The sequence below is a fragment of the Crinia signifera genome, chromosome 4, assembly GCF_055691185.1.
Source record: "Crinia signifera chromosome 4, ASM5569118v1, whole genome shotgun sequence".
Taxonomy (NCBI): domain Eukaryota; kingdom Metazoa; phylum Chordata; class Amphibia; order Anura; family Myobatrachidae; genus Crinia; species Crinia signifera.
In genome coordinates this window covers 20,991,578-21,135,756 of record NC_139220.1, presented here as the reverse complement: position 1 = coordinate 21,135,756, position 144,179 = coordinate 20,991,578, and the positions used below count along the sequence as shown (strand labels likewise).

The window sequence follows — 144,179 nt, the reverse complement described above, 5'->3', positions numbered from 1 at the left end:
CACTCACATGTCAGCTACAGTAGGAGCTGATTGGCTGGCTGTTTATCACTCTCCATTTCATCACTTTTGAATCTTAGTGCATCTGACCCTTTATCTCTCTCCACTCCAGTTTTCCAGGCTTAGTACGTCTTGCCCTGCATAAAAAGAAGAGGAACCAAGTGGATAAACCACCAGCCAATTGACCCCTAACTGACATTTTTTCAAACACACCAGCAACATGACAGTTAGGGGGTGACTGTCCAAGGCTTAGTACATCTCCCCCTTTGTCTCATTACCGGCTCACACTGCGCACTTACTGCAAAAGCAGAAGAATACAAAAAAGTATAATATCCTTACACATTTTTATTACTCATTTAATTGACAATAAACTCTATTTCTAAATATATATTTTCTTTAATATTTAATATTCTACATTATCATATGCAGGGGCTGAAATCTCATTTTCTGATGTTGACTCCTCTGAGGCAATCTGAGAGTTGAAATACATTGCAATTTGTTTCTAACCTCTCAGGCAAAAGCAGCATCTGAATGCAGAGCAGCATCCCCTATTAATATTCTGTCCTGGACACAGGGAGGCGTCTCTGCAGCCGTCTCTGTAACGAGGAGGGAGCAGGAGACACCAGAATTCACTGATTCGGAAATAATTCCCTGTAATTTCTTAATTGTCTACTATGAAGCCGGGAGTCGAGATATCAGTATATATATATATATATATATATATATATATATATATATATATATATATATATATATATATATATATATAAATATATATATAGTGCCACAGGTCAAGTGTACAAAGTTCAAAGTTCAGAGAGTAATGTACAAAAAGACCTCTCTAGTGTAGATGTGTTAACGTCTGAAGACAATGACGGTTGGCTGGACTTCCAGGAAACTCTGGCAGAGGTAAAGTGACATCATCCGGTTGCCAGGAAACCACAGGCGGGTGTCTCCACTGCTCTCTGGAGGGAAAGACAAAGCTAAATGAGCACATGGGTTCTAGACACCCGGCCAACAGTTACCATATAAACAGTCGTAATGCCTACACTATTATGTCGACATGTCACAGGCACTATCAAAACCCTCAGAATATCAACATGTTCATAGTGTGGACATCTGAAATGCAGTCATGTGACATGTTGACATTCTCAGAATGCTGACGTTAGATGTCAAAGGAAGGGTTAGGGTTATGCTGCAGAGGAAGTTAGGATTAGGCTGCGGGGATATTGGGGGGAGAGGATGAGGTTAGGGATTAGTGTTGGCATATGGGAAAAATTCCAAAATCATCGCCAAAACGAACAGGCATGTGACCATAGGCAGATGCTGCAGCCAGGAGTACGTTAGGGATCACTGGGCCACAGAAAGTTTGGTTGATATTCTATCATGTCAACATGTAATCCGTGTAGACATGAATAATGACAACATTGTTACTGCCGACATTTTGACTATGTTGACTTGTCCCAAGTTGACCTAATATAACACACCCCAAGCACATATGCATACCTCCAGACTGTGCCGCTTATCACGGGAACGTCCCGAGGCCAGCAGTGTCCGGGGCACTGGGTGGGTGGGTATAGGCAGTTGGGAGTCCCCCCCTGTCACAGCGTCTATTTCTGCAGCCAGAGGGGCTGGGGGCATAGCCAGCAGAGCTGCTGAGCATGTCCCCACAGTGCCAAAAACAGGGTGTGGCCTCGCGGCAGCATCATGGGTACAGGCCATGCCCATTTCTGCTAGGCCACGCCCTCCAAGCTACAGCCAAATGTTGGGAGGTATGCATACATCTTAAAGTGAAGTTAATACCTGGAATATGTCATTGATAAGTAACATTACCAATGGCCTGGGCTGCCATCAGAAATTGCGGGGCCAGGGCATCGGGCAGCAGGCTACTGGCAGCAAGGTAAACGAAGGAGGCTGGTGGGCGGTGTGTGGTGGGCTGTGGCAGCAGGTGACCCTTGGCCCGCTGATGTTAAATGAAGGTGGCAGGAGACCACCAGCAAGGGGAGGGGGGTGGAGTCTGCAACAGAACGCCCGGACCCTCCCCTGGGACAGTTGTACCCACAGCACCCCCTGATGGCAGCCCTGCCAATGGCGTCACAGAATGGTCTTATGGTTATATAAAATCTTGTCTGTAAAGAACTCAGCAAACAAAACACTATTCTAGTAAAATGTACATATATATATATATTATATATATTATAAAATACATTCGCTGACGCTGAATCCTATTGGCTATCGGCTCTAACGTGCTTCGAATAGCCAATAAGACAAATCCCGACTAAGGGGTACGATTAGATGGGTGTTCCAATGAAGAAATTGGAATAGTCAGATTCTACTTCCCATTTAATTAGCACTTTCTAGAAGGTAATAGATAGATCATAATTGGTTGCTATGGGCAACATCACGTCTTCAATACAGCATTAAATCTTAGTAAATTTGGGGCAGTACGGATGGTGTAGTGGTTAGCATTACTGCCTCACAACACTGAGGTCATGGGTTCAATTCCCACCATGGATCTAACTGTGTGGAGTTTGTATATTCTCCCTGTGCTTGCGTGGGTTTCCTCCGGGTACTCCGGTTTCCTCCCACAATCCAAACATATACTGCTAGGCTAATCAGCTTCCAACAAAATTAACCCTAGAATGTCTGTGTGTGCGTGTACATGTGGTAGGGAATATAGATTGTAAGCTCCACTGGGGCAGGGACTGATGTGAATGGTCAACTATACCCTGTAAAGCGCAAGCACTCCTTGTTTGCTGGCACTCCCAGACACCTTGATCCGGTGCACTCCAATAAACTTTATATGGATCCAAACACAGAGGCACACGGACACCAATCAATAATGCAAACGAGTGTATTGGGCAAAATAGCACTATCAGATAGTGCTATTTTGCCCAATACACTCGTTTGCATTATAGATTGGTGTCCGTGTGCCTCTGTGTTTGTATATATATATATATATATATATATATATATATATATATATATATATATATATATGTGTGTGTCTAGCATCACTGATTCTCAGAAACACTGCCATCTGCTGGCAGAGAGTGAAACTACATCTCTTTCACACACATGCACAAACACAGAAGGTAGCAGACTAGCTTTTGAAGCTTTTGCTTCGAGCGGGCTTACTAGTAATTATATATATACTAGGTGATTCATCGCGCCCTATGGGCGCTCTTCACACCGTCGTAAGGGGCTGCGCCCCCTTAATTTGTGACTGTTTGTATTGTGAGAAATATGGTTAGAATTGTATGAAAGATGCCTGTATTGCAACTTGAGTTATAGGTGAAATGTGTTAAATAGAGAGCATACGATGTGGAAGGGGGGGTGTATTGTTTTGTTTAATTGAAAAGCGGTTACAGAGAAAGATGTACATTGATAGTGTGGATCAGGGCCGGCGCTACCCACTCAGCAGCTCCTGCAAAGCAGGGAGGCGCCATGCTGAAAAGGCGCCATTCTGCTCTGCTAAAGCTGCCTCAGCCCTCACTGTCACTGCATGCACGCCGCCTGCAGCACCTGTCTGACAGCGGGCGGGAGTATGAAAAGCTGCTCCCTCACCCGAGTGCACACACACACACACTACACACACTGTCTGTCCGCCAAAGTCCTCTTTCCTCCTCTTCCTCAACGGATGTCATCGGACTCCTGTGCTGTGACAGGAAGAGCTGTAATAACAAAGAGCTGCGGTGACCGTGCAGTGTGGCAGTGCTTTATTACCCCCCCCCCCGCCCAGTCTCTGTACAGCCTGCGCAGCCAGTGCTGTGCCTTGCGCTCATCTAAACTTCTCTATCTGTCCTCCCCTATTCTTCCATCTCGTCCTTCTGCCATAGGCAGCGGGGATGGTGGACAGTGCATACGCTCCCACAAACCAGCTGCAGCTTGCTGCAATGGCAATGTGAAAGGGCGCAAAATTGATGGTTTGCAGGAGGGCGCCGGACACCCTAGCACCGGCCCTGGTGTGGATGGTACAGTGACATTTGTGGGTGTGTGTGTGGGGGGGGGGGGGGGGGCTGTGTGTGCATGTTGTTTAGGTGTGTGTGTGCAATAGTATAATAGGGTGTTTTTGAGTCAGCGGCTCCCCACTGGCGGAGGTCACGACACAGGAAAACAGGAGGCTGGGTAGTGATAGGGGTGTGTGGGCATAAGGGGGACTAAAGAGGAGGGTGGGAGATACTGTGCAGCTTCTGCCAGTGGGTGAGGGTCCAGCGTGGCAGTACAGGATGGTGGCCCTGAGTCAGTGTCTCCTCCTACTGGGTGGGAGTTAGGGTGCATGAGAGCAGGAGGCTGGGCTATGAGGCATGATAGGGGCATGTGGGCAAAACAGCGTCAGCGACTCCCCAGTGATGGAAGTTACGGTTCAGGAGAGCAGAAAGCTGGGTAGTGATAGGGGTGTGTGAGTATACGGGGGACTAAAGAGGGGCTTAGGGGTGCCGTGAATTGCGGGAGGGGCACGGGGGGTGCCGTGAATCAAGGGAGGGAGGGGGCGCAGGTGTCCGCAAATCGCGGGAGAGGGCGGGGGTCCGCAAAGCGCGGGAGGGGGCGTGAATCGCGCGAGGGGGGGTTGCGAATTGCGGGAGGGGGGGGGTGCGCGGGGGTGACGTGAATCGTGGGAAGGGGGCGTGAATCGTGGGAGGGGGGGGGGGTGCGCGGGGGGTCCGCGATTTGCGGGAGGGGGGGCACGGGGTGCGATGAATCAACCTAGTTGGTTATATATTCTTGTAGAAGGATGGTAGGATGTTGCTGTCATACAGAATGCATTTACATAAACAGTAATAGTAGCAGTAAAAGATCTGACTTAAAGCACCTACAGTAAAACAGAACAGGTGTTATATATTATACAAAGAATTGGTTGATGATGTCTAGGTTGACGTGCACATAGTTGTCACTGGAAAAAAATTGCCACAAGAAAAAATCAACACAGAAAGGTCAACACATGTAAATGTTGACATAAGTGTGACACCTCATTGGTGTCCATGTCGACACATGAGAATGAATATGAAAACATTCAAAAAAAGAAAAATAAATCTTCAAAAACTCATGTCAACCTTTTTCATTGTCGACCATAGCCGTGTCAGTGTTTTGCATGTGCCATTTGATCCTGGGGTTGCTGTGAATTGCGGCGGCTGGGGGGTGTCCACGGGAGGGGGGGGTGGGTGTGTGTGCCATGAATTGGGGGAGGGGGGTCGCGGGGATGGGTGCTGCCAATTGCGGGAGGGGTGGGCGCGGGGGTTGCAGCGAATCGCTGGAGGGGGGGTCGCGGGGCCGGGGGGTTTGCCTCGAATCACGGGAGGGGGGGTCAGGGGGGGGGGGCCGCGAATCACGGGAGGGTCGCGGGGGGGGGGGTGCAGGGGGGGATGGGCGCGGGGGGTTGCAGCGAATCGCAGAAGGGGGGGGGACGCGGGGGGTGCCCGAATCGCCGTAGGGGGGGTCGTGGGGGCTGGGGTTGCCGGCAAATCGGGGGGGGGGGGGGGTGCCGCGAATCATGGGAGGGGCCCCGCGAATCGCGGGAGGGGGGGCGCTCACCTGGTGTGTCTGGTGAGTAGCTGTGTCTTTGCTGGGTAACATGGGGAGGCAGAGGGTGTCTGGCACTGTGCATACCTCCCAACATGACCCATGCCAGGAGGGACACAATGCTCTGCCGCTGGACTTTCTTCCTAATGTATGATTACCTCCATCTGTGTTGAACAGGTTAATTGATAGGAAAGGTGCTTCAACACAGGTGATGGCAATCATACATTAAAAGGAAAGTGGAGGAGCAGAGCAATGTGTCCCTCCTATGACTGTGCTGTGGGCTCACTGGGCTGGTTCTCTGTCATGTGAGTCAGAGGCTCCACCCAGCGTTAGAGGGTCAGACACACTTTGAGTGACAGATGTAGCCAAATATATAAGAGATATATATATATATGTCTGTTCTGAAAAATATGTGTTCTATGTCACTCTCTCTCTCTCAGATAAATATGTCAGAACTCATCCACATAAGCAATATCGACCACTTTCAATGAAACAATTTAATCTCTCAGAGGCGGAGAGGTGCCCCCTTGGGAGCAGGAGGCCGGCAGCAGATGACTCCGTTGCCTCAGAGAGTTACGCCTCTAGTACAGTATGATAATAGGAACAGAATAAAATGTAGTTTGAGTAACATCATAGAAGTCATTTCTGTTGCGCTATTTCCAGTGATGTCTGTGGGGTAGAAGGGTAGGGGTACTTGACATTTTCCATGCGGATTGTTTATCTGCTTTCTTTGTGTGCTTGTTATGTACAAGTCACCGTAATACGCACTTATGTTACTTACAAATAACCTAAGTAGAACATGCTTATTACTGTTATTCACCGGGGCATGGTTATATGTGCATTATGTCCATTATCGCTGTTTATTCTGCGCTCGGTAGTCAGCATCAGATACCTGCGGAATAGCTGTCTGACAGATATGAACTCGTGTTTCTTGTTCTAGGAATTGGAGATTGTGTCCTTGCAGCCCGCAGCTGGAGAACGCACATTTGCAAGTCAACAACCCTGCGTGACTAATGCTCCTCTCTAATACATTAGACGACACTGGCTGCTTACTCCAGAGATGTTATATATACACCCTTCCCCCAGCAGTGATGTTCATTGCCCCATGAATGCGTAATCATTGGTTCCGTTACTTAAACATCTAGAGGTATATTCATGAGATACGTCGATGGGTTGACACTATGCAGGTCGACATACATCCTGAAGGAGGGAATCCCGACAGGGGTTAGGTAAGTACACTTACCCACCCCTTATCCCCCCTAACCCTCCCTGCTAGTGCCTAAACCTAACCCTCCCTGCTAGTGCCTAACCCTAGCCCTCGCACCCTGCAGCCTAACCCTAACCCCCCCTCTAGTCAGGGCCGGCGCCACCACTAGGCAGGTCTAGGCATTTAAGGATATACTAGGACTGTCTCCTAGAGGTCAGAACTGGGGGCTATATTCTATACCAACTTTGTCCAGGGGAACATAGGAACGGACTCTCCAGCTTCATTCTAATTGCAGGGGGATCCCCATATTTCATACCCATTCATTATCAATTGTGCAATACATCAATCACAGTTTTTAACACATGTATTTTATGAATTTCTTATATTTTCATTGTTATTAAATAAATTGTTCATCGATTCTCATTACTATTGCGCTGTTTATCTTTTTTGTTTCTATTCAGGTCTAGGCATTTGCCTAGGGCGCCAGCCACTGGAGGGCGGCAGTTCGCCCCTCGCCCCCCATGCAAAGGGGGTACCTGCTGCGCTGTCTTGGTAGAGGGCAGGGGGGTCCATGCCGGCTTCTGACAGGAGCCTGCAGTGGTGTCCTTGCCGCACGGGTACCTGCGGCGCTGTGTATAAAGCTGGCGGCGGCGGTGGGGGGTCCCTGCAGTGAATAAGAAATAACTAGCGCTATGCGGCCAGGCTATGCGGTGGCGCGGGAAGCGCTGCCGGGTTTGAAAACACTGGCCGGCCGCTGATTGGCTGAGATTCAGCCAATCAGCGTGCGGCCAGTGTTTTCAAAACAGAAGCGCTTCCCGCCCCGCCGCGTAGCGCTAGTTATTTCTTATTCACTGCAGGGACCCCCCACCGCCGCCGCCAGCTTTATACACAGCGCCGCAGGTACCCGCACGGCAAGGACACAACTGCAGGCTCCTGTCAGACGCCAGCATGGACCCCCCTGCCCGCTCCCCAGATGGCGCAACAGGTACCCCCCATCCCCCCCCCCGGCACCGGGGCGCCCCCACTCCGACTCGCCTGGGGCGCTCCGGTGCCTTGCACCGGCCCTGCCTCTAGTTCCTCACCCTAACCTTCCCCCCCTCCCCCAGTCTAACCGTAAGTCCACCCAATAGTACATAAACCTAACCTCCCCTTCCCCCGGCTAGGGTATGGGTGGCTAGGTTGGCAGTGTCTAGGTTGACAGTCAATAGGTAAAGTACTATAAGTCAACAGGCAATAGGTCGGCACATGGAAAAGGCCGACATGCTTTAGGCCAACATGGGAAAATGTTGACATGGTCAAAATGTTGACATGGGGAAGGGTCGATATAAGGTTTTCACCTTTTTTTAGCGTCCGTGTCGACATACTGTAGGTCAACATGATCACTGTATAATTATACCGTGTCCACTCTCATGGCTCGCGGTGCTCGGCGCACTACTTTGTTCTCCCTCTGTGCCCACTGGGATGGTCATTTTTTTTTTTCATTCTGAAAAAACTCATGTCAACCTTTTCATGTCACACTTTCCACCATGTCGACCTTTTTTTCATGTGTCGACCTATAGTGGTTGAATAATGAATACTAAAAAGGAAAATCACTGTTATTGCCGCTTAACTCTTCCCTTTACCAGTTAGAACCCTGATGACCGAATCCATCGGCGGCGGCGGCGGCGCTGCCGGTGCCTTTGTTTGCCTCAGTTATTTTTGTCTGCCATCGATCAGAAGTTAGAAGGAACTTTGGGTCTGATTCAGAACTGGGCTGCGTATGTACCGTATGTGTCACATTAGACGAGAGATCGGACACTGTATAACAATTGAATTTCCCCCATTGCGTCTATTGTCTTAAGGTCTCCTGGGGAGACACTGCGGTTCCCGGATGTATCGTGTACTCTCCTTTTGCTTATGACGTATCGTATGCGCTGCCATTGGCTGCCACAGGAGCCGCCAAATCCTTGTGGCAGCCATTGCGATCTCCGGATTGGATCAGACAGGCACTGGACTGCGCATGGGATTGGTGGTAAAGCCCATACGATTTGACACTTTATCATATAAGTGTATGGGCACCTTTAGTGATGGTCCCACGCTCCTAAAAATCCGCCGGAGAGGAGTCTAAAGGTGCCCATACACACGCAGATTTATCTGAAGATCTGTCTGGTTGGAACAAAAACATGGTTATGGATGAGAACAAATGACAGTTGACCATTTGCTTGGAAATGCTGGAAAACTGACAAACTGTCACTCATCCATAACCATGTTTTTGTTCCAACGAGCCAGATCTGAAGATAAATCTTACCAGTGTATGGGCACCTTAAGAGATCATATACATCATGGTCTTATTTAATTAAGTTTAAACGGTACTTATGTATTATCTGGACTCCCATGTTAAATGCACCCCATTTTTTCATACCCCTACTATCCAACTACGCATGGAGTTGATATTATATAGTGTGGCGAGCGCAGCGAGCCACCGTGCCCGAAGCGTGGCGAGCGCAGCGAGCCCCGCGAGGGGACACGGTCTCATAAGAAAACCGGGAGCCCAGATATTACATAAGTACCGTTTAAACAATTTTATGTGCCCCCTGTATTAGTCATGTATTATCTATGTATGGTTATTCAGTCCTATAATACGTATCCTGCCATACCAACGTCATGTGTAGCCCTAAGGCAGGCCTATTATACATGTGATTATTTAGGCCATGATGTTAATCTGCTGCCTGGAATCAGATTACAGCAGCTGTTGCCATAACATGTATTTGGCTATTAGGATGAGACTGATGTAGTCACCGCTGATGAGTGATGAGGGGGACGGCGCTAAGTGATAAGCAGCTAACATGACACAAGGTGACCTGCAGTAAATTGTCATAACACAAGGGCGTTTTACTGCTGAACCAGATCATTAGGTAACTCCGCAGCAGCAGCACAGAATTCTACACAGGAGGAGGAGATGCATGGCTGAAAATGATGCAAATCGCGCCACTTAGCCCCTCCCCCTCCCTGAAGAGTCGCGAATCACAGCATTTACCGTGATGGGGGCGATGCCCAGCCCTGCCCCCACCCCCCTGTAAGTGCTGCAGAGTGGAGTCTCCTCTTCAGGAGAAAAAGTAGGCAAGTATGAGGAGATGTAATCAATCAGCCCCCAACTGCCATTTTTTAAACACAGCCTGTAACATTGCAGTTGGGGGCTATTTAGCTGGTACTTTGGGTCTCATTAAGACCTGTTATCAAGGTTCACATTTTTACAAATGGACAAAACCATACTGCGCTGCAGGTGGGGCAGATGTAACATGCACAGAGAGATTTAAGCTCGCCATGTTTCGGGCGCGGTGCCCACTTGGATGGTAAATTGTGAAACAAGTCGGTTTAAAAAAAACAAAACATAAAAAACTTGTGTCGACCTTTTCCATGTTGACCATTTATAGATGTCAACCTAGTCACTCTCAACCCATAGTGGTCATCCTAGCGACTGTCGACCTTGACACCATCAACCCAGGGCAGTGATGGCTAACCTTGACACTCCAGCTGTTGTTGAACTACACATCCCAGCATGCCCTACTACAGATGCAGGGCCAGATTAAGGGCCACTTGCACCTAAGCAGGTAAAGCATCAAGGGACGAATTTGAGAAGCAGAGGAGGTGTGACCAGAGTTGTGTGGGAGTGGCCAGCACCACGTGGGCCTGTTGAAATGACGTGGTCCAAAGGTAGGTAGATACTGCCGATGTAGATGTACTCAGTGGGTTGTGTTATAGCAAGATGACATTGGCTAGGCCAACCCCATAAGGTTGACTGGCATGACGTCAACACTACAAAAAGATTCACATAAGGTAAAGGTCGACACAAAGGAAATGTAGACAAATATAAAGGTCAACACGATTTTAAATTTTTTGTTATGTTATTGTCGACACCTGAGCACATGGGTCAACATGGCTTAGGTTGACACATAAAATAGGTCAATTAGTGTAACAATGAGAAGGTTGACAGTCAAAAGGTTGACATGAGTTTGTCACATTTTATTTTTTGAGCCGACATGTGTCGACAGGCGGTATTTCATGCCCTACCATCCACTAGGCCGTGTAGGGAAAATAGAATAGTGTTGACGTTCGGGACAATTCTGACTGTCGACCTTCCCATTGTCGACAGTGGACAATTTGGGTCCACCCAATGACCCATTCCCGCACATGGACCTCCTCACCCATCCTGCTTGGGCCGCTGTACCGTTCCCAATCCCAGTCTAAGTGGATGGTAAATGTCGTTGGTCAGATAAATGTTTCCTACATCCCGTTTTGGTCACATGCGTATTCTTCACTAACGAACTTCTCTTCTTGTTAAGAGTAGAATTTGCATATAACATCGTTACAGTATGTCACTTGTCAGCAGAACGGAGCCTCCGAATCCTTGTCCGCTGACTGCGGTCACATGCATTTGCATGGAAATTGGACAGATGCAACCGCGGCCAGAAAATCCTATGGGGCCCTATTAGTGCGACGACGGGACGACTGCTTAGACAGCCAGATTGTGCGCGGCGTTTGTCAGCAGAGCCAGGTCCCCGGCTAGGTGACCCGCGCTGGCGCTGTGGTTAATTTGCTGTTACATTCCGTGTGAGTCTGAAAAACATCAGAAAAACACATTTCAAACCGAAGGGAAAAAATAAACCACAAACGTAAATAATGACATCATTATCCAGACAATGACAACAATGGCCGTGGTACAGCTCGTACACAAGGCCTAGGTCGATAATCAATAGAGTAACCCAAAAGAGGTCGACACAAAACAATAGGATGACACAAGAATAAGGTCAACATGACTTTCTTGGTGAGGCCACGTGCATAGTAAATTATGATAAAGTCTAAAAAAAAAGGAATAAATTGCGAAAAACTCATGTCGACCATTTCATGTGTTGACAATGGCCACATCGATTTATTGTTTGCGTTGATGTTTTGATCATGTCGAACATTTGGTGTCGACCTATTGACTGTCGACCTAAACAGTGAGATTTTTTGGTCACTGGAGTTTTTGCCATCTATGCCCCTGGTTTATGGTCAATGTAGAATAGTTTTGCCATCGATGGGGGAGACCCAGTGGTGTCCCTCCATCAATGTCAAACACAAACAAATATTTTTTTTTTTGCATTTATACCTAAGGGTCGGGCCCCGCCTAGCATAGCTCCACCCCTGACACCCATTAAGCCCCGCCCCCATGCCAATCAGTCAAAGGAAATGGATGACCATTGATAGGTAAAAACTTTGATGGTCATCCATTGCATAGTATGCCACTTGCATCGATGACCAGTTGCACTATTGCCATCAATGGCAATCATCGATGGCAACGGCAACGATGGAGATCCCTAAGCAGGGCTTGCTGCAGCCATGTGCTGACCCTGCCCCCAAACACATGACATCATGCAAGGGACTGAGGCTGCAGGCAGGAGAATGTAGACCCAAGTGTTCCAGGTAGCTCTACACCAGTGGTCAGGGAACAGGGGTAAAAATTAAATTCCTGGGGGTAATGGACGGTCATGCTGCCGAGACACTGCCGGGCATGCATATGAACCTAACGAACATCCATTACCCCCAGGAATTTAATTTAATTGGATACAGAATCTATGTATAGAATTTATATGCATGCCCGACTGTGTGTGTTACAGTACTGTAGTGTACAAGGACCTGACGCAGTGCGGGCTGTGTGTGTTACAGTACTGTAGTGTACAAGGACCTGATGCAGTGCAGTGCGGGCTGTGTGTGTTACAGTACTGTAGTGTACAAGGACCTGGCGCAGTGCAGTGCGGGCTGTGTGTGTTACAGTACTGTAGTGTACAAGGACCTGACGCAGTGCAGTGCGGGCTGTGTGTGTGTGTTACAGTACTGTAGTGTACAAGGACCTGACACAGTAAAATGTATCAGACCCTTGTGTATAACACGCTTCCCTGCGTGATGCCCCAGGTCCCGCCTCCAAGTCCGCCCGCTTCTTCAGTAGAGTGGACTAGTTGCTGCACCATCTCGGCAGCACGCAGTCTGTACAGCCGATGCAGCGCCAAGTTTCTTTGCCTGGTTATGGGCTGCTGTCAGGGTAAACACATCTCTAGTCTAGGGGAAAACATTGCACAGAGTGGGGGAAATTTAGGTACTTGTTTCCTAGCACGGCCACACCGATTTCCATCGGGGTGGTCGTGTCGGAAAAATCGCGTCGGTCGCATCGCATGCGATTTGGTCGCATGCGATGCGACCGACGCTACCGACCCGATTTTTTAATTGAATCAAGTGTGAATAGGGTCCCTGGGACCCGATTTTACATTGGATTCAATGTAAAATATTCCCTAGACCCCCAATTTTACGCCGTAAACCCCACCCCATGATTGACACCAACCCAAAGCGTGGCGAGCGCAGCGAGCCTGCGAGGGGCGGCGGTGCGCGTTCTCCGACCTTTTCATTCCCCTACTATCCACGTCGGTGTGGAGTTGAGAATATAAAGTGGGGCGAGAGCAGCGAGCCACCAAGCCCGAAGCGTGGCGAGCGGACGCGTATAACTTCACAGGTATACGCGTCCCCTCGCGGGGCTCGCTGCGCTCGCCACACTTTATATTCTCAACTCCACACCGACGTGGATAGTAGGGGAATGAAAAGGTCAGAGGACGTGCACCGCCGCCCCTCGCAGGCTCGCTGCGCTCGCCACGCTTCGGGTTCACGTCAATTGTAGGGTGACGACTGGAACATATATAATGTGAAATGGGTCATATTGGCCCATTTCACATTTTTTACTATGTGAGATGGACTTAATCAAGTCCATCTCATCTTGTGCCATTATAATGGCACAAGACCGACGCGATGCTCCCGATTTCAATGTTAAAAAATATTTTAACATTGAAGCCTATGGCAAAATCGCGGGCATCACGTCGGTCGCGTCGGGGCCAATGTTAATGGTCGCGACCGACGCGATGCCCGCGATTTTCCCTTTGCCGGCAAAATGGACCTGATTTCAAAGGAAATCGGGTCCATCACGGGCATCGTGTACCTTAACTTAAAGGTACACGATGCCCGCGATTGTGGCCGTGCTAGGAAACAAGTACCGAAATTTACTAAAGGAAATTTGTAAAGAAATAGGTGTATTTGTATCCAGAAATACACTTATTTTTGACATTTACTATCCCGAAAATATGGCAATTCGTATTGATAGCACATCAATACAACTACGAATTGCCGTGTTTTCGGGATAGTAAATGTCAAAAATAAGTGTATTTCTGGATACAAATACACCTATTTCTTTACAAATTTCCTTTAGTAAATGTCCCCCATTGTCACTAGATCATCTTGTAATACTGACACTAATAGTTACCTGGATGTGGCTATACCACACACAGCCTGGCAGCCATTGATGATGACGTTTATGATTTCCATGTATGGCTGTGTGTGGTACAAATGTTGTACAACACACATCTGTATACATGGTCATCATCATCATCATCATCATCAATGGCTGCCAGGCTGTATACTGCACTAGCAGGATATATCATCCAATATCTGGGGGTACAGTCTGTATTACAATTATATGATTCTTACTTTCAAATTAAGGGGGTAACGTCGGCATATCTAAATATATTTGGGGGTAAAAGGTAGGACAGTTCCCTGACCCCTACTCTACATGCTGCAGGGTGCAGGCCCGGAGTGTCCTTTGCACCCTGGTTAACATCAGCGCTCACACAATGCAGGCCCGGACTACAGTCACTGTTCTGGGATTCATAGTGGTACGCTATGTCAATGTTGCATGCAGTAGAGATGCATTTTGTCACTTCGCATGTTGCGGCGCTATGGCGGTAGCAGAGAGCATTTATCTGCAAAGTGATTGGCAGGCAGGGACTGTTTGGGGGAGGTAACGGTGGAGGGCAGCAAAAGCACAGGCGTAATGCAACCGCTTTAATGGTGTGTTAGAGACACCAATCCCGTACAGGGCCTTATGCTGCCCATACACTTATGCGATGGGATTCGATGCGACATCGAAGTACGATGTCCATCGAATCCGATCACATTTTTGGGTGCAAAAGTCAGCACCCGATATCGAATGCCATCATCCGATGGCACATCGGGTGCTGGAAGAGGGTGGGCAGGGGGCGGCGGAGTAGTGTATGCTAGCAGTAGCGCTTGCGGGCGGCGGGAGTCAGCGGTGGCAGAAGATTTGTTTTAAACACTGGGCTGCCCTGTGATTGGCTAAGCTCTCTCAACGAATCACAGGGCAGCCCAGTATTTTAAACAATTCTCCTGCCACCACTGACTCCCGCCGCCCGCAAGCGCTACTGCTAGCGCTACACTACTCCGCCGCCCCCTGTTACGAGACAGAGGTACGCCGCCAGCAGTACCTAGGGCCCCCTTTCCTCTCTACCCCCCATCCCCAGATTGTATTTGAGCAATCGCATGTGGTTAAAAAACACATGCGACTGCTCCTACAATTCGATAGATATTATGTGCAGCACATAATATCTGTTGACGCGACATTCGACAGCGTGCCCGCGCATCGCGTCAAAAATTCCCTTAAAAAATGCATACAATCATTCGATTTATCGGCCAGAATTGGTCGAAATCGAATGATTGTATACAATATCTCACAAGTGTATGGGCAGCATTACTTCCAGCGCGACTTGTGGATAGTGGACCGGTCTGTGCCTGATGCTGGATCTTTTACACGCCGGTGCTGGGACTTGCAATGCCGCAGGTGGGCTCTTACATTATAGCCGGCATTGGATCAAACATTTGCCATTGTGCCTTGACCCAGAGGCCTTGGTACTGGATGGAGCGCGCTTAAGGCAGATCATGGCGGCAGCTGTACGAACAAGCGCTCATGTAGTGTCTGCCATGGGTGTGACAGGTGTAATGAATTACAGATGGAAGATTGATGCCTCTTTTACCACAACCAGGCACCGCACATAAATATTAATTCTGCTACCTTGTAAACAATGTGATCGGAGCGTTAGTAATCACTTATTTTCTTTTGTCTGCGGATTCCACCCTGAGCGCCGCCAAGTTCTTACTTCTATTTTCCTCTATTTATTGATTCTCCGGTAATTCAGTTTCAGGTGCGGTGGCAGTAATACTAATATCTCCCAGCAGAGAGGTTAATCAGAGCTCGCCTGCAATATCCCACAGAGGAGAAATAGATTACGTTCCGAAAAAGAATTTCTATTCAGTTTAAGGTGAAATGTGCACTAATTAACCAAACGCTGTTTACTTTCAATTTATTGTTCAGGAAAATCCGAATGGAAGTTATTCTCCGCGCAGAAAGCTTCGGAGCCCAGAGGAGCAGACGTTCCAACATGTACATGGAGGGAGAGACTGCGCAAACTTATGCTACGTGGGGCTATGGCTAGGTCATGGCCTGTGTCTGTCGGTATACCGGCTGCCGGCATGCTTACTGCTGGGATTCCGTACCCAACCCTTCTCAAAACGTAATACAGTCGATCCACAGGATAGCCCACAGCAGATGTAAAACCGGTGGCGTAACAAATGGTGCGGCAGGCCAAGTGGTGGCTTGGGGGAGCGGGTGCTGTGGCCGCCTGTATGGAATCTGCTGAAAATGTTCCTCCAAAGATGGCCGCCACCTTGTAAGGAGACAGATGCTAGAGGTACATCTGGACAGAATGATAGATGCTAGAGGTCCTATTGGGTAGCGTATATTGCTAGCTGGAAGTTACTGGAAGTTTTATATATATATATATATATATATATATATATATATATCGCCCCATGATTATATTTATAGCCCCTGGCAATGAGCATGTATCTCCCTGGCAACAAGCATGTAACCCACTGGTAACAAACATGTAACCCACTGGTAACAAGCAAAAAAGCCCGAAAAGCACTGGCAATGAATAAGAAATCCCTTGAAACAAGCATGAAACCCCAGCTATGAGCATGTAACCCCTGGCAACGAGCATGCAACCCTGACAACAGGCACGCAACTCCTGTCAATGAGCATGAAACCCCTGGCAACAAGTATTTAGGTTAAAAAAATATAATTAATGGATGGGTGGTGGTTGGGTGCAAAATTTACACCACTTGTCAGAACCATAGAGATTTCTACCGAGATTTACAGAAAGACAGCGCAGTACTGCTGGAGGGGCATATTGTGATCAGCATTGACTAGGTTCCCATAAATGGGTGGGTAGGGGCCCCCGTACCTTGCTTTTCCAGGGGCTACAATGCTGTTAAGATGGCCAAGATGTGATCACTTCTGACCCGTCTCTTCTACCACTTGCGGTGGATGAAATACACAGTTCTGTAACATCCATGATGGCATCGTCCTATCTGTGCATGGGTTCTGTGCAGGTGTGATGATGATGAGGAAGGTTTTGTGTTGGACGTCTGTACGCCAGATTAAATATTAAATGTACAAATGTCTACAATGTCGTGCTAGATAGACAGTCAATAGGACGACACAGACAATATTGCATGTGATTGTTCGACCTTGACAAAAGGTTGACACAAGTAAAATGTCGACAAATGAAAAGGTTGACATGAGTTTTTAAATTTTGAAAAAAAAAAAGGTTTTTTTATATATACTTTACCATCCACGCGGACTACAACTGGGAACGGTAAAGTGTGCCGCGTGAGCTAGGCACCAGGCCTGGGGCATTGTGAACAAAGCGAGCCACGTTGAGGGACGCTCTACTCTTATTGGGGGTCCATGTTGACAGGTGTCGACATTGATGCGACAAATGTTAAAAACCGCAAGTTGAGCTTTTTCATGTATCGACTGTTTCCATGTTATCCCTTTGCCTGTGTTGACAATTTGAGCATGTCAACCAATTTCAAGTCTGCCTTTTGTCTGTGTCGACCTAGTGCCTGTTAACCTTTTATTTAGACACAGTAGACTTTTCAATCCACACCCCAATAGGGATGACCATTATTAGGTTGACATGCATTGGGACAACAACAGAAGGTCAACATGGCTTAGGACGGCCGACACATGAAATTTGTCGACATGGCTGTTGACACGGTTGGAAGTTCGACACAAGCATTAGGTCAGCAAACGCTAGGTCGACAGTCAAAAGTTTGACATGAGTTTTCCACGTTTTTTTCCTCCTGAATGTCGACATGGTCACGGTCAAAGTGTACCGCGTCCCCTAGCATGGCTCGCTACACTCGGCCCACTATTTTATTTTCCCTCCACGCCTGTCGGCACATGTCGACAAAAAAAAAGAACTTGAAAAGCTCATGTCAACATTTTGACTGTCGACCTAGCCATTGTCGACCTAATGCTTGTGTTGACCTTCCAACCCTATTTCACGTGTCGACAGAAGCCGTGTCGACCTTCAGCGGTTGACCCAATGCATTTCGAGCAAATTTGTGTCGACCTACGTACAGTATACCCCCCCCCCCCTCTCTCTCTCACTGCTATCAGCTGCTCTGTATAGCTGGCGGCCCGGCGGATGGGTGCGGGACTTACCTTGATCGCTGTGTGACATCACGGTGCCTCCGTCCCTCTAGGCTCTGTCTAACCTTCTCTCCCCCCCCTTAAATGTTCCTATTTGCCAGTAATATCGCTTCCTATTATCACATGTTTTCTTATTCCCTAAAGGTCACTAAAGCAAGAGACGAGAACAAAAGACCGTTTCCGCTGCGCTCATATATCCGACGCAATGTGCTGTCACATTAACACAACTCTCAGTGTTTTTAAAGACCCAAAAGGGGACATCTTCTATCATTATTAACAGTTGCCCTTTTGCTACATTTCTAACGGAATACATTGAGGCTGATTTATCTCCAGTGCGGAGGTAGGCAGAGATCTCATGTACAGTATATAATACAGTGTATACTAGGAGTGGTGCCAGCCCGAGGATGTACGTCTTCCTCATACCACCCATCCGGCCAGCTCATCGTCTGTCTCTGGTATCAGTGACTGCTCTGTGTCATCTATCCCAGCTCCGACACGCACTCCCTCCCTCTCTTTGGGATATATAGAAGAGGAGATGTTGCCCCTAGCAACCAATCAGATTCTACTACTTATCATTTATCTATGATATTGAACGTTCACGTCAGCCACTGCCCCAGTGGAGCTTACAATCTATGGGGTAACTCAGACTTGCTTGCTAGGCTGCGTATATATTTAGGTTAATGCCACCCCAGCGTACACACGCCGCGCCGCACCGGCCGTATCCCCTCGCTACGCTGCGAGCGGAAGTGTACACTAACACATTCGCACGCAAGCGCCAGCACAGATGAAAAATCATTCGATGTTTTTTTTTTACCATCGAATGACTTTTCCTCTGTTGGCAGCAGAAAAGTAGCCCAGGTCTTACTTTACTGCTGCACATTGTTGTCCGAATTGGGGGTGGGCGCTGACGTCATGTGATGTCATCCGCCCGCCCCAAGCAGGCCGGGGGAAGCCTGCATTCACTGGGGCCCGCCCACGGTTTTTGGTGGCACGCCCATGAGGCATGGAGGCAGCCCCCCAAAATCATGGACGAATTCGGACTTGTGCAAGCAGGCCCATTATATTCACTACCACATGCACAGACATACAGACATTCTAGGGTTAATTTTTTACTGGGAGCCAATGACCGATGGGAATTGAACCCATGACCTCAGCGCTGCCCCGCTCACTGCCTTGCGGTGCCTGTAGAGTTGGGATTGTGTAGCATGAGTAGGTCCATGATGATGCAATTTTATAGACACACCCTCTACCCCCCCCCCAACCCAACAGTCACTGGCCCCCTACCATGCCGAGCTGGCTGCCTCAGCCCGGGGGCAGCCAGAATATTAGTAGTTGTGCATTTACTTTTGCCCAGCAAAACTATGGTGTGTTTATGAACCTCCCAACATTTTTCCATTTAAACTTGGGGCACGTCTAAGGATGGCCATCAACCATCGATGATTCAAAATCTCTGATGGCTTTTGGCCGATGCTGAATCCTTTTGCCGTCAATGGAGGAAAACCAAATGTTTTCCTTCCATCGATGGCACAGCAATACCAATGTTTTGTTTTTGTGTTTTTGCGTTCAAGGTGTCTGGACATGGAGCATAGCTCCGCCCCCAAAAAAATCCGGAAGCCCCAATCCACATTTTGATTCAGTCAAAGAAAATGGATGACCATTGATAGGTAAAACTATCGATGGTCATCCTTTACATAGTTTGTTACTATCGATGGCTGGTTGCAATATCACCATCGATGGCAACCACCGATGGTGACTTCACCGATGGCCATCCCAAGGCATGCCATGCCCTGAAAAGGGGATGTGGACTTCCAGGGAAGGGGTGTGGCCTCACGACACGCCCTGGTCTGTCTGGGAGCATAACCAGCACTCCTGGAGACTCTGCAATGTCTGGATCATATTCCCTTCCGCTCTGTGACCCGATATTACCCCATAATAAACATTTTGCTGATGCAACTATCATCCAGGTTCAGAATCCCTGTGATATCTGCAATAAATGATATAAATGACAGAAAAGAATGTTATCAAGAAAGAATGATTGCGTTGGATCAGACCTGACTGAACAAAATGGCGTCCGCTCAGCTTCTTGTAATGTCTCAGAGAAAAGAGATGACTCGCTAGCCGTTTAATGATCTCATGATCAAACACTAAAAGCCGGAATCGCCGAAAAGTGTCACAATAAAGCCTCCAATGAGGCATCAAATGGGCTTTGCGCTAACTTATTTCCCAAATTTGCTTTAAATTCACAAGGGGAAACCGTTCAGGAAACCAATCTATATATCGCTTCTTAGAAACCTCTGGGTAAGGTTCAGGAAAACGACCCACACTGTGAATTCTAATCTTTTTTTTTTATTCAGCTGTATTTTACATTAGGGAAATATATTTCCATTGGAAATTTTCTTTATGAGACCCACCAGGATATTTATAAATGTATTGAAACTCCTTTTCTTTGCCGTCTGTTGAGTGGGCCCAAACAAGCCCGCGTTACAGGGAAAGGTGTGAATGATTAATACCGAGGACGATATGATCTGTCGCTGGATTTAGAATGCGACGCTTTGTGAATTATTGGTATTTAAACTTTACAGGATAAGGCTCAATGCGTTTTATTCAGCAATAGACTCAAATGTTAATTGTTCAGTTACCCCCTGGAATAGCTTCTGTGTCTGTGGTCCAACTTGCCTTCGCTGAGGTGGTTAGTGTTCTATTTAATACTAGTTCCCAGGCTGTCAAAATGATAGAACATCACAACAGTAATGGCAGAGCCCGCGGCTATGCGCAGTCGGGCATAGTAACATTTGAGCCATCTAGTGGCTCCAGCGTGCACATCATTTGAATTTTCCCCCCATAAAGGTGAGGAGCAGAGTTATCCGTTTATTATATAGGATGTTAATATTTTAGTTGCGTGTCTTTCTTAGACAAGCCGGCATATTTATCCATTTTACTTTTACTAAAATTTCCCGAAAAAGTGGTGTTTTCACAGCCTTTTTTTTAACAGTTTTTTAGTTTCTCTAAGATGTTTTAAAGTGGTTTTGTAGCAATTTTCGTGATAAAAACTTTTTTTTTTGTAGTAAGCAGATTGCATTTCCCATACATGTAATGGGAAATGCGATCTGTTCAGTTTTACTAAAAATAAATTGTGAAAAGACACCTGAGGGAGCCCTGGGACAAGAAAGCTATCTTGAGATAGCATTATCCATGGTTGCCTCCGATTCCCCGGATTCTTCTCTGCTATGACAAGCAGATCAGAGTCAGGAACTTGCTCCTGCCATCAGAGATTTGGATGTTCACCATACAAAAAAAAGACTTACCATCACCCAGGTCCGGTGTTTTAGTAAGCTCGTCCATGATTCATCTGATCGCTAGCTTCCTTCTTCTTAATCCCAGCAGAGGTTAACGTGAGGGGGGATGGGGTGAAACTGTGTTCCACCACCTCTAATGGTAGGGGGAACTGAAGTTCCACCTCTACCACAGCCCTGAACAGTAATTCCAACAGAAAAGCCTGTCCCAGCGGCTTCTTCTTCTGGCACGGCGTATGTGATCACCGCCGCTGAAGTGAAGAAGAGTCACTAAGAGGAACGGGCTCTGTGCTTGCTGAAGACAGTGTGAGGTGGCTGGATGGACTCAGAGGTGGGGAAGCCGCTGGAGGGACACAGGGCATGGAGCTGCTAAGGGACATGGACAGTGAGCTGCTGGAGCGACAGACACAGATGTGTATAAGCAGCACAACTGTGGACCTTACGTGTATAAGGGGCACATCTGTGTGATTTAATATGAATCAAGGGCACTACATGTGGTGTAATGTGTATATGACTGTTCTACTGTCTGTTATAATTTTATTTGGAGTTGCTATTGTGTGACCACACCCCTTCCTTGTGGGACCATTATTCCTTTATGCGAGGTAGGGCACAAATTCCCTGGCATTGGTCTTGGCTCTGCTTAATGGGGGTGGGGGGTGGGTTTGGTGTTAGGGGGAAAGGAGTTCCACCACCTCTCCAGGACCACTTTAAGCCCTGATCCCAGTCATCTGATGCCTGTTGTAATCCGGCATCTCAGTTTACAGCAGACATCAGATGATGAGGGTCACAGAGCTAGGAGCCGGTGATCAGATTACCGATGACACAGAGAACATCACTGTGGGTCAATGAGTAAGAGTAATGGGGGTGGTGGATGTTGGGGTAGTGGTAGTTGGCAGTGGAGGGGCATGCGCATCACAAATGTAACTGTGTTTAAAAAAAAAATGAAACAGTGATAAATTTGAGGAATAGATTCACAGGGACATAGATTTCCTGCAATGTATTCAGTGATCCGTCCCTCCCAGGCAGCAACAGCAGCACACACTTCTACAGCATGTGCTGTGCTAACAGCAGGCTCAGCATGAGCATCTCACTGACAGCGTGAGAGCTCATGCTGAGCCTGCTGTCAGCACAGCACATGCTGTAGGTGTGTGCTGCTGCTGCTGAGTTTAGAGTATTTAGAGTTTTCTTTCACCCCCGCTTAACATTTTGGGGGTGTGGCCTAAGTGAGGGAGTTGGCCACACCTCCTACATTTAGGCCATGCCCCCCAAAATTTTACCAGGACCGGGCATTCCTCTCGGCTGCCCTGCATGAGAGATTGGGGGTTGTCACACTCCGTCACAACTGACCTCTGCCCCATGGTTTATAAAGGCCTAACCCTGCTCCTCACCAATATGGTGCATCAGAGGCCCCTAAATGGCACCAGACAGAGCTGCATTGGATCATAAGCACACCCCCCTACACCGACGCACATGCACTTCAGCATGACAGAGCCCCGGCTCCCAGCAGCTCCGTCATTTTGAGGGGCTGGCGACTAGAATATATATTTACTTATGTGAGACAATGCAGGCATTTACAAGCAGTCTGGGAATTCGGCCAACCTTCCTGCCATTTGTGTTACCGGATTATGAACAAACAGTCAGTAAAATACAGCTTCACCTTCACAGTCATTGTATTAGGGAGAAGTTCAAAGAATGTCCTGATGGGGGCAGCAGACTCCTTGTGATTTAGCAGTACCGCAGTTCCCTTCGAGCAGACGGAAGACAGAGAGACAGGTAGCAGACATAGGCGTGCGCAGCCCGTTTTATTAGGGGGTGCACCATTGGAGGGGGCGTGTCCATCACTATCTACTGGGCGTGTTCATCATCTCCTATTATTACACATAATGAAACACACTAGACATAATGTCACGCACAATAATGCCCATCACACATGCCACACACCGTAATGCCCATTACAAATTATGTTAGGGCTTAAAAAAAATATTATTAAAACAGGGACAATAGGGACTGTGCACGTCGAAGGCGCGCGCCAAAAATTAACACATACTTACATGCATATTACACATCACACAGCCATTACATAGTATACCACATTCCATAATGCCCATTACACGTTGTACGTGTAATTCCCATTACATGTTACGCCTCACACCATGATGCCCATTACACGTTACGCCTCAGACTGTGATGGCCATTACAGATTATGCCATGGGGGGGGGATGTGAAATGTTCTTTGCCAGGAGTCACATGCTCCCTGGGAAGGGGGTGGTTAAATGCTCGTTGACAAGGGGAGTTTCATGCTCATTGCTGGGGGTGCGCATTGCACACCAGCGCTCCCGTGAATCCGCACTTCCGGGTAGCGCTGTGCACTCTTCTTATAAGATGTCCACCGGTGCCGCAGCCTCCTTCCCTTTTGAGCCGCTGGCCGGATGCTGCACGCCGCACACTTAAGCTACTTTACCTGTCAGCGGCAGGCAGCATCTGGTCAGCCGCTCAAAAGGGAAGGAGGCTGTGGCGGGCACGGGACACTTGTACCCCAAGTGCCCAGGGGCAAATGCCCACCCGCACACATAGTATACACACACACACATACAAAAAAAAAAAAACGGTTTAACCTCAATATCCCTGGAATCAAATAATCCATATGGATCCGCCTGGTATCAGATTGAAGGCCCAGCGATTTGGGTTCGACTGAAATCAACCTCGAGCTTCAGTGATGCCGAAGGGGGAACTGGCAGCCATTGAACTGGGTGGGGGTCGGAATTAGCGGGTCCCATGTTATTCTATAGGGAAAACGTTCCAGCTTTGCCTGGCAGTATCTCCGGTTCCCAGGGGGCTAGAGACACGGGGCTGGGCTCGTTGGAAAGCCCCATCCCTCAGCTATGATTAGGAGGTGCCTGTGCACCCCCGGCACCCCCCTTGCGCACGCCTATGGTAGCAGAGTAGCAGGAGTTCCAGTAACACAGGGATGGGGAACCTTTGGCCCTCCATCTGCTTTTGAACTACACACCCCAGCATGCCCTGCAACAGTTTGATGACCAAATAGCAAAACTGTCACAGGGCATGCTGGGATGTGTAGTTCAACAACAGCTGGAGGGCCAAAGGTTCCCCACCCCTGCAGTAACAGAACATGCATTGTATTGCAGAAGAAAATAGAGCTGTAATACCGTATTGCATGTAATAACTGTACAGAGGAATGACGCGTACAGTGACTGCAGTGTAACAGGTAATGTGACTGGTCTTGCTGGTAGGATCTGCATGATAGGTTTACAGTAAATATCCCAACAGACAATTAGTCGACATGCATTAAGTCGATATTATGAAAGGTCCAACATGTGAAAGGTAGACGCACTGTCTACCTTTCACATTAAGGTCAACAGGTACAAAGGTCAACTGGTTAAAATGGTCAACATCCCAATGGTTGACACATACATGGTCTTTTTGTGCCGATAATTTTTAAGTGTTGACCTTTTCAACTGCCTACCTTTTTCCAAATCGACCTAATGACCCTGTTATCATTGTGACCTTGTCCACCTATGACATCATGACTGTATGGAGTCATCCAAGTGACTGCCAAGCTTATCATGGGTGACCCAATAATCCACGCCCACCACAGGTGTGCCACCTACTTTTTTGCTGGCATTTGCACCCACATTCACTGCATTCTTACAGTAGCCTAGATAGGGGTCTGCCTGCCCCTGGCAGAGTGAAGGACTAAGTCATCTGTGACGTGATGTCACTTCCTGGTGCAAATACATGTCTGGGCCACGATTGCAGAACACAGAGCCAGGAGCTCAGACCAAAAGGAAATCCTGGGGTCATTTTTCAGGGGTGTGGATCAGTGTAGTGTAATAGTGTAGGACTTATCCTGGCATGGCTCATTCCGCTACCGCTTGGCACACATTACCATTCCCAATACTATGTGAAAAGTAAGAAAAAATAAATAAAAAACAAAACTTCATGTCGACTGTTTTCATGTGTCGACCATTGACATGTCAAACGTTTTTGCTTGTGCCGACCTTTTGTTAATGTAGACCGAGTGTATGTTGACCTTTTAGTTACTGTCGACTTAGAGTATGTCAAGCTTTTTGGTGTCGACCCAGAAACTGTCGACCTATTATCCCAATCCTACTTTTCAGAGATCCTTCCACATGTCCCTCAGTGGTTACATTTTGTAGGTGGCTGATCCCGGCGCTGCCATAGCTTCTACTGGCAATTGCCATCCCGGCCAATTGTAAATTACGCACCTGATTATTTTGTCTGCTAGTCGTACGTTGTGAAGCGAGGATGGCGCATACTAACACAGCTGCTCCCTCAATCCAATCAAGTGCTTGCTTGCTGCAGAGAGTCCGTGATGTCTAGAGTCAGCAATCTCCAGCGGTGGACACCCTTATAATCTAACACAGGAGCCTTCACAGGTGCATGATAGAAATTGACGGCTACAGCCAGAGGTATAACTCTGGGAGGCAATGAAGTCATCTGCCGCTGGGCTCCTGCTCCCATGGGGGCACCTGCGAGTTTGAATCTGTTAATTGAAAACTGTCGATATCGCTTCTGTGGCTGACTCCGCCTCCCAGAAGGAGCATTGATGTCACACACTCTTTATTCTAAACATAATTTTTGCAAGGTTCACACCCCGTGTTCGAACCCATGATCTGTCTTACTGGACACAGACACTTTGATTTAGCTATTCGGAGGGCACCAATATTAACTTGCCTCCAGGCAACTGAGATGAACTACGCCACTGGCTACAGCTATATATATATATATATATATATATATATATATATATATATATATATATATTATATATATATCAGGGTTGCCGACCCTCCCAGAATTTCCGGGAGTCTCCCGAAAATCTGGTCCCCCTCCCGGCCCCCCGGAAGGGTGGGCAACCCTCCCGGATTCAGGGGGGACCCCCGTTGTCCCCCGGATCGCGGCATTAAAATACCGCAATCCTTGGGTCTCAGAGGAGGGGGCGGAGCTAAAATTACACAATAGCGTCATTTTAGCCCCGCCCCCTCCATGGAGATCCGTGAATCTGCTGGTTTAACATCATGGGGGCAGGACTTAGTGATGTCACGCTTAAGCCCCGCCCCTGAGCGGCTGCTGAAACTCTCCTCTCCGGGCTTCTCCCGGAGAGGAGAATATTAAAGTCGGCAACCCTGATTATATATATATATATATATATATATATATATATATATATATATATATATACTGTATCTATTTTTAAATGATGTGGAAATGCCAAACTACTGTTCTTCCTCAACTAAAATAGTGCCTTTCCCATCCCATATACAGACTGCATAAATATTTGTATTAGTCCAATGTACACCGTAAGAGGAAATCCTTGCTGTATGCAGCGTCATGTGAGGAGCCACTAATTCAGACTGGCAGCGAGAAAATTACTTTTTAAATTATTTTTATTTTGCTGCCTCTGAAACCCTGCTGCCTCAGACAGCTGTCTTATTGTGCCTCATTATAAGACTGAAAGTGTTACATATTACAGGACGGCCATACAGTAATATACGGCGTACAGTCACTTAGCGTAATAAAACAGAGACAGGTCAGCCAACAGCTCAGTGCTTTTCTTAAGATCGTTATGGGAAGAGTGTTTCTTCCAGCGACTCCTCGGAGACCAGCCTGACCCTTTTGTTTTTGGTTTGTTCTTCTCAATAATTATTTCCATCCCCTGTAGCCGGGTAGAAGTACTTCAGCTATTGTTAGACAAGGATGAATGCGCTGCTTATTCAATCCATTTTTTTTAATATCGCACTAATTAAAGTGCATTATACAGAGATCATAATTTAATACATTTGTCTCCTTCCAATAGTATGTTGCTTACTATTGAACCTGTTTGCTTTGTTTAATTATGTTCTTAGCCATCTCTATTAATTAAACAAAATAGGAGGTCTTCATTTACTGGAAGTACCAGTATTTTGCATGGGGTGTAGTCAGGAACCCGGTGATCACAATCCCAATCCAGACGGTAACAATGCAGATGGATTCCGAAGGTGAGTATTAGGGTTAGGCTGCAGGAGGGAAGGGCTAGGTCCAAGCTTTGAGAGGGGATGGTTGCGGGTTAGGCTGCAGGAAGGCAGGGCTAAGGCTATGCTGTGAGAGAGGATGGTTGCGGGATAGGGTGCGGGAAGGCGGGGCTAAGGCTATGCTGTGAGAGAGGCTGGTTAGAGTTAGCCTACGAGAGCGGATGGCTAGTGGTAGGCTGCTGGAGGGGTGGTTTAAGATTGGCTGTGGGAAGGGTGGGCTAAGGCTAAAATTCGCACCAGTATCTAAAACAATTCTGGAAAATATGTATTATATTAGATGTACTATATGGTCCAGACTTGATGTATAATAGAGGTGAATAGAGTCAAGAGGGATCACAGACTGGTCCGTAAATAGTGGAAACAGCAGGATCTCCCAACAGCACATATGCCCTGAGTCGCTGAACACTCCAGTACATAACTAGTGGGGTGTCCTATTTAGCAATAGTGTGATTTGTACTCACAGCTATGCATATACAGACTGGAGCAGAACATAGATGTCACAAGCCGGTGACTGTATATGGGTAGTAATGCCAGATGCAAGTGGTACCAGCAGTAATGGTGGAACAAGTGGTAATAGCAGGCTCTCCCATCTGTGGCCCACTGGGGTTTCATAACAGGGGAACAAGATAAACAAAAGTACAGCTGGTGGCCATCTTGGTTAGGGGTTGAAGCCTCCCTAATGAAATTAATAGGGAGTACATGCTGTTGTGTTCTTTGGCTTCGGAAAGGCCCAGAATTTTTTTTAACATCATCTTTCTGTGCTCCTCCCCTTGCTCCAACCCAACCACAGTCTAACCAGGAAACCTAAGTAATTGAGGGCACTGTATAGTGGGGGGATGGGGTACAGGGATGTGACTCGGCATGCATATCGTCATCTCCCCCTCTGTCTTCTATCCACCTGTTTTCTGTTGTGGGCACCCAAGGGGGGGGGGTTTGCTCTGGAAAGCGTCATACCTGCTCACCTTTGCACGTGTCCTATCGCACCACCATATTTTTGGGAGTCTCCAGGACATTCAAGGAGGTAGGCATACAAGACTATTCACTGGTACGATGTCTCTTACTCTATAAACCCTAATTTCCCAATTTGACTAATTATAATAAATAAGCCTGTTAGATTTGAACTATACCCAACTTTTTATTTGTATAATACCATGAAACAAGCCCCTAACTGCCTTAATTAAGGTCTGATTTATCAACATGTTTTATCATATGTAATGAGTTTTAAAACTCATTGGGTATGACAGATGGTTCTCCAGCCAATCAGCTCCCAACTTTCATTTTTCAAACATAACAGTTGGGAGCTGATTGGCTGGAGCACCATTGGCTGGAGCACCATAAGAAGTTTTAAAACTCATTGCGTATGATAGAACTCATTGATAAATCACACCATTAGTTGTGACAGTCTGGTTTTTTAAAGGACTGTGCTGCAGATAATGAAAGACTTGGAGATATAGGATTGGCTCAATATGATGTGGCCACACCCCTGTGCAACACCACCACCGCGCCCCCTTATTGGTGATTCATCCAGCCTCTTAGAGAGCTTCTAGCTATCATTTATCTAGTGTAATCTATGACATGATATCTAGAAACTGATGGTTGCTATGGGCAACCCGTGCACTTGTCTTCTTTAGAAGGTTTGATACCTCTCCCCCATAGTGTATTAGTTTTTTGGTACAACTTTCTTTGAGTATCAAAACAACAAACGTCGTCACGGAGATTTTATTGAGAAAGTTTTCCTGTCTCCCTGGGAAACTGCTGTGGATCAATAAATTGACAATTCTGTAGCAGCACAGTGTATCCTGCAGCCGACTATATATTATTCTTCCCTCCAGAGTCTCTTTAGTAAATAACTAACATAGTAAATACAATCAAGACTGTAAAATAGATTTGTGCTCAACATATCACCCGTTTCTCGCAAATGTGTATATATATATATATATATATATATATATATATATATATATATACACACACATATACTGAGAAACGGGTGATATATATACTGTGTCCAAAGTATAGGCAGCAATTTGTTATATAAATACATCCCTACAAACTAAAATCAGGGAGATTACAGCAGGATGTGCCACACAAAGCAAGGTGCTCTGTCCAGGGGGCGTGTCACACTGCTTTAAAGGCGTGTCTAGCTCCAAATATGGGCGTGTCTATGCTTAAATGCTTGTTATTGCAAGATATTTCTATTTAACATCAGTAACAATATATTTTGTGAAGTTTTGCAAGTATTGATACTAACATTGTTGTCTGCAATATACATTTTCTTGTTTGCAACTACATATTCGCTGTAATATTTATTTTCTTCTCACTCAGCACAGTATACCTGATACAACCATTATGGACACCAGATACTCTAGTGAAACAAATGTGTTTAAATAATGAAAGATTACTATTAAAAAAAAACTCTTACCCTTTTAGCAAACAGCAGCAGCACGCTATGGATGAGTGCACACCAGCACAGATACTGAAGACCCTGTGTGATCATGTTCTGCTGTCTCTTTCTCCTGTCAGGTGCCAACAAGGGGGGGATAATGAGAGTCGGCAGCAGGGACAATGCAGGGCAGCAGGAGATTAATGACCGAAACAGGAGGGTAGACAACTATGTATAACTAATGTGCTATATTTGTATGCTGTTTAAGTTACAGTATTTTAATATAATTCACAGCAGCATGGAATGCAATTGAATGTACTTATAATTGCATTTAGCTAGGAAAGATCTTCTCTTAGTTGACATGTTTGCAGTCTCAATGTCTAAATATCAATATGCACACACATCTTCTGTGTCAGTGCTCCAGCCAATCAGCTCCTACTGTAACTGTCACTTTTCAAACACCTTTTCAAACACAGTAGCTGATTGGCTAGCTATTTATCATTCATAACGAGAACAGTTACAATACTTAAATTTTTGGGGTGAAATCAAATTTTGACCATTTCCCTATTCTCATATGACTTCCCAATCCATGCATCACCAAACGTATGATTTTGACCCTATTGTCCATGCTTGATAGGCCTCGGGGAGCCTGCGGCGACAGCAGTCTACGTAGACAGACAACGAGAGGTCTCTAGTGAGTTTGCACGTGTGTAGACCACAGCCACGCTTCATCGGCCGCATGTCACCTTCCCCGAAATATAACGTAACCTGTTTCACTCACATCTCCTGCTTACTGTCAGCCTTCATGCCGTTCAGAAGGGGAACCCTATACAGCTGTGTGAGTATTCAGAAACCTCTCATTATCACAGATCGACCTAATCTCGTGTTCACGAAAACTGTAATACTGTTAATTAGAATTTAAACAAAATGACTCAGTTCACCAAGAAATATTCTTGTGCGGTGTCATGAATGCAGCACAGATTTAAAGCAACATACATTACCATGTGACCACATCCATACCTCCCGACATCTGGGGCATGGCATGCGGGACAGGCCGAAAAAAGGGCGTGGCCTATGTAAAGGGTGTGTGGCCTAACGGGATGACGTTTCCTAAGGCCGCATCCTTGTTTTTTTGCCCCTCTGCAGCTCTGAATAGCATGCGCTCGGAGCGGGTGGTTGACATCACATGACGCCAGCGCCCGCCCCTTTTCTGCAGATAGCGGCTGTGATAAAAGTCCGTTCAGACTGAATTTCATTCCCGAAGGCAGGAAAAATCAATCGATTGTGAGCAAACATCGAAGGATTTCTCCTGCTAGCGATGGTATTTGGGAACCTGGGTGGCCGTTCGTCAGGGCGGCGTTAAACTGTCATTTTTCAAACACAGCCTGTATCATGACATTTAGGAGCTGATTGGCTTGTGCTTTATTTCTTTCGCTCCAAGGTTTAGTAAATAGAGCCCAAAGCCACCCTTGCGGCGATTACCCGTACCACCGTATTATTGCCGGAATTTCCTAATTGATAAGAGGAAGCTGAACCTGAAATGCATGGACTATACATTGAGTATATATATAAATGGCCACAAGGGGGCTCTTTAAGCACATAACATATTTCATTACATTTCCACATTCAGTACACAATAGATTCACATTGGTTTTTGTCAATTAAACTTAATTGACCGTTTAAAAAAAAATAGTATGCTCTGATGATAATTAAAAATGGAAGTTATTATGATTGTGTAAAAACAATGGGGAGTAATGAGATCCGGCTGCACTCTGTCACATTTCTATTTTAGCGCCGAGCATCGTATTATCCTATATAATAAATAGCAAATGCGCTCCTCACCTCTACAGGGGGGATTCAAGTGCCTTGCAAGCCGGCAGCCACTAGATGAACCAACATTTTGCCGGACTTTAAGAACTGCTTAGCCTATCTACACACATGGGGCCTGATTGACACCTGTACAGGTTAACGCATGCGCAAACCCTGAGCATCAGGGACGGGGCCCAATTCGGACCTGAGCAATCAGTTCTGAATCGGCCCCATTCTTGGGTTATTTTTTTGTTAGGGGCCAATTAACCTACCAGTATATTTTTGGGATTGATGGAGGAAACCGGAGCACCCGGAGGAAACCCACGCAAGCATGGGGAGAAAATACAAACTCCACACAGTTAGGGCCATGGGGGGAATCAAACCCATGACCTCAGCGCTGTAATGCTATCCGTTATACCGTTCGTACTGCCCAACAATGCGATAATATTTAGTGATTTTTATGGTTTTATTCTATTACTAAAGCGGTAAACCTTACGAGCGTACTATGCAGTGGCGAAACAATAGCCCGCAGACCCCGCGGTTGCGGGGGGAGGGGCTGTGTAAGTGCAGGTGCCGGGGGCTGCGGAGCTATTGTAATGCCGCTGTGCTGCAGCCGGGACCTGCAGATTTACCTGTCTGCGCAGCGGCCCCGCGTCCCCTTTTATTACCGATGGGGAGAGAAACCATTCGATGGTCAGAATTCATGTACACATCCCCTTGCATGGTACAGAGGGGATTCGGCGGAGGAGGGGTGGCTTTCAGATGGACGGCGGGTGCTGTTTATGGGCTCACTAGACAGCGAATGTACGCTGCATAGCGAACCAACCTGAATCAGGAGTGTATCATGTTCAGAAGGATTATTGTTCCGTGCACAACACGCGTGAGCTTCCGTTATATAGGAATAATTGTGGTTCCGCGTCGCTTTATCACTCCCCTTATAACCAATGCGCTTTTAACGCACCTCTCCTCCGTCTCCTTGTGTTTCCCAGTCTGCAAGGTCGTTTCATTCTCACCCGGCCTATCAGCCCCGTTACTGCACCACCGGTCACGGTACGGGCAACAATTGTGCCAGACCTTTTTTTTCTGCCACTTGGCTAAGAACAAAGTTTAGTGAAAAGGTTTGCAGGTTAACCCTGTGAGTGCCAATGTTGCCGCTCAGAGCATCTGTTGTTTTAGTATAAAAATAAATCCAAATCCAGCCGAGTCAATTCATAGAAGATTACTTAAATATTGCACCCCCCCCCCAAAAAAAAAAAACAGTCGCTGTGAGCGGCGCTGGCATTTTTAACGGATATTTTGGGGATCGCTCACAGCAACGTTGGCACTCAAAGGGTTAACATAGGGAGGCCTCTGTGTCTGTAGGCCACATGCAGTGGGGAGGGCAGGGACAGCAACAGGGACAGAGCCCTTTATCCCTCCTGCAATGGGCCATGTTGGGAGGTATACCTCTAGCATATATGTCAGGGAAGCACAGAGTATATACACGTGCTGGATTCTGGGAGCGCTGGCACGTCTGGCAATGATCACAAAGCCCCTGGCAATGAGCAAGAGGCGCCTGGCAATGAGCATGTAACCACTAGCAATGAGCAAGAAGCCCCTGGCAACAAGCAAAAAACCCTTGGCAACAAGCATATAACCACTAGCAATGAGCAAGAAGCCACTGGCAACGAGCAAGAGGCCCCTGGCAATGAGCATGTAACCCTTGGCAACAAGCATGTAACCACTAGCAATGAGAAAGAAGCCCCTGGCAACAAGCAAAAAGCCCTTGGCAACAAGCATATAACCACTAGCAATGAGCAAGAAGCCACTGGCAACAAGAAAGAGGCCCCTGGCAATGAGCATGTAACCCTTGGCAACAAGCATGTAACCACTAGCAATGAGCAAGAAGCCCCTGGCAACAAGCAAAAAGCCCTTGGCAACAAGCATATAACCACTAGCAATGAACAAGAAGCCCCTGGCAATGAGCAAGAGGCCCCTGGCAATGAGCATGTAACCCTTGGCAACAAGCATGTAACCACTAGCAATGAGCAAGAAGCCCCTGGTAACAAGCAAAAAGCCCTTGGCAACAAGCATATAACCACTAGCAATAAGCAAGAAGCCCCTGGCAACGAGCATGAAACCCCTGACAATGAGCATGAAACCTCTGGCACCAAGCAAGAAACCCCTGGCAGTGAGCATGTAGGTAAATATAAAAATTAATGTATGAGGGGCAAGACACCAGAAACTGGAAATTTCTAGTTACACCACCGGGGACTGCAGCAGATCTATCTGATGACTTCTGCGATCTCTCCATTATCGCCGGCAGCCGCATCTCCTGGAGGTGGTTATGTACAATACCGCCATACTTACTAATACAAAGCTTTCCAGAGATTGGTCCCAGCAGTTACCACCATCTGAAGCCTGCGGTAGCCTCTGGCCTACAAACTGCAGCGAGTCCCCCAGGAACCCTGCCAGAAAGGGCTGCTTTGCAATAACGAGTATTGGGACTGCGAATAGCTTTTGACAGCTCATTGAGCACATCGCAGGGATGCAATACCGGTAGTAATCAGGGTGGAAACAGCCACCCATGGTAAGTGCCGCTTGTGGGCTGCAACTGAACGGCTCCGCGCACTGCAGCAATAGAAAGCCCAACCGCTACTGAATACGCCCCTTAATAGCCGCTGGAGAAACATCTGTTTTTTAACCCTTTGAGTGCCAACATCTCTATGAGAGATTCGCACAATGGCCCTCATTCTGGTTGACTCGGTAAGCTGCGAAGCTCATCCCCTCGCATGTCCCGCTGCAGGAAAAATCAATCGACGGTCGCCAACCTTATATTTGCATGTGTCGGGATGAAGACAGGACGGGCGTTTTGACAACATGTGACGTCAACCGCCCGCCCCCAGCTCACTCCATCCCTGCCGCATAGGTTCCCATATCCCTCCGCCAACACTACCCCCCCACCCCCCCTTGTGCAAGCACCATGCCAACTGTGCAGATCGGCGAAGGCACCCGCACAGAAGCCCTGCACGTGTGCATGTGAGAATATGTGCATGTGCAGGGCAGAACCATCATTAGGTCAACACCATTAGGTTGATATGGGAAAAGGCCGACATGGGTCTAGGTCGACATGGGAAAAGGTCGACATGGTTCTAGGTAGAAAGGTCATTAGTTCGACAGGTCATAAGTTGGACAATGTCTAGGTCAACAGTCAAAAGGTCGACATGGGGTTTTTCACTGTTTTTTTGAGTCGACATGTGCCGACATGCGGTATTTCATGCCCTACCATCCACTAGGGCGTGGTGGGAGAATAAAATAGTGTGCCCGAAGCATTGCGAGCACAGCGAGCGATGCGAGGGGATGCGGTGCACTTCAAACTGTGTCCATGTCGACTGTGTTGACATTCAGGTAAAAAAAACGGTGAAAAACCCCATGTCGACCTTTTGACTGTCGATCTAGACATTGTCGAACTAATGATCTGTCGAACTAACGACCTGTCGAACTAATGACCTTTCGACCTAAACCCATGTCGACCTTTTCACATGTCAACCTAATGGTGTTGACCTAATGGCTGTCGACCATCATGCTGTAGACCAAACAATCCCAGCCCGCAAGCCTAAACTATCGCCAGACCTCCTGAGCTGGTGCGGGCTGGTGGACAAGAGCTCCATCTGACTGGGACGCGTCTCACGCGCCTGCGCGGCCCAGTCTGCATGGCGGCGAGGAGCAAATTCCCTGCCAGGGCGAGTGGGGGCTGCGGAGGCTACAGGGGAGCAGCGGGCAGTCGGTAGAGGGCGGCGCCTTGTGCCGGCGTGCCCCCTTCTGTCAGTTGGCGCACAGCGATGACTGCTGATTCTATCACCATCATTAAAAGCTGCTCCATCTGTATTTTGAAAAATTCACTTGGCGAAGGGTTAATCCATTTGTATGAAGCTGTCATTACCCCTTTTCTTTTGGCCAATATGGGATCATACGTGCACCCCCAAAGTTATTTATGGGGAAACATCACAGGAGTTAATGGAATTCTAAATTTATATAGAAAACAAATCCATATTTACTATACGTTTCTGTCTATTGACATTTACTGCTGTGATTTGAGCACATCTATACAGTTCCAGGTGTATTAATAACTGGCTGCCCTACTCACAGCTGTATTATCCCCTGGATTCTCCCATTAGCAACTCCCCGGTGCCTCTGGGACCGCACTCGTCATATTTTGTACATGTTCCTTTTATCGCTGGAGAATCTGACAGCATATTAAAGCAGTGTGACATGGAATCTACAATGGAGCTCAGGAAAGATTCACCCTGGGTGCATTGGAAATGTTACTGATGTTGCTGAGGAATGCAGGAGACAAGATCGTTACAGTATGATACCCTGATATGAAGTATCTGAAACATAAACCGGTGCGACGCCGCCTGGAATCTGACGGCAAACAGACATATCAGTAAACTGACAGTTTCCCATAACGGCTCGATGCTTTCCGTATCGTTCAGGAGATTTTTAATTTGGTTGTCATCTTTTATCAGCATTGATCAGTAAATGAGCAAAGGGCCCGATTCAATTTGCAGAGCTGTGCAATCGGGTGTTACAGTGAAATCCCGCCCTGTAAAAGGTGCCGTTTGGCTTGCAGATATCATGCCGGTCTGCGGCACTGTGTTCCAGTGTGCGCAGCCCAAGACTTACTTGGTAGAATCAGGCTGATCGGGGACGTCACACACCCGCCCTGAAAGTAACTGGGCATGCTGGGAGTTTCTGTCCTGACAATCCCAGATAACGGGCATGCATACGGACTGCAGCGAGCATGGACTGGTAAGTATATTGGTGTAAAAGGGAGGTGTGTGTTTGTGTGTGAAATAAAGTTATACTTTTCTGTGTGTGTGTGTGTATTATTTTCTTTTTACAGGTGGACTGTTGGAGCCCAGTGCTGGTTTCAAAATACGGGGGACCCCCAGATTTTTTGTCCCACGTATTTTTGGAACCAGGACCAGTCCAAGAGTCCGGGGCTGGTTTCAGAAATACGGGGGACCCCTATGCTTTTTGTCCCCCGTATTTTTGGATCCAGGTCCGGCTCAATGAGCCCGGGGCTGGTTATGCTCAGGAGGGGGGACCTCACGCCATTAAAAAACAAAAACAAAACAACCTTTAACACATTTTTTAACACAGGACCATGCACAGATCTCAATGATCGGTGCAGGGTTCTGGCCAATTCGCATATCAGAACCTGGTCTAAATGTTTTGCGATTGTTAGACACATTTTCCCAAATTCGCATCTCATTAAATATGCGTATTGTATACTTTTCAACGGGAAAACATCTGGGTGCGAGTTCCGGCGCGACTAAAAATCACACTTTCAGAAAGTTCGATTTCGCGGCAAAATCTGCGGTTTTTGCAGTTTTTCGCATCTCATTAAATATGCGGAAAAGTCTGTTTTTGCCGAAAATATCGCAAAAATCACATTTTCGTATCTCATTAAATGTCACCCCCTGTGTCTGTTTTTTTTATCACCGGCCAATCAGCTCCTACCTGTCATTTGTCAAACCAACCCTGTAACTTCACAGGTAGGAGCTGATTGGCCGGTGATAAAAACCAGACACTTTATCACTTCACCGAGCTTAATAAATCTGCCCCTCAATTTGTGAGTAAATCCGCACTGCGGGGCTAATTCATGAAGATCCACAGATCGTCTGTTGCACAAGAGTAGATTGAGATTTTTGAAGTTGTAAGGGCGGCACCTTGGCACCGTGGGGACATGGGCCGGAGAACTCCGGCATGTATGGACTGTCTGGGTGAGGGATCTGGCGAGCGGGGCAGTCTTGTCATGTATCGCCTAGCACCTGAATCAAGCCCTACATCTGCCGTCGCTAATGAATCGCCGCGGTTCCCAGCACCAAACAGAATCCTCATCGTCGCAAACATCGGCTCTGCGCCCCCCTGCGAATCGGAATTCTGAGTATTGTTATAAATGTAGACACTCGGATTAATCCCATCCAGGCTTTTTCTAGGACTCTTCCCTTTCTATTCACTAGGGGTATTAGTTTGAGAACGGGTGCGGAGATTCTGTCAGTGCAATGGATTGCAGGACCTTATCTTACAGTCATCTGTGCCCCAGTTTTCATAACTGTCATAAATCCCTATAGATGTTCCATATAAGTCGCACAGATGTGCGCTGTGTGTCACACAAAGGTCCTGATCCCGTCCCCAGTCACCGAGGAACTGCGGCAATTTCTGTGTGCTGACATTTAATGTTCAGCTCCCGGCGTACCCCTGGTACTGCGCTGCGTACACATTGTGCTGATTAACAAATATAATAATAATAATGTGTTCTGTTAAGGCACGAAGCTTCCGTTGCTCGCCCACATGTGTCATATGAATCATGTTCGGCATGGTGGAAACATAGGCACGTTGCAGGAAAATATAATTATCTGATGTAAAATACACCAACAACGCTGCTCTCATTCCTTAAGGCAGAAAATGGTGCGGCGGCCATTTTTCCGGTAATTCCGAAAGCGCTGCTGCCTTTGAGAATAAGTATTAAAAAATGGGTGCAGCCTGTGCAATGTGCCCCCCCCCCCTCCCCCTGGGACTAAGGGACCTGTGTGGACCGCGCACATTGCATCCATTATAAATACGCCACTGCAAGGGCATAACTACCATAGGTGCAAGGGGTGCAGTTGCTATGGGGCCCAAAGCTGAAGGGGGCCAATCTTTACTGTCTAAGCAATATGATTTACATACATTTGTTACAATCAAACTTTTGATATGGGGCCTACGGATATCTAGTTGCGCCACTGCATACCTCCCAAAATGTCCCGCTTTCAGCGGGAATGTCCCGTTTTTTGGGGGGACATTTTCACCTGGGGCAAGCAGTGTCCCGTGACAGGGGGGTTGGGGTCATTTGGGAGTCTCCGCCCTGTCACCTGGTTATAGACGCTGTTCGCATGCCCCCACAGCGGCGAAACCGGGGGCGTGACCTCGCGGGAGCATTGCTAGTATAGGTCACGCCCCCTCCCCACTAGACCACCCCTCCCAAATTCAGGCACGACTTAGGCACGCACCAGCGTACCTTCTCCTCCCTCCTCAAAGTTGGGAGGTGTGCCTCTGTCTTTAGTGTATTTACCTTCTTTGCTATACAGGGGTGTGGATTGAAAGATCTACAGTGTTGATGTAGACAGTCAAAAAGACAACATGCACAAGTTCGTCACAGACAAAAGGTCGACATGGTGATAATGGACAGGTCGACATGGCCCTGTGGAAAATGTCGACACATGATAATGTCGGTATGAGCTTTCCACATTTTTGTGTCAATGTTGACACCTGTCGACATGGACCCCCAATTAGTGGAGCACATACCCCCAACATGGATTGCCTCGCTAGCCATGGTTCGGACCCGGTGCCTTGCTCCCCTGGGGGTTCGCTAGGTACACTATACCCTTCCCAATTGTAGTCCACATGGATGGTAAAGTATGAATAAAGTCCAAGGGTGAGAGAATGAGAACGTCAGAGATTTTTGGGGTTATTCTGGTTCACCCACAAATGCAAATTCCTTCTCAAATGGACTAAACCATATGCACTGCAGGGGGGGGGGGGGGGGGGGGCAGATGTAACATCTGCAGAGAGAATTAGATTTGGGTGAGTTATTTTGTTTCTGTGCAGGGAAAATACAGGCTGTTTATTTTTACACTGCAATATAGATCTCACTTTGAAGTAAAACCCCACCCAAATCTAACTCTCTCTGCACATGTTACATCTGCTTGACTGTGATGTCATTAAGCCCCGCCCCTATTACGGGAAATCTCCATGGAAGGGGCGGGGCTAAAACGACACAATTGTGCCATTTTAGCTCCGCCCCCTCCTCTGAGACCCGCAGATTGCGGCATTTACAATTCGGGGGGCTCAGGGGGGTCCCCCAGATTCCGGGAGGGTTGCCCACCCTTCCGGGGGGCCGGGAGGGAGACCCGATTTTCGGGAGACTCCCGGGAATTCCGGGAGGGTCGGCTACCCTGTTCTTACCCATAGTATTTATTCTTAAAAAAGAATGATGGTACTACAGAAATGAAATATCCAATTACAGTATGCACCACATAGCCGATATAAAATTAGAAAAAAAGGCAAGAAAAGACTTACTCATTAAAATGGCCATTTGACCTTGGTTTCCGTATCACTGTATAGAGGAAGCCATATTGGAAGTATTTACATAATTAATGCAAGAATATGCCAGATATGAGGAGAACTGGCCGTCCTCTACCGCCTTGTTAGTGTCACCTCCAGCCAGCGTTATTACTAGTGCAGTGTGTATGTCAATATGTCAAACACATAACCTTGGAGTATTCACGTGGCAGATCCCGTCTGCATATATAATGCAACTTATTAGGTCCTGTGACCAGTGCTGCTATATACAGGCATCAAAACATACAAGGACATATTAAGAAGTATATCAACTATATGTGTTTACAGATGAGGTCATGGGTTCAATCCCCGCTATGGCTGTAACTGTGCTTGCCTTGGTTTCCTCCGGGTACTCCGGTTTCCCCCCAAAACCCAAAAATATACTGGTAGGTCAATTGGCTTCCAGCAAAATTCAGATTTGTTAGCAAAGCGGAAAAGCACGTAAATGGGTAACACTGCGCGGCACTGCAGATGGGGCAGATGTAACATGTGCAGAGAGAGTGATATTTGGGTGGGGGTGTGTTAAAACGGAAATCTAAATTGCAGTATAAAAATAAAGCTGTCTAACATGTCTGCTGCATGCAAAAGCAGCCAGTATTTACCCTGCACAGAAAAATATATAAATGTATTTACTCCCATTGCATAGCAATGACTCAGAGCTGCTCGCTAGGCTGCGTATATTCGCTGATTACTGAGCAGGTAAAGCCCCCCCCCCCCCTCTGCCAAACGCACGCCTCTCCAACCAAATCCCTGAGACACGATCCACTCACAAGCGCCCGCCGCTCATCAACGGTCGCTCATCGTCACATGATGTTTTTCCTCTCTTTGCAGATTAAAGTCAGCTGCCCGCCCCCGAGCAGGCATCGGCCCACCTTACTTTGCAGGGGTACGTCCAGTGTTTGTTTGGGCACACCGATGAAATGTTGGACGGACCCCAGAGGCCGCACCCCTGGCTGCCAATTATTTTGCGAACTCCCCGCCAGTGAAATACTCACCGAAGGCGTTCACTCAGGGGATTTGCACATACGTATGAATGACTATGAGCATGTGCAGCAGTGCCGGTGCGCCCCAGGCGGGGGGGAACGCTCCTGTGCTCACCCGCCCCTCGGCCGCTGTACAGCGGGGGCTGCCGGTGCCGGCAGGCCGCCGCGGCGTTCCGGGGGAGTAGAGGGGGCGCTCCGGTGCTCACCCGCCCCCCCCGGCCACTGTACATAGGGGGGGATGCCATTGATTGTGGCGGTAGGCCGCCGTGGCGTTCAGGGGTGGGGGGGCGGTTGGCTGGTGGTGTCGGGTGATGCAGGCCGCCGTGTCATTTCCCGGGGGGGTGTCAGGTGATGTAGCGACCGCCGCTAAGTAATTCCAGGGGTAGGGAGGGTGATCGGGTGATCCGGCGGTCGCTTGGGAGGGGTGGGGGGGGGGGAGTTGCCACTCACATCCATGGAGGGGGGAGGATGCTGCAAACTGGCGCCCTCCAGTGGCTGACGCCCTAGGCAGATGCCTAGAGCTGCCTTGCGGTGGTGCGGGCCCTGATGTGCAGACCCATTGAGGTGAATTCAGACCCCCCATAGTTTCACCAAATGACTTGGCCCATTAACAGGTAGAACATGAGCGTAATCATGTAATCGTGGAAATACTTTGATCAATCTGCCGATACCAAAAGGTGACTTCATCGGATGGGACATCTGCTAACGGGGCTATTGCTACGTCCAATAACTAACTCTATATGAATGAACAGTTTCTCTTTGTAATAAGGAATATACAGTACCTCTGTCAGTGACAATTGCCTGTATATGTCAGATAACAAGTAGTCATCTATATGTCATCTTTCAAACACAGTCTGTAGAGGGGGGTTTCCAAATGCAGTCCACAATCCCACTCTGCAGCACATTGATAAAGTGCGTGAGTCTGAGGGGAGCGGTAGAAGGACCTAGTAACGAACCTGAACCTCGGTCTTTTATACTGTGTCGATTACAGACAGTACAGTATTAATATTAGCACTTTACTGTAGATGGTCTATAGTACAGGCTTTATCAAACATATTTAAATAATCTAAATAAGAGGTCAGGAAAAGTTTGAACATATCATAATAAATAAATAAATACACAAACTTAACAACCAGTACTGCACTTTTTACGCACACCTTCTCCCACCTCATGATAAGGCTCCTGTCTCTTCTTCCTTGCAGATGCTCCCTGGTCCATTAGAGGACTTAGATCCACACACACAGCAAACTTGTTAGAAGTAGGGATGGCCATCGGTGCAGATGCCATCGATGGGGATTCTGCACCCAGCCATCGATAGTAATCTATTTGATGGATAGCCATCGATAGTTTTAGCTATCAATGGTCTTCCATTATATCTGACTGAATAGCCCGTGGGCCAATCAGAACTTGGGGGTGGGACTTCTGGGTGTCGGGGGGGGGGGGGTGTGTGGAGCTATGCTCCGTGTCCCGGCACCTTAGGGGAAAAAAAAGGAAACATCAGTTCTCCTTTGCCATCGATGTAGGGAAACCATGTGGTTCTCCCACATCGATGGCAAAAGTATTCGACACGGCCATAAACCATCAATGATTTTAAATCATTGATGATCGATGGCCATCCCTAGGTAGAAGCTGCTAACACTAGGCATGCACAGCATATATGGTGCCAACTCCAATAAACATATTATATACCATTGCAATTGTCATAATTTGTGCCACTTGCCAAGAGGAGGGGCTTTCTGGGCAAGTGGAACCCCCCTGCATTTGCCTATGCTATAACATGGCAGTTAGGCGCTAATTGGTAGGTGGTATCTGGCCACCAACAGGATACGGCGCACCGTAGAACCCATTAGAATAACTGCAATAACTTAAAACAACATCATCTGTATTTAAACCAAAGTCTGCAAACCACTGGGAAATAATTAAAAAGCCCAAACAGCACAAACTTTATTAATCAAGAGGCAATACAAAAACGTGACAATCATTTTTTTTTTTTACTTAAAATGCAGAGTGTTTTATGGTTCCACCTGTTTCCTGCAGTCTTGAGAAGCCAGGAGACTCGAATAAATCCTCGCTAACTCCTCCAGCACTGTCAAGGAAACGCTGTGTGCATTTGTATTCAAACATCATGCCTTGCAAATCACTTCTTATTGTACATTTTATACCACATACAGATGAACCAGGTTTAATCTATTTCCCTTGATTGGCTAAACTACCGCTTAGCATGGTTTCAGCTGAGAATAGATAATGGGGATTCAGTTACCATATATTTGTTATATTAGTTTTTTTTCCCCCTCTCTAAGTTATATTCAGTGGAACCACAGCGTCAGCAGTTTACACCTCCGCGTGCAGATTAGCAACATCTGGCTTGGACCCTCTGGTGCTTTCACTGTACGGCGGCAGAGTTGACTGTAACATATGTCTGCTCTTCTGCATAAAATGCCAAAGGACGAATTCTGTCCCTGGAGGTATATGAGCTCAGACTTTTATATTGTCATCCCACTATTATTCTTGTTATACGTTGATTGCCATACACACAGGTAGTCAGGGGAACAAAGACAGTATGTATTAAATGATCTAATCCCTAACACATATTGTCAAGGAGAGTGTCCATAAAAAATGTATTTCTCCAGCAATTGAAGCAGTAACAAATGAAACGGCGGCATGCTAATAAGCTCTAATAAATGCCCACCTTCAGAAGCACCAGCGAGGGAGGGAGAAGGGAGGGGGGGGGGGGGGACTGATGCAAGTGATTAAAGGCCTCAATCACTTATCATTGCATCTGTCAGTTACAGTTTTATACAAAGAGACTCTCAGGATATCCAATTGTGTAGAGTAACCAGGACTGATGGTGGTGGGGACGGTATACGCAGGGCTATTTTTGTGCAGGCTCCAGCAGGAACTGAGGCCCTTATTCTAGTTCACTCTTTCAGACAAAATATTTCTTAGATGGACAAAACCAGGTGTACTGCAGGTGAGGCAGGTGTAAAACCCCACCCAAATCTAATTATCTCTGCACAAGTAACACTTGCCTCACCTGCAGTGCACATGGTTTTGTCCATCTAAGAAATATTTTGTCTGAAAGAGTGAACTAGAATAAGGGCCTCAGTTCCTGCTGGAGCCTGCATAAAAATAGCCATGGGTATACGTTCACTGAGCTGGTTTCAAGCTCCACCTTTGCATTTCCTGTTCCGACCGTTGCTTATTATATAGGAATGATAATGTAGATTGAAATGGTGCCTATTATTTGGGACTGATTCAGCACTTAATAAACACTATGGGGCCGATTCTGTATTGGACGCGGCGGAGACCGCATTATTGTCTTGCCATAGATGTAGTTGTGACTTTGGGCGAGATGCAGCTAAGCAAAAAGTGCAGCCTAACCTAAGAAATTGCCATTTTTGGAGGTTTGGCCGCAGCCCCCACATACACCAAGCCCGGAAGGCGGTACATTCTGGGGCTTGGATGCGGTGGGCAATGCGATTTTAAAATTAGCATTGTCCATAGAAACCAAATGGGCTTCTATCGCACTTCCCTTGCTATGAGGGATTCAACCGGATCCTTCCCAGGATCCCTGGTGGCGGGCACGTCATTCGACGCATATCCAGATAGGACTCTGGGTGCAGAACCTGGAAGTCCTATCATTGTACAGGATGGCTGTTACCGCAGAATTCTTCATGCATACGTAGTTCGTAGTGCCCAGACTTCCCAACCTCATAAATACCACGATCATGGCAGTTAGCAGCATCTAGTATGCCTATGATGATATGGGTTCTTTAGGTGCCTCTAAATAGTCTCCTATTCCTTAATACCATAGCATACCTTCCAAAATTCTTAAATTCTAAATTATGATCTATCGTGCCAAAGGAGTGGCTGGCCAGAAAAGGGGTGGAGCTATGGTGCAGGTGGGCATGGTATCTGGCAAATTGGCGTGGCCTAGTGCAACCCTAGCAAATGGGCAGCTCAGTTTTTACCCTTCCTCCTTCCTCCCTGTATTGAAGAGATTGCTCTTCAGCGATCACTGTAGAGCAGCAGTGATTTCAGGCTCCCCCCAACTACCCACCCCCACCCGTGGGATATTGCCAGCAGCTAGAGGGACAGCGGGACAGTCTCCAAATAGCGGGACTGTCCTGCTGTAATCGGGACAGTTGGGAGGTATGCATACGCCAGTGCAGACTCCAGAGGAGGGGTTGCAGCACAGTCTAAAATTCAAATTGAGGAGCCACACCCACTGCCAGTGAGCAGGGCTGCCACTAGGAATTTTGGGGCTTGAGACCTTCTGCTGTGCTGCCTGTGCTCAGTGCGCTGAACGAAGCCCTGCTCCCGGAGTGCAGGCTTCATCGCCTCTGGACGCTGGCGGCCAATTAAAATGCGGTGGTGAGCCAGTCAGAGCTTGCGTACCGTTAGCCAATAAGAGTGGTGCCAGTACACAAACTCTGATTGGCTGCCTGCGTCTGGAGGTGAAGAACCCTGCACAGGTAGCACAGCAGACTAAGTCGGGGATGGTGGTGGTGGTGGTGGGGGGGCGGTGGGCCCTTCCTTCTTTCTCAAAGAGGCCGGGCCCGGGACATTTATGGCAGCAACTATGCCTCCCTTATTTAAATTTTGAACTGAGCTGCATCCGCCCCTCTGAGCCTCCCTTGTCATACGCTATAGGTGTAGGTAACCCAGGAACACATAACCTACCTGTATTACAGACCCCATAGGAAATCATGGCTTGTATTAACCTTGATTGAAAGCATTAACCTTTACGCAGACTTCGCCAAATCAGACATCAGTGTTTCGCTACTGAAACTGTGGGGTTATGGAAATCCTTTGCACGGGCGGTTTGTTTCCCTGGTTTACAGTTACAGCCCAAGGAGCGGCGATTGGTGACACAGTCGTCCAATAAACATCTGCTCTTATACAGTTGCACATTCTGAATGTGAGCGCTGTTGGGGGAGAGTATAAAGGGAGCTCTCAGTCTTTATCAGTATTGCTATGGAATTACCGTTAATCTGGCTGCCTGGATTGTAATCCTGGGATATAATTAAAAAATCAGTTTTAACAAGGAAAACGGTGAGCATCAAAATGTAATCAATTCTGCAGAAGCTTAACCATCTGCTAAAGGTTAAGTCTATGCATGTATACGGATGTCGGACTATTTATATGCTGGGGCTTAGCTCTGGGTGAGTGTTCGGCCCTTTTAATCTACTGCAATGATAAAGCGAACATCTGCAGACAGATATCCCTGACATGGGCTCAGCTGGTGCAGGGGGTAGAGGGTTTATCATGGTTAGCAGGATAAAGTTCTAGAGTATCACCAGACAATTTACTCCTATCTACATTTAATACATCAGCCAATGCTATTACTGTATTACGGTATTTGCTGTTGCCGGGGGTTATCGTCCTCGGCACATTTCATTTGTTTTTAAGGATAACAGAACAGTGATTTAGTTTATGGTTACATAGTAACATGGTACAGGGTTGCCGACTTGCAAAAAATCCTCTCCGGGAGAAGCCCTTTGGGGGCGGGGCTTAACGGTAACGTCATTAAGCCCCATTACGGCAAATAGCCGCAATAACTGATCTCCATGGAGGGGGCGGGGCTAAAATGACACGATTGTGCCATTTTATCCCCGCCCCCTCCTCTGAGACCCGCGGATTGAGGCATTTAAATGCCGCGATCGGGGGGGGGGGGCTCAGTGGGGGTCCCCCTGATTCCGGGAGGGTTGCCTCCCCTTCCGGGGGCCGGGAGGGGGGACCCGATTTTCTGGAGACTCCCGCAAATTCCGGGAGGGTCGGCAACCCTGACATAGTAACATAGTAATTAAGGTTGAAAAATACATAAGTCCATCGAGTTCAGCCTCTTTGACTTGTAACTATTGACTTGAGTAAGTCATATCTATAGGATTTCAAAAAGTGGCCAAAAAAATGCATCCAGTTTTGATTTAAAATCATTAACAGTAGTTGCTGTAACCACCCCCCACCGGCAATGAGTTCCAGAATTTTACTGCTGTAATGGTGAAGAATCCTCTTGTAAATTCAGTAGGGAATTTCTTTTCCTCGAGCCTCAGTACATGCCCACGTGTCCTAAGTATAGGTCTGTTAGTGACCAATCATCTCCCAGGTCCATATGATTCCCAGTCCTGTATCCTTCTCTGTACCTGTTCCAATTCATGTCCTTTGTAAGGTGCGGTGCCCAGAACTGAACACAATATTCCAAGTGTGGTCTCACCAATGCCCTGTAAAGAGGCACTATCACATTGGCATCCCTTGAATCCATTCCACTTTTAATGTATGCCAGTGTCCGGTTTGCTTTTGCTTGACAGGTTCATTAGGTCAACACAAGCGTTAGGTCGACTAAAGTGACATGGGGTTTTTCACTTTTTTTTTGAGCCGACAGATGTCGACAGGCGGTATTTCATGCCCTACCATCCAGTACGGCGTGGTGGGAGAAATAATAGTGTGCCGATCGCAGCGAGGCATCGTGCCCAAATACGGTGTCCATGTCGACTGTGTCCACATTCAGGTAAAACAGTGAAAAACCCATGTCGACCTTCCCAATGTTGCCCTAATGCTTGTGTCGACCTAATGACCCTGTCAACCTAAAGCCATGTCAACCTTTTGAGTGTGTTGACCTAAGGCCTGTCGACCTTCAGTGGTCGACCTAATACATGTTGACCTTTCTGTGGTAGAAATAATGATCCAGACCGTGTCCTCATATGTGGTTTCTATGCAGTGACCATTGGCCTAGCCTACAACATCTAACGCCATCTGCAGATGGCAATACATGCGGGGGTCAAACTCCAGAAGGCATCACATTCCAGAGCTTGGTAACTCTGACAGGTTGTTTATTGCATTTCCCCAAAGGGGGCGAGGATTGCAGCTGCTGTCAGAGATGGGTATAACTACTGCGCTACATTTTATTATGTGCAGGAATCCCCTAAGTATGAATGTATACATACATACATACAGTACATACATACAGTACATACATACATACAGTTCATATATACAGTACATACATACAGTACATACACACAGTACATACATACATACAGTTCATATATACAGTACATACATACATACATACAGTACATATATACAGTACATACATACAGTACATACACACAGTACATATATACAGTACATACATACATACAGTACATATATACAGTACATACACACAGTACATACACACAGTACATATATACAGTACATACATACATACAGTACATATATACAGTACATACATACAGTACATACACACAGTACATATATACAGTACATACATACAGTACATATATACAGTACATACATACATACATACATACATACACACAGTACATATATACAGTACATACATGCATACAGTACATATATACAGTACATACATACATACATACATACATACACACAGTACACATATACAGTACATACATACATACAGTACATACATACAGTACATACACACAGTGCATATATACAGTACATACATACATACAGTACATACATACAGTACATACACACAGTACATACATACAGTACATGTATACAGTACATACATACAGTACATACATACATACATACATACAGTACATACATACATACAGTACATATATACAATACATACATACAGTACATATATATATTCATACAGTACATATATACAGTACATACATACAGTACATACACACAGTACATACATACAGTACATGTATACAGTACATACATACAGTACATACATACATACATACATTTCATATATACAGTCCATACATACATACAGTACATATATACAGTACATACATACATACATACAGTACATACACACAGTACATATATACAGTACATACATACATACAGTACATACATACAGTACATACACACAGTACATACAGTACATGTATACAGTACATACATACATACAGTACATATATACAGTACATACATACATACAGTACATACATACATACATACATACAGTACATATATACAGAACATACATACAGTACATATATACAGTACATACATACAGTACATACACACAGTACATACATACAGTACATATATACAATACATACATACAGTACATATATACATACATACATACATACAGTACATACACACAGTACATACATACAGTACATGTATACAGTACATACATACAGTACATACATACATACATACATACATACATACAGTACATACATACATACAGTACATATATACAATACATACAGTACATATATATATATACATACAGTACATATATACAGTACATACATACAGTACATACACACAGTACATACATACAGTACATGTATACAGTACATACATACATACATACATACAGTACATACATACAGTTCATATATACAGTACATACATATATACAGTACATATATACAGTACATACATACATACAGTACATACACACAGTACATATATACAGTAAATACATACATACAGCACATGCATACATACAGTACATACATACAGTACATATATACATACAGTACATACATACAGTACATACATATAGTACATACATACATACATACATACATATATACATACAGTACATGCATACATATAGTACATACGTACATACAGTGCATATATACAGTACATACATACAGTACATGCATACATACAAACAGTACATATATACAGTACACACATACATACAGTACATACATATATACATACAGTATATATATATATATATATATATATATATATATACATACATACAGTACATGCATACATACAGTACATACATACAGTACATATATACAGTATATGCATACATACATACAGTACATGCATACATACAGTACATACATACAGTACATATATACAGTATATGCATACATACATACAGTACATGCATACATACAGTCAGAGCCGGTGCCACCACTAGGCATCTTTAGACAATTGCCTGTGGGTGCCTACCAATGGAGGGTGGCAAGGGGCAAGATCATCCTCACACCAGTACGCCACTCGGTGCTTCCTGACCGATTGGTCCATCATTCGATGGTCGGCGACCATCGGAGGATGGGGGAGGTTCCCACAGATGGGGGAGTTGTTCACATGAAACATCCACCCACGGTCCGTTCACTCCGCGTCTTACCGCATTCAGACCATGTGAAAAACTCACATCGACCTTTTTTCAGGTGTGGACCTAAGCCCTATTGACCTTCAGTGTTGACCCAATGCATGTCAATCTAAAAAAGGTGGACCCAATTACCATACCCCAGTAGAAAACCCTGAGAGAATCTCAATGTTGGCACCAATGACAATTTGAGCAGGATACAGGTGCCCCCCTTAGCCTCTGGTTTCCATACCATGGACCACTCACTATAGTTTTACCCACACCTTCCAGCCCCTGGTATACTCACACGACGCTGCCTGGCACCAGAAGTTACTCCACTATTGACTTAATAGATCACATTTTTTTTCCATTCTAATGCTTGAACTGCACAACAACTAACCCTTTTGATCATGTTTAAATATATATATTTTTTTGAGTTGCAACCATGTAGGGGATGCAGTGAATTTACCTACAGTCAAAATGTCCATGGTCAAAATACCGACCACCAGTGACTGATGGTCAAAATGCCGACACGGTCAAAATACAGATATTTAAAATGTTGACAGATCAAAAAGTTGACATGAGTTTTCATTATTTTTTTCTTTGAAACCCACTGAGCCATGCAAGGGGACACGGTACACTTAGACAGTGTCCATGTCGACCTATGTCGACATAGACGCCCCCAAAAAAACAGGGGGGAAACAAAAATCATTTTTTTACTTTTTGACCTGTCGACATTTGCAATGTCGGCATTTTGACCATATTGCTATTTTGACCTTGTCCGTATTTTGATCATCGGCCAATGGTGGTCGGTATTTTGACCGTTGGGATGTTGAATGTGGGTAAATTGTACTGAACCCCCATGTAGCTGGCTGATTAGATACTTGGGGTATATTTTCAAAAATGCATGTTTTTAGAAGTTGAGCTGTTGTCCATAGCAACCAATTATATTCTATTTATAATTTATCGAGAACCTTCCAAAATATAATAGCCAGAGTTTTGTGGTGAGCCGAACGGCGAAATCACCTTTTGAGCCCTCAAACGAGACATTTAGGGTGAAATGTAATAGGATGAGAGAATCAGAAAGTGACAGATTTGGTAAGAAATCTCCAGTTTTTTTAAAGCGGCAATCATTTACACTGCAAAACGAGTTTGATTTTGAAGTGTAAATGATTGCCGCTTTTAAGATAACTGGAGATTTCTTTCCAAATCTCTCAATTTCTGAATATCTAATCCTATTAAATCTCACCCTATGAGTCATGTTCATTCACTTGGTCGTGGCTATAAATGCAATATGCGCCATAAAATATGTCAATCGAATATCATCCCACTATGTTCTGCCACTTTAAACAGGAGATTGGGGCAATGTTACAATTAAATAGCACCCAAACACAAATTTCTGGGCTGGAAAGGGTTTAATTGAATTACTGATGAACACATATTCTGCAACTCATCAAATATATATATACTGAGTGAGAGGTTATACACTATAACACTGTGCTGTACAGTATGATACCGTGTGGGAGGTGATACACTATAACACTGTGCTGTACAGTATGATACCGTGTGAGAGGTGATACACTATAACTGTGCTGTGCTATATGATACTGTGTGTGAGGATTCAGTATTAAATCCCGGCGGTCGGGATCCCGGCGTTCAGAATCCTGACGCTGGAATCCCGACCGCCGAAATCCCGACAAGAGGGGGACTTGGATCGCCCCCCCTTGCGGGCTCGCTGCGCTCGCCACGCAGCGGGCTCGGTGCCTCGCTACGCTCCGCACACTAATTTATTCTCCCTCCGGGGGTGTCGTGGACACCCCCGGAGGGAGAAAGTGTCGGGATTTCACCGTTCGGGATTCCGGCGTCGGGATTCTGAACGCCGAGATCCCGACCGCCGGGATTTACACTGCATCCCGTGTGTGAGAGGTGATACACTGTGCTGTGCTATATGATACTATGTGTGAGAGGTGATACCGTGTGTGAGAGGATGCACTATAACACTGTGCTGTACTATATGATACTTTGTGTGAGAAGTGATACCGTGTGTGAGAGGTGATACACTATAACACTGTGCTGTACTATATGATACTTTGTGTGAGAGGTGATGCACTATAACACTGTGCTGTACTATATGATACTGTGTGTGAGAGGTGATACCGTGTGTGAGAGGTGATACACTATGACACTGTGCTGTGCTATATGATACTATGTGTGAGAGGTGATACCGTGTGTGAGAGGTGATACACTATAACACTGTGCTGTGCTATATGATACTATGTGTGAGAAGTGATACCGTGTGTGAGAGGTGATACACTATAACTGTGCTGTACTATATGATACTTTGTGTGAGAGTTGATACACTATAACTGTGCTGTGCTATATGATACTGTGTGTGAGAGGTGATACAATATAACACTGTGCTGTACTATATGGTACTGTGTGTGAGAGGTGATACACTATAACACTGTGCTGTACTATATGATACTGTGTGTGAGAGGTGATACACCATAACACTGTGCTGTACTATATGATACCGTGTGTGAGAGGTGATGCACTATAACACTGTGCTGTACTATATGATACTGTGTGTGAGAGGTGATACACTATAACACTGTGCTGTACTATATGATACCGTATGTGAGAGGTGATACACTATAACACTGTGCTGTACTATATGATACTGTGTGTGAGAGGTGATACACTATAACACTGTGCTGTACTATATGATAGTGTGTGTGAGAGGTGATACACTATAACACTGTGCTGTACTATATGATACCGTGTGTGAGAGGTGATGCACTATAACACTGTGCTGTACTATATGATACTGTGTGTGAGAGGTGATACACTATAACACTGTGCTGTACTATATGATACCGTGTGTGAGAGGTGATACACTATAACACTGTGCTGTACTATATGATAGTGTGTGTGAGAGGTGATACACTATAACACTGTGCTGTACTAAATGATACTGTGTTTGAGAGGTGATACCGTGTGTGAGAGGTGATGCACTATAACACAGTGCTGTACTATATGATACTATGTGTGAGAGGTGATACACTATAACTGTGCTGTGCTATATGATACTGTGTGTGAGATGTGATACACTATAACACTGTGCTGTACTATATGATACTGTGTGTGTGAGAGGTGATACCGTGTGTGAGAGGTGATACACTATAACTGTGCTGTACTATATGATACTGTGTGTGAGAGGTGATACACTATAACACTGTGCTGTACTATATGATACTGTGTGTGAGAGGTGATACACTATAACACTGTGCTGTGCTATATGATACTGTGTGTGAGAGGTGATACACTATAATAATGTGCTGTAGTATATGATACTGTGTGTGAGAGGTGATACACTATAACACTGTGCTGTACTATATGATACTGTGTGTGAGAGGTGATACACTATAACACTGTGCTGTGCTATAGGATACTGTGTTTGAGAGGTGATACACTATAACACTGTGCTGTACTATATGGTACTGTGTGTGAGAGGTGATACACTATAACACTGTGCTGTACTATATGATACTGTGTGTGAGAGGTGATACAATATAACACTGTGCTGTACTATATGGTACTGTGTGTGAGAGGTGATACACTATAACACTGTGCTGTACTATATGATACTGTGTGTGAGAGGTGATACCATGTGTGAGAGGTGATACACTATAACACTGTGCTGTACTATATGATACTGTGTGTGAGAGGTGATACAATATAACACTGTGCTGTACTATATGGTACTGTGTGTGAGAGGTGATACACTATAACACTGTGCTGTACTATATGATACTGTGTGTGAGAGGTGATACCATGTGTGAGAGGTGATACACTATAACACTGTGCTGTACTATATGATACTGTGTGTGAGAGGTGATACACCATAACACTGTGCTGTACTATATGATACCGTGTGTGAGAGGTGATGCACTATAACACTGTGCTGTACTATATGATACTGTGTGTGAGAGGTGATACACTATAACACTGTGCTGTACTATATGATACCGTATGTGAGAGGTGATACACTATAACACTGTGCTGTACTATATGATACTGTGTGTGAGAGGTGATACACTATAACACTGTGCTGTACTATATGATAGTGTGTGTGAGAGGTGATACACTATAACACTGTGCTGTACTATATGATACCGTGTGTGAGAGGTGATACACTATAACACTGTGCTGTACTATATGATAGTGTGTGTGAGAGGTGATACACTATAACACTGTGCTGTACTAAATGATACTGTGTTTGAGAGGTGATACCGTGTGTGAGAGGTGATGCACTATAACACAGTGCTGTACTATATGATACTATGTGTGAGAGGTGATACACTATAACTGTGCTGTGCTATATGATACTGTGTGTGAGATGTGATACACTATAACACTGTGCTGTACTATATGATACTGTGTGTGTGAGAGGTGATACACTATAACTGTGCTGTACTATATGATACTGTGTGTGAGAGGTGATACACTATAACACTGTGCTGTACTATATGATACTGTGTGTGAGAGGTGATACACTATAACACTGTGCTGTGCTATATGATACTGTGTGTGAGAGGTGATACACTATAATAATGTGCTGTAGTATATGATACTGTGTGTGAGAGGTGATACACTATAATAATGTGCTGTAGTATATGATACTGTGTGTGAGAGGTGATACACTATAATAATGTGCTGTAGTATATGATACTGTGTGTGAGAGGTGATACACTATAATAATGTGCTGTAGTATATGATACTGTGTGTGAGAGGTGATACATTACAACACTGTGCTGTGCTGTGCTATATGATACTGTGTGTGAGAGTTGATACACTATAACACTGTGCTGTACTATATGATACTGTGTGTGAGAGGTGATACACTATAACACTGCGCTGTACTATATGATACTGTGTGTGAGAGGTGATACACTATAACACTGTGCTGTACTATATGATACTGTGTGTGAGAGGTGATACACTATAACACTGTGCTGTGCTATAGGATACTGTGTTTGAGAGGTGATACACTATAACACTGTGCTGTACTATATGGTACTGTGTGTGAGAGGTGATACACTATAACACTGTGCTGTGCTGTACTATATTATACTGTGTGTGAGAGGTGATACACTATAACACTGTGCTGTACTATATGATACTGTGTGTGAGAGGTGATACACTATAACACTGTGCTGTGCTATATGATACTGTGTGTGAGAGGTGATACACTATAATAATGTGCTGTAGTATATGATACTGTGTGTGAGAGATGATACACTATAATAATGTGCTGTAGTATATGATACTGTGTGTGAGAGGTGATACACTATAATAATGTGCTGTAGTATATGATACTGTGTGTGAGAGGTGATACACTATAATAATGTGCTGTAGTATATGATACTGTGTGTGAGAGGTGATACATTACAACACTGTGCTGTGCTGTGCTATACGATACTGTGTGTGAGAGTTGATACACTATAACACTGTGCTGTACTATATGATACTGTGTGTGAGAGTTGATACACTATAACACTGCGCTGTACTATATGATACTGTGTGTGAGAGGTGATACACTATAACACTGTGCTGTACTATATGATACTGTGTGTGAGAGGTGATACACTATAACACTGTGCTGTGCTATAGGATACTGTGTTTGAGAGGTGATACACTATAACACTGTGCTGTACTATATGGTACTGTGTGTGAGAGGTGATACACTATAACACTGTGCTGTCCTATATGATACCGTGTGTGAGAGGTGATACACTATAACACTGTGCTGTCCTATATGATACCGTGTGTGAGAGGTGATACACTATAACACTGTGCTGTCCTATATGATACCGTGTGTGAGAGGTGATACACTATAACACTGTGCTGTCCTATATGATACCGTGTGTGAGAGGTGATACACTATAACACTGTGCTGTACTATATGATACCGTATGTGAGAGGTGATACACTATAACACTGTGCTGTGCTGTACTGTACTATATGATACTGTGTGTGAGAGGTGATACACTATAACACTGTACTGTACTATATGATACTGTGTGTGAGAGGTGATACACTATAACACTGTGCTGTGCTGTACTATATGATACCGTGTGTGAGAGGTGATACACTATAACACTGTGCTGTACTATATGATACTGTGTGTGAGAGATGATACACTATAACACTGTGCTGTACTATATGATACCGTGTGTGAGAGGTGATACACTATAACACTGTGCTGTACTATATGATACTGTGTGTGAGAGGTGATACACTATAACACTGTGCTGTACTATATGGTAGTGTGTGTGAGAGGTGATACACTATAACACTGTACTGTACTATATGATACTGTGTGTGAGAGGTGATACACTATAACACTGTGCTGTACTATATGATACCGTGTGTGAGAGGTGATGCACTATACCACTGTGCTGTCCTATATGATACCGTGTGTGAGAGGTGATACACTATAACACTGTGCTGTACTATATGATACTGTGTGTGAGAGGTGATACACTATAACACTGTGCTGTGCTATATGATACTGTGTGTGAGAGGTGATACACTATAACACTGTGCTGTGCTATATGATACTGTGTGTGAGAGGTGATACACTATACCACTGTGCTGTACTATATGATACTGTGTGTGAGAGGTGATACACTATACCACTGTGCTGTACTATATGATACTGTGTGTGAGAGGTGATACACTATAACACTGTGCTGTGCTGTGCTATATCATACTGTGTGTGAGAGGTGATACACTATAACACTGTGCTGTACTATATGATACTGTGTGTGAGAGGTGGTGCACTATAACACTGCCCTGACCCTGTGTTTTATGATACACTGTGTGTGTGTGTCTTTTTGTCTCTGTCACATCTCTGCTATACTAGAGGTGACTACTAATGCTGGTCACCCCCCCCCCCCCCCCCCACACACACAGTGTTATAGATGTGGGCTCCCACCAAGAACAATCAGTAGACTGTGGCTATTGCTGGGGAATATTGACAGCTTTATTATAATCACCCCTCCAAATAAATAACTAGTAAAATTATATATATATATATATATATATATATATATATATATATATATATATATATATATATATATATATATATATATAATATATGTGTGTGTGTGTGTGTGTGTGTGTGTGTGTGTGTGTGTGTGTGTGTGTAAATATATACACACATCACCACCACGATAAACGATAAATGCTACAGAATACATCGTCACATCTGTCTCCGATTTTAGGAATCGCGTTATCTCTTCACCTGCAGAACCGTGCAGGGGACAGGAATCCCGCCCTGGCAGCGCTACTGTTAACCCATCACCCGCCGGCGTTAAGCAACGACTCCCCCCCCCTCCCTCTCCCCTCCCCAATATGCAGAAGGGGTTAAGGACAACAGCTGTAATAATAGTTCACTTACATGTCTCTGTCCACCAATGCTGGAGCTCTGATGTGAATTCGGATCCCTCCCCTCCCCTCAGTCACCTTCTAAAAAAAAAAAAATAGTTGGGGAGGGGGGTGACTGGGGAGAGAGGGGATTGCTGAAAGTATATTGAAGAAACACAAGTCCATGTAGCACGATCCTCACATTTAGCAAAAGAGCTTCCGATTTTCTGCCATCAGTTTGGATTAAGAGATCTTGGCTGGAGCCAGGTTCCCCAGTGAGAGGGGAGAGAGCAGGAGGAGGAATAATTCTTCTTCTTCATCTTCTTCTGTGTTTTTTTTTTTTTATGTGCCTGAGGATTTGTTGAGTTTCATTAGGTCTGACCGGTTGCTCAGTGATCAACATCAGCAGCCAGCTGGAGATGTGGTGGAGCATGAGGAGACCATGGTCGTCTGGCCAGGTGTTGCTGTGGAGCATGAGAAGAAGATCATGGACTGGCCAGGTGCTCCTGTGGTGCTTGAGGAGAGGACCGTGCTCCGGCCAGGTCTTGTGGTGGAGCATCAAGAGGAGACCTTGGTCTGGGCAGGTCCTCCTGGCTCTCCTCACTTGTTGCCTGGTGCCCGCATCCAGCCAGATCCGCTACAGCGTCCCGGAGGAGCTGGACCACGGGGCATTTGTGGGAAACATCGCTGAGGACCTGGGATTGGACATCTCCAAACTGTCCTCCAGGCGCTTCAGGATCGCCTCCGGGAGCAACAAGCAGCACCTGGAGGTCAACCTGGAGAATGGGATCCTGTTCGTCAACGAAAAGATCGACCGAGAAGAAGTTTGCGAGTTCCTGCCGGTCTGCTCCTTGCACTTGCAGGTGGTGATGGAGAACCCGTTGGAACTCTACCGGGTGGAGGTGGAGGTCTTGGACATCAATGACAACGCGCCCAGCTTCCCATGGCATGACTACGTGCTGGAGGTGACCGAGTCCGCCGCCCCTGGTGCCCGCTTCCCCCTGGAGAGTGCCCAAGACCCCGACGTGGGCACCAACTCCTTGCGCACTTACAAGCTCAGCCCCAATGGGTTCTTCTCGCTGGAGGTGCAGAGCAGGACCGATGGGAGCAAGTTTGCGGAGCTGGTCCTGGAGAGGCCCCTGGACCGGGAGCAGCAGAAGAGCCACAGGGTGCTCCTGACTGCCATGGATGGGGGCATCCCTGAGCGCTCTGGCACAGCCCTGATCATCATCAGCGTCTTGGATGCCAACGACAACGTGCCCACTTTCGACCAGACCTTCTACCGGGTGAGCCTGATGGAGAACGCCCCCAGGGGCACCTTGGTTATCAAACTCAACGCCACCGACCTGGACGAGGGCACCAACGGGGAGATAGAGTACTCTTTCAGTGGGCACGCCCCGCAGAGGGTGAGGGACCTGTTTCTGGTGGAGCCCCGCACCGGCAACGTCCGGGTGAAGGGGGTCCTGGACTATGAGAAATCCAACCTCTATGAGCTGTACATCCAGGCCAAGGATCGCGGCCCCTCTGCGGTGGCGGTGCACTGCCGAGTGCTCCTCAGCCTGCTGGATGCCAACGACAACGCCCCCGAGGTTCTGCTGACCTCCGTGGCCACTCCAGTGATGGAGGACGCGGCCCCGGGCACGGTCATCGCCGTCATCAGCGTTATGGATCGCGACTCTGGCGACAACGGGGACGTCAGCTGCGATATCCCCGGCGATGTCCCCTTCCAGCTGCACTCGTCCTACAAGAACTACTACACCCTGGTGACCACCCAGGCGCTGGACAGGGAGGCTGTGCCCGAGTACAACCTCACCCTCAGCGCCAGGGACTTCGGCTCCCCACCGCTTATGACCAAGAAGGTCATCTCCGTCCAGGTGACCGACATCAACGACAATGTCCCGACCTTCCTGCAGCCCTCATACACGGTCTATGTCATGGAGAACAACCCACCTGGGGCCTCCATCTGCTCGGTGACTGCCCTGGACCCTGACTCCAACCAGAACTCCTACTTGTCCTACTCCATCCTGGAGGGTCAGATCCAGGGGATGCCGGTGGCCACCTACGTCTCCATCAACTCGGACAGTGGGAGCATCTACGCCTTGCGCTCCTTTGACTATGAGCAGTTGCGCAGTTTTCAGATCCGGGCGCAGGCACAGGACGCCGGCTTCCCACCACTCAGCAGCAATGTCACCGTTAACGTCTTTATCCTGGACCAGAACGACAACGTTCCGGTCATCGTTTCCCCCATGCCCAAGAATGGCACGGTGGCCACCGAGGTTCTGCCCAGGTCCGCCGAGCCTGGGTACCTGGTGGGCAAGGTCTCGGCCATGGATGCTGACTCTGGCCAGAACGCTCGCCTGTCCTACCAGATCCTCCAAGCCACCGATGCCACCCTCTTCAGCATTGCCCTCTACACCGGAGAGCTGAGGACAATCCGAGCCCTGACGGACAGGGACGCCACCAGGCACCGGCTGCTCATCCAGGTGCGGGACAACGGGCTCCCCGCGCTCTCCACCTCGGTCTCCATAGTCCTGACTGTGGTGGACAGCATCCCGGTCACCCCGTCAGAGTTCAACGACCTGCCCCTCAACCCGGAGCCTGCCACCTCCTCCCTCACCCTCTACCTGATAGTGTCTCTGGGCTCGGTGTCCTTCACCTTCCTGGTGGCCATCATAGTCCTCACGGTCATCAAATGCCACAAGGACCGGTTGTCCCTGCAGGACTACAAATGCGCCCTCCTCCCCACCTGTTGCTGCTGCTGCCTTAGCCCCGGAGCATCGGGAGATGTCTTCAAGAACTCCAACATCAACCTTCAGATCTCCTCCGGGAACAAAGTGCAGACCAACTGCGTGGAGTCCTCCGGGAGTGGCCCCCAAAACTACTGCTACAAGGTCTGCCTGACCCCCGAGTCTGCCAAGAGCGACTTCATGTTCCTCAAGCCCTACAACTCCAGCAGCCAGCAGAACAACGAGAAGGTGCCGGAGAAATCAGCACCGGGGAAAGGTGGACAGCACCCAACCGCCGCCAACAATGCGGTCAACGAGGTAAGACCTGGGTGACATTGGGGAACGGGATCTAGTGTAGGGTGTGAGGCTACAACTGTTGCCATTCTCTCTCCTATCTATCTATCTATCTATCTATCTATCTATCTATCTATCTATCTATCTATCTATCTATCTATCTATCTATGATCTATCTTGGATGAGCCTCCTTATGCTGAAAGGGTTAATAACAGACCTGACATCACAAACAAGAAGATAACCCCCCTTCACAATTAACCCCTTCTGTATATAAACGGCTGGTGACTTATATTACACAAGGGGTACACGAAACACTCACTACTAGAGTATTACCCCCTCCCCCCCATATAATGTAACTGTAAGAAATAATGACTTAATTAAGCTGCTCCGGCCACTGGATGCTGAAATAGTTCTTTTATTACAAGCAGTAAAACCAAAGTATTAACTATTCAGAAAGAGGGAGAGAGGGAGAGGAAGAGAGAGGGAGAGGAAGAGAGAGGGAGAGAGGAGGCAGAGAGCATCCAGCAACCTGCTCGTGTATTCCTCGTGTGCTTCCAAGGGCATTTAGCTTTATGGAAGAACATCCACAACGCGTCCCCAGCTCCATCCTGTGTGTATGTAATTTATGTCTTACAATTATTCTGTCCTAACTCCAAGGGCGTCCTTCAGGATGGACCGAATGGATCTTTCCCGATGGCTGTGTTGTCATTTGCTTTACGTGTGACACATGAAATCAGTGTCTGAGAGCTGTGAATCACCGATCAGTGTGCCTATAAATCCTGCACCCCCCCCCCCCCCCCCCACCTCCCCTGCTCCAACAATAGTGTATTATCTGCCTGGCTGGGGGGGAGAGAGGATATAGCCCCATCACTATGCGCAGCGCTCGGGCTGGGGGAGATATGTCTCTCTTATCACAGACACCCTCAGCATTAACAAAGCGCCAGTGTGAGGCGGCTGCTGGGAATCAATGGCAATAGGTGTTAGGAAGACCTGCTAGTGTGCTCCAAGGTTACAGGGGTACCCGTGTCACCTACTGTATGTGTGTGGCTGTGGACTGGCAGTATCTGTCTATCTGTCTGTCTGTCTGTCTGTCTGTCTATCTACCTGTCTATCTATCTATCTATCTATCTATCTATCTATCTATCTATCTATCTATCTATCTATCTATCTATCTATCTATCTATCTATCTATGTTATATCGATATATCCGTGTATGTATGTATGTATGTATGTATGTATGTATGTATGTATGTATGTATGTGTAGACACATTATCTATCTATCTATCTATCTATCTATCTATCTATCTATCTATCTATCTATCTATCTATCATTCTAGATATATCACACGTATGTATGTATGTATGTATGTATGTATGTATGTATGTGTGTGTGTGTGTGTATGTATGTATGTATGTATGTATGTATGTATGTGTATGCATGTATGTATGTATGTATGTATGTATGTATGTATGTATGTATGTATGTATGTATGTATGTATGTATGTACTGCATGTACTGTATGTATGTATGTATGTATGTGTGTATGTATGTATGTATGTATGTATGTGTGTATGTATGTATGTATGTACTGCATGTACTGTATGTATGTATGTATGTGTGTATGTATGTATGTATGTATGTATGTATGTGTGTGTGTATGTATGTGTGTGTGTGTGTGTGTATGTATGTATGTATGTATGTATGTATGTATGGGTGTATGTATGTGTGTGTGTGTATGCATGTATGTATGTATGTATGTATGTATGTATGTATGTGTGTGTGTGTATGTATGTATGTATGTATGTATGTATGTATGTATGTATGTATGTATGGGTAAACACATTATCTATCTATCTATCTATCTATCTATCTATCTATCTATATTCCATTGATTTATTTCTATCTATCTATCTATCTATCTAATCTATCTATCTATCTATCTATCTATCTATCTATCTATCTATCTATCTATTTATCTATCTTTCTATCTATGTTTTATCTCTCTCTCTCGCTAATGTTGCTGTAAATATTTGGTATTGTATAAACCCTCATTATAACTAGTGTGAAACATTGTAACTTGTCCATTCCCTACCACACTGAGTACAGCACCGAGTACAGCCGCACATGCTCCCGGCTGAAGGATACCTTTGGCACACACACAAGTGGTATCTCATTCCTATGGTTTCTGGGCAATTACAGTCTCAGGACCAAAGGAAGGCTGTTCTGTCTCTTGTTATCCGTCACATAGAGGGGCAGTGACAGAACCTGTGGCTCAGGAGACTCACGCTGCTCCCTGGGGCTCCTATTAGCACTAGAATAGATCTTTAAACTCCACCGCCGACAGATGTGTAGTGTGAGGAAAGGACCTTGATTTCCCTCTATTATCTTATGTTCTCTGATCCAGACTGGCTGTCTGTTAATTCCATGCTGAAGACCAGGCACAAAGGAAACCGTGATCTTTTGTGGGGCTTGCAGTTTGATGAGTTTACCACGAGATGGCGCAATTTCATAAGGAAAAAAAAATCCTTGCAAAATCTTTTCAAATATATTCAACCACGCACAACATTGGTCTTCCAAAGATACAATTGCAGAAAGGTAACACTGTAGTTTAGTCTGTCAAGTGTCATTTCCTTCTGCAATCCTTCTACAAACCCCTAACTGATGGTTATAAAAGTATAAAAAAGAGGGCTAAAATCTGCATTTTAAAAGTCTAATTAATAATTCAGATAAAACAAATTAGATTGCAATGAAATCTGTGTATCATTTTATTTCACAAGTGTGTATCCGTATCTAAAAACAATTGTATCTTGCAGATAAGGCTATTTACAGTAGGTGAGATACCTGTAGGGTTCCTGATACATCTCCTGCCTGGTAATAGTATCTGTGATTAGCTTAATTTTTTTTAAATTATTATCTATTACCAGTTTCTTATATATCGCACACATATTCCGCAGCGCTGTACAGAGAATATTTGAACATTCACATCAGTCCCTGCCCCAGAAGAGCTTACAATCTATATTCCCTACCACATGTACACGCACATACAGACAGTCTAGGGTTAATTTTTTTGGGAGCCAATTAACCGACCAGTATATTTTTAGATTGTGGGAGGAAGCCCACGCAAGCACAGGGAGAATATACAAACTCCACACAGTTAGGGCCATGATGGGAATGGTACCCATGACCTCAGCGCTGTGAGGCAGTAATGTTAACCATTACACCAGCCCCTTAATGTGACATTTCTGTTGTCACTGACAGTGATCAGAAAATAATAAGTGACCACCTACTGTACATCAACTGCTTTGTTTTAAATCCTATAGTTTTATTTTAGTTTTATATGAAGTTCTATTACTGTCCTACACGATAGACGATGTTGAGTTCAATTCAGAAGCGATGCCTGCCATGTGCCGCTGTGACAGCGTTTGAATGCTGGGTACGTCACCCTACATTGTTCCCACGTTCCATCTTGTTTGTTTTACCTTTCGGCCCTAAGGGTGCACAGGAATATGAACAATATTACCATACACCAGGGGTTCTCAAACTCGGTCCTCAGGACCCCACACAGTCTCCGTTTTCCAGGTCACCCTGCAGCTGCACAGGTGCACTCATTACTCACTGACACGTTTTAAAAGATCCACAGGTGGCGCTAATTATTTCACTTGTGAATCTGGGAGGAGACCTGCAGAACATGCGCTATGGCCCTTATTCTGATTGAGTCGGATGGCTCCGAGTGCGGGCGGACGGCCGATGGTTGGTGTTTGCACATGTGCAGAGGCATATCTGCGAATGTTTGAACGCCTCACACATACGAACACGTACGAACACGGTGTGAGGTCCGTGCAGAAAATGATTGTACGGAACCATCCGAGCAGGCGGTGGAGAGGGGCGTGAAGGCTGTTTGGGCTCATTACCATATGCGTACGCCCCACGTTTCATGGGCGTTCCCTTGAAAACGCTGGGCGTACGTATGGTAATGCGGCCATGACGCACGTGTGGGGGGCGGACAGCTGACATAGCCGGATGCCAGTTGCCCGCCCATATCCCTGCTTTTGCACGGAGAAATGTCCAAGTGGTCTGGAGCACTCTGAGCTGCCTGACCGCTCGGTCCTTCATGGAGGAGGTTCCCACAGATGGAGGAGGTGTTCACATGAAACATCCACTCGCGGTCTGTTCGGTCTGCGTTTTACCGCATTCGGACAGTGTGAGCGAGCCGTACGGTAGACGGGGCTAAGAACACTCGGTTCCTGGCCGAAATACGCATCCGTCCGATTCATCTAGAATAAGGGCCTCTTTGGGGGTTTGAGAACCTGTTCACCATCCTCCATCTGTACATCACACCAGAAAGTGTGACCTTACATCGCTTCTAACTGAAATCGCATAGTTTCCTAAGCTAACTTCATTTACAGTACACCACTACTTGTACCTACTCACCTTAGGGAAAGGGCCATATAGGGTTAACCTATAAACCAAGTTGCCTTACTATTAACATGTATGAATTTTGATATCTTTGTTTCTATAAACAGCAGAGATTAGTTTGTGCCCAACTCCATAGGTGACATGAATACTATATTTAGAATCCAGGATTCCGTGAAGGCAGCGGAATGTCAACATTTATGATGGCATTAGCCCTTTAACTGACATTCAAACACGATCTGGCTTAGAGCATAAGCTTTTGGGTATAAAACTAATTGCTAAATTGGATTACAGATGGAAGAGAGGGGACATTCTGAGCTCCCGGCTTCAGATTAGGCTCCAAACAGTTCTGTAGTATTGTCGAAAAAAGCGTTTTTCTTTGCCATTTGCAGTGTACTATTCCCCCCACCCCCCAATCAATGCACAATAACAATTAAATTATGTGTTCCCCCCCCAAATCAATGCATACTAATTATAGAAATCATTTTGTTAAAGCAGATACTAATTTCATTATTTGAATAAATATATAAATAATGGTAACCTTGTCTATTACAGCAAACAGTAAACTAATTAAATAAAAATACAATATTCAAATCTAAACCATGACGAAATGATGCCCCTCCCAGCCCTGTGCAACAAAAGCTTAAACCACTGTATTACATTACCACATATGTGAATTGTTCTTCAGAACCCTCAGATTTTAAATGCATTTGGGCATATTTACCTGCTGTTTGTAGGCCCTTATTCAGATCTGATCGCAGTACAAATTTGTTCTCAAAACGGGCAAAGCCATGTGCACTGATGCAGATGTAACACGTGCAGAGAGAGTTAGATTTGGGTGGGGTGTGTTGAAACTGAAATCTAAATACCAGTGTAAAAATAATGCAGCCAGTATTTACCCTGCACAGAAACAAAATAACTCACATAAATCTAACTCTCTCTCTGCACGTTAAATCTGCCCCACCTGCAGTGCACATGCTTTTGCCCATTTTGAGAACCAATTTGTACTGCGATCAGATCTGAATAAGGGCTTTAGTTCGTTTTATGTACATACATGTGATATGTTGGCGTTTAAGAATACTGGATAACTGAAAAGCATTAATTTTGGTGGCTTACCTGTAAGTATTAAGGAGGTGATTCAGGTTGGTTTGCAAAGCCCATTTGGTTTGCTAATGGACAAAACCATGCTGCACTGCAGGTGGGGCAGATGTAACATGTGCAGAGAGAGTTAGATTTGGGTGAGTTATTTTGTTTATGTGCTTTATTTTACATATATATCAGTTTGAAGTACACCCTCCACCCAAATCTAACTCTGTGCGTGTTACATCTGCCCCACGTGAAGAGCACATGGTTTTGTACAGTAGCAAACCAAATGGGATTTGCAAACCAACCTGAATCACCCCATAAGTATCCCCAAGAGAACAGCAATTGCTATCAGACATCTCATCTGTGGCCACCCATTGTTCATTGGAAAAGAGGTTTGAAGGATTCCATGGTGACGTTCCCTTAATTACAAATTTACCAAGCTTGTCCGTGAGAGCTCTTGTAAGCTTCAGATGGTCCTAGCCCTTGTACCCTATGTGCTACATTAGGCAAACGTTTCCAGGAAAGGGATCCCTCAGTAACATCTACTTTCACATGCGCCACCTTCTGGGCCGGATTAGGGCCTGGGAGGGCCCCTGGCCCTTGTGAATCAGGGGGGTGTACAAGATTGTGAATACCTCCCATCATGCTCCATTCCAGGAGGGACAAAATACTCTCTACCTGGATTTGCTTCTTAATATATGGTCGGAGCCAGCAGCCTCTGTACTACTTACACAGTGGGACAAGAATCAGGAGTGCTAGTGATGTCACAGTGCTCAGACAGGGGGGTTATTCAGCAAGGACGTAACTACAATGAGTGCAAGGGTTGCAGCTGCTATGGGACCCAGAGCTAAAGGGAGCCCATTTTTACCGTCTAAATCAGGCATGTCCAAACTGTGGCCCTCCAGCTGTTGTGAAACTACACATCCCAGCATGCCTTGCCATAGTTTTAGCATTCCCTAGTAGCAAAACTGTGGCAAGGCATGATGGGACTTGTAGTTTCACAACAGCTGGAGGGCCATAGTTTGGACAATATATTTTATATACTGTACATTTATCACCATCAGTTGCTAATTAGGGGGCCCTTAGAAACTTTTGCTATGGGGCCTACGAATATCCATTTACACCCCTGTTGTTCAGTAAGGATTGCAAAAGCAAAAATCTTTCGCTAATGGACAAAACTATGCTGCACTGCAGGTGGGGCAGATGGGTAGCAGTTGATTTCGCAACAGTCGGAATCCCGGTGGTCACAATGGCGATGCTGAAATCAGAGGCGTAACTAATATTGTGGCGCCCCCCCCGCCAAAAAATTACCTTACCCCTCCGCATGCCGCCACCGCCGCCGGCCCCGCATTCAGTCCGGCACCGCAGATAGCCTCCGGCTCCGTCTCCTGCAGTAATAAAAAATGACAGGACAAAATGGCTGCCCCCGTACAGCAGACAGTTTTTTTAGGGATGTTAGAGGAGGCGGCAGCCTCCTCTAGCATCCTAAAAAACTGTCTGCTATTATGGGGCAGCCATTTTGTCGTGTCATTTTTCATTACTGCAGGAGACGGAGCCCGGAGGCTATCTGCGGTGCCGGACTGAATGCGGTGGCGGCGGTATGCGGAGGGGTAAGGGGGGGTCTGACCAGAGTGCCCGGGCACCAGGGGCGCCCCGCTGGCACTTGCTCCCCCAAGCAGCCGCGGTGGCTGCCTTACGGTAGCTACGCCTCTGGCTGAAATCCTAACTGTTCAACCGCCCCACAGTCGCTATCCCAGCCAACCAGGGGCTATTCTTCCTCTTGGGGGTACATGACACCCATAGAGAGAGAGAATAGAACCTGTGGTGAGTGAAGCGAGCAACCAAGCCCACAGGGGGCATTTTTGCACTCTCTCCCCCTGTTGGCATACGGGCAGCTGGGATTCCGAAGTCGGTATATATTGACCGTCTGGATCCCGGTCATCAACAAGTCATTCTGAACCCAGGCAGATGTAACATGTGCAGAGAGAGTTAGATTTGGGTGAGTTATTGTGTTTCTGTGCAGGGTAAATACTGGCTGCTTTATTTTTACACTGCAATTTAGATTTAATTTTGAACACACCCCACCCAAATCTAAAGTTCCATACACACTGCGATTTCGTACAGCGTGTATGGACAGCGATGATGTGAAAATCTCTAGCCTGAAAATCGCTCAGTGCATGCACATTGAGCGATTTTCCCCCCTGGCCAGCGATTATCGCCACTGTGAACGTCTTTCCATAGACATAGGACCTAAAACCAGAAGACAAACGGCGGTCGCCGGCAATGATGCTGGAGCATGCACCAGCACTCAACGCTCATCGCTCGGCCACACACACTGGGCAGCTCAAATGCCAAACCTGTGCTGCTGTCAGCTCAAAAACGCCCAGTGTGTATGGGCCTTAACTGTCTCTGCGCATGTTGCATCTGCCCCACCTGCGGTGCAGAATGGTTTTTGCCAATTAGAGAACAAACCCCTACAGCCCTTCATTACTGATACTGAGCCAGGTATGTATTCTCCTGCATGTGAGTCCTTTCCTGGAGTCCGTGACTCATCCAGTCAGTGCCACATAACGATCCTGAGCCTTTCATTGATGCCATTTAACTAATCCCCTCCAGTGATCATCTCCTGCTACAATCCGGTCCGTCATTGATATCACCGCTGCCTAGTAGATGTCTTGTCAAACCGCGGATAGATTTATTGAAGTGGGCAGGTTGGCAGGCCCGTAAATGTCATGACCTACATAGATCTATAACACATGACCTACATAAACCTGTTTGAAGTGTATATTGTCATCGAAATAAATAAATAAAAACCTATTATCTACACCGGTATCCGTTCCGAAGACATCACCGCGCTGTACAACGTTAGATGATCACATTATCTCTTCCTATTGACACATAACATAATTAATCGAGGTATTCTGCTGGCAGATCTGTGGCATGCAAAGCGACTCTTTCTTTTGAATCCGAATAATGTGTACTAATGAACTTCCTCTAATTATTTAATCAGTGAAATCATTACCATTTAGATCATCAGTATTATTCGCATCTTTTATGCTATGTTTATTTTTTTTCTTCTGCGCGGTTTCTATTTTTGGCAATTATTGAAGTTGTCAATGCACAAAGTTCCTTTCTTTCCCTTAGAGATGTGAGAGCCGTCTTTAGTTTCAATCAGAGCGAGTTCCATTGATGTCATTTGTTGCTGTCTTTCAACTTCGTTGTCAGAAGGGCAGAGAAGCGGCAAAGTTGAGTTCAAATGGTCCTATTACTATGGACGCCGATAGGCTGGCAGCCAGATACCGTTTCCTTCTCCTTTGTAGCTAATTCCGAGCAAGCAAGGAAGTTTGATATGAGTCAGTTCTAGCTCTATATAAGTGTATTTGGATATGGTTTGATCCTATTCTAGTTAATTGAGAATTGCAGCTGAACTGCAGCGTACATTATGAGGAACAGCTGTCAGTAAACTGGAATTCATTCACGTGTCAGGTACCTGACAGAACCTAAGATATCTGAGAGGTTGTTGCTTGGAAGAGAGAATTCTCAGCATGTATAAATTGTGTTTAAATCGGCTTTCAGAATAATGTCGAAATGTGTCAGTGTTGACATTCAGAATGGAGACAAGTTCATAATGATGACACTGCCAGAATTTCGACATATTTAATGTTGACAGTTATCATGTAGATGCCAATTTTGCATAAAACATAAATCTAAGGCTAACCCTAATCTACAGTACCTGTAGCCCTTACTATAAAGCTGGTTTTACATTGCAAAAACCTGCTTTCAACCCGTTTTTGCAAATGTGTCTTAAAACTGGTCAAAAGCCAGTTAAACCCCTATCATATTGCATGTTGTAAAGGTATATTGCAGTTTCAATACTGTTTTTGTACCTTCAGATTCAAACCGTTTCACCCATAGAAAGCCATACAATGTCATTTTAAATGTTTTTTTTCCTGTTTGTGGGCGGGGATCAAGTGTGGTTATCATTTGTAGCAAATACTGTTTCTGAGCTGTTCAGACTGCAGGAAAAACGGCTCTGAAACGTGTAGGATCCTGCTTTTAACACGTTTCAAAATACCGGTATTTTGTAACCGGTAAATTGATTGTGGAGCTTTCATATTGCAGCTGGTACCGTTTTAAAGCAGTTAAAAATCGGCAATATGCTGTGTTAAAACTGCAATGTGAAAGGGGCTTGATTGTAGCCTAACCCTAATTTAGCTCTAACCCTTACAGAAACTGTAGCCTAACTCTAATCTAGCTCAAACCCTTACAGAAACTGTAGCCTAAAACTAATCTAACTCTAATGCTTACAGTTATTGTAGCCTAACTCTAATCTAGCTCTAACCCTTACCATAACTGCAGCCTAACACTAATCTAACTCTAATGCTTACCGTTATTGTAACGTAACTATAATCTAGCTCTAACCCTTACCATAATTGTCTCCTAACTCTAATCTAGCTCTAACCCATACCATAATTGTCTCCTAACTATATTCTAGCTCTAACCCTTACCGTAACTGTAGACTAACACTAATCTAACTCTTAAGTTTACAGTTATTTTAGCCTAACCCTAATCTAACTCTAACCCTTACCGTCACTGTAGCCGAAATCTAATCTAACTCTAATGCTTACAGTTATTGTAGCCTAACCCTAATCTAGCTCTAACCCTTACCGTCACTGTAGCCTAAATCTAATCTAACTCTAATGCTTACAGTTATTGTAGCCTAACCCTAATCGAGCTCTAACCCTTACCGTAACTGTAGCCTAACACTAATCTATCTCTAACTCTTACCGTAAATGTAGCCTAACACTAATCTAACTCTAATGCTTACAGTTATTGTAGCCTATCCCTAATCTATCTCTAACCCTTATCGTAACTGTAGCCTAACACTAATCTAACTCTAACTCTTAATGTTACTGTAGCCTAAAACTAATCTAACTCTAATTCTTACAGTTATTGTAGCCTAACCCTAATCAAACTCTAACCCTTACCATAACTGTAGCCTAAATCTAATCTAACTCTAATGCTTAAAGTTATTGTAGCCTAACCTTTACCGTAACTGTAGCCTAACACTAATCTAACTCTAACCCTTACCTTGACTGTAGCCTAACACTAATCTAACTCTAATGCTTACAGTTATTGTAGCCTAATCTAGCTTTAACCCCTACCATAACTGTAGCCTAACACTATTCTAGCTCTAACCCTTACCGTAACTAGCCTAACAATAATCTAACTCTAATCCTTACCGTAACTGTAGCCTAACACTAATCTAACCCTTACCGTAACTGTAGCCTAACACTAATCTAACTTTAGAAATATAGAAACATAGAATTTGACGGCAGATAAGAACCATTTGGCCCATCTAGTCTGCCCATTTTTTAAACATGTTTGATCCTTATTTTTTTGTAAGGATATCAATATGCCTATCCCAAGCATGTTTAAATTGTACTACTGTATTTGCCTCTACCACCTCTGATGGGAGGCTATTCCACTTATCTACTACTCTTTCTGTGAAGAAATTCTTCCTCAGATTTCCTCTGAATCTTCCCCCCTCTAGTTTCACTTGTTTGGTGTATTATTGAATCTATGATATATATATATATATATATATATATATATATATATATATATATATATATATATATATATATATATATATATATATATATATATATATATATAGTATCTCTCTATCTATTTTATCTTAATCTACTAGGATTATATTCTATATAATGACAAATCTTTTACCCAAGTTATACCAGCCCGTAACATCGGTATTCCTGTTGCTCACTGTAGATGTTGGTAGTAAAAGGACAAGTTGCTTCCTGTTTCCCGGCTCATACATTTAGAATGAGTGTCACAGGCTGATTTACCAATACATCATTGTCAACTGTAATGCCCATTAATGCAACTCATGCCTTTAATCCCAAACCCATCACAGAAAGTGACTTATTTCCTTTGTTTTGTGGAGAGGTCAGATTCAGTAATTGGATATAGGATGTATTAGTGTTCATACGCTTGTTTCTTCCAGTGTGTTTCAATATACCTACAATCAAAATCCTGACAGTCAAAATACAGACAAGGTCGAAATACCGACACAGTCAAAATACCGACAACCATTAACTGACGGTCAAAGACACGGTCAAAATAACGACATGGTCAAAATAACGACATTTAAAATGTAGACAGGTCCAAAAAGTCGACATGAGTTTTTCATTGAAGCCGACTTGTTCATAATTTACCATCCAAGTGGACATGGAGGGGGAATATAATAGTGTACCTGAAGCATGGCGAGCGCAGTGAGCCATGCAAAGGGACGTGGTACACTCATACGGGGTTCATGTCGACCTATGTCAACATACAGACCCCAAAAAATATCGAAAAACTTGTATCTACTTTTTGACCTGTCTATGGCCCTTATTCTGGTTCACTCGCAAAGGCAAATTCCTTCTCAAATGGACAAAACCATGAGCACTGCAGGAAGGAGGGCAGATGTAACTTGTGCAGAGAGAATTAGATTTGGGTGGAGTTTTACTTCAAAGTGAGATCTATATTGCAGTGTAAAAATAAAGCAGCCAGTATTTACTCTGCACAGAAACAAAATAACTCACCCTGAGAAGGAATTTGCTTTTGCGAGTGAACCAGAATAGAGGCCATTTTAAATATCGGTATTTTGACCATGTCGGTATTTTGACCATCGTTCAATTGTTGTCGGTATTTTGACCGTTGGGATTTTGATTGTAGGTAAATCATACCAAACCCAAATCATACCAAACCCATTACACTATATTGTTACATATCAACATCACGTCCATATCAATTTTTTGATTGTCGACATTGATAACATGTTGACATACTGGTCTTGACATTCTAACTGTTGGCATTCTAAATGTCGATATAGCACACAAGGGACTGGACGTATCATGCATTGCACTTTGCATGTGCTGCATCACCTCACTGAACACAAGCATAATGGTGTTTAGTAGTGTCGTATGCTTGAAGAAAATCACAATGGACAGCTCTCCGGATAATGAATGTCCTTTGCTGTAGAACATGGTTAGCCAAACTGGTCTCCGAGATCTACGAACAGGTCATGTTTTCCAGCCTGTGTTGGTTAGTAATGACTCCACCTGTGCACCAGCTAGGTGGCCTTGGAAATGTGACAGTTAGTAATGACTGCACCTGTGCACCAGCTAGGTGGCCTGGGAAATGTGACAGTTAGTAATGACTGCACCTGTGCACCAGCTAGGTGGTCTGGTAATGTGACAGTTAGTAATGACTGCACCTGTGCACCAGCTAGGTAATCTTGGAAATGTGACAGTTAGTAATGACCTCCCCTGTGCACCAGCTAGGTGACCTGGGGAATGTGACCTGTTCATAGATCTCAATGATTGTTTTGGCCAGTCCTGCAATAGAAGGCCTCTCACGTCTATGACCATGGAGTCCTTCCTCGCATGTGTCAGCTATTGAGCAGGAGGTGCAGGGAGGGATCCCACTTGATCCCTCTCTTGGAATTATGTGATAAGAAGCCCACAGGCTTCTATTAGGCAAAGATTCATATGGTTCTGTGCTAATTAAATTATCTCCACGTTTGACTGAACATTTACACAAAGTTAGACTGAAGATAAACATATTACTTTAATAGGGGGGAAGGGTGTCGAATATATACTGTATATATATATATATATATATATATATATTATATATATATATATATATATATATATATATATATATAATTGGGTAACAGGACGGCACTCCAGGGATGTAGAATTTGTCGGTGCCAGGTCTTATAAATTGAAATGCAGTACACTTACCCCCCGTAGAAGGATGAAGACCAGCACTCAGACGTAGGTAAGGTGAAGAAAAAACGTGATTTTATTCCATGTGCATAGTATAAGCAACACGGGCTGTCCCGACAGCCGTTTCAACTGGGCATCAGCCAGTTGTCATCAGGGGAGACAACTGGCTGATGCCCAGTTGAAACGGCTGTCGGGACAGCCCGTGTTGCTTATACTATGCACATGGAATAAAATCACGTTTTTTCTTCACCTTACCTACGTCTGAGTGCTGGTCTTCATCCTTCTATGGGGGGAATGACCCATTGTATCGCGTCAATGTCATGCCATTGCTTGCCAGGCTGACGCACAGTGTGGCTGGCAGCTCTGGTATACAAGGGCGCGCTGAGCAGACAGAAGGGATGACACGTGGCTGAGTAACCTTTGTCCCTCCAGCTGTTGATTAAGTAGAATTTCCTTCCATCATCGCTTCCGAGGTTAATGTAGAGATAATAAAATGTCATCCGCGCAGTAGTTTATGTTAGTCCTCATATTCCTCATTGATTGCAATCACTTACTGGATGAGTTTTCATTCTTTGCATCAAAGTGATGATTTCAGTACAATTTACTGTGTGTTACCCGTAAACGTAATTGTAACAATAATATTCCTATGTGTCTACTCATGTCGACCTTTTGACTGTTGACCTTCCCATTGTTGATCTATTGCCTGTGTTGACCGTCCAACCCTGTCAACCTTACCCATGTCGATGTATTTCAGGTGTCAACCAAGTTGCAATGCAATGGAGCAAATGCATTTATATTGTTTATTGTTTCTGTGAAGGGCAAATACTGGCTGCTCTTGCATGTAGCCCCCAGATTTTATTTTTATTTTTGCACTGCAGTTTAGATTTCAGTTAGAACACATCCCACCCAAATCAAAGGAGAAGATTTGATAGAGCTTTTAAAAATGTAAAGATGTGATGTTGCCCCTAGTAACCAATCAGATTCTGTCTGTCATTTCTCTATTGCATCCTAGAAAATTACAGACAGAATCTGATTGGTTGTGCTAGGAAACGTCACCTCTTTTCATTTTTACAAGCTTTAGTAAATTTACCCCTAAATCTCTCTGCACATCTGCCCCACGGGCAGCGCAGCTCAGCTTTGCCCATTTGCTTGCATTTTTGCTTTGCTAACACAGCCAAATCAGACCTAGAGACTCCAGGGCAGGGCCGCCATCAAGGGGGTGCTGTGGACACAGCTGTCCAGGGCCTGACCACCGGTTACCTCCGCTGAGCTGCCTCTGCAGAAGCCCACTGCTCCTGGTGCGCTTCTAGAGCGAAGGTTTCTACTTCACCTCCAAACGCTGTCAGCCTTTTAAAATATGGCCCTGTCTGGTGAGCCGAGCTTATGTACCAGGCCGCGAGTTCCAATTGGCTCACAAGTTGGCCCCATATTTTAAATGGCTGCCAGAGTCCACAGGTGGAGGAGAACACTGCGCTGCTATACAAGCACTTTCGGAGCAGTGGGTTTCAGCGGGGGCAGTGGAAGATGGGGGAGGAAGCCTGTGCTTTGCTCAGTCCCCCCCCCCCCCACCCCAGTGACCAGCAGAACCGGGCAGGCCTGCTCCAGGCAGGGCAGCCGAGAGGATTGCCGGGCCCTGGTAAAATTCTGGGGGTGTGGGCTAAGTGTGGGGGTGTGGGCACCTCCCACAATTAGGCCACGCCCCCAAAATGTTTAGAGGAGGGTGAAAGAAAACTGTAAAAACTGTAATCTCAGCAGCAGCACACACCTACAGCATGTGCTGTGGTGACAGCAGGCTCAGCATGACCTCTCACGCTGTCAGTGAGACACTCATGCTGAGCCTGCTGTCAGCACAGCACATGCTGTAGAAGTGTGTGCTGCTGTTGCTACCCGGGAGGGACGGAGGGGAAAGGGAGTAGTCAGACCAGGGCCCCTGCGGGGCCCCTCCAGCAAGCCTGGGCCCGGGTAATTAGTACCTGCTTCCCCCCCCCCCCCCCCCTCTCGGCTGCCCTGCCTCCAGGGCAAGTGGGGGGAACACAGGGTGCTGATTTCAGTGGCAAACGCAGGATTTTCAGAAGGGGGTTTCCAGAGGGGCAGAGCAAAGCACGGAGATGGACACTTAGGTGACCCAGTATATGCCGGGTCAGTTAAAGTATTATAGATAGGCCAAATGTATATAAATAATAATAATAATAATAATATACATATATATATATATATATATATATATATATATATATAAAGTGCAGGTGTTCCTATAAGAAAGAACCAGGCGGCACTCCACGGGCTTGTGCAAAAGAGCAGTGATGAGCAAATAAACAGGGACTTGTGGAATGCATTTTAGGAGTAGGAATATACGATGTATATGTTGTTGTTTCCGGGTTTTATATACAACCACGGTGAGGGGAGGGATAACCCCTCCTCTTGAATAACCCCTTATATGTACCCCAAAGGGACATGTGTTTAGTACACCCTGAGGAAGGACGGTGACGTCAGAAACACGTTGGTGTACAGGGACGCTGGACACAGGGGAGGCCGATATCTACCCTACCATCAGGGCATCACAGATTGTTCCAACTCATTCCGGGTGAGGAGGAATATACTAGTGTTATTGGTCTATACCTGTGAAAAGCTCCCATTTTTTACTACGTTTTACATTTTATTGTATGTTTTTACCTATCTGGAAATTAAAACTTGTCTTGGAGAAAATCCTATTATCGTGTATACTTTGGTCTAAAGAGAGGAGTGAGCGACTAAAGAACACGCTACGTGAACATAGGGACCTATATACAGGTCAGTTTGTTTCCTTATGCCAATGATGTGCACTGCTGGTTAACTCTGGAGTATATTGGAGAACACGCTTTGTTCAAAGATACCTTTATGTGAATATAGGGACCATTGCCCAGGTCAGTTTTTGGAATCAATTGTGACATGTGGATTGGTGAATAAGGAAGTTTGGACAAAGAAAACGCTAGGTGTACATAGGGACCCACACTCAGGTCAGTGTGGTCCAATAGAGAAACCCACTGGGATTCCAGTAGGACTTGTGGATAATAAAGAGGGAACCCACTCACAAGTCACCATTGATAATCAGCGCCGGTTATTGTTCTTTTGTATTTGTGATTGCGTATGTTAAGGAGTGGTGCTCCCTGAACAAATAACCAGGCAGCGATTATAGAGAGCGCTGTGGAGCTGAAAAAGACCCTTGTTTGATATCACTGCTCTTTTGCACAACCCATGGAGTGCTGCCTGGTTCTTTCTTATAGGAACACCTGCACTTGTATTTTATTGTGGGAAGGCACCCCGGCATTACTGGATTACCCCGACAAGTGGGGTCTGCAGAACTGAGTGCCAGACACACATGACATATATATATATATATATATATATATATATATACATACATACATACATACATAACAGCAGTGTAAACCCCTGGGCATAGCAATGTATTGGGGCCCCTGCCGATCCTCCAGCGGTAGGGGTGGAGGAAGCTTTGATGTCCCGCAGGTGGTAGGGGGTGTTATATCAACCGCTCAGCATGTAGGGCCTGGATCAGTAATTTCCACTAATTACCCCTTTACTGCACAGATGGTGGGAGATGGGGTGGGAGAAGGGGGCATTGGGCTGAATGAAGGGGCCCTGATACATAGCTTCCAGGGTGGTAGAGGATGTTTAATATGCAGAGGAGGGGTGTATAGTGGAGTGGGCTTATTATTCATAATTTTCTGGTGGGAGGACAGCTTGCTTGACTGCAGATATCTCCAGTTCCCAGAAATAGATTTCTTAGATTTAAGGGAATTAAAAACTAGAGAATCCCACCTACCAAATGGTATTGGGGACTAGGGGATCAGATTTCAGGAGGCAGAGCAATCTGCCAACTACATACCAGGTGTGTGGAGCTGGAGCAGTAACCAGCTGCTGCAAGGCTGATATCTCTGGTTCTGGGAACAGTAGAGACAAGCTACTAGTGTCCATCAAAGGGGAAGAGTCCCAGCTTTTGGAATATACCCTCAGAAAAGTCAGACAGAACCTGAAATATCTGACTGGGAAGAGCAATTAACAGGCTTGGATGGGGACCACTGTTTTGAAGTCAGATATCTCCGGTTCCCAAGGGCCGATTTTTAAAATTCTTGTACCCATGGAAAGAGGGGACCCTCAGCTTTCAGCCTAGGACCCTTATACTCCTAGGGGGGTTTCTGGGTACTCAGAAACCCCCCCTGCGTGCGCTACTGGATTTACTCCCTTTCTGAAATCTGTCAGCGGATTCACTCATTGTAATACACCACCACCCACATCAAGTAATGAATGAGTACAAAAACAATAACAAAGAACGAAAGATAATGTATTCCAAACAAGGCATACAATACAACAGAAGGGGAAGGCAGTAGGAGGTTTGTGTTAGAAGTAAATGGTTGCAAGGAAACATTTAATTAGAGGACTGCCGAAATAGAAGTGGTCCTCTCTCACCTACATTATACCATGTTCCGGTCCCACGTGCATATTTTACCGCACGGAAATTTTCCGCACATCAATATGTTTTATAAACAAACAACAGCCTGAACTGTTCCGATAACCTGCAACATAATTACTTACTCAAAAATTAATTACCATGTTTCATGCTTGGCGCTTTTCTTGATGCATGGCAGAAACTATTAACAATAGATTTGCTGGCGTTGATCCGGCGGCTATATATATTACTGGATTCGTTTGTTGACGTTCACCTCCTGATCTGTAAATGCGTTCTGACCGTAAGGAACGGCGCACGGAATGTTCCGTCTCACGTACGAAAAAACGTTTGATTGGGACAAGAAAATGATAAGGCCACGTATAGGATAAAAAAAATAAAAAAAAATGTACCAATGTAAAATAATTAAAGAAGACAGTCTAACAGGAATCTAGATTAATAGGGTATTAATGCTGGAAAATTAGATTAGGATGCGGCAAATGAGAAAACCGTCACGAAGCTCGGGAATAATGAACAGAGATATAGTGACGACAGTTAAGACGTCTTGTAATTAAGTCCTAGAAAATAAAACAGAAGATATTATTAATTCCATGGGGGGTAAATTTACGGTTCTAAAACTGAAATGTGGCTGATGTTGCCTATAGCAACCAGGCCGATTCTGTTTATTGGCTGCAAGAGAGAAATCATAGGCAGAATCTGGTTGCTGTGGGCAGGGAATGGGATCATTGGGTCGACCCAAAGATGGTCGACAGTCATTGGGTCGACACCGTTGGGTCGACGTACTGCAAGGCCGACAAGGGTCTAGGTCGACATGGGACAAGGTCGACATGACCTTGGGTCGACACAAGCATTATGTCAACATGGGGTTTTTCAGTTTTTTTGACCCGAATGTCAACACAGTCGACATGGACGCTGGATTAAGTGCACCGCATCTCCTCGCCTAGCTCGCTGCACTCGCAATGCTTCAGGCACACTATTTTATTCTCCCACCACGCCCTAGTGGATGGTAGGTCATAAAATACCACCTGTCGGCACATGTCGGCTCAAAAAACAGTGAAACCCTGTGTCCACCTTTTGGCTGTCGACCTAGACCATGTTGACCTAATGCTTGTGTTGACCTAATGTCATGTCGACCTTGTCCCATGTCGACCTAGACCCCAGTCAACCTTGCAGTATGTCCAGCAAACGGTGTCGACCTAATGACTGTCGACCAACTGACCGTATCGTAATAGAGGGGGCTTGGTGTCCAGTGACTGCAGCTGACACGGCACTGAGCAGCATGTGCTGAGCTGGGGAGAGAGGCTGTGCTGCGGCTGCAGCCTATTATCTCTCTCCGCACTGCCCAGCTTCCTGCAACAGGGGAACGGGACTTGGGCCCAGGTAAAATGTACCAGCCCCAGGGGCGGATCCAGGATAAAATGACAGGGGGGGCACCATGATAAAAGAGGGTTTAGGTGGGGAAGGGGCGGAGTTAGTGGTGCCAGTGTACATGCTAAGAGCGGCAGAGAGAGGGTGGGAATGGGATTAAAAATAGGCCCTGGCATTTAAAGTACGTAGGCCCACCATGGCGACAAAAGTGAAGAATGTAGTTGTGTGCGCGCCGAAGGTGCGCTCTGGAAAAGGGGGTGTGGCCACTCAACAGGGGGCGTGTCCTTGAGTGTAGTGTACAACACCATATACAACTTCTACACATTATGCAACAAATTACTAGATCCCATTATACTTGCCCCTTACACATGATGCCAAATGGAATGAGCCAAAATTCACATGATGCCACATGGATTGTGTCAAAATTCACATAATGCCACATGGATTGAGACAAAATTCACATAATGCCACATGGATTGTGTCAAAATTCACATAATGCCACACGGATTGAGCCAAATTCATAAAATGCCATATGGATTGAGCCAAAGTTCACATAATGCCACATGGATTGAGCCAAAATTTACATAATGCCACACGGATTGAGCCAAAATTCACATAATGCCACACGGATTGAGCCAGAATTCACATAATGCCACACAGATTAAGCCAAACTTCACAATACGTTTCATAAACAGGAACATTGTCCACCAAAGGCGCGCATTAAACATTTACACCATAATGTCCATTACAAGTTAAGTTACACGCCATTATGTCCATTTTGTATTATGCCAAACACCATAATGCCTATTAAAATTATGCTTCATAAGTGCTGCTTATCTACATGCTCATTGCCAAGGGTCCCATGCTCATTGCCAGAGGTTCCATGCTTGTTGCCATGTGGGATTAAATGCTCATTGCCAAGGGAGAATACATGCTCACGGTAAATGGGGGACAGCCGCCGCCAGGCAGAAGTGATAGCCACTGACAGTGGCAGAGCCTGGCTGTATTCAGAGCACTTCAGGTCCCGGCTATTTGAAATAATACCCCTTTCACACCAGAAAATGCATTCCCAGGTTGGACCCTTTTACACCAGCCTAGTCCCTGCATTTTCTGGTGTGAGGGGGAGAGAAAAACACCCCTCCCCCCTTTAACCAGTTATCTCATTTAACCAGCTATATCTTCGGAACCAACTTACATGAGACAAGTATCATATTGAAGAACTTTTGAGTGAGCTTTGAATGATTTTGGTCCAGTGAAACTGAAAGGTTTGGTTCTAGAGTAATCTGCCCTCAAAGAACATGAACAGCCATGAAATTACATTTCAAAAATATAAACTTGGTTTACATGCAATATCTCTGGAACCGATTAACCGATATGGACCAGCCTGATATCATATTGAAGGCCCAGCGATTTGGAATTGAATGAGATCAACCAAAAGCTTCTGGGGTGCCAGGGGGGGGAACTGGTAGCCGTCGGAACCGGGTGGGGGTCGGAATTGACGGGTCCCATATTATCCTATGGGGAAAAAATGTTACAGCTTTGCCAGGCGATATATCCGGTTTCCGGTGGGCTAGAGACACGGGGCTGGGCTCGTTGGAAAGCCTTGGTCCTCAGCTACAAAATGAAATGACAGGGGGGGCACGTGCCCGGGTGCCCCCCCCCCCTGAATCCGCCACTGACCAGCCCCCCCTTCCCTCTCGACGCCACTGGGTAGTATCACATTTTATTTTTAGAAGATTTAGTACATTTACCCCATGTGTAAAAATGTAAATACTCACAACACTGAGTTATTTACAGTGTATGGATGGGATGTACTAAAGTACAAAAATACAGCGGAGTTTTAGCTTTATTTCCCTATGTAACAAGATCCAGAATGCAGCGTCGCCGTTAGAGGGGTGTGGGGTGGCAGGGCGGGTCACTGCGACTGACACAGGCATTTTTTAACAGATATTTTGAGGCCCTCTCACAGCCACGCCGGCCCTTGGGTTAATAAAAAAGGTTCGCTCTGCAATTTTCACACCTATTTTGACAAATTCCCTTGGCACTCAAAGGGTTAAGGGCGAAAAAATAACGAAATCAGTAAATAATTTCAGAAAATGGTGCACAGCCACAGATGCGGTAACCCGTGGCAACCAACCAGTCAGATATTGGTTAACTTTTTAATAAATATCTTTTTCTTTTTTTTTTTAAGAAAACCAACAGAATTTGATTAGACATTTTTCTTGTCCTCGTGTAATTTCATAGTGTCTGAACTTATGAGACATTTTCCTTCGTCTGAATATATCGCCCATCTATCACTCTCTGATTGCACATTCCGCACACATCATATCATCAATTATGTCGGGTTAAAAAGGATTTATCAAAATTGTGCTTTCCATTTAATCATGTCGCTGTCTGGCACAAGCAAGGTTCTTTCTTTCCTGGGCAATGTCATTTTTTTCCGCCCTAATGTGTTTATTGAAGGTCAGTAAATAATATACAAATACATTAATGGAGGCAGGCGTTAACGTGATCATCGTCATTAATATGCCATGAGACCGTGCAAATTAAGGCTCTAGGGGCCAGATGTCTCAAGCTTGAAAAAGGTGATAAAGTGGAGAGTGATAAACTACCAGCCAATCAGCACCTACCTGTCATTTTTCAAACTCAGCCTGTAACATGGCAGGTAGGAGCTGATTGGCTGGCTGTTTATCACTCTCCACTTTATCACTTTTTAAAGCTGATATATCTGTCCCTGACTCTCCGATTCATTATGGCTCCGGTGCTGCTTCGAGAGATATGGGACATTGGATCGGCCCGATTTCGGTCGACAGGCATTGGGTCGACTACTGAAGGTCCACAGGACTTCCGTCGACACGTGAAATAGGTTGACATGGCTTACGTCAACATGGTCGGAAGGTCTACACCTGAATGTTGACATAGTCGACATGGACACTGTTATAAGTGTACCGCGTCCCCTCGCATGGCTCGGCGCACTATATTATTCTCCCGCCATGCCATAGTGGATAGTAGGGGATGAAATACCACCTGTCGGCACGTGTCGGCTAAAAAAGCCTGTTAAAAAATGATGTCAACCTTTTGACTGTCGACCTTTTCCCATTTTCCACCTAATGCTTGTGTCTACCTTCCAACCCTGTTGACCTTATCTATGTTGACCTCAGCCCTGCCGGCCTTCGGTTGCCGACCCAATGCATGTCGACCGAAAAAGGATCAAACTAGTGACCGTATACTGCTCTGAGAAGCCATTGGCCTGCGTTCCCTAGTACAGCCACTTTCACAGCTCATAGCAGTGACATAAGATAACACTGGCAGTGTTACTATGTATCATGTACTTCATCTATGTGCACTGCGAGGCTAGAGGGAGGAGAGGGATCCAGACAGATCCCTCTTCTTCAAAGTTGTCATAGGAAGGAGTAGGGCTCAGTGTATGCCAGGGATGGCATGAAGCATTGGGTCAATGCTGGACAGATATATCCTGTGCGTGACCATGGTGACTGGCTCTTTGACTAATAGACAAATGTGATAAATAGGCCCCTTGTCTACTATCTATATGGGACAGCTGGTGCTATGAGCCACTGTTTGCACTTATTATTATTATTATTATTAAAAATATATTATTCATTATTTTTGTTTCCTAGACTGGAGGTAAACTCAGACCTAATGGGATAGGGTAGGGATAACCATTGTTGCGGTTGCCATCGACGGTTGCCATCGATAGTGTATTACTATGCAATGGATGACCATCAATGTTTTTACATATCGAAGGTCATCCATTTTCTTTGATTAATTGGCCTGTGGGCAAAGCAAAAAATATGGAGGCAGGGCTTCACGGGTGTTGGGGGCGGAGCTATTCTCTGTGTCCCGGCCCCATAGGGAAATAAAACAAAACTATTTGTTTAAGCTTAACATCAATGGTGGGAAACCAGCTAGTTCTCCCCCTTCGATGGCAAAGCTATTTGACATCGGTCATAAACCATCGATGATTTCTAATCATCGATGGTCGATGGCCAGCCCCAGCATATGGTCGCTAGGTCAACACTTAGCACCTGAAATAGGTCGAGATGGCTGAGGGCCAGGTCCTCCCCTGTCACCCAGTGAATAGACACTCTGCATGCGGCTGTCCCTCCTGCCTGGACTTCAAAGTTGGGAGGTGTGGTATGACCTTGTGGGTGTACAATGAACAACCGCTAGAAAAATAAAAGCATGATTCAGAAGCAGACGGAATGCCAAGGTTTGCACAGCTGAGCAATAGTTTTTTTTGGACTGTGCATTTGCCAACTTAGAGTACAGATGGTGGTCACATTGATGATTTAGATGCAGATTAGTTAACATAGAGTGTAACATGTATTAGGTAAAGGGGGTACTACTGAGTGGCGTAATGTGAATAAGAGACACTACCATGTGGTGTAATGTCAATAAAGGGCACTATAGTAGGATGTAATGTGAATAAGAGACACTACCATGTGATGTAATGTCAGTAAAGGGCACTATAGTAGGATGTAATGTGAATAAGGTCGTACTATTGTGTGTCATAATTTGAAATGGGGTTATATCACCACACCCCCTTTTTTCTGTGAAAACCGAAAGGTGTGTACTTTCCTTATTTAAATTATAGGAACCAAAATAAGGATTGCTATGGATAAGGGATGGCGTGTGTTGCTGGCTGCTACTGTGATCTGTGCTGCTGAGTGATAGGTGCTGTGCTGGGAAATGGGTGCTAACTACGGCGGTGCTAGGGGGCACCAGACAAAATTTTGCTTAGGGCATCAAATTGGCTAGGGCCGGCTCTGCGGGCCTGGGTAAAAAGTACCCGCTTCTCTCCTCTCTCGGCACCACTGTGGATAACCTCCAACTTTTGGGGGATATAGTCTTAAATATACATTGATGATTGTGGCCCTGTATTTGTCCAGATTTTGGGGGCAGTGGGGGGAATTCAAAAATTTGCACCAGCAACTATCACTGCCGGGCGCCCGATGGAGCAATTTAATTGTGGCCCCATTATGCCCCGCTGGCACTTCAGCTTGCAGCCCGCCAGAGGTGGGCACACAAACAGCACTTTTCACGCCACAGCCATTCAGTGGCGGATTCGAGGGGGGGGGGGGGGGGGCAAGGAATGTGCCCCCCTGTCATTTTCCTCTGGATCCGCCCCTGCGTCCATTACTTTAGACGGGTTTAGCTGCTTACGCACCGAAGCAATACAAAAACATTTGCTGCCCCCGATCTTCCATCACATTAGATTGGAGATTGGGCACCCATAAACAGTTGAATTATTGCAACATACATACATACATACATACATACATACATACATACATACATACATACAGTACAGTACATACATTCATCGGGAGATCCATCTCCTTTGGTGTTTCTGTACAGTACTGTTCAACCCTTCCTTTGTTTTATCTCTCTTTCCATCTCCGTCTGTTTCTTCCTTTGTTCCGTTCCAGTGTCTGCCTTTTCAGCTGTCATTCCTGTACAATCTCTCTATCTCATTTGCTTCCCTGTGTTAGTAACTATCTGTTTCGGGAAAGTAATGCTGCTCCCAGCTGGGGGCTCACATCACCCCAGGGTGCAGAAAATCAAGTAATGGGAAAACAAATGAGAAACGAAAGATTATTACCATAATATCATTGTAATTTGTCTTAACTACCGGTAAAGCTTGCGTGTCCTTGAGGCTTTCTATGGCATCCGTAAGAGTAACAGATCTCTATGGGGACGCGGAACGCCACACTGCAGATCCGTATTGGTAATTTCAGTGTTGGGCTCGCTCTGTTGTGCAGAGAATGGTTTTGTTGGAGAGATTTAATGTCCCAGATGGGTTCCTATCCATTAAGAAGTATGATTCACGTCTTAGATAATATTTGCTGTATAACTTGGGGTGGGCTGAGCATTGCTGGTCACTGTGGGCAAATGATTCACCCAGTAGATACATCCTCAAGAACAGATTGTCCTCAGAAATGCTCTTCTGAGTGAATAAAATCAACTGGGGGGAGGGGGGGGGGGTGTCAATCTGTAATAAGGTTGTTCTTGTCTCAAGCGGGGCCATGGAGAGCAGAGCAGGGCATGAGTACTGTAGGGGGTGTGGCCTAATAAAGGGGTGTGGCCACACCACCTAATGAACATTGATAGTGAAGACTGCGTGAGATTGGTTGTTAAGGTGAAACCACACCCATTTATGCAAAACCTCTAAAACTGATGCAGCAGTGCGGGTGTGGATCGTATTGTCGACCCGACTTAGGTCGAAAGTCATTAGGTCAACACCGTTGGGTCGACAGGCAACAAGGTCGACAGGGTTCTAGGTCGACATGGGTGAAGTTCTACAGGTGTCTAGGTTGACTTGGGACAAGGTCGACATGGGTTTAGGTCGACAAATGCGTTAGGTCGACAGGTTGCGAGGTCAACATGGGCTTTTCACTGTTTTTTGACCCGAATGTCGACACAGTCGACATGAACACAGTTGGAAGTCAACCGCAGGCCCTCGCATCGCTCGCAATGCTTCGTGCACGGTGCCTCGCTGCGCTCAGCACACTATTTTATTCTTACACCACACCCTAGTGGATGGTAGGGCATGAAATACCGCCTGTCGGCACATGTCGGCTCAGAAAACAGTGAAAAAACCCATGTCGACCTCGCGACCTAACCCATGTCGACCTAACGCATTTGTAGACCTAAAACCATGTTGACCTTGTCCCATGTCGACCTAAACACCTGTCAACCTTCATCCATGTCGACCTAGAACCCTGTCGACCTTGTTGCATGTCGACCCAACGGTGTCGACCTAATTTCTGTCGACCTAAGTCGGGTCAACAATACGACCGTATCCCAGCAGTGCTGTAAAGTGAATTTACACTTCAGTAGTCAGTACACACTGATTGTAAGCTAATTACTTATGGTTTAGAATTAATGTGGGAGGGCTCCCATCTGCATATATGAATATGTCATTTATACAATCCTATTTCCACTATTATCTGCTCTATCCGGTCGTTAACTGTAATGTGATTGCATTGTGTACAGTTATTTTATAAATGTGTGCGAAAGGACAAAGAACATAGACAACGAAAATAACATGAAAAACTCATGTCAGTAGCTGACTGGCAGGTCATTTGTTGCCTATGTACTTAGCCTTAGAGAGAGATAAAGTACCAGCCTGTATCAGCTGTCATGTTACAGGCTGTGCTTCATAAATAATAGTGAGGAGCTGATTGGCTGGTACTTTATCTCCGTCCACTGTATCTCTCTCTCCATTTCTCTTGCAAGTCTATGTAAATATAAATCTTCGTTAAATAGCTCAGGACTTTAGAGTGTTGGATGGGTTTACAATGAGGTATTAGTACATCAGTCCATTAAACATAGGCGCTTACGGAGGCACCTTCGGCATAAATCATGCCTCTCATCCCATCGGACTCGACTTCACGGGTCAATATGGCAATTGAATCTGGCCATTATGGATTTTCTCTCTCTCCCAGAATCCTCCTTGCCTAGATAAGTCACCCGCTCTCTGTATCTCTCCAGAAGACGTTACAGCGTGTTTCGCTAAACGTTACTCTGTATTGATCGCACGTTCTAGGAAAAATGATGTAGCCGTGTCATCTCAAGGTTCCCTTTGTAACCGTTCACCGTTGCATGAGCCATCAAAATAAAGGTCAAGGTTGTTCCTCCCAATCTATCAGGGAACTACCTTTATGAGCTTAATTAACTTGCTTCATTAACTGGCTTAGATCCTTCACACAATGTGAAGCTCATTTCGGCTGACTTTACCACGCACTAATTTATGATACCGCTAGGATCCAGCAGAGCCGGCGGATGATTTGCGAGAGAGAAGTAACCTATCTGTATGCGGGGCAGAATCTATGGTCTATTACAGATTTTTTGATGAAGTTCAGATGTTAATATAAAGCCCCTGGACTTTGCAAAATAAGAGGCGCTGGTGGAGGGGGGGGGGGGGGAGCGGGAGGGGGTAAAGAAAGATGGAGAAATATATCTATATAAACAATGAATACAGATTCTTCCTATCCCTGCACAAAGCTGCAAATTGCGCACATAAAAAGTGTGATGTGGTGATGATAAACATTTGCTGCATAGTTTCCCTTCATTGAGGGCACACTCTTGTTGTGTTTCAGGGCACTGAACAGCGGTCTTTGCTGTTGACCATTTTCTGTAATAATAGGAGGGAGGATTTTGTAATGGAAAAGAGAAATTCTCCGCTTCGGAGCAATGACTGCTTTGGTTAACTCCTTCGCTGCTCCAGGAACAGAACGAGAGTCGTCTCGCTTTGGAATCCGTTCACAGTAGGCCGCGCGGCTGTGCACAGCACTTGTGATCCCTCTGGTAATATTAATATGCGCAACCCAAATCAGGGATTGTCCTCATTCTAACATTCCACGGAGAACTCTGCTGTTCCGTCAAGACTGAGGTCATTGGGCCCAATTCAGACCAGTTTACTGGGCTGCGAATTTGAATGTGTGAATTCGTCAGCCGTCCGTACGAAGACGGCCTTCGCTGGCTGCTTGCAGCGTGATTTTTTTTCAAAACGCACCCAGAAAATGCCATGTTTCTTCCCCCAAACGCCAGCTTCCTGTCAGTCAAACTGCGACTGGATTGAGATTGCTAAGCGTTCGCATTTTCAGTCACAATTTTACCCCACACGTGCGCAATGCGAATGCTGCACGCGTGCAGTCGGACGGTAATCGCTCGATTTGCTTTTCTCAAATTGGTGATTAATGCAAATTTAGCTTCGTGGTGCACTATTATTAATATCGTTTATTTATGTGGCGCCACACGGGATCTGCAGCGCCCTATTACAGAGTACATGAATGAATAAGCAACACAGGAATCAGTGACTTACAGCTCAACACAATAGAAGACAAGTGCAGGGTTCTTTCTCCCTTGGCGCGTGCATGTCTCACCTGATGTGTACGGCACACACCATGACAGGTCATCACGTAAACGAGCGTAATGAACTTGTTTTTTTTTTACCAGGTTCCAATTTTACAATTATAAGTAAAAAGTCTATATGTGATTTGCAATACCTTAACCTACCAGTTGGTGGCGTATATGTCATAAATGAAGACCAAAAACATATATTAATCCATACCCGCAATCTGGCTGCTTTTGTGGGTAGTAGCAACGGGGACTGCTCTTCCAGATTCTGGGTTGTTATAAAGACCCCTGCAATGTCTTCATTCACCAAGTGCCCTTATGTCTTAGGAGTTATGTTTATTGGCTGGGAGGTGTGCTGGGAGGAGTTGTTGGCCTGAATTTATTGGCTGTGGCAGGGTGAAATAGCTGCGAGGTTGTCACACCTCTGCCAGTGCCAGTTCATACATTCCTTTGAACTGGGGTATTGTTTCTTTGGGGGTTATTCTAGTCCATTCTTTCTGACAAAATCCTTCTTAGATGGACAAAACCATGTGCACTGCGGGTGGGGCAGATGTAACTTGTGCAGAGAGAATTAGATTTGGGTGGGGTTTTTCTTCAAAGTGAGATCTATATTGCAGTGTAAAAATAAAGCAGTCAGTATTTTCCCTGCACAGAAACAAAATAACTCACCCAAATCTAATTCTCTCTGCACGTTACATCAGCCCCCCTGCAGTGCACATGGTTTTGTCCATCTAAGAAGGATTTTGTCAGAAAGAATGAACTAGAATAAGGCCCTTTGTATTCATTTTGGCTTTTCTTGTTCTCTCCTGTCTTGACCTTGGTCTGTGTCTTAATAAATCATTGTCTGCTGCCAGCTCTGACCTCAGTTTGTATAATCGTGTAATCCCGATGTCAGCCAAACCTGACACTAGATAGTAAATTTGTTATATATTCTGCCTGCTGCCGACCCCGAACCCAGATTATGGGGTCTATGTACTAAACCTTGGAGAGAGATAAAGTGGACGCAGATAAAGTACCAGTCAGCCAGCTCCAAGCTGTCATTTTCAAACACAGCCTGTAATATGGCATTTAAGAGCAGCAGAGACAGCGCACCGGAGCAGCAGATGCAGGTAATTCGTGGTCAACGCCTTGCCGTGTAGTGAACTGAATTCCCTGGACCCTGAGCCGTCCCCATCTCCTGCTCCGAGCCGGAAGACAGAGTAGCTCCTCGATTAGGGTCATGTGACTTCTCCACTTGGAAAAGTTGCTTGCAATCACCCCTTGTCCCTCCTGTAGGGATGGCCATCGACCATTGATGATTAGACATCATCGACGGTTTATGGCCGATGTTGAATAGTTTGGACATTGATGGGGGAGTACCAGATGATTTCCCACTATCGATTTCAAGCTTAACTGAATAGGTTTGTTTTTCTTATTTCATCAAGGGGCCGTGACACGGAGCATAGCTCCGCCCCCAACACCCGCGAATCCTCGCCCCTGTATTTTTATTGGCCCACAGGCCAATCTTTCAAAGCAAATGGATGACCATCGATATGTAAAGACATTGATGGTCATCCATTGCATACTTATACACCATCAATAGCCACTTGCACTTTTGCCATCGATGGCAACCATCGATGGCAAAGTCAACGATGGCCATCCCTACCCACCTGGGAAGGTCCAGACGGCAGGGACTATTGCACAACCACATTTCCCATGATGCTTTGCCAACCCGTGCAATTGCTGAAGGACGGCTGTTATTATAACTATAAATCTATAAGATTATTTATGCAAATGAGAGGCCCCTGTTTTAATCAACCAAGTTCATTTATCTCACAAGATAATATCAGTACAGATTATATGTTATTACGCAGCTGATTCATCCACTGTTCAGATACTTTACACACTTTGATGATTTAAGCCCCCAGAAAAAGAACTTTCCCTTCACTGATATTTATCTCCATCCAGTTTATATGGAAATGTCTGATTACCGCAATCCCCATTGTGAGTCAATGCCAACTACATTTAAAGATTAAAAATTAAATGAGTTTCCAGCTTAAAAAAAAACCTGTATTTTAAAATACAGTCGTTTCTGATTCTTTGTTTTTAGACGACTGCTCTATTCATCGATTGTGGAACGGCTACAGGAAAATGATAAATATATCACATTTCTCACTTCCGATGTATTGTAACTTTCATACATTGGGCCTGATTAGACCTGTCCGCTATGCTGATTATACTCGCGGCCTAACGAACAGGCGAACGCCGAACACCCGCCACCGCCCGGAGGCCGAACGGAAGAGAAATCATCCGATGGTCGCTCACATCGTATGATTTCTCTTCCATTCGCTAATAAAAGTCAGTCAAGACTAACATCATGTGACCTCAGCCACCCGCCCCCGAGCAGGCATCGTCATGCCTGGTTTTTGCAGGTGTATGCCCAGCGTTTTCATGGTGCACCCACCGTTTTTGTGGGCACGCCCCATGAAATGCTGGGCGTTCCCCTGCCCCGATAGTCAATCGGAAAATCTGAACTATCGTTTTGGCGATAAGAACCGAGTAAATCCGAGCCGCTTATCTCTAATTGTTACTAATACTTATGAAATGATGGGGTTGTGTGTGTGTGTGAGTGTGTGAGTGAGTGAGTGAGTGTGAGAGAGAGAGAGAGCGAGAGAGAGAAGCAACAGAGAGATCAGCCTGAACAAGAATACATAATACAAGTACTCACTGTGGTGGGGGCTGACAGGGAGATCCTTGTTGCAGTGTTTTCTTTGGATCCCTGTGACTTGCTGGGTCCGCCTCCTCCCCTCATCCGCACAGGCAGTGCACCATCTCCATGCTCTGACGCCTCCTGAGCAGCAGCTCTCACTGGGGCAGATGTATCCTAGCAGCGCTTATCGCGCCGCTATGATACTTCCTGCTTCGCCTCAATAGCGAGGCGAAGCAGGAAGAGACATCGACAAGATGTATTAACATCTTGTCTGCCGAAGCGGGGGAGCGTTAACTCCCCCCTTCGGCGATGTCCCTTTCTGGAGATAGCGCATCAGTTAATACTGATGCGCTATCTCCTGTCCCCCGGCCGGCCGCACTGGGCATGCGCGGGATCTCGCTGTTCACGCGAGATCCCCAGCGCAGCCCAGACCTAACAGCAGGGACAGCGCTGTCCCTGCTGTTTAGATAGGGCTTCGCCAGCCTGATGCTGGCGAAGCCAAACCCGGCTTCGTGCGGAACGGTCAGCGATGCTGACCGTTCATACATTCGGCCTGCTATCATTTTGATAGCAGCGCCGATATGGACAGGTGCGCTCAGTGACGTGCAGTGAGGTTAGTGGTTGGTGAGGCACTGGCTTGGTGGAGCCAGCGCCAACAGACTCTGTGTCTGGGTCTGTGTTCTGCGACAGGCAGGTGTGGGAGCTGCTGCCTGCATAAGCAGCAGAGACTGGCAGAGCAGCTCTTGCCTGTCAGTTCAGAAGCAACCAGGACCCAGCGCTCCCCACAGAGCCCATTAGTGCTGGCTCCACCAAGCCAGCAATAGATTGCACTTAATAGCCAATGTATCAAAATTAGGCCCCATGGTGTCCCAGATATGCTACCCTATAGGGTCTCCCAGCACAGCACATACCCTGAGCCAGCCCCGCCAAGTCTACTACTGCCTACAGGCAGAACATGAACAATGCCCTGACACACTGACCTGTGTCCGGCTTCCGGGGCTGATGACCAGAGACGCGGTGTGGGGACCATGTGCAGAGGAGACACGGCGCATCAGTGTGGAGACAATCGCCAGTGTGGTGACACGTGATGTGGTGCGGATCCCGGCAATGCAGTGCAGAGACCTGGTGGTAGCCTGGCGCTGGTGCAAGGAAACCCAGTGCTGTGCTGCCTGAGGTACAAAGCACCATCTGTCCTGGGAAAGGGGGGTGCTTTAGGGGGTAATCAGCGGCACCTTTACTGGGGAAGTGGTGTGCAGTGGGGGGGCACACAGTGCCATCTATAGCAGGGGGGAGGGCTGTGCCTATCTTGCTCTGTCTCCCCTACCCTCTCTCTTTTCTTTTCTGCTTTGCCCCAACACCATTTGTCTCTTCTCCAAGAATTTGCTATGGGGCCCACATCCTACTTGTTAAGCCCCTGAGGTTACCTGTCTTAAGTTGCCAGCTCCAGCCGGTCGCCTCTCTCCTTGTAGCTCCTGGTCACACTCACCGCAGGTTTTCTGTGCAACTCCCCCACCACTGCGGTGTGTTGGTCACTGCTCCCGCCATCTCACACATAACGGCAGCGTCCGCTCCCCCTCCCAGCTGGTCCCCTCTAGTCCCTGGCTCTCTGCCCGCTGGTTTCTCCCAGCAGCGCTCCTCTCCGTCCACACTGAAACCCCGGCTTTGGCTGCTCTGCTCACTCCCCTTGTCTCCGGCTCTGTCCCCCTCCTCTGGAGCTGAGCGGGGAGGAGGGCGCCGGCGGGCAAATGCAGTGAGGAGAAAGCAGGCAGACCGGATCGGCGGGCGGCTGTTGAACTGGCGGCAGGAGCAATTAGTGTTAACAACATTAAGGATCCAAAGCAGGGGGCGGGCAGCGGGCGGGACCGAGCGCGGGGCTGTAAAAAAAAGCTGTCGAAACGGCACCTGTAGAGGTGCCTCAGTGACAGCCAGGGATGTGCTTTCTGCCTATATGAAAGCACGCCCCTGTCACTGAGGCAGATGTGATTGGACAATCACATCTGCCTCAGTGACAGGGGCGTACTTTCAGATAGGCAAAAAGCACGTCCCTGTCACTGAGGCACCTCTTCAGGTGCCGTTTTGACAGCTTTTTTTAATGGGCTTTTACAGCCCGGCGCTCGGTCCCGCCCGCTGCCCGCCCCCTGCTTTGGATCCTTAACGTTGTCAGCGGGAGGCATCGCTCTTGGTGCCTCCTAAGCAGTATAAAAAAAAAAAGGGGGGAGGTAAAAATGTTAATAATAATAAAAGCATACACTTATGACACATAATATGTGTCATAAGTATTTGTTTTGTATTATTTTATTATTTTGATCATTATTACAGGGGAGGCTCTGCCTCCCCTGCCTCCCCTGACTGCACGTCCCTGGGTGCGCTGATACCCTTCTCCCCCATATCGACACGTCATACATCTGCCCCATTGAGAGCTTGAGAACTGCTTCAGGCATCCATTAGTCTGGTCTGCTCTGGTCCTGGACAGCAGGGGCTGCTGGGACATGTAGTTTTTTTTTTTAAAGTGTCTGCCTGCCAGATACTTAAAAAAAACGACATGTCCCAGCAGCCCCTGCTGTCCGGGACCAGAGCAGAGTCTGGCGTCAGCTGAGCTGATGTACACACCACGGGGACAGATGGGATGCAGTTAAGATCCCGGCGGTCGGGATCCCGGCGTTCAGAATCCCGACGCCGAAATGCCGACACTTTCTCCCTCCTGGGGTGTCCACGACACCCCTGGAGGGAGAATAAAATAGCGTGCCGAGCGTAGCGAGGCACCGGGCCCGCTGCGTGGCGAGCGCAGCGAGCCCGCAAGGGGGGGCGATCCATGTCCCCCCCTTGTCGGCATTTCGGCTGTCGGGATCCCGACCGCCGGGATTCAATACTGAATCCGGACAGATAGCAGCCTGCAGGGGCAGAGATAGACAGCTGCTAAGGAGGTATTTAATGTTGTAGGACCAGGTCCGGGCCCCTTTCTCTGTCAGGGCCCGGGACTCCAGACCCCTCCCTGTTGGCGGGCCTGGTCGGCAGTCTATTGGTCAACTACTATTGGTGGTCAGACAATAGGTTAAGACAAGAAAAAGGTCAACAGGGTCTTGTTCGACAAGCTTGACATGAAAATGGTCGACACATGGTTTTTGTTGTCTATGTCGACAACTGTACCTCGTCCCCTCACATGGCTGGCTGTGCTCGCCTTGCTTCGGGCACGGTGCCTTGCAGCACTCAGCAGATTATTAGTGGTACATTTACGAAGATGGGCGTTCTATTGAAGATTAGATGTTTTCCATAGCAACCAATCAGATTCAACTTCTTATTTATTTAACACCTTCTAGAAGATAATAGATAGAATCTGATTGGTTGCTAGGGGCAACATCCTATCTTTAATAGAACTCCCATCTTAGTACCTTGTATTCTAATTATATGCCCACTTGGATCCTGAAGTAAGAACAAGTCGGTTTAAAAGAAAAAATTCACGAAAAACTTGTCGACCTTTTCATGCATTGACCATTGAAATCTTGACCTTTTGTTTGTGGTGACCTCGTGACAAAGTTGTGACCTAGACCATATCGACTGTTTTCATGTGCGACCTATTGTCTGTCAACCTAGACATTTTCGATCAATCAACCGGATACCTAATTTATTCATAACCTTTGCAGTCCTTACCAGCCCCGGTACTAAAGAGGGCGTGGCCAAACATGGCGGTGCGGCCACACCACATTTGCAAAGAACTATGCCCTATGAGTAATCTTTGGCAAATGAGGGGGGGGGGTATAGAAAAAATAGAAACAAAATGGTTGACATGCAATCAATCGACAGACACATAAGATCGACAGATAAAAGGGGTTACAGTTGACAGTTAAAGAAGTTTGACAAGGTCAAAAGGTGGCATGACAACGGTTGACACAAATGTTCGACACAATTTCTTAAGCTTTTTTGGTTAAATCTTCTATATTTAATAATGTATGATCGCCCTCAGTGGAACCCTATCTCCTGGTGGGCTTTGATTGTCGTGCTTTGGCCACGGTGCCTCGCTCCTCTACTGCTGTGCTTGCCACAGGTTACTGTTCCCAACAGTTTGATTAACCAATCATACCAAACAGGTGACATTGATCATGATTTTCATATGTGGGTTGAAATACACTCATTAACTGATAGATGGATGGAGCGTTAGACCCTCAGTGCCCAATTTTAGGGTAGACTTTGCAGGGGACTTAAGTGGTAGCCTTTACATAGCTGCACCTGAATATTAATTGTATTCAGACAGCATCAAGATGATTTTAATATTTAACGGTCAACCGTGAATGTTATGTCCTATGTCGTGTACCGGAATAATGACATTCTACATCTCAGCCAAATATAGATATGTGCACATGCCAATTAATCCCAGCTTTTTAGGACCCACTAGACAACTATAATGGCAATTATATATTTATAAGTTGTAACACTCGGGAGTTAACATAACTGATACGAATGAATCTGACAATGGTCCTTAAAAGGGTTTTCCATGTAATTATACCATATAAAAAAAAAAAAAACCAACGGCAGGCATGGAAATAATAGACAGGCCGGGATAAATTATTCATAGACATGTTACTCCTAGAAGTGTTTTGCGAAAACACAGGAAACATTCATCTGGTCCTGGTGTAATTTAGTCGCTCATAACAAATTAATGGAGATGATCTCCAGCGTCAGTAACTTTATGAGCGGAACTGTCAAAACTTTTTTGAGGCAGAAAATCCCCCCCCCCCCCCCCCCCCCGAAAAAATTTCATAGACAGGTTTCAGGGGGAGATGTATTAAGACCTGGACAAAGATATGGTGGAGAGAGTTAAAGTGCCAGCCAATCAGCTCCCAAATGCTGGTTCGTTGCTACTTAATCCCTCCACTTTATCTTTCTCGAAAACTTAGTACATATGCCCCTGTTTTAAAAAAAAAGGCAATTAGAAGCTTCTACTTATATATTTAGCACCTTCTAGAAGATAATAGTCATCTTCAATAGAACTCACATCTTAGTAACTGTACCCCTTAGGGTCAGATACGTGGTGGGGGACAGGATTAGCTTCTTTTTGTCCACATATTTTACGACTGGAAGCCTCGAAAAGTGGGTTTGCCTATTAAATTGACTGTAGAGAATTTTAATTGGTGGAAGACCACCAACCCCCCCAAGGCACCTCAGCAATTTCCCGATTCACCCCTGGGTGCTACTGCACACAGTTTGGGAACCACCATCTCTTAAATTTTCTCAGCCCCTCTCGAAACTCACTAACTAGTACATTAAATTATACTGAAACGCTATTTAGTCTACAGGGACTTAACTTAAGCTGGTTTAGACGTCTATCTTTTGCATTGAGTATAGGGTAAGTGTGTTGCTAATGATGACTAACCTCAAATATAAAAATCGCTCTTCTGATCTAAATATGGTAACATACGACTAATTCATCTACACCTCTTCATCCTTCCATACGGGCATGATTCAGAGGTGGGCACAAGTGTTACCACTGATGCATTTTTTGATTTAGCAGTTATACGAAAATATGACAAAGCTATAGGCTTTTTAAAAACACGCCCACTGCTCACTTCTCCAATCCATAGCTTGCATCTGAAAATGCGGAATCAGATCAACATTGCTAACATCGGTTGGACCATCGGACTTCTCAGAATCGATGTAGCCGATGATTTCCACACCCCCAGAAAATGATTCTGATGCACACACATTTTCTGGGTGCCCTGCCTCCCGCCCCCATATGTCTGCAGACTCACTCACCCAATGTCTGTAGTACTGTATCCGATCAGCAAATCAGCACATGTGTAATTGCCTGATCAAATAAGATTTACATGAAAACCGAATTAGCGCTAGGGATGGACATCGCACTGCAATATTTTCCAACCATCAATGGATTTAAACCAATGACAGTGTTTTACCACTTGATGGAAGCATTCCCTATGTCTTATTTGCCCATGTTCTAATGCCTAAGTGGTTTCTATCACCAATATAACCAGATGCTAAAATCACCATGGCGCTGACTTTTGAACATTCCGAATCCCACCAAGATATCTTCAAAGAGATCACCATCAATGGTCTACATAGATGGTGACCTCGGTTCTTTTCATCACTTTTCATTGATGGCTTGATCCATCGATGTGCATCTCCACAGTGGCACAAGTAACCACACTGTTCCAATCAGAGAAGGAGGGCGGATCTAAGTTGTGCGGCAGGGGGTGTGGCTAAGCACTGTGCACCCTTCTTTGAGATATAAGAGAAGCATTGATATTTGATATCCATCCCTACACTATTACAGTTAGAAATACTTTATGCAAAATCAACAACCTATTTATACTTTATCTTTAAAAAATTTTTTTTACCATTTACCAAATTATCGTGTATTTAATTAGGAAGCAGCAGGGGGTTAAACAAATTATTACTTTACAACTGTGAGGGCTGAATATAGAACACTGACAGCTGCTCAAAGTTTATTTTCTCCTTTTTTCAGCATATGGTTCCCATATGGGTGACAGTAATATTATATGATAACATGATTGACAAGGTTATTTTTGAAATAAATGTGCAAAAGATGTTAATTGGATTGTGTGGCTGTAAATAATTTAATTTAATATGATATTGCTTAATTGGAATTCCACTGACCTCTGATGGTATGTCAGAGTAAAGATGCAAAATCACCCACGGCCCACTAGATGGCAGTATTGCATTTAATAGCACTTTTTTTTTTTTCCAGAACTTTTTTTTTATTTTCAGGTTCCTTTCTGTACAGATAGAACCTCACATGAAACGGAATTAATGGTTGTCAAGTAACACGGATCATTTTTTCCCCCGACTTCATGAAAGAAATACTTGCATTCATTTACAAGTGCATTATTTGCAGTAAAAGGCAATTTAGAACACCGTGTAACTGCTTTGACTCATCATTTAGAATAGGAGAAAAGCATTTATGGGAAGATTATATAGGATACATTGAGCAGCCTTTCAATGGAAATAAATCATTAATGTATACTAGGATACCAGGATAAATGTGAAATCATTAATAATAGAATATTCAAATGATGGAGTCATAATGTGTCTTTTTCATTTTTTAATTGCCGAATGTTTCCTCACCCCTGGGCTGAACCTATTTTGACACTTTTTTTGGGTCAATCACATTTCACTAATTACTATATGCAACAACCGCACAAATGATGCATTTTTGTCTTATTATCTCTCCCCCGACATCTATATATATAATAAGACTGTAAGGGATGGGTCTGTACATAGATTATGTTTTTGGGGAATCATATTACTCGAGTCTAGGCCCTAGAAGTGTGTTTCTCAAACAAATGATCTATGGGGGTTATTCAGATCTGATTTCACTGTGGCCAATTTGCAGGTGATTATCGAATGACATACATACGGATTAGGGTACGCATGCACGAGGCCAAAATCCAGCGTCTTTTTATTGCTGGCCGTACGTTTGTGGGCGTGTCAGGGAAAACGCAGGTGAAAGACCTACCCCGGAATCCCAAAATGGAGAATCTAGATAGGGGCGCTGTAAGTAACTGACCTTTCTATCCCATACCCCCTTCCTGCTTACAGCCTAACCCTAACTCTCCCCCCTGCAGCCTGACCCTCCCCCTAGCATCTAACTCTAACCATTGCTACGCTGCTTAAACCTAACCCCTCCGCCCCACAGCCTAAACTTAACCTCCGTTGTAAGTCTCTAAATCCTAACACCCCCCCCCCCCCCCCCCCCCGCGCAACCTATCCTTGAATCCCACCCTAGTGTCTAAACCTAACCCTTCCCTTCCCCGGCCTGACCCTAACCCATCCTAGGATATTTTCTGGCTGTTGGGATTCTGGCCATACTTGCCTACTTTATTTTTCTCCTCTCCAGGAGAAGCCCGGAGAGGAGACCAGATACAACTGTCAGGGGGGCAACACGAGGCTGATGTCACCAAGCTCCGTCCCCATGCCAGTCAAACGCGGCAATTTACAGGTCCACGGATTGGGGGAGGGGCTAACAGGATGTGAAATTATGTGATTCGCATTATTTTAGCCCTGCCCCCTCGTCACGGATCCGCAAAATCCAGTATTTGGTGCAGCGGGGATGCGGGGTCTGCCAGGCCGATGCGGAAAACTTGCCCACCTTCACGGGGGGGCGGGAGGGGGACCTAATTTTTGGGAGCCTCCCAGCCATTCCGGAAGGTTAGGCAAGTATGATCCAGGTGTCGGCATTCTAATGTCTTTCGGGGTTAGAGCATTACAGTGTTCTGACGGCAGTCGGGATGTCAGCATCGGTATACTGAACGCGGTCACCCTCACCGCCGGGATACTGACCGCACCCCTTGAGAACCTCTGCCCTATCTAGTCCATACCCTCCAACATGACCCCATTCCATTAGGTACAAAATGCTCTGTTTCTGGACTTCCTTGCCAGTGACAGTTACAGAGGTGGGGCTGCACCACTGTCCAATATTCAAAAAGGGGAGCCACATCTACTGCCACCTCAAACATCACTGTCCTGGACTCACTGACAGTTGATGTGACCCCCCCCCCCCCTCTTTGAATTTTGGACTATGCTGGAGTCCCACCTCTGTAACTGCCACTGGCATGGAAGTCCAGGAACAGGGCATTTTGTACCTAATGGAATGGGTCATGTTGGAGTGTACGGTTACCTACATACTACATTCCCTGCTCAGTCTCGTATCAGCACCAAGAAACATTTTCCAATATAAAGCTCATTTAGGTACAATGCATTACAAGTGTTCTCCAGGAGAGTAAATCATTATAATCCTCTAGTATTATCGGTAAAATGACAGTGGTTCTGCAAACTTTTACAGGTGGCACCAACATTCTTCCTGCATTTATAGGAAATTGCAATATAGCAAACCACAGTCACTAGCGTCTATTATACCGGGGCTGAGACTGAAATCTCGCTCGATCATTCACTAGTTCTGTAAGTGGTTTACTCATGAACACCCGCTAAAGTGCCTCGCTGAGAGCCTCATTCTCCCCACAATATATATTACTGCTTTAAAAATGGTGTCATACATTTCATTTTTTGTCATCCACTATTCAAACCGTTCCCTGTAACACATTCGATTTTCATTATAACCAAGCCACCTGCAAATCATTTCCATTTAAATGTAATTAATGCTGAGTGTATGCAAATTGGTCTCATGCAGCGATATGCTAAAAATCTTACCAGTTGGGGGTCACAATGAGACGAGAGATGAGAAAACACTGTTCCAAGCAAAATTCAATGTACCTATTCTAGGGGGGAAGGACGGACGGCAATATGTGTAGGATTTCATTGTTCACCTCTTCTTTGTTTTGTAGATAAAGCTTCCAAATACAGACTGGTCCCCGCATAAGACACAGAAACCAGGCCTTAAAAGGTATACTAATTAAATACTATTTTTTAAAAAATAAATGTAAATATAATAAATGTATATATGTAGTATATGGTTAATGAATATTGATTGCAGACGAAACTGTTCGATTAGCAATAATTAGAAATAATAGAATTTATGTAAAATAATCAAATTCATTATAAAAGGGCGCCATGTGGGATTGGCTGTACCCTGTGATGCTTGGGATTGTCTGTACACTGTGGGGATCGGGATTGGCTGTACACTGTGGGGATCGGGATTGGCTGTACGCTGTGGCGCTATGTGGGATTGGCTGTACACTGGGTTCAATTGGTCCAATTAGGCTCTTTGGGGGAAATTTACTACGATGGGATGTTTCTACGGGCAACCAATCAGAATCTACTTATTTATTTAGCACCCACACATCCCTTCTGAAATAGAACACCCATCTTAATAAATTTCCCCCTTTGAGGTAATTTTACTAAAGCTTCTAAAAATGAAAACAGGTGATGTTGCCCCTAGCAACCAAACAGATTCTATCTATCATTTTTTTAAGATGCAAAAAAGAAATGAGAGACAGAATCTGAACGGTTGCTAGGGGCAATATCACCTGTTTTTTAGAAGCTTTAGTAAATGTACCTTTATCAGACACTGTTGGACACTTAACTACCCTCCTGGAAGCTGCGTGAGGCTCCTGATTTTGGGGGTAGTCTTCCATAGTCCTGTTAAGAGTAGGTGGCTCTCCTGGATCCTGCCCGCTTCCCAGTGAAGTAGGCAGGACTGAGGGAAGGGGCCAAGCCAAATGGCTGAATCTCGACATCAAGCCCTGCCCCTTCATTACAGGCCCACGAATCACGAGCGTTTTCCTATGTTGGGGACAGGATCTAAGATGAAACCATTTGGCTCTGTGTATCATTCATGCACAGAGCAAGTCTTGTTACCTATGAGACTGCAGGAATCTCACAGGGCAAAAGAAAAGGCAGAAGAGACATCTTTGATTTCTCTGCACTTTTCACTACAGTAGTGCTGATATTTTAGGCATTCTCCAGCTAAAATGCTGAGGTTAGCCAATTTTGGTGACCCCTTTGTGTTCCCTAAACCTGTATTTTTACAGTAAAACCCCTCAGCCTATTAGAAATTGCCGTAGTGGTGCACATAAGCGTCTAGGGTGAACGCTGCATGTGAGTTAAAAGTGTATGCCCTCCTCACAGTCCGTCCAGCGCTCAAATGTCCGTATGTACAGAACTATAGAATGTAAACATATTTTTTTTAATACTGTATACGATTACTTTAGTCCGTGTCTTCTATACTAATTTTGTCTCATTCTCTGATATCATCCTTCCAACACTACCTCTATGAGAGAGAGAGAGAAAAAGGGGCTGAATTATTATTGAGCTTTATCATATACAACGAATTTGATGCTGCAGCCAATCAGCTTCTGTCATATGTTTGAAAAATGACTGCTGGGAGCTGATTGGCTGGAGCACCATTCATCATACCCAACAAGTTTTAAAACTCATTGCCTATGATAAAACTCATTGATAAATCAGCCCCATAGTCAGGGTTGCAGACTTTTACAGTCTCCTCTCTTGGAAAACCCCGTAGAGGAGACGGTCAGCAGCACTTCTGTGGGTGGGGCCTGAGGGAGACATCATTAGTCCCTGCCCCCAGTAATGCAAATCCTGCAATTTGCGGGTCTCCGAGGAGGGGGCGGGGCTAAATCAACAAGATTTGCTTGCTTAGCCCCTCCCCCTCAGCCGGAAAGCCGCGAATTGCGGCAATTTAAAACTCTGCCACCAGGGAAATGCGGGGGTCCGCTGGTATCCGGGAAGGTTGCCGTCCTTTCTGGGGGGTCGGGAGGGGGACCCGATTTTTGGGACCCTCCCGTCCATTCCGGGAGGGTAGGCAACCCTGCCCACAGTACCAACCAATCAGCTCTTGTAATTTTTCACACAAAGCCTGTAAAATGACAGTTTTAAGCTTATTGTAAGTACATACAGAATTGATTGGTAGGATGTAGCCGTAGCATGACCTATATAATAAAGAAATGTATATGTAAATTATGGACGGAACACAAATATCTTTTTATGTTCTTGATCTCTCTAGCTCGCAGAGTCTCGAAGATCTTGGAACTCGAAAAGGTGTGAAAAAAGATCACGACAGACTGCGTACACTAGTTTCCCCAGTAACTGGTCTGTATATACACCCTGCAGTAGATATAGTGAGCTGTTAAGGCTCCCCCCTCCCCCATTACAGTTATCATATTAATGCAGAATAGCAGTCCCAACTGTAAGGGATCGGGGTGGTCATGTGACTGGCCTTTGACAGTCAATGAAACATTCCACACCTCTTCAGTAGCTAGAAAAATGATTACCAACAGGAGTGGTTCCTGTTACATGGACCATAATTAATTTGAATTGGTCCTGAGCCACCAAGCCAGGGTACCCATGCAAGTGCCCTGAAGCAGCCCAGGGTGCCACGCAACCCAGTTTGGGAACTACTGTACTAGACTGTTATGGTGACTGTAGATATTTATTTAAAATTAACACAGGTACATTTATGTAAGATGTAGTTGCTGTTTTAATGTACACATGTAATTTATTTGGGATGCACTTTTGTGTTCCAAACATTTCACCAACCCACTAACCTGCATAGTTGTCATTGGTACATCAGATGACAGCACTGGTTTAAATATGCAAGACAGCATTTCAATATCTGAGTCTCGAAGAGTCTTGAGACAGGTCATATTTCCGGACCTGCTTATAGTGGTCAGCATGTGTGATATCTGGTTGGCCTGTCTATAGTTCTCAAAGGGCCCAATTCAATTATCGCCCATATTCCTTGGCCCTAGCTGGTGTTGCGTCCATTTATCCAGTCTTTTTGACAATAGCTTGTACCTTAAATGCTGACATTGTGTCTCTAGTGTGTGACATCCAGTTTTACTTGTGTAAAGTGATAAGCGTATAATGAGCAGTGTGTATCAGATGTAAGATATTGCTGTTACCTGTGTATAGTAATCAACAGAGCTGTAACTAGACATTTTGATGCCCTGTGCCAGAAAGAGAGTGGGTGCCATATTCAAATTATGCCACATAGTAGTGAAACTTTATTTCTATTATACCGCAAAATAGTGTTCAATGTTCGCATTATGTCACACAGTAGTGCTGCTTATTGATGTTAAGCCAAACAAAAAAAACCTTATTCACATAAGTTATATAGTAATACCCCTTATATAACTATCGCCACACAGTAAAGCTTCTTATTATGGTACACAGTAGTCACCCTTATACAGCATGGCACACTGTAGTACCCCTTATACGCAGTATGGCACACAGTAGTAGCTCTTATACACAGTATGGCACACAGTAGTACTCCTTTTACACAGTATGGCACAAAGCAGCACCCCTTATACACAGTAAGGCACACTGCAGTACCCCCTATAACACAGTATGGTACATAGTAATACCCCTTATACACAGTATGGCACACAGTAGTACCCCTTATACACATTATGCCACATAGTAATACCCCTTATTCACAGTATGGCACACAGTAGTATCCCTTATACACAGTATGGCACACAGTAGTATCCCTTATACACAGTATGGCACACAGTAGTACCCCTTATACACATTATGCCACATAGTAATACCCCTTATACACAGTATGGCACACAGTAGTATCCCTTATACACAGTATGGCACACAGTAGTATCCCTCATACACAGTATGGCACACAGTAGTACCCCTTATACACAGTATGGCACACAGTAATACACAGAAGACCATACCACTATAAGGCTGTACTGTTATCTTAGACTATAAATATTCAGTGGTTTATTAACTAAGATGGGAGTTCTATTGAAGATGGGATGTTGCTATGGGCAACCAATCAGATTGTATTATCTTCTAAAAGGTGCTAAATAAATAAGTAGTTTCTGATTGGTTGCGATATCGGTGTGTTCTGTGTGTAGTGAGCAGTGTCCGTCAGGTATGTGATATTGGTGTTGGTTACCTTTGTATAGTGATCAGTGTGTATAAAGTGTGTGATACCAGTGTGATCGGTGTATAATGAGCAGCGTCATTTAAGTATGACCTTTGTATAGTGATTAGTGTTTATTAAGTGTGTGATATTAGTGTGGCCTTTGTGATCTACTTCAGAATTTTCCTTTTTTGTATTCCGGAGTTTTCATGAATTTCAATTCTAATTGTCTCATTGACAAGTCAGACAACATATCTCATTATTACTAAACACAACATTTTGTTTGCTCTCCTGTGACAGTGGAACCCCATAGCCATCTCCTGCTGTGTGCCACATAGGCAATTCTGCACCACTGCAGTGCTGTTAGGAAAAAGGCAGCGTTCTAGAATGTCAGTGAGCTGTAACCAGCTCTAAAAAAAGTAGGAAATTAAAAATTGGGCAATTTGGTTGCCAGTGCATTTATGTACTTTACACCACGCTAATAAATACAACCTCCAATATCATTTTTTAAGTATAAACTCTCTTCCCTCACCTGGCGGAACAGTTCCCATACATGGGATCCCAGGGCTCAGCCTGTAACATGGGCTGGGTTTCGTCTTATGTAGTACATATCTTCTGTGAAACTGCGCAGGATTGAAAAGCATAATGGGAATAAGCATAGGGACTCCACAGATGTCTTCTGCATATGCAATGTTAGGACAAGCTGTGACACAACATTTCTAACAGATATAAACCATTGAAAGGTAATTCCACCTGAAAGGCTAAATGAAAGGATTCATTATATGTATAATAACATGATTGCCGTTGATAAATGAGTTTGGGTCCCGTATTAGAACTAATCCGGCTGCACCCCAGGCAGATATGTTTGTCTTACTCTGCCAGAAGTATGTTGTAGATCAGAAATACACTGCTTGAGTGTATAATAAAAGCTTGGAGAGCATACTCAGTAGGTCTTAGAAAGGCATCCTCACCAGGACCTTGGACAGCATCCATAGTGGGACCTTGGAGAGCATCCTCAGTAGGTCTTAGAAAGGCATCCTCACCAGGACCTTGGACAGCATCCATAGCGGGACCTTGGAGAGCATCCTCAGTGGGTCTTAGAAAGGCATCCTCACCAGGACCTTGGACAGCATCCTTAGCGGGACCTTGGAGAGCATCCTCAGTGGGTCTTAGAAAGGCATCCTCACCAGGACCTTGGAGAGCATCCTTAGCGGGACCTTGGAGAGCATCCTTAGCAGGCCAGGAATCATCAACAAGACAAACATCATTAGCAGGCACTTGGAAAGCATCCTCAGTAGGATGTAGGAGAACATCCTCAACAGGACCTCAGAGGCATCCTCAGCAGGATTTAGGAGAACATCCTCAGTAGGACCTCAGAGACCATCCTCAGCAGGATTTAGGTGAGCATTCTCAGCAGGTCCTTGGAGAGCACCCTCAGAAGTATTTAGGAGAGCATACTCAGCAGGACCTCGGAGAGCACCCTCAGAAGTATTTAGGAGAGCAATCTCAGCAGGACCTTGGAGAGTGTCCTCAGCACGAACTCAGAGAGTTTCCTCAGCAGGACCTCGGAGAGCATCCTCAGAAGTATTAAGGAGAGCAATCTCAGCAGGACCTTGGAGAGAGTCCTCAGCATGAACTAATGCCCCTTTCAGACCGCACTTTTTACCCGTTATTTTGCCTTTTTTTACCGTTTTAAAATGGTAATTTGTGCAGTCTGAAAGGTGCAGAGTGAATTTACCGGTTCTATTGAACTGGTATTTCTAAACGGTAAAAAAGCAGGGTCCTTCCCGTTTCAGACCCGTTTTTTTCATCCACTGTTTTCTATGGGTTAAAACGGGTTCAGTGTTGTGAAGGAACAAAAACTGCATTGAAATACCGTTTAAGGACAAAAACTGCACTGAAATACCGTTTAAAGACATGCGGTGTGAAAGGAGTTTTAGCTGGCAGACCCGTTTTTAGAAACGTTTTAAAATACCTGGCCAAAGCCAGTTTTGCGGTCTGAAAGCAGCATCAGAGAGTTTCCTCAGCAGAGGGCATCCTCAGCAGGACCTCGGAGAGCACCCTTAGAAGTAGACCAACCTCAGCAGGACCTTGGAGAGTGTCCTCAGCAGGAACTCAGAGAGTTTCCTCAGCAGCGGGCATCCTCAGCAGGACCTCGGAGAGCACCCTCAGAAGTATTAAGGAGAGCAACCTCAGCAGGACCTTGGAGATCACCCTCAGAAGTATTTAGGAGAGCAATCTCAGCAGGACCTTGGAGAGTATCCTCAGCCGGAACTCAGAGAGTTTCCTCAGCAGAGGGCATCCTCAGCAGGACCTCGGAGAGCATCCACAGTAGGGTCCAAGAGAACACCCTCAGCCCACAGAAGTGTGTTGAACAATGACAATGCGCCTGACTCACGTGGATGAAGTAGTTATGAAAGTGCAAATGAAAGTGCTGAGCTCCCGCATTGGTGTTGCTGCTCTCTCCCTCCCTGTACAGCCTTGGGCTGGCTCTGATCAACGGTCCAGGCTCCTGCACCGCCAAACCAAATCAGCAGGCTGGGCTCCCACAACACCACCGCTGCATTTTCCCTCCCTGTAAAGCACCAACAGTGACAGCCGGATGCAGTCACTGTCAATGCTGAATCCGCTGCCCGTGCCCAATCACAGTGGCTCCAGTGGCACGGATGTTCTTTCATATCAACTGAAAGCACGCCTCTGTCACTGAGGCACTTGTAAACGTGCTGCTTGAGCTAGTTTCTTTAATGGGCTTTTAGAGCCCTCTGCTTGTTTCCGACCCCTGCTTCCAGATATTTTTAATGGGCAGCTGGAGGCATCGCTTTCGGTGCCTCCAAATTCAATTAAAATGATTAGATTAATATAAAGAAGATACTTGTGCCACAGAATATGTGTCATAAATATCTTCTTTGTATTATTATATTCACTAATGACAGGGGAGGCACTGCCTCCCCTGACAGCACGTCCCTGGTTCAGGGTTCCAAATAGATTAGGTTCGGCTCTGGATCCCAGTTAACTAATATTCTTTATTATATTTATCCTTTAAGCCTAATAATAAAAAAAAGTCCTTAAATAGAAATCTATCAATCAAAACAAACATTGGCTTGCTGTATTAAGTATGCATGAAAACCCATGAATGCAGCCTTTCTTCTCTATATGTGCTATCAAAGTGTTCCTTTATCCTGCGGGATGCAAATGGGAATTACATCGTTACCAGCTAAATACAGATTTCCGAAATATGTGACAGCTGCTGCAACAATAGCAGCAGCTCAGACTGGCGTTTGTGTATTGTAACAAAACAATTGTTAGAAAGAACATAGTATTTATCTTGTTATTTCATTATACATTTTTTACTTTGTATTTCAAAGGATGTACATATCACTAATTTAGGGGGAGAAAATGTGTTTGTATTTCGTTACTGCTGATTCAACACCCGATTGCGGGGAAATCAGACCTGATCGCACGGCCACAATTCCGAGCAGTGGGCGATTATCGATAGTTTGAGCATGGGTATGGGTGCAATGCGCGTGCCGGACTCTGGGAAGCTAAGAAGTCCTGCTGCATTTTCTACTCCCAAGTCGCTCGCAAAGCGATTGACAGGAAGTAGGCATCTGGGGGAGCTAAGCAGAAGTTGCATGGGAGTGCCAAGAAAAACAGGCGTACCTGGGAAAACGCTGGGAGTGTCAGAGAAAACGTAGGCATGCCTGAGCGTTTTAGGGGAGGGTGTGTGACGTCAGCAACGGGCCGGATATGCCTGTATTCATCACAGCCACCAAATAAGTCTCTGGCTTTTCTTAGCTGGTGATGACCGGTGCCCAGTGAATAAAAACATTCAATGTTTTTATTCACTGTAAGGAAGGGTTTTGAACATATTCGCATGGCTGCTAGATGTTAGCATGGCGTACACATCTATTTACATTCATTCGCAAAGCAAAATTTCACTCTAGCACAGTGGCATCTACCTGAACGCTGGCTGCTGTGAATTTGTGCCAACGCAATCAGGTCTGAATTACCCCTAATGTCTGGCTATTAGGTGTCAATGTTTTTTTTTGTGTAGGAAGGGAACAGTGGGGCTCGTTTAAACCTGATCACAGGGCACAGTTTGTTAGCAAGTTATGCAAATCGCCCAATCATGACCACACCCCCTACTGGGCAAAAATGAATTGAACCATTAGGCTTGGGACATACATAGTGTCCAAGTGGGTCCCATTCAGGGGGACTTGCTTGGCCACAAGGATAGGATAGGAGGGAGGGGGTCACGCCACAGAGGTGTGGCCGGATCCTGCAGAACAGGATCCAGCTACTGACGACCGCATTTCAGGGAAACAATGAAATGTTTGTGTTCTTCCAGAAATCTGACCGTCCCGCCATTTAGTCCTGCTGCGGTAGGACCCGGCGGCATTCTGCCCCACCGCTAATGTGTGGGCAGACAAACAGGAGCCTGTGCGCAGGTTCATTGCGGTGTTGTGGGTCCCGCTTTGTGTGGCCCCAGACTTAAACAGAAAGATAGGAACTTTGATGAAATGTCTTGGACTTTCTTCCTTTCGGGATGTCTTGGAGCGAGGTCAGAAAAATATTAGGCATTGATCATAGCTCAAGTACTGTGATTTCTTTGCGCGTTTCATTGCCCTTTTTATAAGTTGTTTGAAAAATACGTACAGTAGGAAGCCCGGTGATTAAATTACCAATTTGAAAAATAATGAGAAATTTCTTATTTCAACCCAAAAACAATTTCACATTTTAATAAAATACATAGTTAATGAACTACGGAAGATAATGAGATATTACTACGCGTTTCATTGACCATTTCCATTGAGACTGCATATTTTCCGCACAGATCATATACTTGGAAATATTTTCTGATTTTGCCCTTTCTGCGCATTACAATATTCCTAGATTTTTGTCACATAGAAATGTGACTTTGACTGATCCCTTTGTGGCTGCAAGGGATGTGCTTCACACTTCATTTGCCTGCTCTTGTTGGTTATTCTCATCATTGCCAGCATTGCGTTCAGCAAGCATGAAGGCGTTGCGCTTCGGGGTTCTGTGACAGCAAAAGGGTTAAAATGCTGTTCTGATAGTTTTACAGCTAACGTATACAAAAAATGTAAAACCAAAAATATAAAACCACAGCGTGTAAGGGAATGCGAGACAGAGATGTTACAGAAGGCCATGATATATTATATGACGGCAGCAGAACAGAGGCCCTGTGGGTGGCCGCTGACATCTTCATGGAAATATAGGAAGAGGCACTGTATTATATCATATCACCGCACATAGCCTAAAACACTACTTGCCTGGGCAGAGGTAGAAAAGGGATTCTTTCGCTGGCCAATGAAAAGAGTTGTAATAAATCTCTTCTAAAGATAAAAGAATTGCAATAAAAACTTAGATCACATTTGCACATAAAAAGTTATAAAATTCCAACGTTTCAACGTATTTTTCCTTGTCACAATGTGATATTAGCAATTTGCCAAAATGTAGGCAAATTGTTTGAACATCCCACCCTAAGGGCCTTATTCTGGTTGACTCGTTCGGATACACATCCGCACGTACCCGAGCAAACAAACCGTGCACCCACGCGGTGAGCGAAGACACGTCTATAAGGCCACCGCATTCGTTCGGATGGACTACCACCGCCAGGGAGTGGCGTGGTAATGCATGTATGCCACCGCGTACGGACGGAACTCACAAAGTTCACACGGTCTTCCTGCGTGCGGCCGGCCGGACAGCCGACCAAACGCCCTCTGCTGGAGTTTTACACGGCATGGCACGATTCCGCACGGAACTCATGCTTCAAACCCATTAACCAATTACCCAAAGTGTATGTTGTTTATTGCATAGGATTAACTAATTGGCTTCCCCAATTGCAAAACAAATTAACCCTTACTACATGTCTATTTATAGTATTGTTATTTTGCCACTTTCCTAAGTAGCTGCGTTTATGTGTGACACGAATGTCTGTATTTTTAGTTTACCCCACTAAAAGATGTATCTAAATTTAAATGTGGTGTACCCATTATGTACTAAACTTGTGCATTACTACATCTAATTTTGACTGCAATCAATATCTGCCCATTTTGAGGATTCAAATAACGTGGTATGCAATGCTCTTAGTTCCATATACTGTAACACATGCAACCAATGTTTTCCACATACATATCTGTGCCAGTACATGTATGTACTTCTTAACTTTGACAGCAGCAAATCACATTTTCTGATTTGAACTCAAATGTGTGCAACGTGTCCAAACAGCATTGATGGATGCTAATGGGAAAATGTCCAGGACCGTCAAAAAAAAAAATATTCAAAAACAAATTTGTAAATACATGTGTGAGACACATCAGTGAGTACATGAACGTATAGATGGGTGTCAGGTAATTACACGATGGTTGCGTTTGCAAGCGAGTATGAGAGTTGACAGATGACAAATTTTGAGTGGAAAAGGCATTGGTGAAATATGTCTCAAAAAGTGGCGAAAACTGTTTGGCACTTCCAAATTTTTCACTTAACGTAACAAATTGGCCCTGCAATTGAATAGAGGGAATCCCCATTCACCCAAAATTAGAACATTGGTTGACAATAGCAACCAATCAGATGTTTTAAAATATAATAGAGAAATGACGATAGAATCTGATTGGTACTGTAGGTGTATTCAAGGTCGACAGTCAAACATGTGCTGACATGCGGTATTTCATGCTCTACCATCCACTAGGGCGTGGTGGGAGAATACAATAGTGTTCCGAGTGCACCGAGGCACCGAGCCCGAAGCATGTGAGCGCAGCGATGCGAGGGGATGCGGTGCACTGGAAACTGTGTCCATGTCCACTGTGTCGACATTTGGGTAAAAAAAAAAAACAGTGAAAAACCCCATGTCGACCTAATGCTTGTGTCGACCTACTGACCATGTCGACCTAGACCCATGTCGATCTAGACCCATGTTGACCTTTCTGCATGTCGATCTAATGGTGTCGACCCAATGCTTGTCGAGAAACTTATTGTAGACCTAATGATTCATACCCATGGACGCTATGAAAAAGCATTTCCAACTGAGCAAACGTTAGTAAATTCCATATGCGCCAAAGTCTGTTAGTGACTTATGAGTACATCTGTTTGGCAAAAATAAATACAACGGAGCTAATGGCCAGTGTGACTGAATAATGCCACTAGTCCTGATTTATTGTCTGCCCCAATCACTGCTAAACGATATCTGTGGTGGGGATCTGTCACAGAACTGGAATGTTCTATGTTCAAAATTTGTCATGTTCTACCTAGAAGACCATTGGGGAACACGTCAGGCACTGTGACAGTTCTGTCTTTGCCTGGAGCTGGGTCTCTGTTTCACAATATTCCGTTGCTGTCCATAGTCTGAGTTTCACATTTTAGAATTCAAACTGATTTTTTGTGTTTTTGTTCTCTTCAATTGGTAAATACTTTTTAATAATAATAATAATAAAAAATGATATTATAATAATAATAATAATAATAATAGTAATAATAAATAATATAATAATAATAAATTAGGTACTTGTGTATTTTGGCGGCGCCCATCGCATCGCATACCATAACGCATGTGATGGTATGCGATGCGACGCGATTTCGGTGGTTACTGTACGATGGCATACAATTTTCAAATTGTATGCCATTGTACATGGCATACAATGCCATACGATGCGATGCGATTAAACATTGTATAAGCACCCTAATGGGTGCTTACAATGTTAAATGCACCCCCACGACACCCCCCCCACTATAAACGTGAACCCGAAGCGTGGCGAGCGCGGCAGTACGCGTCCTACAACCTTTTCATACCCCCACTATCCACGTCGGCGTGGAGTTGAGAATAGATTAGTGTGGCGAGCGCAGCGAGCCACCGAGCCCGAAGCGTGGCGAGGGGACGCGGATACCTGTGAAGCCCGCGAAGGGACGCGTTTACCTGTGAAGGTATCCGCGTCCCCTCGCGGGGCTCGCCATGCTTCGGGCTCGGTGGCTCTCTGCGCTCGCCACACTAATCTACTTCTCAACTCCACGCCGCCGTGGATAGTGGGGGTATGAAAAGGTCGTAGGACGCGTACCGCCGCCCCTCGCGGGCTCGCTGCGCTCGCCACGCTTCGGGTTCACGTTTATAGTGGGGGGGGGGATGGCGTGGGGGTGCATTTAACACTGTAAGCACCCATTGGGGTGCTCAAAAGCACCCTTTAGGGTGCTTATACGATTTTTCATCGTATAGGGGGTCAAAATCGTATCGCATCGCATGCCATCGGGTACATGGCATGCGATGCGATACGATCATCGTACGATGCACAAATCGGGCGCCGCCAAAATACACAAGTACCATAAATTATATAATAATAATAATAACAATAATAATATCTGCTACTTCGCAGCCTGGTGATACACACAGCAGAATATTTTGATAAGCTTTGGTTTTGGCTCTGGATTTTGAATGATACATTGATTTGACATTTAATTAATGAATACGTTTTATGACATACTCCATTGGGCCAGATGTACTGAGCTTGAAATTTGATAAAGCGGAGAAGTACCAACCAATCAGCTCCTAACTGCCACGCTACAGTCTGTGTTTGAAAAATGACAGTTCGGGGTCATTTGGTTGGTTTTATCACTTTTCAAGGCTTAGTTGATCTCACCCTTTGTCACCTATTTCAAAAAGGCAAAATACTTCTTTCTGGACAAATTATCTTGGCTACCCCTCGAGCTTATGACCAATGGTGCCAGACCTAATTACTTATTATTTCTTGAGACCGCCACTTTTGGGATACCATGTTAAAAACATGTTGACACATAGGGTACTGTATATTTACTAAGAACCAGGTTTTCAAAACAAGTTAAGCCTGATTTACCATCACTGTTTTAAATTCGGTTTAAAGCTGCTGTTAATCAGTGTCTTTGGAAACCCGCTGTTCGGCAAGTATACCCCTCGGAATCCTGCCGGTGGGAATGGAGGTATCCGCATCGGGAAACGGTTGTTAGATCAAAACTATTAAGGTCGATATACATTGGGTTGACCACTGATGGTCGATAAGCCTTGGGTCAACACAGACAAAAGGTCACCATGCCTAGGGTTGACAGGGTCAAACGGTCGACACAAGCATTAGGTAAACATTGGTATGGTCGACAGTCAAAAGGTCGACTTGGGTTTTTCACGTTTTTCTTGAGCCAACATGTGCCGACAAGCGGTATTTCATGCCCTACCATCCACTAGGGCGTGAAGTGAGTGCCTGAAGCATGGCGACCGCAGCAACCCATGCGAGGGGATGCAGTGCGCCGATACGGTGTCCATGTTGACTATTTCCCCATTCGAGATAAAAAAGCGGGAAAAACATACGTCGACCTTTTTGACCGTCGACCTCCCCAATGTCAACCTAAAGCTTGTGTCGACCATTTCTGTCGACCATTGTGTCAACCTACGGCCTGTAAACCTTCAGTGGTCGGCCCAATGTGTGTCGACCTTAATTTGGTCGACCTAATGACCCATACCCTCTGCTTCGGTCCCTCCTACATATATTCCAGGCATACATACTGTAATATTTGCAGCTAAATCCTGAAAACGGGTGTTTTTGGGGAAGTATCCAGAAATATTGTTATGATAAATGGGCACCAAAGACGGCTATAGTCATAATTAAAAAAAAAAAAAAAAAACACCAAAAAGTATAGTATGCACACTGACGACTAATTTAATAACAACAATACAACAAACAATGGGGCAGGTGTATTAAGCCTGTTAAAGTGATAAAGGGGTCATAGAGTGGACGGTAATAATGCACCAGCTAATCAGCTGTTTGGAAAATTACAGTTAGGAGTTGATTGGCTGGCATTTTATCACCTTCAACTTTATCACCTCTTTATTACCACTTTATCACTTCACCAGGCTGCCCCACTGTTAGAAAAAGAAAATATTCTTCTCATAGTCCTGTGCTCATAGCATACTATCTTTTAGTTTACTGTTATTGTTCTTATTTTATTTCTCTCCTGGAAGATCTCTACGCTCATTTCCTTGCTTTATTTATGGTAAGCATGTAGCGGTAATACAATATGATAAGAATAAGTAATATCGGCTACAGCCGGAACCTCTGCATGAACTTCTGCCTTCTCTCCCTCCCTCTGCTGTTTCGATGTTGAGATCATTGACTTCATACGTTGGCCAGTAGTAACTAATCTTATGGTAGTGAGCTAGATATCACCGATTGTATGCTAATCACATAATTTAAGCCACCCTCCGCGCAATTACTCAGCAGGGGTGCAGATTCCATCCATTCCAACCGCAGGGAATCTTTTGACAAAGGCCTTCCAAAAATGGCCGCTGGAGACAGATGCTAGAGGTCCTACAGGAAGTGCAGAGCATACAACACTACCTGGAAGTGCAAGGTTTGCGGAAGCACTGGCACGCTGTGACTATGTAACGTCTTGGCAACGAGCATGTAAATCCCTGGCAATAAGCATGTAAACCCTTGGCAATGAGCATGTAAAACCTGGAAAAAAGCAAGACACCGCTGTAAAAAAATTATAATCAATGTACGCAGGGGAAGGGTTACAGGGGGTAAAACATTTTTTGCTTACTCCACACAACAGGCCCATAGGAGGACACGGGGGGTGATTCTGGTTCAATCCTTCTGGCAAATTCCTTCTTAGATGGACAAAACCATGTGAACTGCAGGGGGGCAGATGTAAAATGTGTAGAGAGCATAAGATTTGGGTGAGTTATTTTGTTTCTGTGCAGGGAAAATACTGACTGCTTTATATTGACACTGCAATATAGATCTCACTTTGAAGTAAAACCCCACCCAAATCTAACTGTCTCTGCACAAGTAACATCTACCCCACCTGCAGTGCAGCATGGTTTTGTCCATTTGAGAAGAAATTCGCCAGAAGGAGTGAACCAGAATAATCCCCACAGATCTGGGATATCAGTGGGTCATTACAGTGGATGGTGAGAAATATCTCTGGCTGATCCTTAGGGCCCAATTACTCACCGGCATATGTTGCTATTTATATAATAAATGTACAGTAAGACTTCTGCATTTCATTGCTTCTAAGAATACATTCAGGGGCTGCTGAACTATTTTGCAGCGATTCTTCTCCCCCCCTCGTTCAGCTACTGTACGTGTGCCATTATTTCATGAAAGGACGGACTTTCGGCTGATTGCTGATTATCCAACGGTGCAATAAGAGGAAAATCACATTCCTGTGTTCATTCTATTCTGAGTAATGAATAAGACGCCATTTATCTGCTGAGTAAATGTCACCTCTGGAGATTTTTAGAACGGACACGTTTTTATACCCTGTGGTTACACCATTCTAACGGAGATGTTTGAATTTTGCGGTTCTGGTAATTGTGTGATTGCATAATGCCAGGCCAACTGAATTTGCTCATACTGTATATTCATGTTGTTTATATTCCTGTGTCTGGAATTACTGTAAGATGTGTAGTGAGTAAATTACATTGGTGGGATATGTATCAGGTTTTGGATAGTGAAACACAGGGGAGAACTTGCCTAAAGCGACCAATCAACTTCTGCTGGATCTGACCCTGGTTGAGGGGTGCACAGCACCCCCTCCCGCCACCCCCTTACCTGTACGGATCGGTGCATTAAAACTAGTTTGGAAGGTCACTTTCTGAAGTCATCCCACATGGAGGCGGGGCCTGTAGAGAGGGTGGGGCCTATTGAAGGGGCTGAACCTCAGTTGGACACCGTTGCAGCCCTCCGTGTATATTCCTGCAGTTGTGTTTGCATCTTTATGCTAATCCCACTACAACGCCCTTTCCTGTCATGGGCAGGCTGGAAACTTAAAGTGGGCCAAAATTTCCTCCAAAAATGGCCCCCATACATGCCCACGTCACTGGCCTGCAACCTTCTACCCCAAAACACACCAAAATGCCACCCTCTACTCCCTAACACACCCACACCACCAGTCTTTCACCCTCTACTCTCTCCGAGCCACAGGCGGCCCCACGGATGCGCCAGCCCACCTGGAATCTTCCCTGTGGCTTCTATGGCCATTCCGTCTCTGGTGTTGAGACTCATAAAAGCCCGCGGTGGATGCAAAAGTGCCATCTAAACTAGGCGCCCCGGTACTTGTGTATTATCATGGCGCCCCCGTTTCCATCGCATGCCATTGTACAACCAAAAAATCTCATCGCATCGCATGCCATATGATCGCGATGCGATAAGACGCGATTATACCCGATTTTAAATTGTACACGCACCCAGACCCGATTTTACATTGTACACCCACCCTGATGGGTACTGACAATGTTAAATGCTCCCCCATTGTTAACTCCACCCCACTATCAATGCCAACCCGAAGCGCGGCGAGCCCGCGAGGGGCGGCGGTACGCGTCCTACAACCTTTTCATACCCCCACTATCCACGTCGGCGTGGAGTTGATTTTATATAGTGTGGCGAGCGCAGCGAGACCGGCGAAGGGACGCGTAATACTCGCCACACTATATAGAATCGACTCCACGCCGACGTGGATAGTGGGGGTATGAAAACGTCAGAGGACACGTCAGAGGACGCGTACGGCTGCCCCTCGCGGGCTCGTTGTGCTCGCCACGCTTCGGGTTGCAGTTGATAGTGGGGTGGCGTTAACAATGGGGGGGGGGGGGGGGCATTTAACATACTTATTACCCATCAGGGTGGGGATACAATTAAAAATCGGGTCTGTCTGGGCATTTAACATTGAATTATATATATTATATAATGGCATGCGATGCGACGCAATATTAAAATTGTACACTCTTCACGGGAAAAGCCTAAAATCGGGTCCATCGCATACCTTAATTAGCGGTATGCGATGCGATTTTAATAATAATTATTTTATTTATATAGCGCTATTTCACCAATAGGACTCAAGGCACTTAACAGAAGGAACATAATCCAATACAGGAACACTGAAGTACAGAAAAGCTTTTCATAAACTGCAGAGAGCATTACTGCAGGGAATGATGGAAATGCTTGAGTAAACAGGAAAGTCTCGGGTCTATTTTTGAAGGATTCTAGAGTGGAGGCCTCTTGAACTGTGCGAGGAAGTGAGTTCCATAGAGTCAGAGCCGCATGGCTAAAGGCTTGACCCCCAGATGAATTACGGGAGGTCCTAGGTACTGCTAAAAGTCCTTGATCTACAGATCTCAGTAATCGGGTGGGACAGTATGGAACCAGAAACTGCTTCCGGTACCTTGGGCCTTGGTCATGTAGGACTGTGAAACTCAGTAAGTTCATCTTGAAGATGATTCTGGTATAGGCAGCCAGTGAAGGGAGGAGAGAATGGGAGCTATGTGGCTAGAGCGGGGCTGGTTGGTTAGCAGCCTGGCAGCTGTGTTTTGTACCAGCTGTAATCGGTGCAGTTCTTTTGCTGGGAGACCAAGGTAGAGGGCATTGCAGTAATCTAATCAGGATGATACAAATGCATGTATGACTTCTGGCAGGTCTTCAGAGGGGATTAAGTGTTTGATTCTGGCTATGTTCCTCAGATGAAAGAATGAGGATTTGATTGTGGCTGATATCTGATGTTTAAGTGTCTGGCCACCATCCAGGACAACACCAAGATCAGAGTTTTGTAATTCTGTAACCCCAAGTGTCAGCCCAGTTGGTTGGCTATGCTACAATCTTGTCCTTTAAAGTTGAGGCCTTCTCATAATGACCTCTGTTTGTGCATTGCATAGCCTATAAGGGCATGTTATAATGATTTTGACATGGGGAAAGACGGTAAAATGAGAAACCGTTAATTTGCATCTTGAAAGGTATTATATGTCGGATAAAGCATTGCTTTATATTTGTAATGGTTTGTTGCCCATTAGAAGAAGCCTATACAGGTCGGGTATCCCGTATCCGGGCATCCCGTATCCAAATTATTCCAAAAACCTTGGTTTTTTGGAATAATTCAAAAAAATGTTTTTGTTTTTTTCCCCTCCCTAACCCTCTTTTAATACTTACCAAGTCCTCCGGCGTCCACGGCAGGCCTTCAGCATCCTCTCCGGCGTCTCCAGCGGTCCCAGGAGTGCTTTGCGCGAGTGCGCGCGCGCGCCGGTGACGTCACCGGCGCGCCTGGGAACTTGCGCAAAGCACTCCTGGGACCGCTGGAGACGCCGGAGATGGTGCTGGTGGCCTGCTGTGGACGCCGGAGGACTCCATGGACGATCGGGGACCCACCAGGGGCAGGTAAGTATGCCTAAAAAAAAAAATATTCCAAAAAACGGAATATTCCCTTATCCGGAATGCTCGTGGTCCCGAGCATTTCGGATAAGGGATACTCAACCTGTATAATCTCTGTCGGTAACATCCACTCGTGTGCATTCTCTTTTGCATATAAATTTAACCTTTTTGGAAAACAGATGATTTTTATCCGCAGAACCGGTAATTGCTGCATGTACCCGAAATGCATTTCACAGCTGGCTAAGCTGACTTTGTCCCAAGTAATATATTCCCGATATCGCAGCTCGTACAGTATTCTAGTCAAAGTTCACTACATTATTTTTCAGTGTACTATAATTATATCCCCTCCCCCCTCCCCCCCGACTCCTTTTTTCCTAATGTAAACAATTTTAATTTGGAAGGCCTTTCTTCATTTAGATTTGCATCCTTTAGAAAATGAAATCAGCCTCAGAGTAAACATGGTACCTATTACAGATTGCTGTAGATAATTAATGATTGTATTATCTCTGGGCATTCGGTATGTCTAATCATATCTTGTAATAATTGCCTCATAATTGCCTAACTAACTCATGTACATTCTCAATTCCCCTTCCGCAACTCACAAGCAATCTCCCAGCTAGGAATAGTAAGTAGCGTGTTGTCATTTTAAAGGTTACAAAAAAAATAAATAAAAATGAAATAAATAAATATAAGGACGAGATTATTTTTATTTAAATCAGCTTTTTTATATCCTGTATAATATATACAAATTCTATCCTCTTCCTCCGGTATCATGATGTCATTATTTAAGGGAGGATTATCCTGTATGTAGCAGGTTCCCCTGCGTCTCCTGTAACAATGTATATGAGCATAGATCAGGGATGGGGAACCTTTGACACTCCAGCTGTTGTCAAACTACGCATCCCAGCATGCCCTGCAACAGGTTTAGCATTGCCAAATAGCAAAATTGTAGCAGTGCATGCTGGGATGTGTAGTTCAACAACAGCTGGAAGGCCGAAGGTTCCCTATCCCTGGTGTATATATTGCAAACAGGCCCTAATGGGAAATGGCTACACATTCCAAGCCTGCAGTAATTCCTTGTTTTTCTGTAACTGCAGTGGCGTCACTAGAAATGTTCCTTGTCCCCCCCTACATTCTAAAAAAGTTCCTTGTCCCCCGCATACAGTAAATATATATTTATGTTTACCTATATGCTTGTTGCCAGGGGTTTATTGCTCTTTGTCAGAGGTTATAAGATCGTTGTCAGGGGTTTCTTGCTTATTGGTAGGGATCAGTGCCTGATTAAGGTTCCGGGGGGGGCGGCGTACTTAAGACAAAAAGGGCCCCTAAAGAAGAGGGTCCCGAAAATCCCTCCAGTTCCTGGCTATCTCACCCCGGCGTTTAAATAACCGTATTGGCCGATCTCTGATGAGGGGCGGGGCTAAAGTGACAGAATCGCAGGGCTTAATGATGTCACACACAAGCCCCGCCCCCCGAACGCCTGCTGAAAGTCTCCTCTCCGGGAGAAGCCCGGAGAGGAGATTTAAAAAGTTGGCAACCCTGAAATAACCACACACACATAACATACATTTTATCAAAGATTTGCACTCGGAACACATATTCTTATGCTAGGTACACACCAGAACGATGCAGGTCGTGAGCAGATCGTAAGACGAGTGTACGATCGGCTCAGGATCTGTTGGAGCACACGTTATGCGTAGGATCTGAATCCAATCCGATCACAACCTGTACCCTCAGTGGTCGTATACAGATCCTACCTGCTGCAGGTAGGATCTGTAAAACGATCAAATGACCAGAGGGGACGTGTATTGGATCGGAATCGGATTTGGTCCAAAACATGCCCAATTTACATACAATCGGTCGAGATTGTATTGAAATTGGATGAACTGGGGCCAAATTGCCGTTTTTGATAGAGTAGGCATTGTGACTTATTTGCATATTAAATCAAAATTAATAATATTCTGTCTTTGTTTTCTTCAATAAACAGATTGATTTTTTAAAAAGCATTATTTAGGCAAATAATTGTGTTATGTAAGTTACAATGTGATTCGATTTTGAAATCAGTGTGTCAGATTTGAAACAAAATCTTAGCAATGGGGAGATATCATTTTCTGGATTTTCAGTTGTTTCTAGAGAGGTCTGGTGGGTTTGTTACAGTGAATCCTTTTACACCCACATATCACTCATGCCAAGATGGGCCTTGTCTTGACAGCGCTGCTAAAATGAATTACTGGATGTATTGTGTACTGTTGCCGTCTCATAAACATCAGGGTCTGGCATCTGGTTGCAGATAAAGAAAAATATTAAAAAAACTGACCTTAAGTTAAGGTCATCAAGACAATACATAGAGGCAGTGTTTGTTTTCTGACCTTATTTCTATTACTTTAAAGCGAGGATTATTTATTTATTAACAGTTTCTTATATAGCGCAGCATATTCCGTTGAATCTCTCATCCTATTACATTTCACCCTTTGTCTAATCAAATGAATACTTTGTGATAGACTAAACCAGGACTGGCAAACCTGTGGCCCTCCAGCTGTTTTGAAACCACAAGTTCCAGCACGCAGTACTATAGTTTTGCTGCTAAGGAATGTTGTGGCAAAGCATGCTGGGATGTGTAGTTTCACAACAGCTGGAGAGCCGAAGGTTGGCCAGGCTTGTTACATAGAAACATAGAATGTGACGGCAGATAAGAACCACTCGGCCCATCTAGTCTGCCCCTTTTTTAAAACATGTTACCTCAAACCATATTTGATCCTTATTTTTTTGTAAGGATATCAATATGCCTATCCCAAGCATGTTTAAATTGCTCTACTGTATTTGCCTCTACCACCTCTGATGGCAGGCTATTCCACTTATCTACTACTCTTTCTGTGAAGTAATTCTTCCTCACATTTCCCCTGAATCTTCCTCCCTCTAGTGTCAGTGCATGTCCTCGTGTTCTGCTGCTCCTCTTCCTGTGAAGAATGTCTCCCACTTGTACCTTGTTAAAACCCTTGATATATTTAAAATATGTCCCACCTTTCCCTTCTCTGCTCCAAAGTATACATATTAAGATCTTTTAGTCTTTCCTGGTACGTTTTGTGATGTAGGCCATGCACCATTTTAGTTGCCCTTCTTTGTACAGTCTCTAATGTATTAATATCCTTCTGGAGATATGGCCTCCAGAACTGAACACAATACTCTAGATGAGGTCGTACCAATGACCTATACAGTGGCATTATTACTTCTTTCTTTCTACTGCTGATACCTCTCCCTATGCAACCAAGCATCTGACTTGCCTTCTTCATTGCTTACACTGCCTTCCTGCCTTTAAGCCCCCTGAAATAGTGACACCTAGATCCCTCTCTTCCTCAGTAGTTTCCATTGTAGTGCCATTTATACTATATCGAGTCTTTGGATTTTTAAGACCCAAGTGCATGATTTTGCATTTTTTGGCATTAAACTGTAGTTGCCATGTTCTTGACCATTCCTCTAATCTACCTAGATCATCAGTCATTTGTTTTACCCCTCCTGGTGTGTCTACCCTGTTGCATACCTTTGTGTCATCTGCAAAAATGCACATTTTACCCTTTAATTCCATTTGCAATATCACCAATAAAGATATTAAATAGCACCGGTCCAAGTACAGATCCCTGGGGTACTCCAATTGTAACCTTTCCCTCCTTTGACTGTGTTCCATTTGTTAAACAGCCTGCACATGTTACATCTGCCCCACCTGCAGTGCACATGGTTTTGCCCATTTTGAGGACAAATTTGTACTGTGATCAGATCTGAATAAGGGCCTAAATATGAATGTAATAATTAGCATGTTTTATCAAAAGCTGACCCAGAGATTAGGGTCTGACCCAAAGGTAGCAGCCTACTTTTTGACTATCATAAAATGAGGTGGTGATTTGTGTCATTGTATATATATATATATATGGGGTACATCTCTTCACAAGAGCTAAGGACATTTATTCAATACTAGTTAAAAGCCTGTTAAAATGACAGCTTTTGCAATGTACTTTCACTTTGAGCTGTGACAGTTTTTACTTTCACTTTGAGCTGTGACAGTTTTTAGCCCACAAATTCTCCACCACCACCCCCAGTCCCTATCTGCTCCTGCCTCCAATCTCTGTCTTCCCAGCTCCCTCTCTCCATGGACTGCACGCCGGGTGCGTGCAGTCATGGTGAACAGACTGTTTACAGCAGGGCTGGGCAATTGTGGCCCTCCAGATGTTAGTGAACTACACATCCCAGGATGCTTTGCATTAGTTTTGCTATGTGGCCATGCTGAAACTGATGCAAGGCATGCTGGGATGTGTAGTTCATCAACATCTGGAGGGCCGCAATTGCCCAGCCCTGGTTTACAGGGTGCATGCACCCAAGATTATTTGAATGATTTATTCTGATTTCAAAGCAGGATCTTATTGGCTTTCAACTGTCAACAACTGTCATGTGATTTGGGACAGCCAATAAGATCCTGCTTTGAAATCAGAGTAATTCAGAGTAATTCAGAACCTGCACATCTCTAATATTTTGTGTACAAATTTGCATCCTTTGACACTAAAGTCCTAACAAGTCCCCTAGTCTCATAGCAATCCTGGCTTGCGGTCCCCATGGTCCTGATTCAGAGCTGTTAGCAAGGCTGCAATGTTTGCAGATGGACAAAACCATGCAAGTGGGGGCAGATGTAACATGCGCAGAGAGAGTTAGATTTTGGGGGGGGGGGGAGTTATTTTGTTTCTGTGCAGGGTAAATACTGGCTGCCAGTGCCAGATTAAGCCTTCGGGGGGCCCGGGGCACTTTAGACAGGGGGGCCCCCTTGCACTTGTCATTACTGGCCGCAAACTGCACGGGAGAATATTACACTGTCAAAACACAGAGTAAAGGCAGTATAAACTTGGTCAATGGGTAACTTCAGGGGATATATATACACACACACACACTCATATATACCACATAAAAATCCCAGTGCTGCCTCTGATTAAAAACCCTCCCATGACTAGGCTGCTGCTGCTGTTATCCATGGGCCTGAAAGCATGTAATGAGCTCCACCAATCAGAGCTCAGCACAAACGTCTCAGCCTCTGCCCTCTGGTGCAAAGTGTCATGGGACTTAGTCAACTCCCAGTAATGCACTGCACACTTGGCTCCCAATGCTCAGCACCATTAATCATTGTCACATTGGCAGATAGGTGGAGCTGCAGCACTACCCCACTCCCATGCACAAAACCTTTAGCTAAAAAAAAAAATGTTTTTTTTTAAAAAAAAAAATACAAGCCAACCACAGGGGGCCCCTAGCTAGAGGGGGGCCCAGGGGCACTGACCCCTTGTGCCCCTATTATAATCCGGCCCTGCTGGCTGCTTTATTCTTACCCTGCATTTAAGATTTCAGTTTGATCACCCCCCCCCCCCCACCCAAATCTAACTCTCTCTGCATATGTTACATCTGCCCCACCTGGAGTGCAGCATGGTTTTGTCCATCTGCAAAAATTGCTGCTTTGCTAACAGGTCTGTATGAGGCCCCGTGCCTGTGATTTTTGGATATACCTCACTGCAACAGCAGCGTCCCCGTAGATAAGCCCCAGCACTAATTGCCATACCGAGCACATCCCTAATATATGCAGAGCGGCTAACGCAAACAAAAGGCCAATGGTAATTAATATGTATATTAATTCACGTTAACTGATTTAAAATTTATATCCAGGTGTTCTGCATAAACGAGAGCAATTAGTTACAATACATGGTCAGTTCCTAATATTTGCAACACTGTGATGCAGTTTGCTTTTGGGATGCGGTCGGCAAGTCGACACATAATGTCGACAGTCAGTAGTTGGTCGACCCCTATTGGTCGACAGGCCATAAGTTGAAGCGTGAAAAAGGTTGACATGGCGAAAAGTTCGATGCGATCAGCATGTAAATAGCGTGGCGAGCCAATGCGAGGGGATGCGGTACTCTTATATGGTGTCCACGTCGACCTATGTCGGCAGACTACCAAAAACTGGGAAACTCATGCTGACCTTTTCCATATTGACCTATTGCTTGTGTCGACTCTTTGACCATGCCGACCAAAGGCATGACAAGCTTTTTTCCTGTGTCGACCTAGGTCCTGTTGCTATTGACTGTCGACCTTATTAGAGACGACCCAATGACCCGTACCTGTTTGCTTTCACTATGAGTCGAAGCATTCATTATGCTGCACTGCAGGTGGGGCAGATGTAACATTTGCAGAAAATGTTACATTTGGGTGGGGTGTGTTCAAACTGAAATCTAAATTGCAGTGTAAAAATAAAGCAGCCAGTATTTACCCTGCACAGAAACAAAATAACTCCCCCAAATGTAACTCTCTCTGCACGTGTTACGTCTGCCCCACCTGCAGTGCAGCATGGATTTGCCCAGTTGTGTACGTTTTGGCTTTACTAACGAAGCTGAATCAGTCCCACAGTGCAGCGATCTCAGCTGCTCTAGGATGGAGCGGATCCCAGTGCTGGATCCCAGAAGTTGATCCATTCAACAGGATGAGTGCAACAACAGAAAGGGTTAATGCCGCATTCACAAAGCTTTATTGATTGAATGCACAGTTTGCGCATAGAAGCGGACAGAAGCCCTGGTTTGGTTTGTACGTTGAATGTGTTCTCTTTAGTCACCGGTATACGTGTAAGGAAGGACACAGGTGTTACATACACAGGTGTTACACAGGTGTTACATTACACAGGTGTAAGGAAGGACACAGGTGTTACATACATTGCTGAACAGTGCACCCATTAATCAGATTACTTCTACCTAGGAACAAGCAAATGAGCACACATTGGAAAAAGGCATTTAGGAGAACACAAAAGACTAGTACCAATAGGAGATATCACTGCTGAAAAAATACTGACCCACATCAAACACTGTGGGGTAAATGCAATAGGATCAGAGTTGCCGGATGTTTGGACAAAACGGACGGGAACGCCTGTATTTTTAAAGCGGCAATCATTTACAAGGCAAAACCAACCTGATCCTTACAGTTAGGGATACACAATGGAGGTATTCAGATGTGGTCGGAGTAGCGTTATAAGCAGCAAAGTACCGATTATCGGTACATTGCTCTTGTGCGGGACCCGCTCTGTTCATAAGCGAATGGTCCGGCAACAAGGGAAGCAGATCGGTATCAGACTGTTAGGGGTGGGGAGGGGGTGTCCAGACAGTTTCAAAGGGCAATCATTTACACTGCAAAACCAGTTTGATTTTGAAGTGTAAATCAGGGTTGCCGACTTTCTCATTCTCCTCTCCGGGAGAAGCCCGGAGAGGAGAGATTCAGTAGCCGCTCAGGGGGCGGAGCTTAAGCGTGACATCACTAAGCCCCACCCCCATGCTGGTAAACCAGCGAATTCAGTGATCTCCGTGGAGGGGGCGGGGCTAAAATGACGCGATTGTGTCATTTTAGGTCCGCCCCCTCCCCTGAGACCCGAGGATTGCGGCATTTTAATGCCGCAATCCGGGGGACAGCGGGGGTCCCCCCTGAATCCGGGAGGGTTGCCCACCCTTCCGGGGGGCCGGGAGGGAGCCCCGATTTTCGGGAGACTCCCGGAAATTTCGGGAGGGTCGGCAACCCTGGTGTAAATGATTGCCGCTTGAAATTTTTTTTCTTAACAAGTCTCTCACTTTCTGAATCTCTCATCCCATTAAATTTCACCCAATGGGGCAGATGTATTAAGCCTTAACAAGAGATAAATTCAAAGGTGATACAGGGCCAGATGCACTAAGGTTCAAAAGTGATAAAATGGAGAGTGATAAACAGCCAGCCAATCAGCTTCTGCCTGAGCTGATTGGCTGGCTGTTTATCGCTCTCCTTTTTATCACTTTTAAAGCTTAGTGAATCTGGCCCAAAGAGAGATAAACGTCCAGCCAATCAGCTCCTTACTGACTTTTTTAAAACACAGCCTGTAACATGGCAGTTAGCAGGTGATTGGCTGGACGTTTATCTCTCCTTATCACCCTTGCATTTATCTCTTGTTAAGGCTTCATACATCTGCCCCAATGGGTCTAATTCCGAGTACAAAAATGCGCACTAGCAAACCTGTATGCACATACTGGGCGTTACCTCCCACCAACAGTCCCTCCCTGTCAATCACTTCTTCACCTGCAACCTTCAATGCTAGTGAATCATGCAGGCGTGGATCACATGTCATTAGGTCGACATGCTGAAAGGTCAACATGGGTATAGGTCGACATGGGACAATGTCGACAGGTCATTAAGTCGACACAAGCATTTGGTCGGCATGTTCTACGTCGACGTCAAAAGGTCGACATGGGGTTTTCACTGTTTTTTATAGCCGAATGTCTACACAGTCACCATGGACACTGAAACGTAGCACCGCATCTGCTCGCCAATGCTTCGGGCACACTTTTTTCTTCTCCCACCACGCCCTAGTGGATGGTTGGGCATAAAATACTGCCTGTCAGCACATGTCGGCTCAAAAAACAGTGAAAAACCCCATGTCGACCTTTTGACTGTCGACCTAGACCATGTCAACCTAATGCTTGTGGGATTCTGCTGTGTCTGTTGTAGTGATGGATATCGGAAGCTCATTCTCAAATGATTCCACCATACAAACTTAAAGGGGTATATTCAATGCTTTTTGCGAGCTGTGACAGTGAGCAGTGCTGACTGCTCGCTGTCACAGCTTGCAGGGTCAGTATTCAACTGACACCCCTGCAAACGCCATTTCCACTTTGCGATGGGGAAACGGCGCGTGCGGCCGCTAAAACAGTGAGGCTCGCGCCTCTATTAGCCTCGAGCCTCGCTGTTTGGGGGAATCCTCCCCATCATCATTGAATAGGGTGAGCGGGCCAGTGTCATGCTTAGAACTCCACTGTTCTACTGAGTCTGATCCCCTTCTCAAGTGCCTTCCACAAGCTGCTTATCCCAGGCCATAGGGATGGCCTGAAATAGCAGCAATCTCCCTCTCCCCCTCATTAGTCTAGCAATCTCCCTCATTTCCCATAGCCCACATTACACTGTTACATTTTTGGGGAAAAAGGAATGAGAGACCGATACATTTACAATGAATCATCAGCACCATTTCCCAGCACTTTACCAAGTATAGTAGCTCTTACTAACTGCTTTGTGGCTCATCTACAATTGGATATAAGTCATGTTACAAGATTCCTCTCAGATGTAGCAGTACACACCCACGCTTCTAGGTGCCACGTGCGCAATCTCTTTTCACAATCTCTCCATGTATGGAACTAGACACGCCCTTTGGGTGGAGCATGACACACCCCTCCAATGGGGCGCTGTGCAAAATTCTACTACCAACTATAATCTCCCTGAAACTAGTTTTCAAAAGTAGGCAAGTATGTCCCAGGCTTAGCAGAACAGCGGAAAGGTGATCACTGAACCAGATATAAACACTCCACCCACTTTCATATGTGTTAAACCATGATATGTATATCCTTGCGAAACTCTAACTCATATTATTTTTATTATATTTTTACTACTATTCATGCATCATTATTTGATTTCCTAATGACCTGATTATGTGTTATGTGCCATCTATGAAATACGAGACATATCTAGCACTGTTCGCTAGGCTGCGTATGTTCGCCTGCCCGAACCCCCCCCCCTTACTGATGGAATCCCCCCACTAGCATGAGCAGGGCCGTAACTAGGGGGGGGGGGGTCACGCGCACCAGGCGCTGGGGGGGGGGGCGCTAGTGTGCGGTCCTGGGACTCCTGGCAGTGGGTCCGGGGACGGGCAGCGGGGTCCCGGGGATGGGCAGCGGGGGTCCAGGGACTGGTGGGTTAACTCCGGCTCCTAGCGCTGCCGGGTGATGGGCGGGAAGCAGATTTTGAAAAGACTCACCGGACGCTGATTGGCTGAACTCAGCCAATCAGCATCCGGCAAGTCTTTTCAAAGTAATCAGCGCTTCCCGCCGCCAGGCACAGACAGATAGCGCTAGGAGACGGAGTGAGTGAAAGCTGCCGCTACACCAGTCTCTGCCTACCCCCGCTGGCTGCACACAGGTATGTTGGCAGCGGGGGTCCAGGGACTGGTGTAGCGGCAGCTTTCACTCACTCGTCACTCCGTCTCCTAGCGCTATTTGCCTGGTGGCGGGAAGCGCTGATGATTTTGAAAAGACTTGCCGGACGCTGATTGGCTGGCCGTTTTCCTGCTCCCGCCTCCTTCCCACCCCCTTCAGGAGCAAATGGCCCAACAAGTGTCTCACTGAAGCCGTTCGCTCCTGGGGTTTGCACATGCCCATATTTGTGCTCGCGCAAACCTTTAGCGATCGCAATTAGCGATGGGGCCAAATTCGGCCCACCAGAAGCGGGTCTTAATTGGCCCCTTTCTTAGGTAGAGAGTGACACAGCTACAAAATTCATCATTTGACGTCCTGGTGTGGTATATTTGGCCGACATTGGGGCCAATTTACTACAGCTTCTAAAAACTAAAAGAGGTGATGTTGCCCATAGCAACCAATTCCGATTCTGTCTATCATTTTCTAGGATGCAATAGAAAAAGGACAGATTTTGATTGGTTGCCTCTTTTAATTTTTTAGACGCTTAAGTCAATTTAACCCAATGTTTCAGTCTATACCTAGTTCGACAGTGGGAAATGGTCAATACAAGCATAAGGTAGACACGGATAAGGTTGACACATAAAAAGGTTGACAAGAGTTTTCAAAAAATGTTGGTGTCAATGCAACATGTGGTCCCCCACTTACTTTATCACATGATTCGGGCCTTTCCCATTGCCAATTTAAAAAAAATTCCTAAAAAACTCATGTTGACCTATTCATGTTTCAACCATAGTCGTAAGGACCTTTTGCTTGCGTGGACCTGTTGACCATGTTGAACGACTGTCTGTTGACCATATGGTGTTGACCTATTTACTGTTGACCTACACATTGTCTATCAGCCATGTAGATACCCTATCATCTTCGAAACCCTTTACTCTCAACACAAAAAATTGTCTTTCTGTTTGGTGACCACTCTTGACGTCAAGTTTCTTTTCCTGTTTTCCGCAGACATAAAAAAGACGCCGCCAACGTCAAACGGCGTTTGGAGCCCGAAGTATGGTGTACCGTTCCAGCAACATGTGCCAACACTGGACTATCAACATAATGTATACATACCTGGGACACCAACACTACTGGCCAACAAGCAGGGACTTTACAGGGACTATGAGCAGAAAAACAGTTTTTCCACTTTCGGAAAGAAGCGGAAAATAACGTCTTGTTGCGACGTAAACGATGACCTGATCATTAACAACGACCTGAAATGATCAGGGCCCAACATCGAACACTCCTCCACAAGACAGGGCGCCCATGCTTACATTGTGAGCAGACTGGGCGCCAAGCGGTTAACCAACGATATCATTACTATGCCAAGAAAGCTGTCTCAACGAACCTACCTGACGTCTGTTTGTGTGCGATAATCCCGAAGGCACCGGCTGTGGCAGCTTCCGATCTATAAAATGCAGTGGGTCAGGGAGATCTGAAAATGAATCTGTAACACTTAAAAAAAAAGATAGTTCTCTATAGGCGAGGTACTAATGGCGCAAACTGAACGTACATAAAGACAATGAAAATAGATGACGGTGGAGCAGTGTGTTGAGTAAATGGACGGAATGCAATTTCATTCGGTGAAACAGATTCAGTGTTGGTGAGAGCGAAAGTCGCTTGTGTGTAAAAAAAGCAATTTTATCTATCTGCAGTCAAGCGAAATACTTCCTTCAGGACTGGAGTGAATGAGAGGACATCCTTTCTGAAATGTCATTTCGACTTACAGCCTTCGGCAATTTCCATTTAGTGACAGTCCTGTCTTTCATTGTTAATATGTGAATGTACCCGGTGAATATATATATTTTCTTTTTTTGTCGGACCTGTGTGCCTGTTTTGCTGAGCGATTGAAGGGTGTATGTTGCGAAGCCATATTTGCATAAAATGCATTATCAGCCAACCATTGCCACTACATGTTGCAAAATTATAAATAATTCCCCAATCCCCAGACACATGTAAATATGTGTATATGCTATTTTTTTGAAATTGTATTAAAGAGCACTGTACTCACTGTGATATTTAATATTAATATGCAAAAGAAAAATGTTCTCTTTTACTTTTTTTTTTTTTTATTCATCCCAGGAGAGGACGCAGTCAAGGACTGAAATGAATTGCAAATGAAAAGGTCAGGGGAGTAATTAGACAGTTAAATACACATATTATGTACAGGCACGGTTTTAACCAAAGTTAATTTTTTCATTGTTTTTAATTTTCTTTTGAAATCGGGAAAAACATGAAGACGCTGAACTTTAGCATCTGCTGGTGTCGGCTTGTCGCTGGTATGAATACAGGCCCTCATTCTGGTTGAATCGGTTCCCTGCGCGTTCACACAGGGGAGCTATGTTTTGTTGGTATGCATGTGCAGCCTATTTGTGCGAATGGCCATGGCAAATTGATTATTTGCCGGCCTCATGTCACCTTGCCCACATTACACTGTTACATCATAGTTACCTCCCCTCCTGCATTCTTCAGGAGACTCCCTGACATACCAGCAATCTCCCTCTCTCCCTCATTAGTCTAGCAATCTCCCTCATGTCACCTAGCCCACATTACACTGTTACATCATAGTTACCGCCCCTCCTGCATTCTGCAGGAGACTCCCGGATATACAAGCAATCTCCCTCTCTCTCTGATTAATCTAGCTATCTCCCTCATTTCACCTAGTCCACATTACACTGTTACACCATAGTTACCTCCCCTCCTCCATTCTGCAGGAGACTCCCTGACATACCAGCAATCTCCCTCTCTCCCTCATTAGTCTAGCAATCTCCCTCATGTCACCTAGCCCACATTACACTGTTACATCATAGTTACCTCCCCTCCTGCATTCTGCAGCAATGTCCCTCTCTCCCTGATTAGTCTAGCTATCTCCCTCATTTCACCTAGCCTGCATTACACTGTTACACCATAGTTACCTCCCATCCTGCATTCTGCAGGAGACTCCTGAAATAACAGCAATCTCCCTCTCTCCCTCATTAGTCTAGCAATCTCCATCATTTCACCTAGCCCACATTACACTGTTACATCATAGTTGCCTCCCCTCCTGCATTCTGCAGGAGACTCCCTGACATAGCAGCAATCTCCCTCTCTCCCTCACTAGTCTAGCAATCTCCCTCATGTCACCTAGCCCACATTACACTGTTACATCATAGTTGCATCCCCTCCTGCATTCTGCAGGAGACTCCCTGACATAGCAGCAATCTCCCTCTCTCCCTCACTAGTCTAGCAATCTCCCTCATGTCACCTAGCCCACATTACACTGTTACATCATAGTTACCTCCCCTCCTGCATTCTGTTGGAAACTCCCTGACATAGCAGCAATCTCCCTCTCTCCCTCATTAGTCTAGCAATCTCCCTCATGTCACCTAGCCCACATTACACTGTTACATCATAGTTACCGCCCCTCCTGCATTCTGCAGGAGACTCACGGATATACAAGCAATCTCCCTCTCTCCCTGATTAGTCTAGCTATCTCCCTCATTTCACCTTGCCCACATTACACTGTTACACCATAGTTACCTCCCCTCCTGCATTCTGCAGGAGACTCCCTGACATACCAGCAATCTCCCTCTCTCCCTCATTAGTCTAGCAATCTCCCTCATGTCACCTAGCCCACATTACACTGTTACATCATAGTAACCTCCCCTCCTGCATTCTGCAGCAATCTCCCTCTCTCCCTGATTAGTCTAGCTATCTCCCTCATTTCACCTAGCCTGCATTACACTGTTACACCATAGTTACCTCCCATCCTGCATTCTGCAGGAAACTCCTGAAATAACAACAATCTCCCTCTCTCCCTCATTAGTCTAGCAATCTCCCTCATGTCACCTAGAAAACATTACTCTGTTACATCATAGTTACCTCCCCTCCTGCAATCTGCAGGAGACTCCCTGACATAGCAGCAATCTCCCTCTCTCCCTCACTAGTCTAGCAATCTCCATCATTTCACCTAGCCCGCATTACACTGTTACATCATAGTTGCCTCCCCTATTGCATTCTGCAGGAGACTCCCTGACATAGCAGCAATCTCCCTCTCTCCCTCACTAGTCTAGCAATCTCCCTCATGTCACCTAGCCCACATTACACTGTTACATCATAGGGTACTTGTTTCCTAGCACGGCCACAATCGTAAGTAATCGTGTCCCTTAATTAAGGGAGACGATTACCCCGATGGACCCGATTTCTTTTGAAATCAGGTCCATTTTGCCGGCTAGGAAACAAAAATCGGGTGCATCGCGTCGGTCGGGACCATTAACATTGGTCCCGACGCGACCGACGCGATGCCCCCGATATTTCCATTGACTTCAATGTTAAAATTTTTTTTAACATTGAAATCTTGTCGGGAAGTTAAAATATCGGGGGCATCGCGTCGGTCGGGACCATTAACATTGGTCCCGACCCGACGCGATGCGACGCGATGCACCCGATTTTTGCATAGGATTCAATGTTAAAAAAAATTTTAACATTGAAATGGTGTAAAAATGTCCAAAAATGTGAAATGGGTCAATATGACCCATTTCACATTATAAATGTCCCCGTCGTCGCCCCACGATACACGCCAACCCGAAGCGTGGCGAGCGCAGCGAGCCCGCGAGGGGCGGCGGTACGCGTCCTCCGACCTTTTCATGCCCTACTATCCACTAGGGCGTGGAGTGAGAATAGAATAGTGTGGCGAGCGCAGCGAGCCACCGAGCCCGAAGCGTGGCGAGCGCAGCGAGCCCCGCGAGGGGACGCGGATATCTTCACAGTTATACGCGTCCCTTCGCGGGCTTCACAGGTGTCCGTGGCGACGCGGACAGCTGTGAAGCCCGCGAAGGGACGCGTTTACCTGTGAAGGTATCCGCGTCCCCTCGCGGGGCTCGCTGCGCTCGCCACGCTTCGGGCTCGGTGGCTCGCTGCGCTCGCCACACTATTCTATTCTCACTCCACGCCCTAGTGGATAGTAGGGCATGAAAAGGTCGGAGGACGCGTACCGCCGCCCCTCGCGGGCTCGCTGCGCTCGCCACGCTTCGGGTTGCCGTCTATCGTGGGGTGGGGTTTACGCGCTTGAATTTGGGGGGGTTGGGAATTTTTTTCATTCAATCCAATGTAAAATTGGGTCCCAGGGACCCAATTTACATTGGATTTAATGAAAAAATCGGGTGAAAAATCGGTCGGTCACGTCGATCGCATCGCATGCGACCAAATCGCATGCGATGCGATCGACCCGATTTTTTTCAGCACGATCACCCCGATCTTAATCGGTGTGGCCGTGCTAGGAAACAAGTACCCATCATAGTTACCTCCCCTCCTGCATTCTGCAGGAGACTCCCTGACATAGCAGCAATCTCCCTCTCTCCCTCACTAGTCTAGCAAGCTCCCTCATGTCACCTAGCCCACATTGCACTGTTACATTTTTGGGAAATAAAGGAATGAGAGACAGATACATTTACATTGAATCAACTGCACTATTTCCCAGCATTGGTGATAAAACACAATGATCCATATGGCTACGTGCACTTCTTGTGGCCATTTATATAGAACCTTGTGTAAAACCCAATAGATGAACAATCTCTGACACATATCAGTGACTTTTCTACAGCAAGTATAGTAGCTCTTACTAACTGTTTGGGGCTTATCTACATTTGTGTATAATAGTAATTTTACAAGATTCCTCTCAGATGTAGCAGTACACCAGGGCCGAAACTAGGGTTTCTGGCGCCCGGGGCAAGGTAGTCATTTGACCGCCTTGCCCCTGGCGCCGGAGACCCCCCCCCCTGCTGACAACATTGCCGGAGACACCCCCCTCCCCACTGACAACATCGCCGGAGACACCCCCCCTCCACGCTGACAACATCGCCGGAGACCCCCCTCCCTGCTGACAACATCGCCGGAGACCCCCCCCTCCACGCTGAAAACATCGCCGGAGACCCCCCCCCTCCCCGCTGACAACATGCATACCTGCTGTGTGCAGCCAGCGGGGGTCCGGGGACAGGCAGCGGGGTTCCGGGGACTGGTGTAGCCGCTGTAGCGGCAGCTTGATTCAGCCAATCAGCATCCGGCAAGTCTTTTTAAAGTCATCAGCGCTTCCCGCCGCCGCGCTAGTAGGAGAGATGGACGGAGTCAACTGCCTCTACAGCGGCTACCCGGAACCCTGCTGCCTGTCACCGGACCTCCGCTGGCTGTCCCCGGACCTGACAGTGCCCGGACCTGACAGCGCATCTACATTTGTGTATAATAGTAATTTTACAAGATTCATCTAAGATGTAGCAGTACACCAGGGCCGAAACTAGGGTTTCTGGCGCCCGGGGCAAGGTAGTCATTTGACCGCCTTGCCCCTGGCGCCGGAGACCCACCCTCCCCGCTGACAACATCGCCGGAGACACCCCCCCTCCACGCTGACAACATCGCCGGAGAACCCCCTTCCCGCTGACAACATCGCCGGAGACCCCCTCTCCCCGCTGAAAACATCGCCGGAGACCCCCCCCCTCCCCGCTGACAACATGCATACCTGCTGTGTGCAACCAGCGGGGGTCCGGGGACAGGCAGCGGGGTTCCAGGGACTGGTGTAGCCGCTGTAGTGGCAGCTTGATTCAGCCAATCAGCGTCCGGCAAGTCTTTTCAAAGTCATCAGCGCTTCCCGCCGCCGCGCTAGTAGGAGAGACGGACGGAGTCAAGCTGCCGCTACAGCGGCTACCCGGAACCCTGCTGCCTGTCACCGGACCTCCGCTGGCTGTCCCCGGACCTGACAGTGCCCGGACCTGACAGCGCTCCCCCCTCCAGCGCCCGGTGCGCATGACCCCCCAGCCCCCCCCCCCTAGTTTTGGCCCTGAGTACACACCCACGCTTCTAGGTGCCACGTTCACAATCTATCCATATATGGAACTAGACATGCCCTTTGGGTGCAGCATGACACACCCCCTCAATGGGGCGCTGTGCAAAATTATATTACCAACTATAATCTTCCTGAAACTAGTTTTCAAAAGTAGGCAAGTATGGCTTGTATGTCAAACAGAACCTCCCTGTAGTGTATATACTGTGTATAAAAGTGATAATTTTGAGTTCAGTCTGGCCTTGAAAAACCCAACCTGAGACCTGCTTAGCTTTCTAAAAGCAATCAGACACTGAGCACCTTCAAATATTTAATCTCCTCTTCATAAATACTACAGCTGCGTCCTCATTGCCTGGCGTAATGGTACGGTACTGAGCTAAGTAGATATAGAGCACCTGTGTGTCACTTGTGTGATGGAACTTCTGATGACAGCTGCTAATGACAGACTAGTAAGATAAAATAAATGGATGGTCTGTCCCGGGCCAGGTACTGGGCCGATTCAAGCCTGAAAGCAGGGCTGCGAATTCACAGCCCTGATGATTACCGTCTGCAGTGCGCATACATGAGCCGTCCATGGATGTGAGGGCAGCCAGTGGCGGGTGATTGATACCCTGCTGCCGTTCTGGGGCAGTAACCTGGCATTTTCTAGCAGTGCCCCAGAAACACAGGTCATTCCCCAGCTGTTGGGAGGGAGGTCCGCTGATGTCATCAGTGTCCTCTTTCTCCCCACGGCCATTGCAGTACTAAGTCCTGATGGTGAGTGACTGCGAATGGTTTTCCCCTCATGTGTATGGCAGGGAACGAATTCGCAGCCACGCACATGGGCCGGAATTCGCTTGTGCGGGCGGCGTCAACCTGATGGCTGGGCTCCAAAAACTCGCAGGAGAACTGCTGCTGGTGGCGGAGGCTGGGAAAGGGTTACAGTATCACATGAGCAGGGGCAGAGCTGCTCCGGCCAGGGGGCCCCGTAAGACAGGGGGGCCTGGGGTTTTTTTCTTTTCATTTTCTTTTGAAAATGAAAAGATTGACGCCAAAGTATGAAAGTCATTAAGTCGACATGGTTAAGATGACGCCACTTGCGCAATGTCATCATATGCATTGTCCACGTAGTTAACATATTAAATGTTAGTAGTAGTAGTATGTTTATTTATAAGGCGCCGCAAAGTGTCCGCAGCGCCGTACATAGCAAACAAATGACAAGGTAACGTACAGGGTGTGTTGAAAAATACAGTATAAATAGGGGTATAGCTGGTAGAACTAAAATCAGCATCAGTTCAGAAGTAGGTGTCAAAATTGTCGAGGAGACTGAAGATGAAGTAGAGGAAGGGAAGAACAGGGCAGGAGCACTGGTGAGGTAAAGAGGTAGGGTGAGTACGTGAGGAAGGAGGGCCCTACTCATAAGAGTTAACATACTAAAAATAGGTGGGTGGACGAACGAAAAACAATAGGATAAGTAGGAACGGAGGCAGGATAGGAGGATCAAAAGAGGTTAGGAGGAGGGATAGGCTAGTCGAAAAAGTGGGTTTTGAGGGAGCGCTTGAAGGAGGTAAGGGAATCAGAAAGCCTGATGGGTGGCGGGAGGTTGTTCCAGTGCAGGGGGGCAGCGCAAGAGAAGTCTTGGACACGGGAGTGGGAGGAGGTGATTAGTGGGATGTTAGGTTTAAGGTTGAGAAATATAGTTCAGGTTAGGGGTAGGTTTAAATTTGAGTGTTGACATTATGGACCAGTTGATAAAATGTCGGTATTTCGGCAGAATCAATATTTAAGTCCTAATGGGATTGTCGACATTCTGAACATATTATCACGTTGTGTTTTGACAAAAGAAACATTATGGTGTCTATGTAATGACTATCAACAATGTGAATGTTGTTGACACGTACTTAGGTTTCCGAGTGATAGATCATTAGATCGAAAGTTAATAGGTCGACACCATATGGGCAACATATCTTAGGTCGACAGGCACATGGTCAAAACGTCGACATGTAAAAAGTCTAAAGGTTGACAGGTTCAAATGGTCAACATGACTATGATTGAAATACATATGGCCTTCACATTTCTTCTCAACCTCCACCATCTACGTAGACTACACCTGGGAATAACCTGCCTGAAGCGTGGTGAGTAAAGCGAGTGTGAGACCTACACATTTCTCATAATTTAACTTAATATATGGTTAAACATAAAACAAAACAAAAAAAACCTTGTCAACCTTTTTTGTCGAACATTCCCATGTTGTCGTTTTGTGGTGTCCACCTTTTCCACGTCAACCTAATGACCCTTTTTGACCCATTGAGCCTACTGCATCTTGGCCACATGACTGCCTAGCCCCGACTGACAAAAATCCAAGTTTCAGCCCTGAACAGAGGTACCATGAATGAAAAGGAGTTGCACCAAGTGGAGGATTTCCGATAGACGGATGGAGTAGGTGGTGGAGCACCGGAGCATCTCATCTTACGGAGAACTTCAGTAATTAGAGTGAGCTTATTGTAAAGGAACAGAAGGATGGAGGGATTACATTTTCAGGGTTTCCCTTGCAGGACAGAAGGACTCCATAAAAGGACTTTAGCCCGGAACTAGTGGAGATTGGGTCTCATTCTATACCTATATTGTTGTTGCATCTTCATGTTACTCAGGTTGGAACAGTGTCATAATAAGCATATCAACCAAAAAAATGCCACTTGTAATGCAAGTAGTCAGTGCTGTAACTGGGGTGTGCTCTTAGGGTGTCCCTGTTGCTGCCCAACTGCCCTTGCTTTCCTTGCTAGTGGGGTTCCTGGAATGGCACCCTGCAGCTGGGATCACCTCTGCGGTTCCAGCGATTTCAGGATGCTCCGAGCATTGCTGTACTTTGTGGTGCTAATGGCCTGTCCCCTCTGCAAGATGTCGTAACATCATGCAATCGGATGACAAGGCCGTCGCTGGACACACTTCCACCTTGTTACACCAATGCAGGTAGAACCTTGTTCCTACACTCACATAAGTAATATAAGCCATAAATGAGGCTAAGCATTACTGTATATTAGGTGATAAAAGGGGAACACTAAAGGGGTAGAGCATATAAAGTGACCTCTCCACACAACAAGGCCACTGCTAGTGTGTGGAGGTGGTACACTAGGACAGGGAGTAGACATGCTCTGTGATGCAGGTTGGGTGGAACCTCAAGATGGAGCGGCATGGTAACAGTTATTTCAGTTCCCCCAGAGATAAAATGTAATTATGTTACCTAGTGTGTGAGCCCTGTGTGTCGCACTGTGTTCCTCCTGCAGCCAGTGATTCAGAAGAGAAAGCACAGGAGCCCCTACATCTGTCCCATGTGAGATTAGCATCTGACATCACCTCCTAGTGGAGAAGGCCTTCAGCACAGACATGAGTTATTGTATAGTTATTGTGCGTTTATCCCTGAAGTGTGTAATATAGTCTATGCGTATATAGAGAATGTTCAGCCATTCCCTAGATTAATGCGCTAAGAAAGACTGCTTGTTTGATGCTTAGCAAGCGGCTTAAAGCCGCCCAGCCGAATGCCGACTATCGAATGATTTCTCTCCCCTTTAGAGATGGGTCGTTCGCGAACGAAGCGGGACTTTTGAACGGATCCCATAAAAGACTGAAGGAGCCGCCGTTCCCCAAAAGGTGATCCATCGTTCTTTTACTTTCAGTTTCGTTTTTATTTACAATGCATTTGCCTGAGCTCAGCACTGCCACCTGTGGCAGTTGAGATGTACTGGAGACTGAGTTCAGTGCTGCTACTGCAAGTAAAAGAAAGAATAATAAGGCTGCTGCTAGGGATGGCCATCGGTGCAGACGCCATCGATGGTTGCCATCGATGGCGATTCTGCACCCAGCCATCGATCAGTGTTTTACTTGGTTATGTATGTTCTTATTTGTTAAGCTCACTGTTTAAAAAAAAAAAAAAAGTTAAAAAAAAAGGCAATAAATGATTGTAAAACAAATTATGTTTCGCTATTCTCAAATTACCCTTACTTTCAAAGTGAACCGTTGAACCGCCCAAAAGATACGGATCTTTTCACTGACTGATCTGGCGGATCCCAGCTCTAGTTAGTGACCCGTTTTGCCCCTCTCTACTCCCCTTCGGAATTAAAAGTCAGTCTAAACTGACTTTTATTTCCGTCGGAGTCCGCCGAAGATGGGCGCGGGCGCTGACATCATTTGACATCAGCCGCCTCCCCCCAGCAGGCACACGCCCGCCCCTGGCAGGCATTGGATCCGGCTGTGCGTTCCCCAGCTCTGGCCCGATGTCCGCCCCCACCCGCCCCTCTGGAGCAAACGGCTCACGCAATTGTGAAACTCAACAAAGCAGTTCGCTCTCAGGGTCTGCACATTGGCAAATACACACGTGCCCATGTACAGACCCCCCACCATTGGAACGGGGCCAAATTCGCCCTGTTCCAATCAATGTTGAATTAGGCCCTTAATGAGTTGAGTGGTACAGAAACCGGACAGGCAACAGCAGCCTTTCAAATCGTTCAGTGCAAGCCAAAATCACGTCATGCTCAACTGTCACCAAGGTCCGTCGGTTGGCCATGGATCTACCTGCACTCTATAGAAATCCCTGTATGGCAACTTTAAGTTAAACACCAACTAGCTCGGCAAGCATTCAGGTTGACGCCATTGTCTTTGCCTCCTCGCCACCTGTTCTATTATACTTACACTTACGTCATCAATGTCACCATGTGCAGACACAGTAAGTGGCAAGGATACCCAGCAGGGGACACGCAAGTGAGTTATCACAGAGAATTATAATAGTTGTAATAGTCAAGCCTACGCTGTTCTTTGTAACTGTTGTATTTAAGACACTCAGCATGGGGAGGTATATTGCTAAAGATAGACTTTAATATCTCATTGTACAATGATGTGTGACTTGTATTTATGGGTGTTGTTGCAATTTAAGATAAATGTCTACTCGGAATAAAAGTTTTACGATACCAATATTGTATACTAACATGTAAAGGGGGTTGGGGCCTGCAGCACAGTTCAAAATTCAAATATGGCAATGAGTCAGTTTGTAATGGCAGTTGGTGTGCCTCCCCTATTTGAGTTTTGAACTGCCCTGTAGCCCCTCCTCCAGAGCCGCCACTGGTTATGACTGTGATGTGCAGTTGCAGCAGTATAGGAATGCAGGCAACAGCACCATAAATATTACCAATTTGCCCCTATAATGCACATTTGTTTGCCCCATAGGGATATGTATTAAAATAGGTGATTTATTGGCTACCGTCCATGCGGCATAGAGACGCACTAAGGTCCTAAGTCGGGTTGGTCGATGAGCTGCGAACATCGTAGCTTACCGAGCGCCTGAGATGCAGCCAGCCTCCCGGCCAAATACACCCCCCCTCCCCCCCCCCCGCTGAATCCCCTCAGTACCATGTGTATGAGAACACATCCCCTCGCTAGCAGGAGAAATATTTTGATGGTCACTGACCCGCACCTCCCAACTTCTAGGGAGACGGAGGAGGGACAGAGGGATGCGCTCCGCAGGCGTGGTGAACATTTTGGAGGCGTTGCCTAATTAAAGAGGGTGTGGCCTATACTCACAGCTCATCTGCGAGACCACGCCCTGTTTTGATGCTATGGGGGCATGACCCAGAGGCTCTGTGAACCTCTAGCCATGCCCCCAGCCCCCTGGCTGCGGGAATAGACGCTGTGCGTGCGCACAGTGTTTATTCACTGCTGCTCAGCAGCCAACAGAGTGGACTCCCAACAGCCCCCCTCGCCGCGGGACACTGCCACAATCGGGACTGTTGGGAGGTATGCTGACCATTGAATGATTTCTCCTGCTGACTCTACACCCATGGGGGGTGTGTGTGTGCTAACGATAAAGCCCGGGGGGGGGGGGCAGGGGTGCGGACACTACTCACCAGGTACCGCCACGCTTCCGTCGTCATCCGACAGCGACCAGCGGCCACAGCTGGTCACAAAGTGCAGCATAGCCCAAAACAAATATGGCCACCGCATATGTGCATATAATATATGCATATATGCAGCGGGCATATTTGTTTTGGGCAATGCTGCTGTTTGTGACCAGGCTGCGGCCGCTTGGTTCCGGCAACCCTGGAACCAAGGTAGGCAGCCCAGCCGGAGGGAAATCTGGTCCGGCCCACAGGGAAATGGCCCGGTTTCCCGGTGGGCCAATCCACCTCTGAATGTAAGCTAGAAGCTGATTGGTCGTATTCCAGTTTTAAACCAAACATGGCCAGTGTCGGGTGTGTACATTTTATACACTATCAGTTCCAATGTAAAAGTAGAAAAATTGCATCATTTTGTTATGAAAAACAACATTTTAACACTTGATTTCTGGCTGACTCACTCTGATATGAGGATGGGCCTATTTTTAAGTGGAGGACCGGGTTTGTAGTCCCATCTGCCCCATTGCTAATCTGGCCCTGATTTAGCCAGCTCGACGTTGGGTCCCTGTTCGCCATTCTGCGGACATATACATACTATTGAAAAGGTCTGAATTATGCTCTTTTGTCAGTAATATTAAGGAGCTGTAATAGCAGTTGTATGTCTAAAACGAGCCATAGTCCCTTGCAAATTATACAAGACTACTCACATTGTTTACCGTATTTTTTTTTTTTTTTCGTGACGGTTTGACACTTGGGGAATGACAAGATAATACATGCTAATGAAAGTAAATTAAACTAACTCCTGAATTTGAATATGCCTCTGTCATCTATTCCTTCAGCTGGCACCGAAATTTCCTGTAAAGGTTTCACACGAGAAAAGAAGACTGTTGAATTAATTTATACCTTTCAAAAGCTTGATGATCGTAGTTTTGCTTAGCGCGGAACCTTTGCTGTCAGCAATTTTTTCTTTTTTTTCCGCTGACTTTGAGTTCACCATTAAAATATTAAAGAAAGTTGTACATTGTGGCGGATATTTGGTGATACAATTATTAATGTGCCATCCATAGCAACGTGGGAATTTGCTATGTTTTTTTTTTCTTCCCGCTTATTGTATTAATGTCTTAATCAGGACACATTGAGAGTCAACAATTTTTTTTTTTAATACAACTCCGGGGCTAATTCAATGCATTTTGCCAAGTCAGGGATCAAAATATCAAAGCAATGTCATGAAAATGTTATTCTGCTTGTTTTCGTTTCTGTTTTTCATCAATCATATTTTGGCATGTTATTTTTTCCCCAACGCTCAGAATAATGCACATACTGTAATATGTACTCTAGGTCAACATTTCCAGTACTTTTGTGCGTTGTTAATGAAGTTAGAGCTGTTTAGTTTCTTAAAATATCACAATGTACCCAGGGCCGGCGTCAACACTCGGCAGGTCTAGGCATTTGCCTAGGGCGCTGGCCACTGGAGGGCGGTAGTGAGCTAGAAAGCTACCACCGCAGAAACAGCAGCAGCAGAGGAGCAGGAGAGCCGGAGGAAGGAGCAGATGTTCGGTGAGTGAATCCCTCCCCAGCAGCACGGCGGCCATATTGCACCCCCCCTTTTACCACCTCACGGATCCCCCCCCCCCCTCGGCTGCCGGGTAGCCACATCGCGGACCCCCGGAGGCCAGGCGGCCACATCACGCCCCCCCCCCCCCCCCCCCCGGCGGCACTGAATGTACCTGTGAATGTTACATTAATTCATGCGGTATTAGATAAATATTTAAAGAAAGATTTGGTTACGTTACCTATTACATTGATCTGCTTTCTAAAAAACTAATTTCTGCAAGTTTTTAGTAATGGGGACATTCATTATTAGGGCCATCTATAATATTAAACAAACTTAAAAAATGTTCAGTTAGTTTACAAGAACCAATGCCATCGTCAGATGGCACTGTTTCCCTGATCCCCACTCTATTCTATAAGAGGGAGTTCTGGGGTTTCCAAAACAGATCAAGTGGGCCTCTCTGCATCCTCCACAATTACCTTTGCTAGGAGGGAGGCTGGCCTGACGGCCGGTCTGGGCGTCTGGCCACACATATAGACAAGCTGGCTGAGTAGCACAGACTTCCGACGCTCTGCTCTTCTGTCTGACATACAGAAACATAGGCAGATGCCCACTAGGGACTTTGACCAGTCACCAGCCCCATTCTTTTCCCTGCCTGCAACCATGGGCATGCCTGGCCTCTGGTCCAGCACCTGTAGGTATAAATAATTTTGGGGCTTACTGCTTTTCAATGATGTGTAGGCCCCGTAGGATGATAATTTAGGATTTACCTTTCTCAGGTTCAGTTTACGGTATGCTCTACTTTCTAGAATATGGGGCCTCTAAGCAGCTGCCTTATTTGCCTTACCCAATCACCTGCCAAATAATAGTAAAGGCCATGACTTTCCACTATATAGGAGAGCACCATGCAATGAAGCTTGGGCATTGCAACAATTGTTTTCAATTTAATATATTTGATTAACTGGCATAATAAAGTTAGTGATATACGGTAAACTCAATAAGTGTGAACTGATCATTTCTATAGTAATGATTTACTGTAAAAATGCTTCAAGTTCTGCCCATTAGTTAAGTTCCATCCAAATGGAGACCCTTTGGGACAATGGTTCTCAAACTCAGTCCTCATGTCCCTCGGTTCTTGTTTCCCTGTTGATCTTTAAACACATACACATGTGCACCTGCAAGACACTTTGTGAAATGTGACCTGTTAGGGGTCCTGGGATTGAGAAACCCCAGATTACAGGTTGAGTATCCCGTATCCAAAATGCTCGGGACCAGGAGAATTTTGGATAACAGATTATTCCATATTTTGGAATATTTTAATATTTCAATGATGTATTTTGAAGTATCTTGCATTTATGCTGTATAGACACATCAACCACATAAAA

The 144,179-nt window shown here is 45.7% G+C and overlaps 1 protein-coding gene across 3 annotated transcripts; it reads left to right on the top strand.

The window, feature by feature from the left end:
- The first annotated feature begins 57,363 nt into the window (after window positions 1–57,363).
- Window positions 57,364–130,581, top strand: LOC146073838 (protocadherin-10-like). Of its 3 annotated transcripts, none has more exons than XM_083181349.1 (4): window positions 57,365–60,357; window positions 100,350–100,408; window positions 102,488–102,522; window positions 129,537–130,581. In XM_083181349.1, the coding sequence occupies exons 1-4, from the start codon at window positions 57,733–57,735 to the stop codon at window positions 129,791–129,793; spliced, it is 2,976 nt and encodes a 991-aa protein (XP_083037475.1). In that variant the 5' UTR covers window positions 57,365–57,732; the 3' UTR covers window positions 129,794–130,581. The 3 variants fall into 3 exon arrangements, with proteins under 3 accessions (XP_083037476.1, XP_083037475.1, XP_083037474.1); XM_083181348.1 differs by having other exon boundaries at window positions 102,488–102,573; XM_083181350.1 differs by lacking the exon at window positions 102,488–102,522 and having other exon boundaries at window positions 57,364–60,357; window positions 129,537–129,773.
- Window positions 130,582–144,179: the final 13,598 nt, after the last annotated feature.

Coding starts and splice junctions, on each gene's coding strand:
- LOC146073838 (XM_083181348.1), top strand. CDS start 57,733: ATGTGGTGGAGCATGAGGAGACCATGGTCGTCTGGCCAGGTGTTGCTG. Junction 100,409..102,487: donor CAGAAACCAGGCCTTAAAAG/GTATACTAATTA, acceptor TGATCTCTCTAG/CTCGCAGAGTCTCGAAGATC. Junction 102,574..129,536: donor ACTAGTTTCCCCAGTAACTG/GTCTGTATATAC, acceptor TGTTTTCCGCAG/ACATAAAAAAGACGCCGCCA.